General features: G+C 43.2%; 1 protein-coding gene across 2 annotated transcripts; it reads left to right on the top strand.

Annotated features, from left to right (window-relative positions):
* The first annotated feature begins 87,663 nt into the window (after positions 1 to 87,663).
* LOC142660247 (uncharacterized) lies at positions 87,664 to 118,657 on the top strand. 2 transcript variants are annotated; one of them, XM_075836830.1, is made up of 2 exons: positions 87,664 to 87,723; positions 114,934 to 118,657. In XM_075836830.1, exon 2 carries the CDS (start codon positions 114,944 to 114,946, stop codon positions 118,544 to 118,546), a length of 3,603 nt encoding a protein of 1,200 aa, XP_075692945.1. In that variant the 5' UTR covers positions 87,664 to 87,723; positions 114,934 to 114,943; the 3' UTR covers positions 118,547 to 118,657. The 2 variants fall into 2 exon arrangements, with proteins under 2 accessions (XP_075692945.1, XP_075692944.1); XM_075836829.1 differs by having other exon boundaries at positions 87,694 to 87,781.
* Positions 118,658 to 144,179: the final 25,522 nt, after the last annotated feature.

Genomic DNA, 144,179 nt, shown 5'->3' with positions numbered 1-144,179 from the left:
GGTGTCATTATGTGGTCTAATATGACTACTTTCTTTGTATTCTATGTGACATTATTGCTTACCATGTGAATTTGTCTTATGCATGAATGTTAATGTTATTGTTTTTGTTCCTATCAATGGTTTCTGTATGTATAACTACAATAAACCGAGTTTAAAAAAAAAAAAACTCGTCAAAACACTCGTCAAGGTGTTTTTTTTACCCTTTCTGACTGATTGAAATGGGGTTTTGGAGGCGGAAACCGCCTCAAGATGGGTCATGTCGCTTCTTTTTACCGTGACGCGTTTTTTTCACTCGCGGTAAAAAACTCGTCCAACTCCCATTGAAATCAATGGGAGGCATTTTCGGGTGTTTTTTGACGAGTATTGCGGAGCAGTTTCCGCGCCAAAAAACTTGTACAAAAACTCAGTGTGAACAGGGCCTAATAACTACAGCTTGTCCCGCAAAAAAAAGCCCTCATACCACTACGTCTATGAAAAAATAAAATTAGTTAAGGCTCCAATAAGTCAGGAAATAAAAAATATGCAGTTGTGCCGGCCCGAGGGGAACATTTCTTCTGTTTCAAGAGGCGATTTATCAAGGACCTAAAATTAGGGAACCAGGAAGGGGAGGGCCCAAACATATGTGCTGGAAGCGAGGGTGCCGGTATTATACCAGGACAACGCTTTCCCAGTAAAAATTCCCCAAACTGCAAAGGTGCGGAGTGTGGACCAAAAGGGGGATAACAAAGGACGCCATATATCAATGCGACACCGGCCTGTGCAGAAAGGATCAGTGTAACACACATCTATGGATCATTTTATTGTTTTTTTACCCCATTATTATGCCACCTGACTATGCCCCTGATGTACTCTGCCCAGCTTACATGTACCCCCACATTATAAATGGAAACACAAGCAATAATCAAACAAATCTACTACCAAGCAAAATCCGCTCTCCAAAAGCCAAATGGCGCTTCCTCTGCTCTGAACCCTACAATGTGCCCAAACAGCAGTTTCCTTCCACATATATGGCACCGTCATACCCGGGAGAACCATTTTAATAATTTTTGGGGTGTGTGTCTCCAGTGGCATAAGCTGGGCATGACATATTTGTCACTGAAATGGCATATCTAGGGAAAAATATAAATTTTTCATTTGCACCATCCGCAGTGCAATCATTTATGGAAAAGACCTGTGGGGTGAAAATGCTCACTACACCCCTTAATAAATGCCTTGAGGGGTGTAGTTTCCAAATGGGGTCACTTCTCACTTCTTTTTATTATTTCACATCTGAGCCTCTGCAGTTCTGAACCAATACTTTGTAAATCGCCAAATTAGGCCTCAATTTTACATGGTACGCTTTCACTCCTGAGCCTTGTCGAATGTCCAAGATAAAGATTAGTGCCCCATGTAGGCTGTTTCTAAAACCGGGAAACACCGCATAATAATTAGAGAGCTGACTTGTTATGGTGGCACCTCATATTGGCATATCTATGGAAAAAATCCCATTTTCACTCTGTAACATCGAGTGCACACTAATTTCTACAAAACATCTGCAGGGTTAAAACGCTTACTACACCCCTAGGTAAATGCATTGAGGGGTATAGTTTCCAAAATTGGGTCACTTCTGGGGGGTTTCCACTGTTTTGGGCCCACAGGCGCCCAGAAACCAATCCAACAACATCTGCACTCCAAATGGTGCTCCTTCCCTTCTGAGCCCTGCCGTGTGCCCAAACAGCAGTTTATGACCACATATGGGGTATTGCCATACTCGGGAGAAATGGCTTTACAAATGTTGGGTTCTTTTTTTCCTTTATTTGTTGAGAAAATGAACAATTTTGCGCTAAAGCTACGTCTTATTGAAGAAAAAGGATTGTTTTTATTTTCACTGCCAGATTCTAATAAATTCTAGAAAACATCTGTGGGGTCAAAATGCTTACTACACCCCTAGATGAATTCCTCAAGAGGTGTAGTTTCCTAAATGGAGTCACTTTTTGGGCTTTTTCATTGTTTTGTCCCCTCAGGGGCTCTGCAAATGCGACCTGGCCTCCGCAAACCATTCCTGCTAAATGTGATCTCCAAAAGCCAAATAGCGCTCTTTCCCTTCTAAGCCCTGCCGTGTGTCCAAACAGCCGTTTATTACCACATGTGGGGTATTGTTTTACTCGGGAGAAATTGCTTTACAAATTTTACAGTGCTTTTTCTCCTTCAGTCCTTGTGGAAATGAGAAAAAATTAGCCAAACCTACATTTTCTTTGAAAAAATGTAGATTTTTATTTTCAGGACCTACTTCCAATAATTTCTGCAAAAAAAATGTGGGGTCAAAACGCTCATTATACCCCTAGATAATTTCCTCAATAGGTGTAGTCTCCAAAATGGGGTCACTTGTGGGGGGTTTCCACTGGTTTGTCCCCTCAGGGGCTTTGTAAATGTGTCATGGCCTCCGCAAACCATTCCTGCTAAATTTCAGATCCAAAAGCAAAATAGCGCTCTTTCACTTCTAAGCCCTGCCGTGTGTCAAAACAGCAGTTTATTACCACATGTGGGGTATTGTTTTACTCGGGAGAAATTGCTTTGTAGATTTTGCAGTGCTTTTTCTCCTTTAGTCCTTGTGGAAACGAGAAAAAAAAATCGCTAAACCTACATTTTCTTTGAAAAAATGTAGATTTTAATTTTCACGGCCTACTTCCAATAATTTCTGTAAAGAACCTGTGCGGTCAAAATGCTCACTATACCTAGATAATTTCCTTGAGGTGTGTAGTTTCCCAAATGGGGTCACTTTTGGGGGATTTTCACTGTTTTGGCACCGCAAGAGCCCTTCAAACCTGACATGGTGCCTAAAATATATTCTAATAAAAATAAGGCCCCAAAATCCACTAGGTGCTCCTTTGCTTCTGAGGCCGGTGCTTCAGTCCAGTAGCACGCTACGGCCACATGTGGGATATTTTCAAAAATTGCAGAACCTGGGAAATAAATATTGAGTTGCATTTCTCTGGTAAAACCTTCTGTGTTATAAAATAATTGTATTAAAAATTTATTTCGGCAAAAAAATATGAAATGTGTAAATTTACATTGCTTTAATTCCTGTGAAATGTCTAAAGGGTTAAGACATTTTCTAAATGCTGTTTTGAATACTTTGAGGGGTGAAGTTTTTAAAATGGGGTGACTTTTTGGGGGTTTCTAATATAGAAGGCCCTCAAAGCCACTTCACAAGTGAAGTGGCCCCTGTAAAAATAGCCTTTTGAAATTTTCTTGAAAATGTGAGAAATTGCTGCTAAAGTTCAAAGCCTTGTAACGTCCTAGAAAAATAAAAGGATGTTCAAAAAACGATGCCAATCTAAAGTAGACATATGGGGGATGTTAATTAGGAACAATTTTATGTGTTAGAACTGCCTGTCTTACAAGCAGATACATTTAAATTTTGGTGTTTTCTACAATTAAATACTGAACATATCGAGCAAATTTTGCCAGTAACTTAAAGTCCAATGTGTCACGAGAAAACAGTCTCAAAATCGCTTGGATAGGTGAAAGCATTCCGAAGTTATTACCACATAAAGTAAAACATGTCAGATTTGAAAAAATGAGGCTCTGTCAGGAAGGTCAAAAGTGGCCAAAGAGGGAAGGGGTTAATAGCGGCATATAGTTTACATGTTTTTGTTATTCTGGATGAACTGACCACTGCTTTTCCATGCAAAGTGACTGCTATCTTATATTTTGTTTATTAGTTAACTTTACAAAGGGCAACTGTTTAACCCCTTCGTGCTCAGCGACGGAATATTACGTCACAGGGCAAATGCATCGCCATTTTCCACCGGCACGTGCACGAGCAGTGACAGCTGCTGTTTCCGACAGCAGGCTATCACAGCTCAATACGCCGGGACCTGTCGCGATGGTCCCGCCTCCACGATCGCCACTATTGGTCAGTTAGTGAGTAACTGTCCAATAGTTGCGGTCGGTCTCTTCACTACCTCTCCCTGACATCACATCCTGCCGCACCCACCCTGAACGCCTCTATTGGAGATAGTGAGGCGTTCAGAGCGGTTGTGAGAAGAGGGAGTGTCACGGACACAGGGTATGTGTCACAGACACAGGGTATGTGGGCCCACTAGGCCGCTCCGCCGTAGCGGGGAGGCAGCTGACCAGGTCACAGTCTATACGAAAGTCAATGGCAGACAGTAACGCTTGGGTACCTGAACTATTTCAGCCGGACGGTGGCTGTGGCTTCAGCACGGATGGAGGCTGGTGCGGCAGGTCGCGCCAGACGTGGCGCGCAGTATCCGATGAAGCAGAAGACACTGGACGTGGCAGAAGACCCTGGACATGGCAGAAGACACTGAACGTGGCAGAAGACACTGGACGTGGCAGACGACTCTGGACGTGGCAGAAGATACTGGACATAGCAGATGACACTGGACGTGGCAGACGACACTGGACGTGGCAGAAGACACAGGACGTGGCAGAAGACACTGGACGTGGCAAACGACACTGGACGTGGCAGACGACACTACTCCAACGCAGGTAGGCACAGGAACTAGAACAATACGGAATACAGGAACGGGTAACAGGGCACGGGTAACAGCTGGAACGGGAAACACTAAGGGACCATTTGCGAGACAGACTGGGATAGACTAACAACGCTCAGGCAAGGATCAGAAGGCCTGGGGCCTTCTTATAGACCAGGAAATCAGGGCAGTTGATGATGATGACGAATAATTTGTGCGCGCGCTGGCCCTTTAAGGCCGTGCGCGAGCGAGCGTGCGCACCCTACGTGACACAGCAGGACGGAGCGGAAGTGAGCGCTGGCGTCTCCTAGGAAGGAGACAGGGACCAGCGCTCACGGATCCATGGTCGGGGGTTGAGTAAACCCGATGGCCCGCGGCCATGGACGTTACAGTATCCCCCCTCTTACGCCCCCTCTTCTTGGGACCAGAGCGGGAGAGGAACTTTTTAATGAGAGCAGGAGAACTGAGGTTCTCCTCTGGCTCCCAGGACCTCTCCTCAGGACCAAACCCTTTCCAGTCCACCAAATAGAAAGTCCTTCCTCCTACCCTCTTGCAGTCCAGGATCTCCTTTACCTCGAATACATCAGAAGGGCTGCTGGTAGCAACTGGGGAACTAGAAGTCTTGCTGTAGCGGTTCAGGACCACTGGTTTCAGGAGGGACCCATGGAAGGAGTTAGGGATTCTGAGGGTAGGAGGCAGTCGCAGTTTATAGGAGACAGGGTTGATTTGTAGCAGAATCTCGAAAGGACCAAGGAACCTGGGAGCGAACTTGTATGAGGGTACCCTCAAGCGAATGTTCCGAGAGGACAGCCAGACTTTAGTCCCCGGAAGAAACTGAGGCGGCTCTCTTCTCTTAGTATCTGCCTTTCGCTTCATGCCTGTCTTCCTGCAAGGGTTCTTCAGGTAGCACACTAGGAGTGGACAATAGTGGTCTCTGGACAGATGGTGCTGGTCTGTGGACCCGGCTCTCCTGACAAACCTCTTGAGAGCGCTCCCGGATTCTCATATCAACCCGGGTGGCTAACAGGATGAGGGCTGCCAGTTCGTCCTTGATGTGAGAGGACAGTCCCTGCCAGAAGGTTGCCACCAGTACCTCATTGTTCCATGCCAGCTCGGCTGCTAGGGTACGGAAGTAGATAGCATACTCCCCTACTGTGGAGCCTTCTTGCTTGAGGGTCAACAGAGTGGCTGCAGCAGAGGATGTTCGACCCGGCTCCTCGAACATGGCACGAATGGACTGCAGGAACAAGGCTAGATCCGCGGATACAGGTCCTTGTTGCTCCAAGATTGGGTTCGCCCATGCGAGGGCCTTGCCAGCGAGGAGGGAGATAATGAACGCCACTTTTGCCTCCTCGGAGGGGAAGAGATGAGGCCGTAGCCTAAAATGCACCGTGCATTGATTGAGAAATCCTCTACATGCTCTGGGGTCACCGTCGTAGCGAGGAGGAAGAGGCAGAGGAACTGTGGATCTGGAACAAACAGGAGGAGCAACAGGCAGTGGTACAGCAACAGCTTCAGGAGGAAGAACCGGAGGTGGAACAGCGAGTAGATCCAGGCGGACCAGGATAGAATTCACCGCCTCAAGGAGTTGATCCTGACGTGTGCGTAGGTCCTGCATCTCTGTCTGAATCTTCTGTACTGCGGTCTTGGGCTGGCCAGCGGGTTCCATGGCCTGAGCGTACTGTCACAGACACAGGGTACGTGTCACGGACACAGGGTATGTGGGCCCACTAGGCCGCTCCGCCGTAGGGGGGAGGCAGCTGACCAGGTCACAGTCTATACGAAAGTCAATGGCAGAAAGTAACGCTTGGATACCTGAAATAGACCGGACGGTGGCTGTGGCTTCAGCACATATGGAGGCTGGTGCGGCAGGTCGCGCCTGACGTGGTGGGCAGTATCCGATGAAGCAGAAGACACTGGACTTGGCAGAAGACAATGGACGTGGCAGAAGACACTGGACGTGGCTGAAGACACTGGACGTGGCAGACGACACTACTCCAACGCAGGTAGGCACAGGAACTAGAACAATACGGAATACAGGAACGGGTAACAGGGCACGGGTAACAGCTGGAACGGGAACTTTCAGGCAGGCCAGATGGGAACTTTCCTGGAATTTCAAGAGGTGGTTATCAAGAACCTAATCTTTAGGGACCAAGAAGAGGGAGCACCCAGTACTTCTGGAAGCGAGGCCACACGCATCGTACCAGGGCAACACTTTCCAGGAGAAGTTCCCCAAACTGCCAAGAAGGGAAAAAGTCAAAAGAGGTGTAGAGTCTGCTCAGAGAGGGGGATAAGGAAGGACACAATATACTAATGCGACACGTGTCCCGTAAAACCAGGGCTCTGTATGAAAGATTGTTTTCAAATTTATAATACATCCCTTAATTTTTAATTTACCCTGATGCACTCCGCACAGCTTATCCCCCTCATCTTTCCCTTCTGAGCCCTGCCGTGTGCCCAGGCAGCTGATAACAGCCACATGTCGGGTATTGTCGTACCCGGGAGAACCCACATTACAGCTTATGGGGTGTATATCTCCGGTGGCACATGCTGGACACACTATATCGGACACTGACATGCTATATATATATATATATATATATATATATATATATATATATATATATATATATATAAAATTGCAAATCTCACTCTGCACCATCTGCTGCGCATTATCTTTTACACAGTACCTGTGGGGTCAAAATGCTCACTACACCTCTAGATGAATGTCTTAAGGGGTGTAGTTTTTAAAATCGGGGTCACTTCTCGGGGGTTTCAACTGTACTGGTACCTCAGGGGCTTCTGCATACATGACTTAGCACCAGAAAAGCTCCAGTAGGCCAAATGGTGGTCCTTTCCTTCTGAGCCCTCCCATGGGCCCAAACGGCAGTTTATCACCACAAATGGGGTATTGTCGCACTTAGGACAAATTGGGCAACAAAATGGGGTATTTTGTTACCTGTGAAAATAAGAAATTTTGATCAAAAATGACATCTTATTGGAAAAAATGTAATTTTTTTAATTTTACAACCCAATTCAAATAGGTGCTGTGAAAAAACTGTGCAGTGAAAATGATAACAACCATAACTAAATTCCTTGAGGGGTGTAGTTTCCAAAATGGGGTCTCTTCTCTTAGTATCTGCCTTTCGCTTCATGCCTGTCTACCTGCAAGGGTTCTTCAGGTAGCACACTAGGAGTGGACAATAGTGGTCTCTGGACAGATGGTGCTGGTCTGTGGACCCGGCTCTCCTGACGAACCTCTTGAGAGCGCTCCCGGATTCTCATATCAACCCGGGTGGCTAACAGGATGAGGGCATCCAAGGTAGAAGGAAGGTCGCGGGCTGCCAGTTCGTCCTTGATGTGAGAGGACAGTCCCTGCCAGAAGGTCGCCACCAGTGCCTCATTGTTCCATGCCAGCTCGGCTGCTAGGGTACGGAAGTAGATAGCATACTCCCCTACTGTGGAGCCTTCTTGCTTGAGGGTCAACAGAGTGGCTGCAGCAGAGGATGTTCGACCCGGCTCCTCGAACATGGCACGAAAGGACTGCAGGAACAAGGCTAGATCCGCGGATACAGGTCCTTGTTGCTCCAAGATTGGGTTCGCCCATGCGAGGGCCTTGCCAGCGAGGAGGGAGATAATGAACGCCACTTTTGCCTCCTCGGAGGGGAAGAGATGAGGCCGTAGCCTAAAATGCACCGTGCATTGATTGAGAAATCCTCTACATGCTCTGGGGTCACCGTCGTAGCGAGGAGGAAGAGGCAGAGGAACTGTGGATCTGGAACAAACAGGAGGAGCAACAGGCAGTGGTACAGCAACAGCTTCAGGAGGAAGAACCGGAGGTGGAACAGCGAGTAGATCCAGGCGGACCAGGATAGAATTCACCGCCTCAAGGAGTTGATCCTGACGTGTGCGTAGGTCCTGCATCTCTGTCTGAATCTTCTGTACTGCGGTCTTGGGCTGGCCAGCGGGTTCCATGGCCTGAGCGTACTGTCACGGACAGAGGGTACGTGTCACGGACACAGGGTATGTGGGCCCACTAGGCCGCTCCGCCGTAGGGGGGAGGCAGCTGACCAGGTCACAGTCTATACGAAAGTCAATGGCAGACAGTAAAGCTTGGATACCTGAAATAGACCGGACGGTGGCTGTGGCTTCAGCACGTATGGAGGCTGGTGCGGCAAGTCGCGCCTGACGTGGCAGGCAGTATCCGATGAAGCAGAAGACGAAGACGTGGCAGAAGACACTGGACGTGGCAGAAGACACTGGACGTGGCAGAAGACACTAGACGTGGCAGAAGACACTGGATATGGCAGAAGATACTGGACGTGGCAGACGACACTACTCCAACGCAGGTAGGCACAGGAACTAGAACAATACGGAATACAGGAACGGGTAACAGGGCACGGGTAACAGCTGGAACGGGAACTTTCAGGCAGGCCAGATGGGAACTTTCCTGGAATTTCAAGAGGTGGTTATCAAGAACCTAATCTTTAGGGACCAAGAAGAGGGAGCACCCAGTACTTCTGGAAGCGAGGCCACACGCATCGTTCCAGGGCAACACTTTCCAGGAGAAGTTCCCCAAACTGCCAAGAAGGGAAAAAGTCAAAAGAGGTGTAGAGTCTGCTCAGAGAGGGGGATAAGGAAGGACACAATATACTAATGCGACACGTGTCCCGTAAAACCAGGGCTCTGTATGAAAGATTGTTTTCAAATTTATAATACATCCCTTAATTTTTAATTTACCCTGATGCACTCCGCACAGCTTATCCCCCTCATCTTTCCCTTCTGAGCCCTGCCGTGTGCCCAGGCAGCTAATAACAGCTACATGTATACATGTAGGGTATTGCCGTACCCGGGAGAACACACATTACAGCTTATGGGGTGTATATCTCCGGTGGCACATGCTGGGCACACTATATCGGACACTGACATGCCATATATATATATATATATATATATATATATATATATATATGTATATATATATATATATATAAAATTGCAAATCTCACTCTGCACCATCTGCTGCGCATTATCTTTTACACAGTACCTGTGGGGTCAAAATGCTCACTACACCTCTAGATGAATGTCTTAAGGGGTGTAGTTTTTAAAATCGGGGTCACTTCTCGGGGATTTCAACTGTACTGGTACCTCAGGGGCTTCTGCATACATGACTTAGCACCAGAAAAGCTCCAGTAGGCCAAATGGTGGTCCTTTCCTTCTGAGCCCTCCCATGGGCCGAAACGGCAGTTTATCACCACAAATGGGGTATTGCCGCACTTAGGACAAATTGGGCAACAAAATGGGGTATTTTGTTACCTGTGAAAATAAGAAATTTTGATCAAAAATGACATCTTATTGGAAAAAATGAAATTTTTTTAATTTTACAACCCAATTCAAATAGGTGCTGTGAAAAAACTGTGCAGTGAAAATGATAACAACCATAACTAAATTCCTTGATGGGTGTAGTTTCCAAAATGGGGTCACTTCTGGTGGGTTTCCATTGCTTTGGTACCTCAACACCTCTTCAAACCTGGCATGCTGCCTAAAATATAATCTAATAAAAAAGAGGCCTCAAAATTCACTAGGTGCTTCTTTGCTTCTAGGGCTTGTGTTTTAGTCCACGAGAACACTAGAGCCACATGTGGGACATTTCTAAAAACTGCCGAATCTGGACAATACATATTTAGTAGTGTTTCTCTGGTAAAACCTTTTGAATAAAATTGAAATTCAGCAAGAAAAATGAAATTTGCAAATTTCACCTCCACTTTGCTTTAATTCCTGTGAAATGCCTGAAGGGTTAAAAAAAACTTTCTAAATGCTGTTTTGAATACTTTGAGGGGTCTAGTTTTTAAAATGTGGTGTTTTATGGGTGTTTCTAATACATAGGCCTCTCAAAACCACTTCAGAACTGAACAGGTACCTTAAAAAAAGGCTTTTGGAATTTTCTTAAAAATATGAGAAATTGCTGTTATGTTCTAAGCCTTGTAACTTACTAGAAAAATAAAATAATGTTCAAAAAATGATGCCAATCTAAAGTAGACATATGGGAAATGTGAACTAGTAACTATTTTGGGTGGTATAACTCTCTGTTTTACAAGCAGATGCATTTAAATTCTGAAAAATGCTATTTTTTTAAACTTTTCTCTAAATTTTGCAATTTTTCACCAATAAACACTGAATATATCGACCAAATTTTACCACGAACATGAAGCCCAATGTGTCCCGAAAAAACACTCTCAGAATCGCTGGGATAGGTTTAAGCATTCCGACGTTATTACCACATAAAGTGAAATAGGTAAGATTTGAAAAATGAGCTCTGAGCCTTAAGGCCAAAACTAGGCTGCATCCTTAAGGGGTTAAAGGGGTTCTACGGACACTTTATATTATGGACTTTCCTTAGGATAGATCATCAATATCAGATCGGTGGGGGTCCGACTCCCAGCACACCAACCAATCGGCGTTAGTCGCCGTAGTTTTTTGACAGTTTACTAGAATAGCGCCGTACACATCTGTAGCGGTTGTGCCTGGGATTGAAATTCTAGTCTCAGGCTGTATCTGGTAAATACTGTAGAGGCCGCGGTGACTAATGCTGCGTCCGCTTCAGTCAGCTGATCTGCGGTGCTGGATGTCGGACACCCACCGATCTGATAATGATGGCCTATCCTAAGGATAGACTAGCAATATAAAAATCCCGGAGAACCCCTTTAACCTTCCTCTGTATTCTTCAAGTTCAACTGAATTTTTTTTTTTTTATTCCTCCATTTCATTTCTTCTTTTTTTCTACCCTCACCGTCTCTCCCCATCTTATTCTTCCGTCACCCTTCAAAAAGAATGGGAGTTTCTGACTTACGGTCATCCCACCTCCATAACTAGAAATAGATAGGTTATCTTTTTACCCACATAATGTCTGGTTATTAATATCCCCCAAAAAACGAAGCCAGATATTGTATCACCTCCACCAGAAACTGATTATGATCAGCCTTTTTTTTTTTCAAGAGACCCACTCTAAATCTTGTAACATGCCTAAAATCTCTAACAGGTTTTACAATGTCTGGCATTGTTCCACTATTCCTTTCAATAAATCCAAAAGATTCTCCATAGCCTTTCAAAAATCCTTTTCCTTCAAAACTGACTTTCTTATTGAACCTGAGAGTTGCTAACTTCTTTCAAGCTGTCATATGTTTGGCAAATGTGATCCCCCCCAATGTTTACTTACCTAAACAAGGTCAACTATACTTAGGTTATCGTTGTCTCGAGGCACTGGATTCTTTCGCAATGGCTCAAAAATAATCTTTAGAGGTGATCTAAATGTCCACCTGGACCCACATTTGGTCTCTTCCTTGGGTAAGTCCTTGGTGCCGTTTTAACTATCTAGTCACTTAAACGTGTGTCTTATAATATGAAGCTGATAGATCTGTGGCATATCCTGCATCCCTAGTCCAGAGACTTCAGTCATTACATCAGTGCACACAACACACTGTAGGATTGAAAAACTTTTAGTTTCCAGTCCACTAAATAGAAAGTCCTTTCTCCTACTTCTTGTAGTCTAGAAGCTCCTTCACCTCAAAGACATCAGAAGAACTGCTGTGAGCAGCTGCAGAACTAGGAGATATGCTGTAGCGGTTCAAAACCACAAGCTTAAGGTGGGACACGTGGAATAAGTTGGGAATCCTAAGAGTAGGAGGCAGCCGAAGTTTATAGGATACAGGGTTTATTTGTTGCAAAACTTCAAAAGGGCCAAGGAATCTGGGAGCGAATTTGTGAGAGGGCATCTTGAGACGAATGTTTCTCGAGGATAGCCAGACCTTGACTCTGGGAGAGAATTAAGGAGGAACCTTTCTTTTTTTTGTTGGCACGCCTTTTCATGCGGTCCACTGCCTGAAGGATTGTGAACTTGTTTTTTTGCCAGATGTGAAAAGTCCCAAATGAAGAATTAGCTACTGGTACTTGAGTCATGGCTGGCACAGGAATAGGAACCCGTGGATGTTGGCTGTACACAATGTAGAAAGGAGAAGAAGTAATAGACTCACTTGTATGATTATTGTAAGAGAATTCCGCTCAAGGCAGAAGTTGTACCCAATTGTCATGTTGGGCAGACACGAAATGACGAAGGTAATTCTCTAAAATGTGATTGGTTTTCCCCACTTGACCATTAGACTGTGGGTGATAGGCAGAAGAGAAGTCCAGCTTCACATCTGGCAGTTTGCACAGGACTCTCCATAATTTGGACATGAATGGTACACCACGGTCCGAGACAATATTCAGAGGTAGTCCATTCAGACTAAAGAGGTGCAGAATGAAAAGTTGTCAGGCGCGGAGCAGATGGAAAGCCAGTCAAATAAAATGTGCCATTTTAGAGAAATGGTCTACCAGTACCCAGACCGTATTACATCCAGATGAAGGAGGAAGGTCTGTAATAAAATCCATAGCGATATGATGCCAAGGCGCATCAGGTGTAGGAGCAGACCAGCAGGCTTGGAATGGGTAAGTATCACGTAGGGTTTGTCAGTATGGCAGCTGGCCAACAGGGCGCATGTAAAGGATCTGCCAGACACAGCTTCTGTGTCGACGCCCGTGGGTAATCAGTCTGCACCTGCTGCTAAGTCTGAGAGAGTGACACGATCTTCTACCAGTCAGGCTGGGAGGCTGAGGAGTGGGAGAGCCTATCACAGCCTGGCCAGACGGAGCTAGCTCCCGCCCTCTGTCTATTTATAGCTGCATTTCCTGCTCCTCCTTTGCCTATGATTGTTTTCTGTTTCCTGGCTCTGCTGCTCCTGCTATGATTATTGACCTTGCTTCATTTTTGACCCTGGCTTTACTGACTACGCTCCTGCTCTGCGATTTGTACCTCGTGCACTCCTGGTTTGACTCGGCTCGTTCACTACTCTTGTTGCTCGCTGTGTTGCCGTGGGCAACTGCCCCATTTCCCTTAGCTTCTGTGTACCCTTGTCTGTTTGTCTGTCGTGCACTTATTGAGCGTAGGGACCGTCGCCCAGTTGTACGCCGTCGCCTAGGACGGGTCGTTGCAAGTAGGCAGGGACTGAGTGGCGGGTAGATTAGGCCTCAACTATCTGTCTCCCTACCCCATCATTAAATAATCACAGGCCCAAATACCTTTTCTACCCTGGTCCCTGACACAACTATGGACCCCCTTGAGACCCTGGCTCAGCAAATGCAGGGCCTCTCCCTACAGGTCCAAGCCCTGGCTCAGAAGGGCAACCAGCATGATGCTACCCTGGTAGTGCCCCCCACCTCACCTCTTGAACCCCACCTCAAGTTGCCTGACCGGTTCTCAGGGGACCGGAATACTTTTTTCTCGTTTCGGGAGAGTTGTAGGCTCTATTTCCGTTTAAAGCCCCACTCCTCAGGTTCTGAGAGCCAGCGAGTGGGTATAATTATGTCCCGGCTCCAGGACGGGCCCCAAGAATGGGCCTTCTCCTTGGCTCCTGATGCCCCTGAACTTTCCTCTGTTGATCTTTTTTTTCCGCTCTCGGGCTCATATATGGCGAGACTGACAAGACTGCCTTTGCCGAGAGTCAGCTGGTGACCTTACGTCAGGGTAAGAGACCCGTTGAGGAGTACTGTTCTGACTTTAGGAAGTGGTGTGTAGCTTCTCGGTGGAATGACCCTGCCTTGAGGTGCCAGTTTAGATTGGGTCTGTCGAACGCCATGAAAGACCTGTTAGTTAGCTATCCCTCTTCTGACTCCCTAGATCAGGTTATGGCTTTAGCGGTACGTCTTGACCGACGTCTCAGGGAACGACGACTGGAACGCTTTTGTGCCTTCCCCTCTGACCCCCCCATGATGGCTCCCGAGGTTCCGTTGCTTCATTCTTCCACGGAAAACTCAGATGAACCTATGCAACTCGGGGCCTCCGTCTCTCCCCAACAACGTAGAGAGTTCCGCAGGAAGAATGGTCTCTGCTTCTACTGTGGGGATGACAAGCATCAAGTGAACAACTGTCCTAGGCGTAAGAATAAGCAGCCGGAAGAACTTCCGCGCCTAAGTGACCATCAGGGAGGTCATTTGGGCGCACAGGTATTTCCCATATATATGAAACCTAATAAGATCTTGCTTCCCTTTCAGGTCTCTTTTGAGGGTAGGTCTGCCACCGGCAGTGCCTTCGTGGATTCAGGGTCTTCTGCTAATATTATGTCTGTGGAATTTGCTATGTCTCTAGCTATGCCATTCATTGACTTGCCTAAACCTGTCCCCGGTAGTGGGTATCGACTCCACTCCTCTTGCTAATGGTTATTTTACACAGCATACCCCTGTGTTTGAACTCCTTGTTGGCTCCATGCATTTGGAGCAGTGCTCTGTACTGGTGATGAAGGGATTATCGTCCGATTTGGTTTTAGGCCTTCCCTGGTTGCAGATGCATAATCCCACGTTTAACTGGAATACCGGGGATCTTACCAAATGGGGTAATGAATGCATGATGTCATGTTTTTCTGTTAATTTTATCTCTCTCCCTGAGGAGGTGAACACGCTACCTGAGTTTATTCAGGACTTCGCTGATGTTTTTTCTAAAAAGGCCTCCGAAGTGTTACCTCCTCATAGAGAATTCGATTGCGCAATCGATTTGGTACCAGGAGCTAAGCTCCCTAAGGGTAGGATATTTAATCTCTCTTGTCCCGAACGTGAAGCCATGAGAGAGTATATCCAGGAATGCCTGGCCAAGGGTTACATTCGCCCCTCTACTTCTCCGGTAGGTGCTGGCTTCTTCTTCGTAGGGAAGAAAGATGGTGGTCTTAGGCCGCGCATTGACTACCGAAACTTGAATAAGGCCACTGTAAGGAACCAGTATCTCCTTCCTTTGATTCCTGATCTCTTCAATCAGGTTCAGGGGGCCCAATGGTTCTCTAAGTTTGATCTACGAGGGGGCTTATAACCTTGTCCGCATCAAAGAGGGGGATGAGTGGAAGACTGCGTTTAACACGCCCAAAGGTCATTTTGAATACCTCGTCATGCCCTTTGGGTTGTGTAATGCTCCCGCGGTCTTCCAGAATTTCATAAATTAGATTTTAAGAGACTACCTGGGGGTATTTCTTGTAGTGTACTTTGATGACATACTTGTGTTTTCCCAGGACTGGTCCTCCCACATTGAGCATGTCAGGAAGGTGCTCCAGGCCCTTCGGGAAAACAAACTGTTTGCTAAAACCGAAAAATTTGTGTTTGGGGTGCAGGAGATACCATTTTTGGGTCAAATCCTCACTCCTCATGAATTCCGCATGGACCCTGCCAAGGTTCAGGCTGTGGCTGAATGGGTCCAACCTGCCTCCCTGAAGGCGTTACAGTGCTTCCTGGGGTTTGCTAAATATTACAGGAGATTTATTGCTAACTTCTCGGTCATCGCTAAGCCTCTTATGGATCTTACTCGCAAAGGTGCTGACCTCCTCCACTGGCCTCCAGAGGCGGTCCAGGCTTTTGAGGTCCTTAAGAAGTGCTTTATCTCAGCCCCTGTGCTGATTCAGCCTCACCAAATGGAGCCATTCATCGTGGAGGTTGACGCCTCCGAGGTGGGAGTGGGTGCTGTCTTGTCCCAGGGTACCAGGTCCCTCACCCTTCTCCGTCCCTGTGCCTACTTCTCCAGGAAGTTCTCGCCCACTGAGAGTAACTATGAAGTTGGCAACCGCAAACTCTTAGCCATTAAATGGGCATTTGAAGAGTGGCGCCACTTCCTGGAGGAGGCTAGGCACCAGGTAACGGTCCTTACCGACCACAAGAATATGGTTTTCTTAGAATCTGCCCGGAGGCTAAACCCGAGACCAGCTCGATGGGCGTTATTTTTTACTAGATTCAACTTTTTGGTCACCTATAGGGCTGGGTCTAAAAATATTAAGGCTGATGCACTGTCACGTAGCTTCATGGCCAGCCCTCCTTCGGAGGAAGATCCTGCATGTGTTTTGCCTCCAGGTATAATCATTTCCTCTGTTGATTCTGACTTAGTCTCCGAAATTGCGGCTGATCAAGGTTCAGCTCCCGGGAACATTCCTGAGAACAAGCTGTTTGTTCCCATGCAATTCCGGCTAAGGGTACTCAGGAAAAATCATAACTCTGCACTATCTGGCCATCCAGGCATCCTGGGTACCAAGCATCTCATTGCCAGAAACTATTGGTGGCCTGGGTTGCTTAAAGACGTTAAGGCCTACGTTGCCGCTTGTGAAATTTGTGCTAGGTCCAAGACTCCCAGGTCCCGACCAGCGAGCTTACTATGTTCTTTGCCCATTCCCCAGAGACCTTGGACCCATATCTCCATGGATTTTATCACCGATTTGCCTCCATCTCAAGGCAAGTCGGTGGTGTGGGTTGTAGTAGACCGTTTCAGTAAGATGTGCCACTTTGTGCCCCTCAAGAAACTCCCCAATGCTAAGACGTTAGCTACCTTGTTTGTCAAACACATCCTGCGTCTCCATGGGGTTCCTTTCAATATTGTTTCTGACAGAGGGGTACAATTTGTTTCATTGTTTTGGAGAGCCTTCTGTAAAATTTGGAGATTGATCTGTCCTTCTCCTCGGCCTTCCATCCTGAAACTAATGGCCAAACGGAGAGGACTAATCAGTCTCTAGAACAATATTTAAGATGTTTTATTTCTGACTGTCAATATGATTGGGTCTCCTTCATTCCGCTCGCTGAATTTTCCCTTAATAACCGGGTCAGTAACTCGTCAGGGGTCTCCCCCTTTTTCTGTAATTTTGGATTTAATACACGGTTCTCCTCCGTTTCACCTGGTAGTTCCAACAATCCCGAGGTAGATGTCGTTCATCAGGAACTGTGCACAGTCTGGGCCCAGGTTCAGAAGAACCTAGAGGCGTCCCAGAGCATACAAATGACTCAGGCAGATAGAAGACGTTCTGCTAACCCCTTGTTTGTGGTCGGGGATCTGGTGTGGCTATCTTCTAAAAATTTGCACCTTAAAGTCCCGTCTAAGAAATTTGCTCCCCGGTTTATAGGGCCGTACAAGGTCATTGAAGTCCGTAACCCTGTCTCCTTCCGACTGGAGTTGCCCTCATCTTTTCGAGTGCAAGACGTCTTTCATGCCTCCCTCCTTAAACGCTGCTCCCCGTCCTTGACTCCCTCGAGGAAACCTCCGGTCCCTGTTCTCACCCCTGAGGGGGTAGAATTCGAGGTGGCCAAGATTGTGGACAGCAGGATGGTCCAAGGCTCCCTCCAGTACCTGGTCCATTGGAGAGGATAGGGGCCTGAGGAGAGGACATGGGTACCCGCACGGGATGTTCACGCTGGGGTATTGCTCAGGAGGTTCCACCTTAGTTTCCCCAATAAACCAGGTCCACCTAGAAAGGGTCCGGTGTCCCCTCATAAAAGGGGGGGTACTGTAAAGGATTTGGCAGACACAGGTTCTGTGTCGACGCCCGTGGGCAATCAGTCTGCACCTGCTCCTATGTCTGTGAGACTGACTCCATCTTCCACCACTCAGGATGGCAGGCTTAGGAGTGGGAGAGCCTATCACAGCCTGGCCAGACGGAACTAGTTCCCGCCCACTGTCTATTTATACCTGCCTTCCTGTTCCTCCTTTGCCTGTGATTCTTCTATGCTTGTTTCCTGGCTTGCTGCTGCTGCTTGTACTACTGATCCTCTGCTTGTTATTGACCTTGGCTTTCTGACCACTCTCCTGCTCAGCGTTTTGTACCTCGCTCACTCCTGGTTTGACTCGGCTCGTTCACCACTCTTGTTGCTCACGGTGTTGCTGTGGGCAGCTGCCCCGTTTCCCTAGCTTCTGTGTACCCCTGTCTGTTTTGTCTGTCTTGCACTTACTGAGCGTAGGGACCGTCGCCCAGTTGTACCCCGTCGCTTAGGACGGGTCGTTGCAAGTAGGCAGGGACTGAGTGGCGGGTAGATTAGGGCTCACCTGTCTGTCTCCCTACCTTGTCATTACACATACCTTAACAGCATCTGGCCAGAGTTACAATTTACCCTGAGCCATGACAGATTTAAAATAAACTTCCTTGATACAACAATCATAAAAGACATACATGGCAAACTCAGCAGTGATCACTATACCAAAGAGACGGATAAGAATGGCATCCTACACTATTCTAGCTGCCATTCACTAGCAACCAGAAACTCCCTACCTAGATTACAATACAAACGTGTTAACCGTATCGTAGACGATCCATCACTACGTAAAGAAAGGACTGAGAACATGACAACGAAGTTCCTAAAAAGAGGTTACCCTAAAAGAGTCTTGGAGTCAGCCCAACTACCGAGTTCCCCTCGCACCGAGGCTTAACCAAAACGCATCCCTTTTGTGCACGTCTACCACCCATGTACGTATAAGATTCATCATGTCATCAGGAAGCATTGGCCGTTATTACAGGAGGCCTACCCACAAGTTACGGAATTCAAATCCCCTTTCCTACCCTGTTAAAAAAAACAAAAAAAACCTAAGGTTTAAAAAAAAACAAAAAACCTAAGAGATAAAATTGTCAGGGCAGACATTGGATCATCTAGACAGACGTTCCTGAATACACCTAAGAGGGGCACCTTTTCATGTAGGTGCTGTCTTCAATGCTCGCATATCATAAAGGGAGATAAAATTCATCATCCCTCATCTGGTCAGAGTATTCCGATTTGAGACTACTTTGATTGCAACCCCAATTATGTGGTTTATATGATCAAATGTCCCTGTGGACTGGCTTACATAGGCAAATTAAAGAAAGAATCAGCCAGCACAAGTCTAACACTACTTCCCATTCCTGCACATTTTGCCCAACACAAACACAACATCTCTCAATTAATGTTCCAAGTCATTGAACATGTTCCCGCACTTAGAAGAGGGGGCGACAGGATCAATCAACTTAAACGCAGGGAGGCTTACTGGATACATAAACTCCAGACACTGGAACCTAGAGGTCTAAATAGGGAGTATGAGATCAGTAGTTTTCTTTAAATAATATCAGTAGCTTTACGGATGATCATCCACTAGCGAGTAGATTATGATGTTATACCTCAACTGTAATTCTACTTTCCATCTCGATTTGTTACCTTTATTTCAATCTTATTTTTTATTTTTCATTTGAATTATCCATGTGTAAATATGTTAAACAGACATTACGTAATTGACATTAACATAATCTGCATCTGTTTTTCATCCCAGACTCGATGATTCCTTCTGAGCCTGCACGTACTACATGGGATATTGCTCTGACAACCAGCGAACCACCTCTATTGACACGGTATCCTTTTTACAATAGGGCGTACCAGAGCCAACCGGTCCATAATCTGTCAAGGGCTGCACTACCTGACACATACACAAGATGGCGCTTTTGAGCAATTCAGCAATCTATTATAATCATTACTTCACATTAAGGTATCATCTGTGAGAGAGAGAGAGAGAGATATTGTAACTTACTAGTTCACAAACGATGTACCTACTTTATCGAGTCCAAAACAGGACATAACGTCTTCAAACCATGTCACAGCGATTTACTCGCACTCCTAGACTCGATAGGAGTCTAGTCTGATCTGGGCATGCGCGTGCGTTCCACGCCTCGTGAGCACTGCATGGTGGAACGCACGGCCATTTTGGCCGATGCGTTCCAACCCACTACACACGCCCCCTATCAGTGCTTAAAAACCAGGAAGTAACCAGGGATTGTTAGCGCCCATAAGAGCGGTAAGCCGCCAGATATAATTTATAGCAGCGCTACTACCAACGCATTATACACACTGATCGAGTCCCCAGTACGGCTCAGGTAAGGATAAGATCATCATTCTTTATGAAGGTGCCCATATCTGTTTATGCACCCTCTTCAAGTTGTTAGTGTTTCATCCATACAGTTTATCTTTATAACTCTACAGTTTATCTTTGCATTTTATCTATGTACTGCTAGCTTTCTATTAAGTTTCATAGTGTATGTTTGTGATGTAATTCACTCAGGGTTCACCACCTATAAAAACTTTAAACGAACATACTTACCAAACACATAGTCCTGGACTCTTTAATATGTACATTCATTCCAGCCTCCTTCTAGTGCCACTTTACATCAATAGTCTTCATTCAACTATCCATTTTTTTACATTGATGCCTTAACGTTGTACAGAGATCGCCGTCTACAAGGGACACCCCGCTCATCCACAGTGCACAGAAAAATGTTGCATAGTCAAAAGTGTACTATTACCAATACCAGCTCCAGTCTCCAGACACTCATACCTATTCCCTTTATTGTGGTGACTGTACCTAGGATATCTGTAACTGTATCTTCCTATTGTTTTTAATTTCATCGTCTTATTTTGTTAATATTGACCTATTTGTATATACTATACTATATCTAGTCTACAGGGTGGGCCATTTATATGGATACACCTAAATAAAATGGGAATGATTGGTGATATTAACTTCCTGTTTGTGGCACATTAGTATATGGGAGGGGGGAAACTTTTTAAGCTGGGTGTTTACCATGGCGGCCATTTTGAAGTTGGCCATTTTGTATCCAACTTTCATTTTTTCAATGGGAAGAGGGTCATGTGACACATCAAACTTTTCGAGAATTTCACAAGAAAAACAATGGTGTGCTTGGTTTTAACGTTACTTTATTCTTTCATGAGTTATTTACAAGTTTCTGACCACTTATAAAATGTGTTCAAAGTGCTGCCCATTGTGTTGGATTGTCAATGCAACCCTCTTCTCCCACTCTTCACACACTGATAGCAACACAAAAAACTAAAGTTGGATACAAAATGGCCGACTTCAAAATGGCCACCATGGTCAACACCCAGCTTGAAAAGTTCCCCCCTCCCATATACTAATGTGCCACAAACAGGAAGTTAATATCACCAACCATTCCCATTTTATTTAGGTGTATCCATATAAATGGCCCACCCTGTATATATGACATATTTTGTTATGTTGTGTGCTATATGGTAATTTTCCAAACTTATATGTTATGATATAAATTATATGTATATGTTTTTCTAGTGCCCGACGAAGGTCTCACGACCGAAACGTTGACGTTGCACGTATAGCCTCTGGCATTTATCCTGAGATATAAATAAAAAGATATTTTTGAACACAATCAAGGTGTGCAGATTACATTTCTTGACCAGCACACTAACCCAGTCATTTATATGGGGCCATCCACACTTCAGTTTTTTTTTTGCAAGTTTTTGGGAGTGTAGTTAGGACTCCCACTGACTCTGGGAACATTTGGCACATTTTATGCACCAAACAATGGATTCAACGCTTCTTTTTTTAAAAAAAAACTATTGCATAAAAAACTAACGGCTCGCTTTCCCATTGATGTAAATGGAAAGTTTAATCAAGCGTTTGACGCTCTTTTTGCATGTTGTTTGACACATTTTGTGTGCACTTTTTGCATGTTTTTTGGCGCATAATTAGGACTCCCATTGACTGGGAACATTTAGTGTGTTTTACGTGCAAAAGAATTGATTCGACACTTAATTTACACAACGCGTTTTTTAAAAACGCGTGTGTATAAAAGCGCGTTGTATGTACGAACAGTGCGCTTTCCCATTTTTGGAAATGAAAAGCGTAAATCAAGCGTTTTTTAAGCGGTTTTTGGCACGTAAAATGCGCCAAAATAACACGTCAAATATACGCTGTGTGAACCTGTCAACTGAAAAGTCATTCAGCACAGAGTCTTCCTCTTGACTTTCATCATTCTTAGCCTTTTTGAGTCCTATAGCTTCTGCCATTGTAAAAACACTCCCAAAATGGGAGCTGTACATTGCTTAGCAATTTGAAGACACCTTTTCCTGGCTTGTATCCAAAAATAGGGAGGGGGTGAGTCTCCCTTCCACATTTACAACAGCTGTAAGACAGGTTGCTTTGCCTGATTCACCTTGCTGTAATTCTGGGAAGTGCTCCCTCTAGTGGCCAACATAAAAAAATTATTATTTCATTTTTAGTACTTCGCACCTTGTGGAAAAAAAAAAATACACCAAAAAAACTTAAAAAAAGAATAAAAATAAGTAACTAAAAAAACAATTTTTTAATTCGTGGCATTCCCTTTTAAAGGGGTTTTCTATGGCTTTTACCCCCTTCACGAACCATGATGTAACTGTACGTCGTGGCGCGGGGAAGAAGTATGGAAATGCCTCACAGGCTAGATAAGATTTTTCAAGTGACAGTGCTGGTTCTTTTTTTTACACAATGATGTGATCAGGAAACAATCCAAGCTTGCTACACATAAAAGAAGAAACGGTTTGTAGCATAATGCAGAGGTGTTATGTAAGAGTGGAGAAAAATTCCCAACTCTTAAATGGGACTTTTGTACCTATATTGCATATTCTATATATTCCCAGAATATGGTTCATTAATTTATTTATTTAAGTGATGTGATTTATGTGATTTTTTTTTTCTTCACATACCTCACAACATTTGCATCTTGAATTATGAGACACTTTTAAACCCTGCCCCCGTTCTACGCAAGGACACCCACAAAACATTTGAATATCGCCCACTTTTAGGAAAAAAATGGGGTGGATGGGAGGTACATTTTCGTCATTTAGATGGTGTATCACAAGAGGAGTGGCTTTTCCTGCCTGTTGTATTTAAGTTGTGTTGCCATCTGGTTTGTTGCACTGTAATGCTACTTTTATTACAGGTGCGACCAGTGGTGCATAACCATATGGGCAGTTTGGGTATCCGCCCGGGCTCCCATGGACTCCCAAAGATTTAAAGCACATTGTTTCTTGTCGCAGTTTTTGGCAAAGAATTGCTGCAAAATCAACTACTAAACGGATCTGTGCAGGACTTGTAAAACGACCTGCCCACATGAGCTCACATAATACTATGTGGGCAGGTAATGTTACTATTGAGGGTCCTGCACACGTGGTGAACCGTTGTCCGTGGGTCCTGGAGATGATTTTGGGTGATGGGCAGGATCCTCCACCTTTGTGCAGTGGTCAGTGGGTGACAACCTTGAGCCTTCGCACATGGGACAGTGGAGCAGTATAGTCAGTTGCGTCCTAGTAGATCTGAATTTACCGGACATCCCCTGTATCAGGGAAAAGTGCCCTTGACTGTATCTGACAAAAGTGTGAGCCTGCCAGTCATCAACCACCAATCAAACAGCCATTTGTAGTAGACTGTTCCTCTCATATTGAAAAGTGTATATTGAGTGTGTTGTTAACCCCTCCACGCACCCAGACGTGTTACTACGTCCGGGTGGTGATGTTTGGAGCGCGCTCTATATGCTCCGGGTGTCGGCTGCATTTTACAGCGGAGAGTCGGGAGTAGCAATCCCGCTGTTCCTGGCTGTTTAACCCCTTCAAATGCTGCGGTCGCGATTGAGGTCTTGAAAAGAAGGGGGCGGCCCCCTCAGACAGCTCATCACCCCCCCCCCAGTAAGATCGGGGGTGACGACGGTTGTTATGGCAGCCCAGGGGCCTAATGAATGCTCCCAGAGCTGCCTTCACTCAAATCTGCTAAACCCTGCCTATGGCAGGGATTAGCAGAAGCCTGTAAAAATTACGATATACTGCAATACGTTAGTATTGGAGTATATCGTACCAGCGATCTGACAATCGCTGGTTCAAGTCCCCTAGGAGGGGGCTAATAAAGTGTAAGAAAAAAATGGGAAAAAAAGTTTTTCATGGTGAAAAAAAATAAAAATATTAAAAGTTTAACCCCTTTAGGACGCAGCCTGTTCTGGCCTTGTGGCACAGCCAATTTTTTCAAATCTGACATGTGTCACTTTATGTGGTAATAACTCCGGAATGCTTTTACCAATCCAAGCAATTCTGAGATTTTCTCGTGACATATTGTTCTTTATGATAGTGGAAAAATTTGGTCGATAAATTCAATATTTATTCGTGAAAAACACCAAAATTTTGAGAAATTTTGCAAAAAATTTGCATTTTTCTAAATGTAAATGTATCTGCTTGTAAAACAGATAGTAATACCACACAAAATAGTCACTAGTTACCATTTCCCATATGTGTACTTTATATTTGCATCGTTTTTTGAACATCCTTTTACTTTTCTAGGACGTTACAAGGCTTACAACTTTAGCACTAATTTCTCACATTTTCAAGAAAAATTCAAAAGGCTATATTTACGGAGACCAGTTCAGTTCTGAAGTGGTTATGAAGGGCCTTATATATTAGAATCCCCCAATAAATCACCCCATTTGAAAAACTGCACCCCTCAAAGTATTCAAAACAGCATTCAGAAAGTTTCTTAACCCTTTAGGCGTTTCACAGGAAATAATGCAAAGTAGAGGGGAAATTTACAAATTTCTCTTTTTTTTGGCAAAATTCATTTGTAATAAAAAAAATTGTGTAACAAAGAAGGTTTTACCAGAGAAATACAACTCAATATTTATTGCCCAGGTCCTGCAGTTTTTAGGAATATCCCACATGTGGCCCTGGTGCCCTAATGGACCGAAACACCGGCCTCAGAAGCAAAGGAGCACCTAGTGGATTTTGGGGCCTGCTTATTTTTAGATTATATTTTAGGCACCATGTCAGGTTTGAAGAGGTCTTGTGGTGCCAAAACAGTGGAAACTCCCCAAAAGTGACCCCATTTTAGAAACTAGACCCCTCAAGGAATTTATCTAGCGGTATAGTTAGCACTTTGACCCCACAGGTATTTTGCTATATTTATTGGAGTAAGTCTGTAAAAATGAAAATCTACTTTTTTTCTGAAATAACATAGAAATTTGTAATATTTACAAGGAATAAAGAAGAAAATGCACCCCCAACATTTGTAAAGCATCTTCTCCCGATTACGGAAATACCCCATATGTGGTAATAAACTGCTGTTTGGACCCACGGCAGCGCTCAGAAGGGAGGGAGCGCCATTTGGATTTTGGAGCGCAGATTTTGCTGGATTGGTTTTTAGTGCCATGTCGCGATTGCAACCCCCTGGAGGGAACAAAACAGTGGAAACACCCCAAAAGTAACCCCATTTGGGTAACTGCACCCCTCAAGGAATTTTTCTAGGGGTATAGTAAGCATTTATACCACACAGGTTTTTTGCAGAATTTAGTAGAATTAGGCCGTGAAAATGAATATAAACATTTTTGTCCACTAAAATGTGGAATTTTTTAATTTTCACAAGGGATAAAGGAGAAAAAGTCGCCCTAAATTTGTATGACAATACCCCACATGTAGTAATAATAATTTTTTTTAATAGAAATGAACCCTTGCAGGACTGATCCTTTTTTGGTTTTCCATTTTAGTTTTTCACTCCACGCCTTCCAAACGGCATAACTTTTTTATTTTTCAATAAATTGAGCGGTGTGAGGGCTTATTTTTGGCAGGACGAGCTGTAGTTTTTATTGGTATTATTTTTTAGTACATGCAACTTTTTTATCACTTTTTATTACATTTTATTTAGAGCTTTGGTGACCAAAAACAGTGATTTTGGCGTTTTAAATTCTTTATTTCTTACGGCGTTCATAATGCGCTATAAATGACAATTTTACTTTAGTCTACGGGTCGGTACGATTACGGCGATACCATATGTATATATAGTTTTTTTTATGTTTTGCAGCGTTTGCACAATAAAATCACTTCTTTATAAAATTATTTATTTGCTGTGTCACCATATTCTGAGAGCCGTAACTTTTTTATTTTTCAGTCAAGAAAGCGATGTAAGGGCTTGTTTTTTTGCGGGACGGGTTGTAGTTTTTATTGGTACTATTTTCGGGTACATGCGACTTTTTGATCACTTTTTATTCTATATTTTGGGAGGGGTGGTGACCAAAAAAATAGTGATTCTGGCATTGTTTTTAGTTTGTTTTTTTTGCGGCGTTCACCGTGCGGTAAAAATAACATTATAGTTTTAAAGATTGGGTCGTTACGAATGCGGTGATACCAAATATGTGTACTGTTTTTTAACGGTTTCATTTTTTCCCTATAATAAGAGACTTATTATAGGAAAAAAAAATCTTTTATCTTTACACTTTTGTAAAACATTTTTATTAACTTTTTTCTTTACTTTTTACACTTTTTTTTACCTGCAGCTCTGATCGCTTCTAGAATACATTACACTGCCTAGGTAGTGTAACGTATTCCAACTGTCAGTGTGACATCACAGTCACTCTGACAGTTAGTCTATGAGGACCAGCCAGAGGCTGGTCCTCATAGGCTTCCGTACATGGCAGACCCGGAGGCCGTTGTCTGGCCCCCGGGTGCCATCACAAGCATCAGCAGCCCCCATAATTGCATTGGGGCTGCTGATGTGCTACAAACCCCCTACATGCGGAGATCGCAATCGATTCCCGCATGTAACAGATTAATTGCCAAAATCAGCGGCAATGAGCCGCTGATCGGCAACAGTGGAGTGTCAGCTGTCAGGGACAGCTGACCTCCTGGTTCCCGATGGACACTGTCACCGACACTGTCATCGACAGTGTGCATCGCGAACGGCAGTGACGTCCTGTCACTCTGACAGGAAGTCTATAAGGAGGCTGGTCCTGATAGGCTTCCGTACATGGCAGACACGTAGGCCATTACTTGGCCTCCGATCGCCATGCTAGCCATCTGCAAACCTCCCGATTTCATTGCGAAGTCTGCCGATTTGCTAGAAAACCCTGAATGCGGTGATTGCAATCGATCACCGCAATTAAGGGGTTAATTGCCAAAATCAGCGGAAATAAGCCGCTGATCAGCATACAGTGGAGTGTCAGCTGTCAGGGACAGCTGGCCTCCCGGTACCCGGTGCACACTGTCGCCGACAGTGTGCACCGGGAACCACGCAGTAACTGTACGTCCCTGTGCACTAAGACACTGGCTACATGGACGTACAGTTGCGTCGTGGTGCGCCTAGGGGTTAAAAAAAAAATCATTTTCTCCGTAATGTAAAAAATAAAAAAGTAAACAATACTGGTATCGCTGCATCCGTAAAAGTCTGAACTATTACAATGAAGCATTAATTAATGCGCACGGTGAACGCCGTAAAAAGAAAAAAATGTAAACCGCCAAAATCGTTTTTTTAGTCAACTTAGCTCCCCCAAAAAATGTGATAAAAAATTATCAAAAAGTTCTACATACCAAAACATGGTACCGATAAAAACTAAAGCTAGTCCCACAAAAATTAAGCCCTCACACGTCTCAATCGGTTAAAAAAAAATAAAAAAAGCGTTATAGCTCTCAGAATGTGGCTACACCAAACATTTTTTTTTAACAAAAAGTTTATTATCAATAAAAGTAGTAAAATATAAAAAAATATATATAAATTTGGTATCAACGTAATTGTATTGAGCCACAGAATAAAGATAAGTTGTAGTTTTTACCGCACGGTGAAAGCCGTAAAAACGAAACCCAAAAAACAATTGAGGTATTGCAGTTTTTTTCCAATTTCAGCCCGCAAATAATTGTTTTTGAGTTTCCCAGTACATTATATGGAACTATAAATGGTACCAAAAGAAACTACAACTCCTCCCGCAAAAAATAAGCCCTCACATCACTCTATTGACGGAAAAAAAAAAATTATGGCTCTTGGAATGCGGGCAGTGATAAAACGAAAATGAAAAATAAAAAAATGGCTTTGTCCCGAAGGGGTTATTGACACTGGCTTGGTAGCGTTTTTGTATCTTTGTTGCAATAAGCTCCTAGTCTATGTTCCATCTGTTCCACGACAAACCTGCAAGGGCCGTACACCATCCTGATCCCTCCCGTTACAGTTTTCAGGAAATAATCCAAGTCCGGTACACTAGTTAGTAGCAATAGTTTGTAGAGTACGCCAGCAATGGGAAAGATGTGATGAACGGGCACCACTAAATCAAAAACCTAGATGTGCTAACACTACCAGTACTAGTTTTAAGAAACACATTAGATAAATGCACACACTCACACACGATAATAGTAATATAGATTTTATTTAGTACAATAATCCACAGGCTTTTAATTAAAAACAGATATAGATCTGTGGACAAGAACAATGGATCTATTGTAGTATAACATTTGATAAGGCATAAAAACACAAGGGTAAAAAAAGTAACTATTTAACATGCACAGTCGACTGCGCTATTGATTCCGTCAAAACAATATAACCCTTTCACAACGGTGACAAACGCAATCCATTTGCAAAGTTTTCGTCTCCATTGAGATCAATGGTTATGCAAACGGAGCTAAGGTTTCCGTTTGCCTTTCTGTTGAGGGTTTCCGACGGTAAGCTCCGACGGAAACCCCTCAACGGAAAGCAAAGCTGATGTGAACAGCACCTAACATGAAAAATCAAGGTGAATGTCAATGCTTGTAAACAACCACCTTTTTCTTCCTCCTTTTAGTGAAGTCTACATTTTGTGCCTAATTTAAACAAAATGAGTGGATTAGCAAAGGTAAAATACAGCCTACATCTCATAAAATTTTAATATTATATAAGCCCAATTTCACAAATGATTTTTAATACCGAAATGTTGGCCTACTGAAAAGTATGTACAGTATATGCACTCAATACTTGGTCGGGGCTCCTTTTGCATGAATTACTGCATCAATGCGGCGTGGCATGGAGGCGATCATCCTGTGGCACAGCTGAGGTGTTATGGAAGCCCAGGTTGCTTTGATAGCGGCCTTCAGCTCGTCTGCATTGTTGGGTCTGGGGTCTCTCATCTTCCTCTTAACAATACCCCATAGATTCTCTATAGGGTTTAGGTCAGGCGAGTTTGCGGGCCAATCCAGAACAGTGATACTGTGGTTATTAAACCAGGTATTGGTACTTTTGGCAGTGTGGGCAGGTGCAAAGTCCTGCTGGAAAATTTAAATCAGCATCTCCATAAAGTTTGTCAGCAGAGGGAAGCATGAAGTGCTGTAAAGTTTCCTGGTTTGATGCAAATGACAGTCAGTATAATCTTCAAGCCATCAACCGTTGGAGTATAATGCAAATTTTATTGAACAAATCTTATAATGATAAAAGATTTTTTTTTTAGAAGTAAAAAACTCAAAATGCACTGTTTCAAATTATTATGCACAACAGAGATCAAAACATTTTAACTGGTTGCCGACACAGGACGAGTATGCTCGTCCTGAGCGGCGAGCACTTCGCGCATTAGGACGAGCATACTCGTCCTGTGTGACAGCCGTCCCTGCCGTCTCTGTGTGTGCGATCGAGAGCGGGGCAACGGCTGTAATATACAGCCACGGCCCCGCTCTGACAGCGGAGAGGAGAGAAACATCTTCTCTCCGCTGTTAACCCTTTGAACGCCGCGATGACAGCTGATCGCGGCGTTCAAAGAGAGGGGACTGCACATTGATCGCGTCACAGAAAATAACTGTGACGCGATCAAAGCCCACAACTCGTATGGCCAGACAGCCCAGGGTCCAGTGAAGGACCCCAGGGCTGTCTGAACATATTTCCTGTTGTTAGGGCATACTGAGGTATGCCCTAACAACTGCCTGTGTACGATCAGTAACAGGCTAATGTACTGGCATATAGATCTATGCCAGTACATTACAGTTACAAAATAAAAATCAAAATGATAAATCCCTTTATGGGATTAACAAAAAAAGTTAAATGAATGTAAAAAAAAAATAATGGTAAATAAATAAATAAAAAGTAAATAAAATACACAGAAATACACATTTTTTATAATAAATAAACTTTTTAAAATATAAGTCCCAAAACATGAAATAATATGGACATATTTGGTATCGCCACGACCGTAACAACGTGTACAACAAATGTATACCATTATTTATGATGATCGGTGTATGGTGTAAAAAAAAAAATATTAAAACTGCTGCGCAACTGCTTTTTTTCTGCATTTTAATCTAATTAAAAATTTATAGAAATTAAACGATAATGTATTTGTACCAAAAAATGGTACCTACATAAAGTACAACTCGTCCCGCAAAAAACAAAGTCTCATACAACTATGTCGTACAAAAAATAAAAGCGTTATGGGCGTCGGGATGCAAAGAGGGAAATGTAAAAAAAATTGCTCTGTCCTCAAGGCTAAAATTGGCCGTGTCCTTAAGGGGTTAAAGGTTGTAAAGAGAACTAAAATGGTAATTTGTTGAATTTGCAGCATCAGGAGGTCATATTTACAGAAATCAAAAGCTCTTTCAATCAAAAAAAACTTAACAGGCCAAGTTACATGTTAACATAGGACCCCTTCTTTGATATCACCTTCAGGATTCTTGCATCCATTGAATTTGTGTGTTTTTGGACAGTTTCTTCTTGAATATCTTTGCAGGATGTCAGAATAGCCTCCCAGTGCTTCTGTTTTGATGTAAACTGCCTCCCACCCTCATAGATATTTTGCTTGAGAATGCTCCAAAGGTTCTCAATAGGGTTGAGGTCAGGGGAAAATGGGGGCCACACCATGAGTTTCTCTCCTTTTATGCTCATAGCAGCCAATGACACAGAGATATTCTTTGCAGCATGAGATGGTGCATTGTCATGCATGAAGATAATTTTGCTACGGAAGGCACGGTTCTTCTTTTTGTACCACGGAAGAAAGTGGTCAGTCATAAACTCTACATACTTTGCAGAGGTCATTTTCACACCATCAGGGACCTTAAAGGGGCCTACCAGCTCTCTCCCCATGATTCCAGCTCAAAACATGACTCCGCCACCTCCTTGCTGACATCGCAGCCTTGTTGGGACATGGTGGCCATTCACCAACCATCCACTACTTCATCCATCTGGACCATCCAGGGTTGCACGGCACTCATCAGTAAACAACACGGTTTGAAAATTAGTCTTCATGTATTTCTGAGCCCACTGCAACCGTTTCGGCTTGTGAGCATTGTTTAGGGGTGGCCAAATAATAGCTTTATGCACACTTGCAAACCTCTGGAGGATCCTTGAGGTTCGCGGGACTCCAGAGGCACCAGCGGCTTCAAATACCTGTTTGCTGCTTTGCAATGGCATTTTAGCTGCTGCTCTCCTAATCCTATTAATTTGTCTGGCAGAAACCTTCATTATGCCTTTATCTGAACGAACCCGTCAGTGCTCTGAATCAGCCACAAATCTTTTCACAGTACGATGATCACGCTTAAGTTTTCTTGAAATATCCAATGTTTTCATATCTTGTCCTTGGTATTGCGCTATTTCATGCTTTTCGGCAGCAGAGAGATCCGTTTTCTTTCCCATATTGCTTGAAACCTGTGGCCTGCTTAATAATGTGGAACGTCCTTCTTAAAGGTAATGTGTTGCCAGAAAAACATGTTTTGTTTTTTTTTATTAAACATTTAGTGTGTAGGTGATTAAACATTGTTCACATTTTTTTTATTTTTTTCACGAGTCAGGAAATATTATAAATTAATTCTAATTTATAATATTTCCCATTGCTGGTCACTAGATGGAGCTATTCCCAAAATTGCAGCATTGCAAAATTGGGTAAAAAGCCCTCGCTCTAGTGAGCTCTCAGCACCCCCCCCCTCCTTTATCCTGGCTAGTGCCGGGATAAACGAGGGGTTTGAACGGTCTAACCTCCTACACTGTGTGTCGCCATTTTTTTAGCTAACACACAGTGTAGTAGGTTTACATACAGTAGTAAACACACACAAACACGAACATACATTGAAATCTCTTACCTGCTCCTGCCGCCGCGGCTCCCTCCGGCCCGTCCGCTCCGTCTGCTGCCGCTGGTCCAAGTGCACAAGTCCGGAAGCCGCGACCGGAAGTAGTAATATTACTGTCCGGCCGCGACTTCCGGTCCACAGGAAAATGGCGCCGGACGGCGCCAATTTCAAGTTGGACTGTGTGGGAGCGGCGCATGCGCAGTTCCCACACAGACGGCGTACACAGAAGTGGATGGGACAGGACCCGTTCGCAGTCTCTATGGGACTGTGGCTGCCGTATTCCATGTCTGTATGTGTCGTTAATCGACACATACAGAAATGGAACAAAAAATGGCAGCCCCCATAGAGAAGAAAAAGTGTAAAAATAAGAAAAAGTAAAACACAAACACACAAATAAATATAAACGTTTTTAATAAAGCACTAACATCTTTAACATATTAAAAAAAAAATTGTGATGACACTGTTCCTTTAAGTAGTTTTCCTTTGATTGGGCACACCTGGCAAACTAATTATCACAGGTGTCTGAGATTGATTACAATAATCCAAAGAGCCGTAAGACACAATACCATCCATGAGTTTAATTGAAAAACTAATAGTTAAATGTTTATGACACTTAAATCCAATGTTCATAATAATTTGGAACACTGTATATATATATATATATATATATATATATATATATATATATATATATACTGTATATTTTTATGGGTTCATGTGTGTTATTCTCTCCTCAAAAAGAACCCCACAGAGAGCAGCGCACTGTGGCACCACAGATTTGCCTCAGCTACAGCAAAGTTGTACAGTCACATGAATCTCTGCAGATAAATTCCATAAAGATTCCTAGAGTATTTTCAGTTTGGGTGTAAATGGAGAAGAAAATGCCAAATAGCACAAAAGCAGTGCAAAACAAATGAAGTATTTACAAAAATACTGAACTTCTTCTGCAGATTTGAATTGTGACATGTTGGTTAAAAGGTGAGTTACTCTGGGGGCGCTCGCGAGCTGCTAACCAAGATGGCCGCATGCTGAGGTAGCTCCGCGACTCCTGGGCACAACAGCTATATAAAGCAAACATTTGAGGTGAATTCACTCGCCCTTTTACCCTTCTTCTTCCTCCGGAAGATCTTCTGCCCGGATTGTTCATGGTTCGGAAGAGCGCAGTGGGCCGAAAGGACTCGAAACCGGAGTCCTCCGTCCCTGCCACCCAGCCTGAGACTACAACTTCGCCCGCCATGTCGGCTGTTTCGGACGACGATATACAGGCCTCGCCTGAACTTATTGCAGGCTCCCAAGAAGACGGCTCGCAGATACCTGAACCCCAGTTCACCACCAGGGACGCTTCTTTGCTGCAGAAATTTAAACAGCTCCTGCAGCAAGAATTGCAGCTCACCGCTTCTAAGCTGTCGAGAGATCTTACCAAAGAGATACGTGAACTGGGAGCCAGGACAAACGTCTTGGAAACTAAGATGGACGACACCATTGAAGTTTTGAATGCGCACGATGCCGAATTTGATTCACTGAGAGCAGACCTGGATTCAACGATGCTACGCCTGGAGGACTTCGAGAACCGTGCACGACGGGGGAATCTCCGGATAAGAGGTCTGCCCGAGACATACGAGGACCTTAACTCCTCCATTACGGCCCTATTCCAAGAGCTGGCACCGGATCTCCCGGTGGATAGGCTGGAGATGGACCGGGTTCATAGGTCGCTAGGCCCTAAACGACAAGATGGCAAGCCACGAGACATAGTGGTGAAGCTCACTTATTATGCCACCAAAGAAACCCTGTCTCAAAAGGCTAGAGCCACATCGTCCCTAAAGTTTCAGGGCCACGAGTACCAAATATTTGCGGACCTTTCTCCGATAACTATACAGAAAAGGCGAAATATGAGAAACCTACTGGCTGTTCTACAAAGCCGCCATATCAAATATCGATGGGGATATCCTTTCAAGCTCCAATTCTCTCTAGCCAACAAATATTATTCGGCCAGCACGGCAGATGAGCTTCGGCAAATTTTGGTCACCCTACAGCTTCTACCGACAGACGCCGCCCGATCAAGTCAACTTTCTCAGGAACGTCGTGATGGGCCGCCGCTACGTCCTATTTGGAACAAGGTCCCCCCCCGCAGACCACCCGGGAGATCTGGATCCGTTTATGATATCCGAGATGACCCCGACTGATGGATGAGTACTTTTAACATGTTTCCACCTTGTATATTGGTTCTCTTGCGGCGGGGACTGATCTATTTGCTGAGTGGCGGGCGGTAGTGGAGGCCATGTTTTGCTGTATCTGGAATAAGTTTGCTGTTTAACTAGATGCAAGGTTTATTAACTTGGCACTAACCATTTATTTTTATTTTTTCTATTAATGTGGTTGTCGTTTTGCTGTCCTGCCGGCTAGACATACTTTGCCTTGCCTTTTGGCGGCACTGTGTGTATGGCCTGCAGGGGGTCAACCGGCAAGATAATTCCAAGTAATTGTTGCCTTGATTGATGGCTATGTTTAATTTTGGTTATATGACTGAACGCGACTCGGCGTGCCTGGTCCGCCATCTTACTTGGGGCAGAATGTTCTGGAAATTCTGTATCTGGAATAAGTTTGCTGTTTAACTAGATGCAATGCTTATTAACTTGGCACTAACCATTTATTTTTATTTTTATTTTTTCTATTAACGTGGTTGTCGCTTTGCTGTCCTGCCGGCTAGACATACTTTGCCTTGCCTTTAGGCGGCACTGTGTGTATGGCCTGCAGGAGGTCAACCGGCAAGATAATTCCAAGTACTTGTTGCCTTGATTGATGGCAATGTTTAATTTTGGTTATATGATTGAACGCGACTCGGCGTGCCTGGTCCGCCATCTTACTTGGGGCAGAATGTTCTGGAAATTAATGTTCTCTCCCCCTGGCCCATACTCCCTTGCTAGTTTTCCCCTCTCTGTCATTGCTTTCCCCTATATGTCATGACATGGTGTTTAGGTTCACCTCAACAGATTGCCGTTACCACACCTTTGTGCCCAGGTGTTGGCGAACCCGAACTCTATCAGTAGTATCCCCTGTGCTACTGTCCACCCTTTTCGGTCGATTTTCGGACGAATTTCCCTCTTCAGTTTTCCAAATGCATATTTGTCTCTACACCCCTTTTTACCTATTCTGTTTCTCCCTCCCCTCTCTTTCCAGCCCTTCTTTCCCTTTCCCCCTGCCGGTCAGAACTCATTATAAAATCATCAGATCATACATATGGCTACTTCTGCCTTGAAAATAATCTCTCATAATGTCCAAGGCTTCAATTCGCCACATAAACGATCGAAGGCATTTCATTTCTACAAAGCCTGTCATGCGGACATTGTCTGCCTCCAGGAAACCAGGTTCTCTGTTGCCTCCAAACCACAACATCTTAGTGCACACTTTCCTGTTTTCCATTGTTCTTATGCCCATGAAAAGCGACGCGGGGTAGTTATTGCCTTCAGAAAGAATCTCCCTTTTCTTTGTAACAAGGAAATTCTTGACCCTACTGGTCGATATGTGATTCTGGTCGGTACTCTATTTGATGTAGAGGTGACCCTAGTGGGATATTACGGACCAAATGAGTTTCAAACAGAGTTTTTTTCTCACTTATTTAAACAGATAGATGCCAATCGAAAGGGCTTGCTAGTGGTCATGGGCGACTCAAACCTGGTAATTAATCCAGCTTTAGATAAATCCCCGACCCTGACATCATCCACACCTCAAACTTCCTCGTCTATGTTTAGTGACATGCTACAGGCTCACGATCTACATGACCTGTGGAGGGAATTACATCCCAATACAAAAGATTTTACGTTTTACTCCAACCCCCACTCCTCTTTTAGTCGCATTGATCACATATTCACGTCTCAGCGTTCATTACCACTATGCTCCGCCGCAAAGATACTTAGCACACCCTGGTCTGACCACAACCCGGTTGAGGTCTCCTTCTCTTCTCTAATCCCACGGGGGCTATCCTTTAATTGGCGACTAAACGACTCCCTTTTGACATCCAAAGACTCATTCGCACAGATTGAAGAAGCGGTTAAGGAATACTTTAACTTAAATGTAGGTTCCACGTCTTCGCCGATCATACTATGGGAAGCCCATAAAGCCACCCTGCGGGGGACTCTCATTAGGTTGGGGTCTATTAAAAAAAAAAACAGAGAAAAGAAGATAACAGATTTATACCAAACACTAGCACAAAAAGAAAATGCTTGGAAACAGACGCCTTCGCATGCTAATAAAGCGTCAGTTGAGGCTACCAGATTAGAGCTTGACCTTTTATTGACGGAACAGGCTGAACGTAAGCTACGATGGTCCAAGCAGCGCTATTACTCGCAAAGCAATAAACCGGGTAAACTTTTAGCACGTCAGCTGCGAGTTCCCGCTGCGCCAAAAGAACCAATTAGATTGCGGACAGCCTCCGGCACAATAACAGCAGACCCTAATAAGATTGTTTCCCAATTTCAAACTTTCCTTTCCAAATTATACTCATCCCCCCCACCTTTTGATCCCTTGAAGGCTGAAGGCTTGTTAGCTAATTTGGTTTTTCCAGATATTACCTCCTCTAATCTCGAAGCATTGGAAGCTGAGATATCTGAGACTGAAGTTCAGGCAGCTATCAAGGAATTAAAACCTTCCAAATCTCCTGGCCCAGACGGTTTCTCCCCATTATATTACAAAAAACTTTCTCCGCTCCTAAGCCCATATTTGACCCAACTCTTTAACACTATCAGAACTGGCACAACCCTTCGGACACCAACCCTGACAGCCCATATTGCAATGATCCCCAAACCTCAAAAGGATGCTCTTCAAATTACCAATTATAGGCCAATATCCCTCCTGAACACTGACATAAAAATTTTAGCTAAAATCCTGGCGGGTAGAGTAAACCGCTTCCTTGACGGGATTATACATGGAGACCAAGCAGGCTTTGTCCCTGGAAGACAAACAAGCGACTGTACCAAGAGAGTTATATCCTTGGTTCACCTAGCACGCAAGAGAAATGTGGCGTCAATGCTTCTCTCGCTCGACATTCAAAAAGCCTTCGATACAGTATCTTGGTCTTACATGGATTTTGCCTTGGGGAAGTGGGGTTTTGGTAGCCACTTTATGTCATGGGTGCACGCCCTCTACTCCAACCCTACTGCTAAAGTCTGTTACGCGGGCTACCAGTCTGCTTCTTTTCCTATTGAACGGGGCACCAGACAAGGATGCCCTCTATCCCCTATTCTATTTATCCTAGCACTTGAACCCCTAGCCATGATGATTCGCCAGAATCAGAACATTAGGGGACTGGAGTTAGGGGGAGTGCAACATAAATTGTCCCTCTTTGCAGATGATATGCTACTCATGCTCTCCCAACCCCTTATTTCCCTTCCTAACTTAATGCAAACTCTATCAGATTTCGCTGCTATTTCTGGACTTACTATAAACCCCGCAAAATCTATCGCTTTAAATGTTAATCTATCACAACAAACCCTGCACTCACTACAAAGCCATTTCCCCTTCCAGTGGGCCGGACACTCATTGAACTACCTGGGTATCCAGTTGACTCCCTCCTATGAGCAGCTGTATTCCGCTAATTACCCCTCCCTTATTCGCTCAATAACATCTTTGATGACATCCTGGCAATCCACCTATTTATCTTGGATAGGCCGTATTTCTGCAGTCAAAATGACCATCCTTCCAAAGCTTCTTTATTTGTTTCAAACCCTGCCAATCAAAGTCCCAGCACACATTCTGCGCCTCATCCAGAATCGGATCTCATCTTTTATTTGGAAGGGAGCACGCCCTAGAGTATCCAGGTCCACCCTCTGTTCACCAAAGGCAGATGGGGGACTGGGGGTTCCGAATGTCTCCAAATATTACCATGCAGCTATGATAGCACCCTTAACTAAATTGCATGCTTCTGCAAATATGCCTCTATGGGTGTACCTGGATATTCCGGAGATGTCGCCAACCCCGATCCAATCAGTGCCCTGGTTACCTCCCTCTTTCCGCTCCTCCCACCTATCACCCCCACTCATGCACATTTTATCGGTATGGGACTCAGTTAAATATTCTAGCAGATTGATCTCGCCGCACCTTCCCCTCCTTTCCCTGTGGCATAACCCTTTATTCTCCCCAGGTACAGACAATTACCAAGCCTTTAAATGGTGGTGGACTAGTGGTATACTCAGAGTCCATCATCTTCTAACGCCCACCCATTCCCGGATTCTCTCGTTCTGTGAGCTTCAGACCTCTCAGCAGATTCCCAACGGCGAAGTGTTCCGATATCTACAACTTAAGAATTGGATTACTTCTCTTCTCCACAACAAGACTGCTTCAGACTCTTACTCACAGTTCGAGCGAATCTGCGAAAACAACCCTAACACTAAAGGGATCATATCAGTCTTGTATAAATGGCTCCTTAACAACCCCACACCTGTTCCCCACACATACGTGGATAGATGGCACCGGGATCTGGGGGTGACGCTCGAACCAGCAGATTGGCATAATATCTGGAGTATAGTATCACACTGCTCCATTAACACAAATATTTTAGAATCGGCTTATAAAGTCATGATGAGGTGGTATTTGGTTCCTAGCAGACTTGCACGTGCCTTTCCCACCTACCCTGCCTCTTGCTTTCGTGGTTGCCACTCTCCCGGTGACATGCTCCATATTTGGTGGTCCTGCCCTAAGCTTATCCGATTCTGGAGTAGGGTATTTGGTCTCGCCCAAAGTCTGTTTGGCATTATTATAAGAAGAGATCCGAAGATAGGCCTTCTCCATCACAAACCCCCAGAGCTTACGAACGCACAATTTCGGTTATTCTCTTATATCCTTTTGGCTGCAAAAATAACTATAGCCCACTCTTGGAAAAAACATACAGTAACTTTTGCAGGGGTTAAAACTAGAATGGACCAGATGTTTGTGAACGAAAAACTCACAGGAATCTTACTAGATAGGGTTGCCGGGTTTGAGTCGCTTTGGTCGCCCTGGATTAGCTACGCATACCCTCACTTACCTGCCAATATGATCACTGCTTATTAAGTCCAGTGACTTTTCTTTTCATTCTAGATTTCTGACCGGCTCCTCCCCCCTTACCAATCCCAGTTTTCCGCTATATTCTTCCCAACCCTTCTATTCCCCCCTTCTCTGTCTCTTGTTGTATAGGATGTTTCCTTTTCATATATTGATCCTGCATTTACTGTCATTGCATTCACGAATGCTTGTCATTTTGTTTTTTATAACAACATTATAATTCATTGAGTGAAATGGTTTATATTTAATTTTATTTTAATCTGTTTTTGATATATGTCTTTTACCTAAATGTAAAAATGTTCAATAAAATTTGTTGAAAAGAAAAGGTGAGTTACTCTGAGTATATTGATAACTACAAATAATATATTTGTCCCAATGAATTAAAAGCTGAGATAACAATAATAAAAAAGAGAGTAGGCAGAAAAAAAAACAGCCAACCACATAATTTTATTATGGTTCTTACACATGTGATAACTCCCAATGACCAGATGTTACGCTGTGGTGAATGGGTTTTAGGTAATTTCATTCACACAGTGCGGCTGAAAACCATGTGGGGCATAAAGTCGATTTTTGAAACTGCAGTATGTCCCATCTTTCTGTTAAATGCTGCTTTTTCTGTATGAGGGCTTATTTATCTTCAGTTTTCATTGATACCATTTTGCAGTACAACTTTTTAATCCTTTTTTTATTCTGTTTTTGAGAGGCAGGAAATAACATAATAATTTTATAGTACGGGTTGTTACGAATGTGGCAATACCAATTATTTTTCCCATAATAAAGCATATTAATTTTTTTTTTAAAAAAGGGCAAATGTTATTTTTTTTAACTTGAATTTTTATAATGTATATATAATATATGAGGTACAGGACAGGAAGGAGTTAAATTCAATGAAGGAAAACGGAAATGTTAACATATGGTACCGCAATTTGGTTACCATAGAAGCAATTCTAGTAACAATTTGTAGAATGGTCTCTTCAAAACAGCTGCAACAAAAAACACATTTATTTATAGGTTTTAACAATGCGTCTTTATACCTCACCATCACTGCAATGACTACAAATACCCTTACGCTAGAGTTATTATGCTTCAGATAAACGCTGTAATGGAACCATTTGAAAATCTGTAGTAAATCTGCATGTATTAACAGTTTTAGGACCCCTTTACATCAAATTTTTCCTTCCGTTGGAGGCATACATCGGAAGCTTCAAACCCAAACCCCCCTGGTAGAGAGCTACCTGATGCGCTGTGTCTTGGGAAGCTCCTGACGTCATTATCTATTTATAGACTGAGATGTCAGGAGCTTTACAACGCCGGGGTCCACAGCCAGTTCATCTGAAGCGCTGTGGCCAGAAACTCCAGCCCTGGAGAAGCTCCTGACATCAATGGCCATAGCATCGGAAGCACTCTGGCCCTGGGGAAGCTCGTGACGTCACAGTGGTGTCAGAAGCGTACAATACCGGAGTTGCCAAGCAGCGCATTGTAAGCACTCTGTCCTGGGACTCCAGCCCTAGGAAAGTTCCTGAAGTCACTGTACTTATATGGACAGTGACGTCAGAAGCTTCCCTAGGGGTGGAATCCCCAGGTTGAACGCTACCTGATGCTATTTTAGGGGACTCTGACCCCTTGGAAGCTCCACCATATATACGTTCATAGCTTAGATGTGATCGATAACAAGTGGATCCTGCGTGTGAGAGACACGCAGAACCCGCTGTCACCAAAGCAATCAGTCTCGTTGACCTGATTTATTCCGATTTCAGCGTACGATACAGCTTCTATGTATCCAGGATATATAGAAGCTGTATCGGAAGAAGTACAAATTATTTTTAATAAAAATAAATTGTAAAGTTGCACAAAACACTAAATAACATTGTTTTAGTAAAAAAAAAAAAAGCCTGCAAAGGTTTACATAGATTTTAACAGTGGAATTTTAATGATGGGGGTAGGGAAACGGACAAGTGAGCCCTAATCTACCCGCCACTCTGTCCCTGCCTACTTGCAACGACCCGCCCTAGGCGACGGGGTACAACTGGGCAGGCGGTCCCTACGCTCAGTAAGTGCACGAGACAAACAGACAAGGGTACACAAAGCTAAGGGAAATGGGGCAGTTGCCCACGGCAACACCGTGAGCAACAAGAGTGGTGAACGAGCCGAGTCAAACCAGGAGTGAACGAGGTACCAAACGCAGAGCAGGAGAGTAGTCCGTAAGCCAGGGTCAGTATGGAGCAGGATCAAATAGTTAGAAGCTGTAGCTGGGCCAGGAAACCAAACGAGAAGAATCACAAGCAAAGGTGGAACAGGAAAGGCAGGTATAAATAGACAGAGGGCGGGAGCTAGCTCCGTCTGGCCAGGCTGCGATAGGCTCTCCCACTCCTAAGCCTGCCATCCTGAGTGGTGGAAGATGGAGTCAGTCTCAGAGACATAGACTCAGGTGCAGACTGATTACCTATAGGCGTATACACAGAAGTTGTGCCTGTCAGATCCTTTACAGTACCCCCCCCCCTTTTATGACGGGCCACTGGACCCTTTCTAAGTGGACCTGGTTTATTGGGGAAACGAAGGTGGAACTTCCTGACCAATACCCCAGCGTGAACATCCCGGGCAGGTACCCAAGTCCTCTCCTCAGGCCCGTATCCTCTCCAATGGACCAGGTACTGAAGGGAGCCTTGGACCATCTTGCTGTCCACAATCTTGGCCACCTCGAATTCCACCCCCTCAGGGGTGAGAACGGGAACAGGAGGTTTCCTCGAGGGAGCCAAGGACGGGGAGCAGCGTTTAAGGAGGGAGGCATGAAACACGTCGTGTATTCGAAAAGATGGGGGCAACTCCAGTCGGAAGGAGACAGGATTGAGGACTTCAATGACCTTATACGGCCCAATAAACCGGGGCGCAAACTTCTTGGACGGGACCTTAAGGCGCAAGTTCCTGGACGATAACCACACCAGATCCCCGACCATAAACAAGGGGTTAGCAGAATGTCTTCTATCAGCCTGAGTTTTTTGTACGCTCTGGGACGCCTCTAGGTTCTTCTGAACCTGGGCCCAGACTGTGCACAGTTCCCAATGAACGACCTCTACCTCGGGATTGTTGGAACTACCAGGTAAAACGGAGGAGAACCGTGGATTAAACCCAAAATTACAGAAAAAGGGGGAGACCCCTGACGAGTTACTGACCCGGTTATTAAGGGAAAATTCGGCGAGGGGAATGAATGAGACCCAATCATATTGACAGTCAGAGATAAAACACCTTAAATATTGTTCTAGAGATTGATTAGTCCTCTGCGTTTGGCCATTAGTTTCAGGATGGAAGGCAGAGGAGAAGGACAGATTAATCTCCAACTTTTTACAGAAGGCTCTCCAAAACAATGAAACAAATTGTACCCCTCTGTCCGAAACAATATTGACAGGGACCCCATGGAGACGCAGGATGTGTTTGGCAAACAAGGTAGCTAACGTCTTGGCATTGGGTAGTTTCTTGAGGGGCACAAAGTGGCACATCTTACTGAAGCGGTCTACTACAACCCACACCACCGACTTGCCTTGAGATGGAGGCAAATCGGTGATAAAATCCATGGAGATATGGGTCCAAGGTCTCTGGGGAATGGTCAAAGAACGTAGTAAGCCCGCTGGTCGGGACCTGGGAGTCTTGGACCTAGCACAAACCTCACAAGCGGCGACGTAGGCCTTAACGTCTTTAGGCAACCCAGGTCACCAATAGTTTCTGGAAATGAGGTGTTTGGTACCCAGGACGCCTGGATGACCAGATAGTGCAGAGTCATGATTCTCCCTAAGTACCCTTAGCCGGAATTGCAGGGGAACAAATAGCTTGTCCTCAGGAAGGTTCCCGGGAGCTGAACCTTGATCGGCCGCAATTTCAGAGACTAAATCAGAATCAATAGAAGAAATGATTATACCTGGAGGCAAAATACAAGCAGGATCTTCCTCCGAAGGAGGGCTGGCCATGAAGCTACGCGACAGTGCATCGGCCTTAATATTTTTAGACCCAGCCTTATAGGTAACCAAAAAGTTGAATCTGGTAAAAAAATAGCTCCCATCGAGCTTGTCTCGCGTTTAGCCTCCGGGCAGATTCTAGGAAAACCAGATTCTTGTGGTCGGTAAGGGCCGTTACCTGGTGCCTAGCCCCCTCCAGGAAGTGGCGCCACTCTTCAAATGCCCATTTAATGGCTAAGAGTTCGCGGTTGCCAATATCATAGTTACTCTCAGTGGGCGAAAACTTCCTGGAGAAGTAGGCACAGGGACGGAGATGGGTGAGGGAACTGGTACCCTGGGACAAGACAGCCCCCACTCCCACCTCGGATGCGTCAACTTCCACGATAAATGGCTCCATTTGGTTGGGCTGAACCTTCACCGGGGCCGAGATAAAGCACTTCTTAAGGACCTCAAAAGCCTGGACAGCCTCAGGAGGCCAGTGGAGGAGATCAGCACCTTTGCGAGTGAGGTCCGTAAGAGGCTTAGCGATGACCGAGAAGTTAGCAATAAATCTCCTGTAATAATTAGCGAATCCCAAGAAACACTGTAATGCCTTCAGGGAGGCAGGTTGGACCCATTCCGCCACAGCCTGGACCTTGGCGGGGTCCATGCGGAATTCATGAGTGAGGATTTGAACCAAAAATGGTATCTCCTGCACCCCAAACACACATTTTTCGGTTTTCGCAAACAGTTTGTTTTCCCGAAGGACCTGGAGCACCTTCCTGACATGCTCATTGTGGGAGGACCAGTCCTTGGAAAACACAAGTATGTCATCAAGGTACGCTACAAGAAATACCCCCAGGTAATCTCTTAAAATCTAATTTATGAAATTCTGGAAGACCGCAGGAGCATTACACAACCCAAAGGGCATGACGAGGTATTCGAAATGACCTTCGGGCGTGTTAAACGCAGTCTTCCACTCACCCCCTATTTGATGCGGATAAGGTTATACGCCCCCCGTAGATCAAACTTAGAGAACCATTGGGCCCCCTGAACCTGATTAAAGAGATCAGGAATCAAAGGAAGGGGATACTGGTTCCTTACAGTGACCTTATTCAAGTTACGGTAGTCAATGCATGGCCTAAGACCACCATCCTTCTTCCCTACGAAGAAGAAGCCAGCACCTACCGGAGAAGTAAAGGGGCGAATGTAACCCTTGGCCAGGCATTCCTGGATATACCCTCTCATGGCTTCACGTTCGGGACAAGAGAGATTAAATATCCTACCCTTAGGGAGATTAGCTCCTGGTACCAATTCGATAGCGCAATCGTATTCTCTATGAGGAGGTAACACTTCGGAGGCCTCCTTAGAGAAAACATCAGCGAAGTCCTGAACAAACTCAGGTAGCGTGTTCACCTCCTCAGGGGGAGAAATAGAATTAACAGAAAAACATGACGTCAAGCATTCATTACCCCATTTGGTGAGCTCCCCAGTATTCCAGTCAAACGTGGGATTATGCAACTGCAACCAGGGAAGGCCTAAAACCAAATCGGACAACAATCCCTGCATCAACAGTACAGAGCACTGCTCCAAATGCATGGAGCCAACAAGGAGTTCAAAAACAGCGGTATGCTGTGTAAAATAACCATTAGCAAGAGGAGTGGAGTCGATACCCACTACCGGGACAGGTTTAGGCAAATCAATCAAAGGCATAGCTAGAGACATAGCAAATTTCACAGACATGATATTCGCAGAAGACCCTGAATCCACGAAGGCACTGCCGGTAGCAGACCTACCACCAAAAGAGACATGAAAGGGAAGCAAGATTTTATTACGTTTCATATTTACGGGAAATACCTGTGCGCCCAAGTGACCTCCCCGACGATCACTTAGGCGCGGAAGTTTTCCGGCTGCTTATTCTTACACCTAGGACAGGTGTTCACTTGATGCTTGTCATCCCCACAATAGAAGCAGAGACCATTCTTCCTGCGGAACTCTCTACGTTGTCGGGGGGACACGGAGGCCCCGAGTTGCATAGGTACCTCCGAGTCTTCCGTGGAAGAACGAAGCAACTGAACCTCGGGAGGCATCATGGGGGAGTCAGAGGAGAAAACACAAAAACGTTCAAGTTGTCGTTCCCTGAGACGTCGGTCAAGTCGTACCGCTAAAGCCATAACCTGGTCAAGGGAGTCAGAAGAGGGATAGCTAACTAGCAGGTCTTTCAGGGCGTTCGACAGACCCAATCTAAACTGGCACCTCAAGGCAGGGTCATTCCACCGAGAAGCTACGCACCACTTCCTAAAGTCAGAACAATACTCCTCAACAGGTCTCTTACCCTGACGTAAGGTCACCAGCTGACTCTCGGCAAAGGCAGTCCTGTCAGTCTCGTCATAAATGAGTCAGAGAGCAGAAAAGAAACGATCAACGGAGGAAAGTTCAGGGGCGTCAGGAGCCAAGGAGAAGGCCCACTCTTGGGGCCCTTCCTGGAGCCGGGACATAATTATACCCACCCGCTGGCTCTCAGAACCTGAGTAGTGGGGCTTTAAGCGAAAATAGAGCCTACAACTCTCCCGAAAGGAGAGAAAAGTCTTCCGGTCCCCTGAGAACCGGTCAGGCAACTTGAGGTGGGGTTCAAGAGGTGAGGTGAGGGGCACTACCATGGTAGCATCAGGCTGGTTGACCCTTTGAGCCAGGGCCTGGACCCGTAGGGAGAGACCCTGCATTTGCTGGGCCAGGGTCTTAAGGGGGTCCATAGTAGTGTCAGGGACCAGGTTAGACTAGGTATAGGGCTTGTGATTATGTAATGATGGGGGTAGGGAAACGGACAAGTGAGCCCTAATCTACCCGCCCCTCTGTCCTTGCCTACTTGCAACGACCCGCCCTAGGCGACGGGGTACAACTGGGCGGCGGTCCCTACGCTCAGTAAGTGCACGAGACAAACAGACAAGGGTACACAAAGCTAAGGGAAATGGGGCAGTTGCCCACGGCAGCACCGTGAGCAACAAGAGTGGTGAACGAGCCGAGTCAAACCAGGAGTGAACGAGGTACCAAACGCAGAGCAGAAGAGTAGTCAGTAAGCCAGGGTCAGTATGGAGCAGGATCAAATAGTTAGAAGCTGTAGCTGGGCCAGGAAACCAAACGAGAAGAATCACAAGCAAAGGAGGAACAGGAAAGGCAGGTATAAATAGACAGAGGGCGGGAGCTAGCTCCGTCTGGCCAGGCTGCGATATGCTCTCCCACTCCTAAGCCTGCCATCCTGAGTGGTGGAAGATGGAGTCAGTCTCAGAGACATAGACTCAGGTGCAGACTGATTACCTATGGGCGTATACACAGAAGTTGTGCCTGGCAGATCCTTTACAGGAATCTGTCACACATAGAATCCTTGTTAAAGAAATGTATATGGTGCAGTATACGTTTCTCTTGCGGAATCCCTCAGGATGGAGTAGTGTTGTCTACTACACTATTTCATCCTTAAAAAAATAAAGGTATTCTCCTGTATACCAGTCGAAGGAGACCAAAAAGACACTTTTTTAGCCTCCGTCGGGATAATAGAGCCTTGTGGAGACGTTTAGTGTGTACGCCGGAAGCTTTTACTAACGTACACGCCAAATGTAGTTCAATAACGAGCTGTGAACTAGGCTGTTCGGTTGCTGATCATCGGCATCTCTATCTCCTCGGGGCTGCCAGTGAGTTCCCAGCCTCCGGTCCCCTCCTTCCTATGGACACATGTGTGCTTTGTGTCTTGTCCTCTTTCCTGCACTGTCTGCCCTTAGGGTGTGCGCTCTAGATCCTGCTGTGTATTAAAGGGCCAACATGCGCACCAGTAAAAACATCCCTAGCCTATCCCTGCATACCCTGGGCTTTATATTTAGGCCAGCCCCCTGTCCCAGTGCCTGAGAAAAGTTGGACAAACCTTGTGTTATCCTGCGTAGGTTCCGTATTTTGTGTCCGTTACCTGACGGTATCCTGTATCCGTTACCTGTCGGTATCCTGTGTCTGTTACCTGTCAGTATCCTGCAGCCTGCTTCCAGTAATCTGGCACTATCCTGTATCCTGCTACCACCAAGGTACAATCTGCCTGTGCCTGCATAGCTCCTGTCCGGCCAGCAGCTACGACGGAACCACCTCAAGAGGTAGCGACCTGGCAGTCTCCATGCAGCGAGGACCAGATCCCTGTATAGGGGTTAAAGGATGAAGACCGGGTAGGCCACTTAGACAACGCCCTTAGAGGTGGCCCTATGCCAATTCAGCAGAGTAGCCCAGTGGGTTCACAAACATGCTGGTCATTATTATAGGCAGTAGTAGGTGAAATCCAAGACAAAATCAGTAGCAGAATAAACCTTAAGGGTATGTTCACACGGCCTATTTACGGACGTAAATCGGGCGTTTTTGCCCCGAATTACGCCCGAAAATAGCGCCTCAATAGCGCTGACAAACATCTGCCCATTGAAAGCAATGGGCAGACGTTTGTCTGTTCACACGAGGCGTATATTTACGCGCCGCTGTCAAATGACGGCGCGTAAATAGACGCCCGCGTAGAAGAAGTGACCTGTCACTTCTTTGGCCGTAATTGGAGCCGCTATTCATTGACTCCAATGAATAGCAGCGCTAATTACGGCCGTAATTGACGCGGCGTTCAAGCGCCTGCACATGCCGGTACGGCTGAATTTACGGGGATGTTTTCAGGCTGAAACATCCCCGTAATTTCAGCCGTTACGGACCCCCGCCGTGTGAACATACCCTAAAACACAGATTTTTATCTGCTGCATGTAAAAAAGTCCATGTGTACAATATCCAACTCAAAGCAAGATTAAAATTTTTGCTTAACAAACTATAGCTTAACTCAGAAGAACTGCATAAGAGGGTGTTTAAATCAAAGATATAATGGGTAAAAAGGGTAAAAGCCAGAGGGGGAATAAAAGGTGAGAAAAGATAACAAAAAGGTAGGATAGAAGGAGAAAAAATGTCTTCATACTGGAATCTAAGTTTAAAACAAAGTCATTCTAGCATGTGGCAAGGTGCATGTAAAGTGCCATCCCTGGGTGGTACATGTGTATATCTGACAATAAGGAATAGTTACTTACCTCAAATCCAAATACCAGCTGCACGGAGGCCCCTCGGGTGACCAAACTGTGATAAGCGTGAGATACAAATAGAACGTCCAGCACACTAAGCAGGAGCATCAGCCATGTATTGATAACAACTGACAGCACAACAGTGGCATGGAGCTGTAAAACACGTTTATAGTAGCCCACAAATGCTATCCATTGGCATCACTGAGCCTCTGTTCTATCAGAAAACATTTTATTTTTAATCCATTATTGCCCATAAAATAACAATTTTGGAGAATCTTTTCTTAGAATTCTGCGTAACATTCCTCTGTTATTCTACCTAGAAATTTTTATATAAGATTTAAACTAGGCGTTACCATTCCCCTTCTTAACCCCTTAATGCGTTTTCACATACGTGTACGTGACAGGCGTTAAAGAGAAGTATGGAGCAGGCTCACGGGCTAAGTGCGCTCCATACTCAGTGGCCAGTGGGTGTTGGCTGTGTGATACATCTTACACCTCACTGCAATGGGTGGAATCAAAGATCACTTTCATTCCGTGTTTTTACGTTTTTACTGCGATCGCGGGGTTACGATAGTTGTCATGGCAGTCTGGGGGTCAAAGAAGGCCCCTAGGTCTGCCATCTTGGTACTCCTATTAACACCTTAAGGACACGGCCAATTTTGGCCTTGAGGACAGAACAATTTTTTTATATTTTCCTCTTTGCATCCCGACGCTCATAATTTTTTATTTTTCGTACGACTTAGTTGTAAGAGACTTTGTTTTTGCGGGGCGAGTTGTATGTTATGTAGGTACCATTTTTTGGTACAAATACAGTATCGTTTAATTTATATATATTTTTATTTTGACAAATGCTGAAAAAGATAATTTTTTTTACACCATACAATGATCATCATAAATAATGTTATACATTTGTTGTGCAGGTTGTTACGGTCGTGGCAATACCAAATATGTCTATATTATTTAATGTTTAGGGACTTCCATATATATTTTAAAAAGTTTATTATTGTAAAAAAATGTGTATTTGTTTTTTGTTTTGTTTTTTTAATTTTCATTTAACGTAATTTTTTTTTTAAATAAATGTTACTTTTTTTTAATCCCATAGAGAGATTTCTCATTTTGATTTTTTTATTGTAATGTACTGGTATATATCTATATGCCAGTGTATTAGCCTGTGAGCTGATTGTACACAGGCAGTTGTTAGGGCATACCCCAGTATGCCCTAACAACAGGAAATATGGTCAGACAGCCCTGGGGTTCTTCAATGGACCCTGGGCTGTCTGGCCATACAAGTTATGGTCTTTGATTGCGTCACAGAAAATCTGATTTTCTGTGACGCGATCAAAGGGCAGTCCTCCCTCCTATTTACTTTGAATGCCGCAAACAGCTTTGATCGCGGCATTCAAGGGGGTTAACGGCGGAGAGAAGAGGTTTCTATTCTCTCTGCCCTTAGAGTGAGGCTGTGGCTGTGTATTACAGCCTTTGCCCCGCTCCTGATCGCGTGCGGACACGGCTGTCACAGGACGAGAATGCTCGTCCTAATGCGCGAAGTACCCGCCGCTCAGGACGAGTATTCTCACCCTGTGTCGGCAACTAGTTAAACGCTGCCTCTGCTAGGGCTTAATAGGAGCCTGTCAAAATAAAAATATACTGCAATACATTAGTATTGCTGTATAAAGTGCAAGTAATCCAACGATTGCTGGTTCAAGTCCCAGAGAGGGACTAATAAAAAAATGTAAACAACAGTTAAAGGATTTTTAACCCTTTCACGACCAAGGATGAAAATGAACGTCATGGTCGGCTGCTAGTTCCCGCACCATGACGTTCATTTTCGTCCGCATTTCAAACTGTCACTCTGTGTAAACACAGAGTGACAGATGCGCGCTGACAGCTGTCCTAGACAGCTGAGACATCAGTCTCGCCGGACAGCGGACCATGGCCGCTGCTTTCGGCAGTTAACCCCTTAAAGGGAACCTGTCACCAGAATTTCACCTATTGAGCTTTACATATCTCTCGCAGGCCGCTGCTATCAAAAGTTCATTGCCATTATCCTCTCTCCTAAACTCCTCCTCAGACTGTAAATAACGGCCTGCAAACATTTTGCGCCTTTTATCGTAATAATCCGGTGTCCCGTTGTGCGCACACACCAGAAGAGGACATCAATGCACAGGCGCAGTATTTTGTGTGCTGGGTAAAGGCGAGGAGCTGTCCATCAAAAGTAAGGAGGCGGGAAAAACTCGGAAAGACTTGAAGAATGAAGATTTGACTCTTTTCAAACGAAGTTCTGACTCTTTTCAAATGAAGATCTGACTCTTTTCTGCTCATTTGCATACAGTGTGGAACACTAAAAAGCTGAATACTAAAGCTACAGAGCCGACTAAGAAGACAATTATAGGTTATATAGAAATGATTTTTCACCCACTACCACCAGGTATTGCTGGTTTATTAGGTGAAATGCTGGTGACAGGTTCCCTTTAAGTGCGGCGACGGATTGCTGTCGCCGCATTTAAAGGGAATGTGTTGCCAGAAAAACATGTTTTTTTTTAAAAAAAATTTAACATTTAGTGTGTGGGTGATTAAACATTGTTCAAATTTTTTTTATTTTTTTCACGAGTCAGGAAATATTATAAATTAATTCTAATTTATAATACTACCCATTTTTGGTCACTAGATGGAGCTATTCCCAAAATTGCAGCTTTGCAAAATTGGGTAAAAAGCCCTCGCTCTAGTGAGCTCTCAGCATCCCCCCCTCCTTTATCCTGGCTAGTGCCGGGATAAACGAGGGGTTTGAACGGTGTAACCTCCTACACTGTGTGTCGCCATTTTTTGAGCTAACACACAGTGTAGTAGGTTTACATACAGTAGTAAACACACACAAACACGAACATACATTGAAATCTCTTACCTGCTCCTGCCGCCGCGGCTCCCTCCGGCCCGTCCGCTCCGTTTGCTGCCGCTGGTCCAAGTGCACAAATCCGGAAGCCGCGACCGGAAGTAGTAATATTACTGTCCGGCCGCGACTTCCGGTCCACAGGAAAATGGCGCCGGACGGCGCCAATTTCGAATTGGACTGTGTGGGAGCGGTGCATGCGCAGTTCCCACACAGACGCCGTACACTGAAGTCAATGGGACGGGAGCCGTTCGCTGTCCCTATGGGACTGTGGCTGCCGTATTCCATGTCTGTATGTGTCGTTAATCGACACACACAGAAATGGAACAAAAAATGGCAGCCCCCATAGGGAAGAAAAAGTGTAAAAATAAGAAAAAGTAAAACACAAACACACAAATGAATATAAACGTTTTTAATAAAGCACTAACATCTTTACCATATAAAAAAATAATTTGTGATGACACTGTTCCTTTAAGTGGTTTGAAGCACATCGGCAGCCCCCACGAAGTGATCGTGGGGGCTACCGATGCTTGTCACGGCAATCGGAGGTCAGATAATGACCTCTGGGTTGCCATGTACGGAAGCCTCGGAGGAACAGCCTCCGGCCGTTCCTCCTCTGCTTCCTGTCAGTGTGACAGTTACGTCACAATGACAGTTAGAGTACATTACACTACGTGTGTAGTGTAATGTACTCTAGCAGCGATCAAAGCTGCAAGACTAAGTGTCCCCTAGTGGGACAAGTGAAAAAAGTAAAAAAAAGTAATAAAAATGTTTTAAAAAAAGTGTAAAAATAAAAGTTATAAGTGACATAAACACTAAATGCTTTTTTTTCCTATAATAAGTCTTTTATTATAGAAAAAAAATGAACACGTTAAAAAAGTACACATATTTGGTATCACCGCGTTCGTAACGACCCCAACTATAAAACTGTAATGTTATTTTTCCCGCACGGTGAACACCGCAAAAAAAATAAATGAAAAACTACGACAGAATTGCAATTTTTTTGGTCACCACCGCTCCCTAAATAAAGAATAAAGTGATCAAAGAGTCGCATGTACCTAAAAATAGTACCAATAAAAACTTCTATCCGTCCCGCAAAAAACAAGCCCTTACACAGCTTTTTTGACTAAAAATTTTTAAAATTATGTCTCTCAGAATATGGTGACACAGAATTTTTTTTTTTCTATAAATATGTCATTTTATTGTGCAAACGCTAAAAAAAAGGACCAAACCTATATACATATGGTATCGCCGTAACCGTACCAACTCGCAGAATAAAGTAAAAATGTCATTTATAGCGTACGGTGAGCGCCGCAAAAAGAAAACCTAAAAAACGGTGTCAGAATTCCTGTTTTTTTGCTCAGGATTGCAAAAAAATTGAATAAAAAGTGATAAAAAAAAATCGCATGTACCCCAAAATGGTACCAATGAAAATGACAGATTGTCCCGCAACAAATAAGCCCTCACAGGGCTCCGGTGGTGAAAAAATAAAAAAGTTCTGTCTCTCAGAATATGGCAATGCAAAATTTGCAGAATGTCCAAAAGTGGATAAGATTGGGCGCCATTTATCAGTGCGACACCGGCCACATATCTATGAAATATTATTTATTTACCCCATTATCATACCCTCTTATTATGCCCTGATGTTCTCCGCACAGATAACATATACCCCCAAATTATAAACTGAAATACCAGCGTAACCCAAAACAGAAACCTACCAAGCAAAATCTGCTCTACAAAAGCAAAATGGCGCTCTCTCCCTTCTGAGTCCTGCAGCGTGCCCAAGCAGCAGTTTGCGCCCACAGATATGGCGTCGCCATACCCGAGAGAATCCGCTTAACGTTTTATGAGGTATTTGTCTTCTGTGGCACAAACTGGGCACAACATATTATGCACTAAAATGGCGTATCAGTGGAAAATTGAAATTTTCACTTTGAACCATCCGCTGTGCATTAACCCCTTTGAGCACTATGACTTAATTGCCCGTCATGGTGCGGCGGTTGATGTTTGGAGCTGTCTCACGTGCTGAGCCCGCTCCATACGCTGCGGGTGTCGGCTGTGTATTACAGCAGGCCCCCTCGGTACTAACGGACAGGTACAGCGATCGCTCTGTTACAGAAGCCTGTAAGAATAAATTTGATATTAATTTTCGCGCCCTAATTCCAATAAACTCTGCAAAAGAGCCCGTGGGGTGTAAATGCTCACTATACCCCGAGAAAAATTCCTTGAAGGTTTTTCCAAAATGGGGTCACTTTTGGAGGGTTTCCACTGTTTTGGTCCCTCCAGTGCATTGCAAATACGACATGGCACTGAAAACCATTCCAGCAAAATCATAAATCCAAATGGCGCTCCTTCCCTTCTGAGCCCTGCTGTGGGTCCAAACAGCAGTTTATTACCACATATGGGGTATTGTCGTAATCGGGAGACATTGCTTTACAAATGTTGGGGTGCATTTTCTTCGTTATTCCTTGTAAATAATAAAAATTTCTATGTTGTTTCAGAAAAAAAGTACATTTTAATTTTTACAGACTAATTCCAATATATTTAGCGAAAAACCTGTGTGGTCAAAATGCTAACTATACCCCTAGATAAATACCTTAAGGGGTCTAGTTTTCGAAATGGGGTCGTTTATGGGGAGTTTCTATCGTTCTGGCAGCTCAATGCTTCTCCAAATGTACAGTGGGGCCTAAAACATTTTCAAGCAAAATATGAGTCCTGAAAGCCTCCGGGTGCTCCCTTCCTTTGGGGCCCTGCCGTGTGTCCAAACAACGCATTAGGACCACAATGTGGGTATTTTTGAAAACAGGAGAAAGAGGGTGATAGATTTTGGGGTGTGTTTCTTCATTTTCATGTTCGCTTTACAAAGAAATCGGTCTTCAAACAAATACTTTTATGAAAAAAGTGAAATTATTTTTTTTTTCACCTGATATGCATTAAATTTAGCAAAGAACTGTGGAGGTCAAAATAATTACTATACCCCTAAATAAATACCTTATGGGGTCTAGTTTTCTAAATGGGGTCGTTTATGGGGAGTTTCTATCGTTCTGGCAGCTCAAAGCCTCTCCAAATGTACAGTGGGGCCTAAAACATTTTCAAGCAAAATATGAGTCCTGAAAGCCTCCGGGTGCTCCCTTCCTTTTGGGTCCTGCCGTGCGTCCAGGCAGCGCATTAGGGCCACAATGTGGGTATTTTTGAAAACAGGAGAAACAGGGTGATAGATTTTGTGGTGTGTTTCTCCATTCTCATGGTCGCTTTACAAAGAAATTGGTCTTCAAACTGATACTTTTATGAAAAAAAATGAAATTATTTTTTTTTCACCTGCTATGTATTAAATTTAGCAAAAAACTGTCAAAATACTTACTATACCCCTAGATAAATACCTTAAGGGGTCTAGTTTTCTAAATGGGGTCATTTGTGGGGGTTTCCATCACTCTGAGACCTATGAGCCTCTGAAAACCTGGCTTGGTGCAGGAAAACAAAATGTACTTCAAAATGTATAAAATTATTATTCAATTTGTAAGTCCTCTAAATTGCTGAAAATTTTTTTTTTTTACAAAAGTGCTGCCAAAATAGAGTAAAGAGATAGAAATATATATTTAATTAAAAAAATTGTACTGTATGTATGTACATATGTGACATATTGCAGTTAAAAATAGGGGAAAATGGTAATTTTTACAAAATTTCTTCAATTTTTCTATTTTTTAATTAATTTCCGCAAATCGTATCAGTCTACTTTTACCTCTAAAATAAAGTACAACATGTGACGAAAAAACAATGTCAGAATTACTTGGATATTCAAAACTTTCACAGAGTTATTGTCTGATAAAGTCATTTGACAAATCTGGCTTGGTCATTAAGGTACAAACATGCCCGGTCATTAAGTGGTTAATGTCCAAAAAAAAAAATAAATAAATACTAAGGCCTCATGCACACGACCGTAGTGGTGTGCACGGTCCATGATTTGCAGCTTGGACGACCACAGAGTGTCACCCACGGGCCGTGCACATTGCCGCGTGCATTCATTTCTATAAGCGTGGACCGCAAAATACGGCCGTAATAAGACATCCTATCTTTTTGCGGTCCAGGCTCCTGGGCAATGCACGGACCTTCGTTACTGTTTCTATGGTAGTTACAGCAGAGGAAGCGTGATCTCATTGTAACCTGTCATTTACAGCGAGATCTCGCGAGATTACGCTTCCTCTGCTGTAACTACCACAGACAGAGTAACGAAGTGCAGGGATTGTGAATAGACATCCCATGGAATGTCTATTCACTGTCTAAACACTTCAGTATCGTTAATGTGTTAGTATAAGACAGCATATAAGGATCTAGCAGAATCCCTATGCGCTGAGTAAATGAATGGAGAGGAGTGCATCACACTGATTGGTCAGCGTCATACACCCCTCTGTACATCGCCCACTTGGTCTAAAGTAAAAACATGCCCACTTGGGCATTAAGCAACTCATTAGCATAAATCTAAAATCGCAAATAAAGTGGTGAAAACAGATCTTTTTTTTTAAAATAAAAAGCATTACTGTCACCTACATTATAGCGCCGATCTCCTTATGTAGGAGACAGGGCACTTATAATGTGGTGACAGAGCCTCTTTAACATGGTAACATGATTTTTTCAGCTAGTGGGAAAAAGAAGCATCCTGCTCGTTCTTTGGGAGGATTCCGCCCAAACCTCCAATTGAAGTCAATGGGAGGAGGAATTTTCCTGCAGCGGAATTTTCGGTGGGACCTGAATTGCTGCGTCTATCCGCACCATTTTTTTAGTTTTTTTCTACAGTGGAATGTCTGCTGGTTTTAACGGAAATGCTGCAATTTTCTGCAGCAATTCTGTTACGTGTGGACAAGTCCTTAGACTGTCCTTACACATGCAGTCTTTGTGGCAGGTTGTTTTAGCCAAAGCCAGAAGTGGATTTAAAAAGGAATTGGAAATATAAAGGAAGAACTTCTTTCTGCTGGATCCACTTCTGGCTTTGGCTCAAAAAACTGCATCAAAAACTGGAGTGAAAGCCAGAGCTAATGCCAGGAGTGCATCCAAAATGAAAGAAAAGTATAGATAAAAGATTGCTACCTCACCTCTTTTGTATCCACTGCTGGATTTGGCTTAAAAAAAATCTGCACCAAAGCCTGCATAAAAACTATATGTGTGAATCTAGCCTTAGGGTAGAAACACAGCGTATACACTATGGATTTTCCATAACGGATATCAAATCGGAAAATCCGCAGCATAAAACAGTAGCAGCAGAGTGGATGAGATTTGAACAAATCTCATCATTCCCCGCAGCGGAAAAAAACCATAGAAAAAAACTTTCATAAAGTGACCAATTAAAGTGACCAATTAAAGTGACCAATTAAGTTTTTCATTTAAAATTAATAAAAAAAGTTTATACTTACCCCCCACCTCTGTCATGGCGACGCGATCTTCTGTTCTGAGTGCAGCCAGGCCCCCTGGGATGACGTTTCACCCCATGTGACTGCTGCAGCGGTCACATGGACTACGGCATCATCCCAGAAGGCCCCGTCTGCACTCAGAACAGGGGGACTAATAACCATGAAAACGACCGGGAGGTAAGTATAATTTTTTTCTCCTGCAGTATTTCCGCAGCAGACATTCTGCAAAAAAAAAAACGCCACCACAATTTGGTGCGGCTTTCACTGAGGTTTCCAGGACGGCCAGGCTGTGTACTCCAATCTGTGTGTTACTACCCTTAGAATATGTAGGGACACCCTTCTTCCCACACTGGCAAAGAGAATAGTAATATCCAGGCGTCAATGTATTCATACATTTTTTATTTTTGGGGAATTCAAATGTTTACGAAAACAGAAATGTAAGGAGAGTTGATTAGTCTTTAACCCCTTAAGGACACAACCTTGTTTTGGCCTTAAGGCTCAGAGCCCATTTTTGAAATCTGACATATTTCACTTTATGTGGTAATAACGTCAGAATGCTTAAACCTATCCAAGCGATTCTGAGACTGTTTTCTCGTGACATATTGGGCTTTATGTTAGTGGTAAAATTTGTTCGATATATTCAGTGTATATTTGTGAAAAATTTCAAAATGTAGAGAAAATTTGGAAAAAATAGCATTTTTCTGACTTTAAATGCATCTGCTTGTAAAACAGATGGTTATACCACCCAAAATAGTTACTAGTACACATTTCCCATATGTCTTCTTTAGATTGGCATCGTTTTTTGAACATTCTTTTATTTTTCTTGGACGTTACAAGGCTTAGATCATAAACAGCAATTTCTCATATTTTTAAGAAAATTTAAAAAGCCTTTTTTTAACAAATAAAAATCCATATAATTTAAACTATATTGTAAATGTACCAAAAAATGGAACCTACATAAAGAACAGCTCGTCCCGCAAAAAACAAAGTCTCATAGAGCTACGTCGAACAAAAAATAAAAAAAGTTATGACCGCCGGGATGCAAAGAGGGAAATATAAGAATTGTTCTGTCCTCAAGGCCAAAATTGTCCGCGTCCATACCCCCTTCAGGACCCAGCCTGTTTTGGCCTTCAGGACCCAGCCGATTTTTTCAAATCTGACATGTGTTACTTTATGTGGTAATAACATTGGAATGCTTTTACCTATCCAAGCGATTCTGAGATTGTTTTCTCGTGACATGTTGTACTTTGTTAGTGAAAAAATTTTGTCGATAATTTTGGTATTTATTTCTGAAAAACACCACAATTTAGAAAAAATTTACAAAAATTCACATTTTTCTAAATTTAAACGTATCTGCTTGTAAAACAGATAATAATACCACACAAAATAGTTACTAGTTGACATTTCCCATATGTCTACTTTATGTTTGCATCGTTTTTTGAACGCCCTTTTATTTTTCTAGGACGTTACAAGGCTTAGAACTTTAGCAGCAATTTCTCATATTTTAAAGAAAATTTCAAAAGGCTATTTTTTCAGGGACCTGTTCAGTGTGAGGTGGCTTTGAGGGCCTTATATATTAGAAAATCCCCAGAAGTCACCCCATTTTGAAAACTGCACCCCTCAAGGTATTCGAATCAGCATTCTCAAAGTGTTTTAACCCTTTAGGCGTTTCACAGGAATTAAAGCAAAGTAGAGGTGAAATTTACAAATTTTATTTTTTTTGCAGAAATTAATTTCTAATAAATTTTTTTTTGTAACACAGAAGGTTTTACCAGAGAAATGCAACTCAATATTTATTGCCCAGATTCTTCAGTTTTTAGAAATATCCCACATGTGGCCCTAGTGTGATAATGGACTGAAGCACCGGCCTCAGAAGCAAAGGAGCACCTAGTGGATTTTGGGCCTCCTTTTTTTTAGAATATATTTTAGGCACCTTGTCAGGTTTGAAGAGGTCTTGTGGTGCCAAAACAGTGGAAACCCCCCAAAAGTTACCCCATTTTGGAAACTACACCCCTCAAGGAATTTATCTAGTTAGAATTTTGACTGCACAGGTTTTTCGCTAAATTTATTAGAATTAGTCTGTAAAAATGAAAATCAACTTTTTTCTGAAAAAACATAGAAATTTTTAATATTTACAAGAAATAATAAAGAAAATGCACCCCAACATATGTAAAGCAATGTCTCCCGATTACGGTAATATCCCATATGTGGTAATAAACTGCTGATTGGACCCACAGCAAGGCTCAGAAGGGAAGGAGCGCCATTTGGATTTTGGAGCACGGATTTTGGTGGATTGGTTTTCGGTTCCATGTCGCGTTTGCAACCCCCTGGAGGGACCAAAACAGGGGAAACCCTCCAAAAGTGACCCCATTTTGGAAACTACACCTATCAAGAAATTTTTCTAGGGGTATAGTTAGCATTTTGACCACACAGGTTTTTCACTAAATATATTGGAATTAGTCTGTAAAAATTAAAATCTACTTTTTTTCTGAAAAAACATAGACATTTTTAATATTTACGGGGAATAATGAAGTAAATCACCCCAACATTTGTAAAGCAATGTCTCCTGATTACAGCAATATCCCATATGTGGTAATAAACTGCTGATTGGACCCACAGCAGGGCTCAGAAGGGAAGGAGTGCCATTTGGATTTTGGAGCACGGATTTTGATGGATTGGTTTTCGGTGCCATGTCGCGTTTGCAACGCCCTGGAGAGACCAAAACAGGGGAAACCCCCCAAAAGTGACCCCATTTTGGAAACAACACCTATCAAGGAATTTATCTAGGGGTATAGTTAGCATTTTGACCACACAGGTTTTTTGCAGAATTTAGTGGAATTAGGCAGTGAAAATGAAAATCAACTTTTTTTCTGAAAAAGCATAGAAATTTAAAATTTTTACAAGGAATAAAGGAAAAAAAGAAACACAACATTTGTAAAGCATTTTCTCCTGATTACGGCAATACCCCATATGTGGTAATAAACTGCTGATTGGACCCATGGCAGCGCTCAGAAGGGAAGTAGCGCCATTTGGATTTTGGAGCACGGATTTTGATGGATTGTTTTTCGGTGCCATGCCGCCTTTGCAACGCCCTGGAGAGACCAAAACAGTGGAAGCCCCCCAAGTTACCCCATTTTGGAAACACCCGTCAAGGAATTTTTCTAGGGGTATAGTGAGAATATAGACTCCACGGGTCTTTTGCAGAATTTATTAGAATTAGGCGGAGAAAATTAATATCACAATTTTTTTCCACTAAAATTTTGCATTTTCTCATTTTCACAAGGGATAAAGGAGAAATAAACAACCAATTTTTATAAAGAAATTTCTCCCGAGTACGGAAATACCCCACATGGGGTCATGCATTTTTTTTTCTCATTAGAAATGAATTAACCCTTTCAGGACTGATCCATTTTTTGCTTTCTTATTTTCGTTTTTCACTGCCCGCCTTCCAAGAGCCATAACTTTTATCTTTTTCCGTCAGTGATGTGATGTGAGGGCTTATTTCTTGCGGGAGGAATTGTAGTTTCTATTGATACCATTTAAAGTGAAATAAAAAGTACTGGGAAACTGAAAAAAAATAGGAAAATATAGTAATATAAGAAAAAAAAACTGATTACATTTTTGGGGGTTTTCGTTTTTACAGCTTTCGCCGTGCGGTAAAAACGAAAACTATAGCGATTTTGTCGGTTTAAATTATTTACGTTTTTTTTACGGTGTTCACCGTGCGAGTTAAATAATGGCATATTGTAATAGTTCGGCCTTTTACGGACGTAGCGATATCAATTCTGTTTATTTTTTGACATTACTTTTGAAGAAAAATGGGAAAAGGTTTTTTTTTTTAACTTTTTTTTCTTTCTCACTACTAATAACTTGAATTCTTCTACACATTTTATTAGTCCCCTTAGGGGACTTGTACCAGCGATCATTGGATCGAGGGTACAATATGCTGCGATACTAATGTATTGCAGTATATTGTTATTTTTACAGGCTTCTGTAACCGCACGATCGCTGTTCCTGTCCGTTAGTCCTGGGTGTCAGCTCTAATACACAGCCGACGCCCGCAGCGTATGGAGCGGGCTCAGCACGTGAGTCCGCTCCATACATCACCCCCGCACCATGACGTGATATTAAGTCATAGTGCTCAAAGGGGTTAATGCACAGCGGATGGTGTGAATATTACAATTTTGCACTGATGTGCCATTTTAGTGCATAATATGTTGTGCCCAGTTTGTGCCACTGAAGACAAATACCTCATAAAACGTTAAGCGGGTTCTCCCGGGTATGGTGATGCCATATATGTGGGCGCAAACTGCTGTTTGGGGACGCTGCAAGGCTCAGAAGGGAGGGAGCGCCATTTTGCTTTTGGAGCGCAGATTTTGCTTGGTAGTTTTTCTGTTTTGGGTTTCGCAGGTATTTCAGTTTATAATGTGGGGGCATATGTAATCTGTGCGGAGAACATCAGGGCATAATAAGAGGGTATAAAAATGCTGTAAATAAATAATAATTCATAGATGTGTGGCCGGTGTCGCACTGATAAATGGTGTCTGATGTTACCCGCTTTTAGAACGCTCTGCACATTTTGCATCGCCATATTCCTGGGAGCCAGAACATCTTTATTTTTACTCCACCGGAGCTGCGTGAGGGCTTATTTGTTGCGGGACAATCTGTACTTTTCATTGGTACCATTTTGGGGTACATGCGATTTTTTTGATCACTTTTTATTACATTTTTTTGCAAGCCGGGTGACCAAAAACAAGCAATTCTGACAATGTTTTTTAGTTTATTTTTTGCAGCGTTCACCGTGCACTATAAATGACCATTATATTTTATTCTGCGGGTCGGTACGATTACGGCAATACCATATGTATATAGGTTTTTTTTATGTTTTGCAGCGTTTGCGCAATAAAATCACTTTTTTATAAAATAATTTATTTTCTGTGTCACAATATTCTGAGAGCCGTAACTTTTTTATTTTTCAGTCAAATAGTTGTAGTTTTTATCGGTATTATTTTCGGGTACATGCGACTTTTTGATCACTTTTTATTCTCTATTTTGGGAGGGGTGGTGACCAAAAAATAGCGATTCTGGTGTAGTTTTTTATTGATTTTTTTTGGGGTGTTCATCATGCGGGAAAAATAACATTATAGTTTTATAGCTGGGGTCGTTACGAATGCGGTGATACCAGATATGTGTACTTTTTTTAACGTGTTCATTTTTTTCCTATAATGAAAGACTTATTATAGGAAAAAAATGAAGTGTTTGTTTATATAACTTATAACTTTTATTTTTACACTTTTTTAAAACATTTTTATTAACTTTTTTTTACTTTTTTCACTTGTCCCACTAGGGGACATGCAGCTTTGATCGCTGCTGGAATACATTACACTACACACGTAGTGTAATGCATTCCAACTGTCATTGTGACGTGACAGTCACACTGACAGGAAGCCTCGGAGGACCGTCAGGAGGCTGCCGTACATGGCAACCCGGAGGTCATTATCTGACCTCCAATTGCCACGACAAGCATCGGTAGCCCCCACGATCACTTCGTGGGGGCTGCCGATGTGCTTCAAACCACTTAAATGTGGCGACGGCAATCCGTCGCCGCATTTATGGGGTTAATTGCCGAAATCAGCGGCGATAGTCCGCTGACCGGCAAGGCTGGAGTGTCAGCTGTCAGGGACAGCTGACCTCCCGGTTCCCGGACACTGTCCGTTAGGACAGTGTGCGCCGGGAACTACTCCGCAATAGTACGTCTGGATGCAGGAACTAACCCCTCTGCAGGACGTACTATTGCGGCGTAGCGCGGGAAGAGGTTAAGGTACCTGTTCAGTTCTGAAGTGGCTTTGAGGGGCCTATGTATTAGAAACCCCCATAAAACACCCCATTTTAAAAACGAGACCCTTCAAAGTATTCAAAACAGCAGTTAGAATATTTTTTTTTTAACCCTTTAGGCATTTAACAGGAATTAAAGCAAAGTGGAGGTGAAATTTGCAAATTTCATTTTTCTTGCTGAATTTCAATTTTATTCCATTTTTTTTCTGTAACACAGAAAGTTTTACCAGAGAAACACTACTAAATATGTATTGTCCAGATTCTGCAGTTTTTAGAAATGTCCCACCTGTGGCTCTAGTGTGCTCGTGGACTAAAACACAAGCCCCAGAAACAAAGAAGCACTTAGTGCATTTTGGGGCCTCTTTTTTCTTAGAATACATTTTAGGCAGCATGCCAGGTTTGAAGAGGTGTTGACGTGCCAAAACAGTAGGAATCCCCCAAAAGTGACCCCATTTTGGAAACTACACGCCTCAAGGAATTCATGTATGGTTGTTGTTACCATTTTGACCCCAAAGTTTTTTCACAGCCCGTATTTGAATTGGGCTGTGAAATTTAAAAAATGACATTTTTTTATATAATTTTTTATCAAAATTTCTTTTCACAGGGAACAAAATAACCCATTTTGTTGCCCAATTTGTCCTGAGTGCGGCAATAGCCCATTTGTGGTGATAAACTGCCATTTGGGCCCATGGGAGGGCTCAGAAGGAAAGGAGCGCTATGTGTTTGTTGGAGTCCAAATTTTGTTAGATTGGTTTTCGGGTGCCATGTCGCATTTGCAGAGCCCCAGAGGTATCAAAGCAATGGAAAACCACCAGAAGTGACCCCATTTTGGAAACTACACCCCGAAGGGAAATTGATATATAGTTGTTGTTACCATTTTGACCGCACAGTTTTTTCACAGCGCGTATTTGAATTGGGCTGTGAAATAAAAACAATTATTTTTTTTCCAATATGATGTCATTTTTGATCAAAATTTCTTATTTTCACAGGAAACAAAATACCCCATTTTGTTGCCCAATTTGTTCTAAGTGCGGCAATACCCCATTTGTGGTGATAAACTGCTGTTTGGGCCCATGGGAGGGCTCAGAAGGAAAGGACCACCATTTGGCCTACTGGAGCTTTTCTGGTTCTAAGTCATGTATGCAGAAGCCCCTGAGGTACCAGTACAGTTGAAACCCCCGAGAAGTGACCCCATTTTAAAAACTACACCCCTTAAGACATTCATCTAGAGGTGTAGTGAGCATTTTGACCCCACAGGTACTGTGTAAAAGATAATACGCAGCAGATGGTGCAGAGTGAGATTTTCAATTTTCTATACATATATGCCATTTCAGTGTCACCGGACACATACACCCCATAAACTGTAATGTGGGTTCTCCTGGGTACGGCACTACCCTACATGTGGCTGTTATCAGCTGCCAGGGCACGCAGCAGGGCTCAGAAGAGAAAGATGAGGGGGATAAGCTGTGCAGAGTGCGTCAGGGTATGTAAAACGGGGGTAGATTAAAAATCAAGGGATGTATGATAAATTTTAAAACACTTTCATACAGAGCCCTGGTTTTTCGGGACACGTGTCACATTGATGTATTGTGTCCTTCCTTATCCCCCTCTTATAGCAGACTTTGCACCTCTTTTGACTTTTTCCCTTTTTGCCAGTTTGGGGAACTTCTCCTGGAAAGTGTTGCCCTGGTACGATGCGTGTGGCCTCGCTTCCAGAAGTACTGGGTGCCCCCTTCTTGGTCCCTAAAGATTAGGTTCTTGATAATGATGTGCACAGCCAGCTTCTTATACCACACCGCATGGTGCTGTAGGGCTTCAGGACTTGATCTGACCAGAACACCCCTCCCATGTACCTATTGCAGTCCAGGATGCAGTCTGGTTTGGGGGTGTCTGTACTGGTACCTCGTACAGGTACATGGGTACTGGTGTGGCCATGTATTGTTGTCAATACAATGACCTCTCTCTTGTACTTGACACACACAATATGTTGCTGCTAGATTGTGCCCAGCTCTCACCCCTTCTGAATGTTTGCCCAAGCAGAGTCTTAGGGAGGCCTCTCAGATTTCTTCTAGCAGTGCCGCATGCCGCAGTACTTCTGGAAGCGAGGCACTTGAAGGGTGGGACACTGGTATAAAAATTATCCAGGTAGAGGTGGTAACCCTGGTCCAGCAGTGGGTGCACCAAATCCCACACAATTTTTGCATTAATTCCCAGTAAGGGGGGGGGGGGGCATTCTGGGGGCTGAATACTGGTGTCCTTCCCTTCATATATTCTAAATTTGTAGGTATAGCCTGATGCACTCTCGCACAGCTTATACATCTTCACGCCATACCTTGCCCTCTTACTCGGCAGGTACTGGCGGAATTGAAGCCTCCCTTTAAAATGTACCAGGGGCTCACCAACAGAAATACACTTCTCGGGGTGTATGCTTGGGAAAACCGGGCACTGAAATAGTCTAATAGGGGTCTCCGTTTATACAAACGGTCAAAAGTGGCGCCATCTCAAGGTGGGCACTGCTTATTATCAGTATAATGTAAGAAGCGAAGTAATGTCCAATTTATTTTTTTTAGGTTCCAGTTCAGTTCTGAAGTTGCTTTGAGGGGCCTATATATTAGAAACCCCTATGAAACACCCCATTTTAGAAACTAGACCCCTCAAAGTATTCACAACAGCATTTAGAAAGTTTTATTAACGCTTTAGGTGTTTCACAGGAATTTAGAGCAAAGTAGAGGTAAATTTACGTATTCATTTTTTTTGTCAGAAAATCCTTTTTATTCCATTTTTTCCCTGTAAAACAGAAGGTTTTACCAGAGAAACGCAACTCAATATTTATTGCCCAGATTCTGCAGTTTTGAGAAATATCCCACACGTGGCCCTAGTGCGGTAATGGACTGAAGCACCGGCCTCCGAAGCAAAGGAGCACCTAGTGGATTTTGTGGCCTCCTTTTTATTAGGCACCATGTCCGGTTTGAAGAGGTCTTGTGGTGCCAAAACAGTGGAAACCCCCCAAAAGTGACCCCATTTTGGAAACTAGACCCCTTGAGGAATTCATTGTAGTTTTCATGTGGTGCATGCGGTTTTTTGATCAGTTTTTATTCTATTTTTAACTGGCATGGTGACTAAAAAACAGCAATTCTACTATTGTTTTTTTTATAGTATTTATTTATTTTTTTACAGCGTTCACCGTGCGCTATAAATGACACATTCACTTTATTCTGCGGGGCGATACGATTACGGTGATACCATATGTTTACAGGTTTTTTTTATGTCTTATGGCGTTTGCACAATAAAATACTTATTGTAAAAAATAATTTTCTTTTTGTGTTACCTTATTCTAAGCGCCAGAACTTTTTTATTTTTCCATCAAGAAAGCCATGCAAGGACTTGTTTTTTGCGTAACGAACTGTAGTTTCGATCAGCACCATTTTTAGGTACATGCGACTTTTTGATCTCTTTTTATTTCATTTTTTAGGAGGTGAAGTGACAAAAAATTTTTTATTCTGGTATGGTTTATTGTTATTTACTTATATGGCGTTCACCGCGCGGGATAAATAACAAAATAATTTTGTAGTTCAGGCCGTTACGGACGCGGAGATACCAATTATGTATAGTTTATTTATCTATTTTTATTAATAATAAAGGACTGATAAGGGAAAAAGGGGGTATTTTACTTCTATTACTTTTAAAACTTTTATTTTCTTATTTTTACACCACTTTTTTTTAAAATTTTATTACTTTGTCCCACTAGGGGACTTGAGGGCAGGAGGCCCTGATAGCTATTCTAATACACTGCACTACATGCGTAGTGCAGTGTATTAGAGCTGTCAGCTACTCACTGGCAGAAAGCATAGTGGGTCCTGACTTTGTCAGGACCCACTAGGCTTCCGTCGATGGCATAGCCGGACGCCATTGTTATGCGTCCAGTTGCCATAGCCACCATTGCCGGCCGATGTAGCGGGCCATCGATGGTGGTTTAACCCCTAAAAAGCCGCGATCGCTATTGAACGCAGCTTTTAAGGGGTTAATCAGCGGGGACACAGCGATCGGTCCCCACTGTAGGAGCTGCGGCAACTGATCTACGAGACATCAGCTGTCACAGCTCCTGAATGTGTCGGGAAGACTGTTACTCCCCTGACGTACTATTAGGTCATGGAGCGTGAACGATACAGCTACCATGACCTAATAGTACGTCCAGGAGTGGAAAGGGGTTAAGAATGTTTCCTCCTTGTCTAATGTGCAAGAGCGCGGATCTCTCAAACATGGTGTGAAATTAGGTTTGTGAATTTCGAAACAAAATGTTACGCTAGTGTGTGAATAGCATTAGTATTGTGTGATTTTTGTATTTAAAGGAAAAAACTCTGGTTGAAAATAAAACCTCAGCCATCACATTGTGTTCATATGTGTTCTTTACTTTTAGGTCTCATGCACACGAACGTATTTTTTCCCTCCCATAAATACTGGCGTAAATACGGGTCCGGTTTCACACGTATTCGACCCGTTTTGCACCAGTATTTACGGACCCGTGCCCGTAAATACGGTTCCGTTGTCACCAGTATTCCACCCGGGCAAAATTGCACTGCACTAATCGGCAGCCCCTTCTCTCTATCAGTGCAGGATAGAGAGAAGGGGCAGCCCTTTCCGAGGTAAAATTAAAAGAAATTCATACTTACCCGGCCGTTGCCTTGGTGACGCGTCCCTCTCTTGACATCCAGCCCGACATCCCTGGATATTGGCTGCAGCGGTCACATGAGCTGAAACGTCATCCAGGGATGTCGGGCCGGATGTCAAGAGAGGGACGCGTCACCAAGGCAACGGCCGGGAGGCCGGACTGGAGGAAGAAGCAGGAAGTTCTCGGTAAGTATGAACGTCTTTTTTTTTTTTTTTACAGGTTGCTCTATATTGTGATCGGAATTCACTGTCCAGGGTGCTGAAAGAGTTACGATCAGTTAACTCTTTCAGCACCCTGGACAGTGACTATTTCCGGACGTCGCCTAGCAACGCTGCCGTAATGACGGGTGCACACACACGTAGCCACCCGTCATTACGGGAGCTCCATAGACTTCTATGGGCTGCCCGTGCCGTTATTACGGCCTGAAATAGGACATGTTCTATCTTTTTCAATGGCATGGGCACCTTCTCGTAAGCATACGGGGAGGTACCCGTGGCCAATAGAAGTCTATGGGCCCGTTATTTCGGGTCGTAATTACGACCTGTAATAACGGGAGTTTTTACGGTCGTGTGCATGAGGCCTTATTTGCGGTTACTACACATTTTCTACATTGTAGCATCAAGGGGCTACAATCTCCATGACAACTTATTCCAGCCCCATCATCACAGGTGTCCTAATAGTATCTAGCATGGGTGAGGTCATCAATGTAAAGTCATTTGGTTCTGTTAGGGTATGTTCACACTGCATGTGTTTGAGGCAGAAAAATAAGAGGTTGAACCATCTCCTGAATCCAGGCGTTTTTGGAGCAGATTTTTAAAACGTTTTCAATTTTTGCAAGCTTTTCTTGAAATGTCAATGAAAAATCAGCTTTATGTTCTAAGAAGTGACATGTCACTTCTTTTTTGCGAAGCGTATTTTTAAAGAGACGTTTTTTAATTCATCAGCGTAAAAATGTGATTCATATGAACTACACAGCATATTTTCTAGTGAAATCAATGAAAAACTGTTTGAAGGCAGAATCGCTGCTTTTCCGATGCAGGTTTTCACCATTGAATTCAATGGGGAGGTTAAAACCGCAATAAATAGCAGATGTTATGATTTTTACGGGGGAATCGCAGCTTTTCTGCAACAAAAATACAAAAATCGCAACTAAAGAAAAATAAATAAAAGCTCATACTTACACAGATCTATGTTTCTTCGTCCAGGCCGGTCTTCCCGGGATGAGATTTCATCCCATGTGACTGCTGCAGCCAAGCACAGGCTGCAGGGGCCACATGGGATGAAACATCATCCCAGGAGGCCAAGCTGCAGGATGTCAGAGGGACGCGTCACCATAGATGCGGTTTAGTATGAGTTTTTATTTTTTTACCTGCTATTTTCCCCAGTGGACATTCCAGCTGAAAAACTGCACCACAATTTGGTGCGTTTTTTTTCGCCAGAATTCCCTGCAGGCTCCAGGGCAGATACGCTGTGTACTTTTATGCAGTGTATCCAGCCTGTATGAACACACCCTAAGACTTCCTTCACACACAGCAAATTTATACAGCACAAAAAAAAAAGTTTCTAGAAACGCTAGCATTTTTAAAATGTAACATTATAAAAAAAAAATAACAATTAAAAATTCCTTTAAGAGATTAAAAAAAAAAAAAGTCATGTTAACCACTACCTGACCAGAAGCTTTACTGGGTAAACACACCTGAATACATATTTGGCAACTTATGTCAACTTCAACTATACAAAATATATGTGTATTTCTTTCACGCTGGGCGCAAGACGGAACTTACAACGAATGCTTTTAAAGAGCAATTTTCCAAAGCTGGTTTGCCGACACCCTCTGACCATTACAGATGTGGTGACGTTTCCAGTCTCCTCAGGAAAGGCCAGAACGGCATCGCCGCCCATCTGCTGTTTTGAAGGGGCTACAGCACTCGTACGAGCGCTGCTTCCCCTTCATTTCTATCACTGCTCACACTGTGAATCGCGGACACACTTGTATCGGCAGTTCACAGTATTACAGCTTTCTCTCATTCAAGTGTGTACTGTAATACTGTGAACCGCCGCTACAAGTGTGTCCGCAATTACAGTATGAGCAGTGATAGAAATGAAGGGGAAGCAGCGCTCGTACGAGCACTTGCGGCCTCTTCAAAACAGCTGATTTGCGGGGCTGCTGGGAGTCGGGCCCCAACCGATCAGATATTGATGGTGGCTTATCCTGGGGATTAGGTATGTATTTAACGACATATCAAAGATTTGAACATCTGCCGTGTAAAATGTCTGCAGCATGTGGATGAGAAAATCTCATCCACTTGCTTGTACTGTAATCAGCTGCAGACTTTGGCTGCGCTAATCCGCAGATAAAATCTGCAGTGAATCCGCAACATCTAACATCACCCTAAGGCCCTCTTCACACTGTTTTTTGGCGCTAATTTTGAAGTGGAAACCGCTTTGGAATCAGCGCCCAAAAAACTGCTGAAAACGTTTTTTTCCACTCAAGCAGCTGGGAGGCAGAAAAAGCGTTTTTCGTGGAAAAAAGTGCAGGCAGGTCAAAATGTGCCTCAAAATTCCTGAAGACAGAATTTTTGTGCCTCAAAAATACTCAGTGTGAACAGGTTCTAAGGCCTTATTCACACGAACGTGTGAGTTTTGCGTGTGCAAAAAACACTGCGTTTTTTGCACGTTGCAGTTCCGTGTGTTATCAGTGTTTGCTGCGTGATTTTCACGCATATGCCATGCTTATGACATGCGGTTTTGATGTTTAGATAAATAAATGAAGGAAGTGCTTTTATTTTTTCCTTCATTGCTTTATCTACTGTTGCACGAATCACGCGCGACACACGCAAGTGCTTCCGTGTGCCGTGCGCGATTTTCACGCACCCATTGACTTCAATGGGTGAGTGATGCGCGAAAAACGGCCAAGTATAGGACATGTCGTGAGTTTTACGCAGCAGATATACGCTGCGTGAAAATCACGGACTGTCTGAACGGCCCCATTGACTAACATAGGTACGTGCGACACGCGTGATTTTCACGCGCGTATCATGGACGCTAAACACGTTCGTGTGAATAAGGCCTAAGGCTGGGATTACATGGTGACTTTGGACACGACAAAGGTCACCCGGCCAAAGATCGCTATGTTCCATAGCCTACACCGCAAGTAATGAAAGTCAATGTGGTCGCGTTGCGACCTGCAAGTAACTGCGACACGGCACTTTGGATTTCTTGCAATTGTCATGTCACGGCAACTTGCGCGTTGCGACACAAGCACATTGACTTTTAATAACCGCGTTGCGCGTGGCGAAAGCTGCTGTGCAGCAGATAGACAGACAAATGTATTTATTGGGGAAAAAAAAAAGCGTGTGTTTTTTTTTTTTACATCATATTATCCTTCTCCCCCTCTGGCAGCCTGCTGGAACATCCTTGCAGAGTGAACTGCGGACCGCCAGGACGTTTATAGTCTATGGGCGATCCGCAAGTGGTTAAATAAAAATAAAATAGTAAACAAATACATAGAAATGCACATTTTTTTAGAAAACTTTAGAAAATATAAGTTCCAAAACATTAAATAAATATACGCATATTTAGTATCACCACAACCGTAACAGCCTGTACAACAAATGTATAACATTATTTACGATGATCGGTGTAGGGTGTTTACCAAAATAAAAATCCATATAATTTAAACTATATTGTAAATGTACCAAAAAATGGAACCTACATAAAGAACAGCTCGTCCCGCAAAAAACAAAGTCTCATAGAGCTACGTCGAACAAAAAATAAAAAAAGTTATGACCGCCGGGATGCAAAGAGGGAAATATAAGAATTGTTCTGTCCTCAAGGCCAAAATTGTCCGCGTCCTTACCCCCTTCAGGACTGAGCCTGTTTTGGCCTCGTGGACGTACCCGATTTTTTTCAAGTCTGACACGTCCCACTTTATGTGGTTATAACTTGGGAATGCTTTTACCTATCCAGGCGATTCTGAGATTGTTTTCTCGTGACATATTGTACTTTATGTTAGTAGAAAAATTTGATCAATAAATTCAGTATTTATTTGTGAAAAACACAAATTTTGAAAAATTTCCAAAAATTAGCATTTTTCCACATTTAAATGTATCTGCTTGTAAAACAGATAGCAATATCATACAAAATAGTTACTAATTAACATTTCCCATATGTGTACTTTATGGCAAAAGTTTTTTGAACATCCTTTTATTTTTCCAGGACATTACAAGGCTTAGAAGCAATTTCTCACATTTTCAAGAAAATTTCCAAAACCTACTTTTTTGTGGACCAGTTCAGTTCTGAAGTGGCTTTAACTGCTTGCCGACCGCCCACTGTATATTCACGTCGGCATTTGCTGGGCTCTGTGCAGCGCCGACGTGAATTCACGGTGGGTGTTAAAAGCACGATCCGGGTTTCTCAGAGTAGCGCTGACACCCGGATCGCGCTGTTAACCCCTGCCTCTGGTCCCAGAGACATGAACGGGACCTAATTGGTTAAGGTCCCGGTCATGTGATCGCAGGAAAAGCTTGTTGTAGCAACGAACTGGAAAGTTTGTTACTACAACAAACTGGAAAGTTTGTTGCTACAACAAACTTTCCCGGGGACAGATTGCGGGTGCTGCAGTCGGTTATAAGGCAGAACCGGAGGCCATATAACGGCCCCCGGGTCTGCCATGCACAGCAGCCTATGAGAACCAGCCGGAGGCTGGTCCTTATAAGCTTCCTGTCAGTGTGACTCTCAGGGTATGTGCACACGATGAGAGGCTTTTACGGCTGAAATGACAGATTGTTTTCAGGAGAAAACAGCTGCCTCGTTTCAGCAGTAATTCCTCCTCCTCGCATTTTGCGAGGCTTCTCTGACAGCCGTAAATTTTGAGCTGTGCTTCATTAAGTTCAATGAAGAACGGCTCAAATTACGTCTGAAAGAAGCGTCCTGCACTTCTTTTGACGAGGCTGTATTTTTACGCGTCGTCGTTTGACAGCTGTCAAACGACGACGCGTAAATGACAGGTTGTCTGCATAGTACATCGGCAAACCCACTCAAATGAATGGGCAGATGCTTGCCGACGTATTGTAGCCCTATTTTCAGACGTAAAACGAGGCATAATACGCCTCGTTTATGTCTGAAAATAGGTCGTCTGAACCCAGCCTCAGCGTCACACTGACAGTTTAGAATACATTGTAATGTATTATAGCAGCGATCAGAGCTGCCAGTCTTCAAGTAAAACAAGTAAAAAATAAAGTAATAAAAATGTTTTATAAAAGTGTAAAAACAAGTTATAAAAGTTACAAAAACAAAAAATGCTTTTTTTCCTATAATAAGTCTTTTATTATAGGAAAAAAATGAAAATGTTAAAAAAAAAGTACACATATTTGGTATCACCGCGTTCATAACGACCCAAACTATAAAACTATAATATTATTGTTTCCGCACGGTGAACAAACAGCGCAAACAAAATAATTTAAAAAACAATGTCAGAATCACTATTTTTTTGGTCATCAACCCAACAAAAATATAGAATAAAAAGTGTTTAAAAAGTCGCATGTACCCTAAAATAGTACCAATAAAAACGACAACCCGTCCCGCAAAAAACAAGCCCTTACACAGAATTTTTGACTGAAAAATAAAAAAGTTATGGCTCTCAGAATATGGTGACACAAAAAAGAAATAATTTTATCGAAAAGTGATTTTATTGTGCAAATGCCACAAAACATAAAAAAACTATATACATCTGGTATCGCCGTAATCGTATCGACCCGCAGAATAAAGTAAAATGTCATTTATAGCGCACGGTGAAAAGTGTAAAAAAAAAAAGACAAAAAACATTGTCAGAATTTGTTTTTTTGTCACTTTGCTTGCCAAAAAAATCGAATAAAAAGTGATAAAAAAATCACATGTACCCTAAAATGGTCCCAATGAAAACTACAGATTGTCCCACAACAAATAAGTCCTCGCACGGCTCCGGTGAAGAAAAAATAAAAAAAGATGGCTCTCAGAATATAGCGACAGAAATTGTGCAGTGTCCAAAAGCTGATAAGATCGGGCGCCATTTATCAGTGCGACATTGGCCACATATCTGCGGATTATTATTTATTTACCGAATTATTATACCCTCTTATTATGTCCTGATGTACTCTGCCCAATTTACACACACCCCCACATCAAAAAATGAAATACCAGCAAAACCCCAAACAGAACAGTTACCAAGCAAAATCTGCGCTCCAAAAGCCAAATTGCGCTCCCTCCCTTCTGAGCCCTACAGCGTGCCCAAACACCTGCTTACGTCCACATATATGATATTTTATATCCAGGAGAAACCGCTTAACATTGTATGAGGTATTTGTTTTCAGTGGCACAAACTGGGCACAACATATTGTGCGTTAAAATGGCATATCAGTGGAAAATTGTAATTTTCACTTTGCACCATCCGCTGCGCATTAACGCCTTCGCGCACCACGACTTAATAGCATGTCGTGGTGCGGGGGTTATATATGGAGTGGGCTCATGCGCTGCGCCCGTGCCATATTCTGCAGGTGTCCGCTGTGTATTACAGCTGACACCCGGGACTAATAGACAGGAACAGCGATCGCGCTGTTACAGGAGTCTGTAAAAATTATATTATACTGCAATACATTAGTACTGCAGTGTATTGTAACAGCGACCTAATGGTTCCAGTCCCCTAAAGGGACTTTTTTGAGGTTTCCACTGTTTTGGTACCTCAGGGGCTTTGCAAATGCGACATGACACCCGAAAACCATTCCAGCTAAATTTGAGCTTCAAAAGCCAAATATTGTTCCTTCCCTTCTGAGTCTTGCCGTGGGTCCAAACAGCAGTTTATTACCACATATGGCGTATTGCTGTAATCAGGACAAATTGCTTTACAAATTTTGAGGTGATTTTTCGCCTTTATTCATTGTAAAAATTAAACATTTCTATGTTTTTTTCAGAAGAAAGTAGATTTTCATTTTCACGCCCTAATTCCACTAAATTCAGCAAAAAAACTGTGGGGTCAAAATGCTAACTATACCCCTAGAAAAATTCCTTGAGGGGTGTAATCTTCAAAATGGGGTCACTTTTGGGGGGTTTCCACCGTTTTGCTCCCTCCAGGGCGCTGCAAACGCGACATGGCACTGAAAACCAATCCAGCAAAATCTGCGCTTTAAAATCCAAATGGCGCTCCTTCCCTTCTGAGCTCTGCCATGGGTCCAAACAGCAGTTTAGTACCACATATTTCGTATTGCTGTAATCGGGAGAAGTAGCTTTACAAGTTTTGGGGTGCTTTTTATTCTTTATTCCTTGCAAATATCTTTTTTTTTTTATATTTTTTCAGAAAAAAAGTAGATTTTCACTTTCACAGGCAAACTCCAATAAATATAGCAGAAGACCTGTGGGGTCAAGATGCTAACTATACCCCTAGATAAATTCCTTGAGGGGTACAGTTTCCAAAACTGTGTCACTTTTGGGGGATTTCCACTGTTTTGGAACTACAAGACCTCTTCAAACCCGACATGGTGCCTAAAGTATATTCTAAAAAAAGGAGGCCCCAAAATCCACTAGGTGCTCCTTTGCTTCTGAGGCCAGTATTTCAGTCCATTATCACACTAGGGCCACATGTGGGATATTTCTAAAAACTGCAGAATCTGGGCAATAAATATTGTGTTGCGTTTCTCTGGTATAACCTTCTGTGTTACAGAAAAAAATGTATTACAAATGAATTGCAGCAAAAAAAAAAATATTTGTACATTTCCTCTCTACATTGCTTTAATTCCTGTGAAACGCCTAAAGGGTTAAGAAACTTTCTGAATGCTGTTTTGAATATTTTGAGGGGTGCAGGTTTTAATATGGGGTGATTTATGGGGTCTATCTAATACATAAGGCCCTCAAAGCCTCTTTAGAACTGAACTGGTCCCTGTAAAAATCGCCTTTTGAAATTTTCTTGAAAATGTGAGAAATTGCTGGTAAAGTACTAAGCCTTGTAACATCCTAGAAAAATAAAATAATGTTCAAAAAACGATGCAAATATAAAGTAGACATATGGAATATGTGAAATAGTAACTATTTTGTGTGGTATTACTATCTGTTTTACAAGCAGATACATTTAAAATTAGAAAAATCATAATTTTTGCAAATTTTCTCTAAATTTTGGTGTTTTTCACAAATAAGCAATGAATATATTGACCACATTTTTCCACTAATATAAAGTACAATATGTCACGAGAAAACAATCTCAGAATCGCTTGGATAGGCAAAAGCATTCCGGAGTTATTACCACATAAAGTAACACATGTCAGATTTTTAAAAAATGGGGCTGGTCCTGAAGGCCAAAATCAGCTCGGTCTTGAAAGGGTTAAGGGACTTATATACCTCCATAAGTCACCCAATTTTAAAACTGCACACCTCAAAGTTTTCAAAACAGCATTTAGAATGTTTCTTAACCCTTTAGGAGTTTCACAGGAATTAAAGTAAGGCGGAGGGGAAATTTATAAAATGTTAATTTTTTTTATTTTTTAGGAAAATCAGTTTCAATCCATTTTTTTCTGCAAAACTGTGGGGCTTAAAAGAGAAACACAAATCAATATTTATTGCCGAGATTCAGCAGTTTTTAGAAATATCCTACATGTGGCCTTAGTGTGCTAATGGACTGTAACACTGTCCTCAGAAGAAGCACCTAGTGGATTTTGGGGCCTCCTTTTTATTAGAATATATTTTAGGCACCATGTCAGGTTTGAAGAGGTCTTATGGGACCAAAACAGTTGAAACACCCCAAAAAGACTACATTTGGAAAACTACACTCCTCAATGAATTTAGCAAGGGGTATAGTGAGCATTTTAACCCCACAGGTTTTTTTGCTGAACTTAGTGGAATTAGACCTTGTGTTATGGAATCACCAGTTGAGCAATTCCCAGGGTGGAAGTTTATGGAATTGCTAGGTGGTCGACTCTATGGTTTTCGCCAGAGCCAACCGCAAGGCAGGTTGGACTTTGCAGCATAGAACCCAGGTTGTTTTAACAGAGTTCTGTGTTGGATAAGAGGTGCAATGCAGGCAATACCAGAGCAGATAACAAGACAGCCCGAGGGTAAACAGAAAGTCCCAATCACAAAGCTAGTGGATATCAGGGATTGCAGAGGTTAAAACCAGCCGTGAGCAGAAAGTCCAAATCAGTAAGCAAAGGGTAATTCAGAGGCAAGCCGAGGTCCAGTTCCAAAAAGTGCAAATAATCAAAGGTACAGGGTATAGTCAGTAGCTTGATTAAACACACATAGGCAAGGAAAATCATACGCAAAGAAAACAGAACCAACCCAGATTTAAATACTCGACCCTTCAATCTGAAAGGAAGAAAGACAGAGAAGATCAATAGGCTCAACAACTAAAAGCAGAACCGCCCAAAACCTAGACTAGTAGTCATATTAATCTTAAAGGGACGAACATTTCCTAACACTGTGAAAATGAAAATCAATTTTTTTTCCAATAAAACGTAGAAATTATCAGTTTTTACAAGGCATAAAGAAGAAAAAGCACCCCAACATTTGAAAAAGCAATTTCTCCTGATTATGGCAATACCCCATATGTGGTAATAAACGGCTGATTGGACACACGGCAGGGCTCAGAAGGGAAGTGTTATGGCAGGAAGGAGGTGAAGGGAACAAGTGAGCCCTAATCTACCCACCGCCCTGTCCCTGCCTACTTGCAACGACCCGCCCTAGGCGACGGGGTACAACTTGGAGGCGGTCCCTACGCTGACTAAGTGCAAGGGGATACAAACAGGGAACAAGCAAGGGAAGGGGCAGTAGCCCACGGAACACCGTGAGGAAACGGAGTGGTGAACGAGCCAGTCAGGATCAGGATGTAGTGGAGTATACAAACGCAGAGCACGGAGCAGGAAGCAAGCCAGGGGCAGAGCGAAGCAGGATAAGCGGGAACTGAAGCAAGGCAGAAGCACGGCAGAAGCAGGCTGGAGCAAGGCAGCAGTGGGGCCAGGAATCCAAGAAGAATAACAAGCAATGAGGAAGAGAAAACGGCAGGTATAAATGGACAGGGGGCGGAGCTAACTCCGACTGACCAGCCCGCGATAGGCTCTCCCACTCCTGAGCCTGCCACCCTGATTGGTGGGAGCCGGTGTCAGTCTAAGAGGTCTGGCCTCAGGTTTCGACTGATTAATCCTGGGAGTATCCCCAGACGTAGTGCCTGGCAGATCCTTTACAGTACTCCCCCTTTTATGAGGGGCCACCGGACCCTTACTAAGAGGACCCGGTTTAGTGGGGAAGAGAAGGTGGAACCTACTGACCAATACCCCAGCGTGAACATCTCGAGCAGGTACCCAAGTCCTCTCCTCCGGCCCGTATCCTCTCCAATGGACCAGGTACTGGAGGGAGCCCTGGATCATCCTACTGTCCACAATCTTGGCCACCTCGAATTCCACCCCCTCAGGGGTGAGAACGGGAACAGGAGGTTTCCTCGAGGGGGACCAGGACGGGGAGCAGCGTTTAAGGAGGGAGGCATGAAAGACATCGTGTATGCGAAAGGATGGGGGCAGCTCCAGACGGAAGGATACAGGGTTGAGGACTTCAATGACCTTATAAGGCCCAATAAATCGGGGAGCAAACTTCCTGGACGGGACCTTAAGGCGCAAGTTCCTAGACGACAACCACACCAGATCCCCGACGACAAACCGGGGGTTAGCAGAACGTCTTCTATCAGCCTGAATCTTTTGTACGCTCTGGGACGCCTCTAGGTTCTTCTGAACCTGGGCCCAGACTGTGCACAGTTCCCGATGAACGTCCTCTACCTCGGGATTATTGGAACAACCAGGAGAAACGGAGGAGAACCTTGGATTAAACCCGAAATTACAGAAAAATGGGGAGACCCCTGACGAGTTACTGACCCGGTTATTCAGGGAAAATTCGGCGAGGGGAAGGAACGAGACCCAATCAAATTGACAGTCAGAGATGAAACACCTTAAATATTGTTCCAGGGATTGATTAGTCCTTTCCGTTTGGCCATTAGTTTCGGGATGGAAGGCGGAGGAGAAGGACAGATCAATCTCCAACTTTTTACAAAAAGCTCTCCAAAATAAGGAAACAAATTGTACCCCTCTGTCAGAAACGATACTGACTGGGGCCCCATGGAGACGCAAAATGTGTTTAACAAACAAAGAAGCTAACGTCTTGGCGTTAGGTAGTTTCTTAAGGGGCACAAAGTGGCACATCTTGCTGAAGCGGTCTACTACCACCCACACCACCGACTTGCCCTGAGATGGAGGCAAATCGGTGATAAAATCCATGGAGATATGGGTCCAAGGTCTCTGGGGAATGGGCAAAGAACGTAGTAAGCCCGCAGGTCGGGACCTAGAGGTCTTGGACCTAGCACAAACCTCACAAGCGGCGACGTAAGCCCTAACGTCTTTAGGCAACCCAGGCCACCAATAGTTTCTGGTAATGAGGTGTTTGGTACCCAAGATGCCAGGATGACCAGATAGTGCGGAGTCATGGTTTTCCCTGAGTACCCTTAGCCGGTATTGCAGGGGGACAAACAGCTTGTTCACAGGGAGGTTCCCGGGAGCTGAACCTTGATCAGCCGCAATGTCAGAGGCTAAATCAGAATCAGTGGCAGAAACGATTATACCAGGGGGTAAAATACAAGCAGGATCCTCCTCAGAAGGAGGATTGGCCATGAAACTACGTGACAGTGCATCAGCCTTAATATTTTTGGACCCAGCCCTATATGTAACCAAGAAGTTAAATCTGGTAAAGAATAGCGCCCATCGAGCTTGTCTAGGATTAAGCCTCCGGGCAGATTCTAGGAAAACCAGATTCTTGTGGTCAGTAAGGACCGTTAATTGGTGTCTGGCCCCCTCCAGGAAGTGACGCCACTCTTCAAAAGCCCATTTAATGGCTAAAAGTTCGCGGTTGCCAATATCATAGTTACTCTCCGTGGGCGAAAACTTCCTAGAGAAGTAAGCACAGGGGCGGAGATGGGTGAGGGAGCTGGTACCCTGGGACAAGACGGCCCCCACTCCCACCTCGGACGCGTCAACCTCCACAATAAATGGCTCCCTTTGGTTGGGCTGAACCAGCACGGGGGCCGAGATAAAGCACTTCTTGAGGGTCTCAAAAGCCTGGACGGCCTCAGGAGGCCAGTGGAGGACATCAGCACCCTTGCGAGTGAGGTCCGTAAGAGGCTTAGCGACGACCGAGAAGTTGGCAATAAATCTCCTGTAATAGTTAGCGAACCCCAAAAAACACTGTAGCGCCTTCAGGGAGGCAGGTTGGACCCATTCCGCCACAGCCTGAACCTTGGCAGGGTCCATGCGGAATTCATGAGGAGTGAGGATTTGACCCAAAAATGGTATCTCCTGTACCCCAAACACACATTTTTCGGTTTTCGCAAACAGATTATTTTCCCGGAGGACCTTCCTGACATGCTCCACGTGGGAGGACCAGTCCTTGGAAAACACCAGTATGTCATCAAGGTACACTACAAGAAAATTTCCCAGGTAATCTCTCAGAATTTCATTAATAAAATTCTGGAAGACCGCAGGGGCATTACACAACCCAAAGGGCATGACCAGGTATTCGAAATGACCTTCGGGCGTGTTGAACGCAGTCTTCCACTCATCCCCCTCTTTGATGCGGATAAGGTTATATGCCCCCCGTAGATCGAACTTAGAAAACCATTGGGCCCCCTGAACCTGATTAAAAAGATCCGGAATCAAAGGAAGGGGATACTGGTTCCTTACTGTGACCTTATTCAAGTTCCGATAGTCAATGCACGGCCTAAGACCACCATCCTTCTTCCCCACGAAGAAGAAGCCAGCACCTACAGGAGAAGTCGAGGGGCGAATGAAACCCTTGGCCAGGCATTCTTGGATATACTCCCTCATAGCTTCACGTTCAGGACATGAAATATCCTACCCTTAGGAAGCTTAGCACCAGGTACGAAATCGATGGCGCAATCGTAATCTCTATGAGGGGGCAACACCTCGGAGGCCTCCTTAGAAAACACATCAGCGAAGTCCTGAACAAACTCAGGTAGCGTGTTTACCTCCTCACGGGGAGAAATAGAGTTAACCGAAAGACATGACGTCAGGCATTCACTACCCCATTTGGTGAGATCCCCAGTATTCCAATCAAACGTGGGATTATGCAGCTGCAACCAAGGAAGACCTAATACCAGATCGGACGATAATCCCTGCATCACCAGTACAGAGCACTGCTCCAAATGCATGGAGCCAACAAGGAGTTCAAAAACAGGAGTATGCTGAGTAAAATAACCAATAGCAAGAGGAGTGGAGTCGATACCCACTACCGGGACAGGATAAGGCAAATCAATAAAAGGCATTTTTAGAGACATAGCAAATTCCACAGACGTGATATTAGCAGATGAGCCAGAATCCACGAAGGCACTGCCAGTGGCAGACCGGCCAGCAAACGAGACCTGAAAGGGAAGCAAAATTTTATTGCGTTTCATATTAACGGGAAATACCTGTGCGCCCAAGTGACCTCCCCGATGATCACTTAGGCGCGGAAGTTTTCCGGCTGCTTATTCTTGCGCCTGGGACAGGTGTTCAGTAGATGCTTGTCACCCCCACAATAGAAGCAGAGACCATTCTTCCTGCGGAACTCTCTACGTTGTCGAGGGGACATGGAGGCCCCGAGTTGCATAGGTACCTCCGAGTCTTCCGTGGAAGAGCGAGGAGACGGGACCTCGGGGGGAATCGCAGGGAAGTCAGAGGGGAAATCATTGAAACGTTCAAGCTGACGTTCCCTGAGGCGTCGGTCAAGTCGTACTGCTAGGGCCATAACCTGGTCTAGGGAGTCAGAAGAGGGGTAGCTAACAAGCAGATCCTTCAGGGCGTCAGATAATCCTAACCTAAACTGGCACCTTAGGGCCGGGTCGTTCCACCGAGAAGCTACGCACCACTTTCTAAAATCAGAACAGTATTCCTCAACAGGTCTCCTACCCTGACGTAAGGTCACCAGCTGACTCTCGGTTAAGGCAGTCCTGTCAGTCTCGTCGTAAATGAGTCCGAGGGCAGAGAAAAAACGATCGACGGAGGAAAGTTCAGGGGCGTCAGGAGCCAAGGAGAAGGCCCACTCTTGGGGCCCTTCCTGGAGTCGGGATATAATGATACCCACCCGCTGGTTCTCGGAACCTGAGGAGTGAGGTTTTAGACGGAAGTAAAGTCTGCAACTCTCCCGGAAGGAGAGAAAAGTCTTACGGTCCCCTGAGAACCGGTCAGGTAACTTGAGGTCGGGTTCTAGAGGTGAGGTGAGGGGTACTACTATGGCAGCGTCAGACTGGTTGACCCTCTGAGCCAGGGCCTGGACCTGTAGGGAGAGGCCCTGCATCTGCTGGGTCAGGGTCTCAAGGGGGTCCATGATAGCGTCAGCGTAGGAGAAATGGTAGACTAGGTATGGGCTTGTTATTATGTTATGGCAGGAAGGAGGTGAAGGGAACAAGTGAGCCCTAATCTACCCACCGCCCTGTCCCTGCCTACTTGCAACGACCCGCCCTAGGCGACAGGGTACAACTTGGAGGCGGTCCCTACGCTGACTAAGTGCAAGGGGATACAAACAGGGAACAAGCAAGGGAAGGGGCAGTAGCCCACGGAACACCGTGAGGAAATGGAGTGGTGAACTAGCCAGTCAGGATCAGGATGTAGTGGAGTATACAAACGCAGGAAGCAAGCCAGGGGCAGAGCGAAGCAGGATAAGCGGGAACTGAAGCAAGGCAGAAGCAGGCTGGAGCAAGGCAGCAGTGGGGCCAGGAATCCAAGAAGAATAACAAGCAATGAGGAAGAGAAAACGGCAGGTATAAATGGACAGGGGGCGGAGCTAACTCCGACTGACCAGGCCGCGATAGGCTCTCCCAGTCCTGAGCCTGCCACCCTGATTGGAGGGAGCCGGTGTCAGTCTAAGAGGTCTGGTCTCAGGTGTCGACTGATTAATCCTGGGAGTATCCACAGACGTAGTGCCTGGCAGATCCTTTACAGGCAGGAGCGTCATTTGGCTTTTGGAGCTCAAGTTTGCTGGATTCGTTTTCAGGTGGCATGTCGCATTTGCAAAGCCCCTGAGGGACCAAAGCAGTGGAAACTCCCCAAAAGTGACTCCATTTGGGAAACTACAGCCCTAAAAGAATTTATCTAGGGGTATAGTGAGCATTTTGATCCCACTGTTTTTTTGCTGAATTTAGTGAAATTAGGCTGTAAAAACTTCTATACATTTTTATGGCGTTCACCGTGCACTATAAATGACATATTTAACTCATTAACGACTTCCAACGTACTAGTACGTTGTTATACTGTAGTTAGGTACTTAACGCAATACAACGTACTGGTAGAAGCTGGGCCCACATCATCGCCAGCGGGTGTCAGCTGTATATTACAGCTGACATCCTGCTGCATGGCCAGGACCGGAGCTAGCCTCCGATCCGGCCAATTAACCCTTTAGATGCAGCGCTCAAAAGCGAGCATTGCATCTATGGTGTTTACTAGCAGATCGGAAGCCCGCAATGCAATCGCGGGGTTCCGATGACTGCTCTGGCAAGTACGGAAGCCTGCTAGGTTCCGGCCAGAGGCGGGGCCTATAAGGCTTCTGGCTGCAAAAGATGAGCCTGCGACATTAGCCGCGGTTGTTCAGCTGACACTGTGCTGTAGCGGCAAGGAACGGAGTTAGGGCCGATCCCTGCCGTCAACCCCTTAAATACCGCTATCAAATGCGATCCCAGCATCTTATTGGTTTGTAGCGATCGGCATCGACACAATGTGATCGTGGGGATGCCGATCATTACTATGGCAACCGGAGGCCCAACAACGGCCTCCTGGTCTGCCACGTATGATAGCCTGTTAGGCCCTGCCCAGAGAAAGGACCTAATATGATTGTTGTCAGTGAATGACTGACAGCTCTTATGCATTGCACTACATGGGTAGTGCAATGCATTAGAGTTAGGCCTCATGCACACTTCTGTGTGCCGTTGAACGGCCGCTAATGACGGTTCTGTGAATCACGGGCCGCACACGGATGGCTTCCGTGTGCAGTCCGTTGTTTCACGGACCAAATCAATGCAAAGGTCGAGACTGTTCCGTCACAAATGGGCAGGAGCAGGACCTACCCTATTTTTGACGGAACGGCCGCACGGTTCCGTTAAAACAATGGAAGTGTGCATGGCCCCATTGAAATGAATGTGTCAGAGTGCTATCCGTTAAAAAAACGGATATCACCCTGACGAAAAAAACTGAAGTGTGCATGAGACCTTAAGATCAGAGGTGCAGGCCTTCAACTCCCCTAGTGGGACAAAAAAGAAAAGTTGAATAAAAGCGTAAAAATAAAAGTTTCAAGTTAATAAAAACAAACACTGAATTTTTTCCTATAAAAAATGAAAACGTTAAAAAAGTACACATATTTGGTATCGCCGCGTCCGTAACGACCAAGACTATGATGTTATTTTTCCTGCACGATAAATACTGCAAACAAAAAAAAAACAATGCTAGAATTGCTTTATTATTTTTTTTATCACCACCCCTTCCAAAACATGGACTACAAAGTGATCAAAAAGTCGCATGTACCCCAAAACAGTACCAATAAAAACTACAATCTGTCCCGCAATAAACAAGCCCTTATACAGCTTCTTTGACTGAAAAATAAAAAAGTTATGGCTCTCAGAATATGGCGACACAAAAAAAATGATTTAAAAAAAAAAAAAAAGTGATTTGATTTTGCTAATGCTGCAAAACTTAAAAAAAATATATACTTATGGTATCGCTGTAATCGTATCAACCCACAGAATATAGTAAAAATTTCATTTATAGCCCACGGTGAAAACTGTCATAATTGATGGTTTTTGGTCACCTTGTTTGCCAAAAAATTGTATAAAAAGTGATCAAAAAATCACGTGTACCCCAAAACGGTACCAATGACAACTACAGATTGTCCCGCAACAAATAAGCCCTCACACAACTCAGGTGGAGAAAAAATAAAAACGTTCTGGCTCTCAGAAAATAACACTAAATGTGCAAATCGTTCCAAAAGCAGATAAGATCGGGCACCATTTATCAGTGCGACACCGGCCACATATCTGCGGGTTATTATTTATTTACTGCATTATTATACCCTCTTATTATGCCCTGATGTACTCCGCACAGATTACATATGCCCAACAGTAAAACCCACACAGAACAACGGCCAAGCTAATTCTGCACTCAAAATGCCAAATGGCGCTCCCTCCATTCTGAACCCTACAGCGTGCCCAAACAGCAGTTTACGTCCACATATATGGCATCGTCATACCCGGGAGAACACGATTAACATTTTATGAGGTATTTGTCTAAAGTGGCACAAACTGGGCACAACATATTGTGCACTAAAATGGCATATCAGCGGAAAATTGCAATTTTCTCTTTTCACCATCGGCTGCGCATTAATTTCTAATGAAAAAACACCTGTGGGGTCAAAGTGCTCACTACAGCCCTTAAAATGCCTTAAGGGGTGTAGTTTCCAAAGTAGGGGTCACTACTTGGGGGTTTGTTTTACTATTTAGCCCTGCAATTGTGGGTCAATGCTGTGAAAATAACCAAAATAGACCTCAAATGCGCATGGTTCTCTTCACTTCTGAGCCCTGCCATATGTCCAGGCAAATGACAACTGCCTTGAGGGGTGTAGTTTCTAAAATGGGGTCACTTCTTGGGGGAATCCACTGTACTCTGGTACTTCAGGGCTTTGCAAATGCAACATGGCGCCCAAAAACCAAGCTAGCAAAATCTGCATGCCAAATAGTGCTCCTGCCTTTCTAAGCCCTGCCGTGTGTCCAAACAGCAGTTTACGACCACATGTGGTGTATTGCTGTAATCAGGAGAAATTGTTTTTCAAATGTTGGGGTGCTTTTTCTCCTTTATTCCTTGTAAAAATCGAAAATTTCCACTTTTTGTCAGAGAAAATTAAATTTTCAATTTCACAGCATAATTCCGCTAAAGATTACTTTACAAGTGTTGAGGTGCTTTTTCTCCTTTAACCCTTGTAGAAATGAAAAATTTCTATTCCCATTCATTTCTATTGGCCACGGACACCTTTCAGTATTTTTACAGATGGGTGTCCGTGCTGAAAACTTTATAGAACCCGGATCGCGCTGTTAACCCCTGCCTCTGGTCTCAGAGACATGACCGGGACCTAATGGGTTAAGGTCCCGGTCATGTGATCGCAGGGAAAGCTTGTTGTAGCAACGAACTGGAAAGTTTGTTACTACAACAAACTGGAAAGTTTGTTGCTACAACAAACTTTCCCGGGGACCGATTGTGGGTGCTGCAGTCGGTTATAAGGCAGAACCGGAGGCCATATAACGGCCCCCGGGTCTGCCATGCACAGCAGCCTATGAGAACCAGCCGGAGGCTGGTCCTTATAAGCTTCCTGTCAGTGTGACTCTCAGGGTATGTGCACACGATGAGAGGCTTTTACGGCTGAAATGACAGACTGTTTTCAGGAGAAAACAGCTGCCTCGTTTCAGCAGTAATTCCTCCTCCTCGCATTTTGCGAGGCTTCTCTGACAGCCGTAAATTTTGAGCTGTGCTTCATTGAGTTCAATGAAGAACGGCTCAAATTACGTCTGAAAGAAGTGTCTTGCACTTCTTTTGACGAGGCTGTATTTTTACGCGTCGTCGTTTGACAGCTGTCAAATGACGACGCGTAAATGACAGGTTGTCTGCACAGTACGTCGGCAAACCCACTCAAATGAATGGGCAGATGTTTGCCTACGTATTGTAGCCCTATTTTCAGACGTAAAACGAGGCATAATACGCCTCGTTTATGTCTGAAAATAGGTCGTGTGAACCCAGCCTCAGCGTCACATTGACAGTTTATAATACATTGTAATGTATTATAGCAGCGATCAGAGCTGCCAGTCTTCAAGTAAAAAATAAAGTAATAAAAAGTAATTAAAAAGTCGCATGTACCCTAAAATAGTACCAATAAAAACGACAACCCGTCCCGCAAAAAACAAGCCCTTACACAGCTTTTTTGACTGAGAGCCGTAACTTTTTTATTATTCAGTCAAAAAAGCTGTGTAAGGGCTTGTTTTTTTGCGGGACGGGTTGTAGTTTTTATTGGTAATATTTTAGGGTACATGCGACTTTTTGATCACTTTTTATTCTATATTTTTGGAGGGTTGATGACAAAAAAAAATAGTGATTCTGACATTGTTTTTTTATTATTTTTTTTGCGGTGTTCACCGTGCGGGAAAAATAATATTATAGTTTTATAGATTGGGTCGTTATGAACGCTGTGATACCAAATATGTGTACTTTTTTTTTTAACATTTTCATTTTTTTTCTATAATAAAAGACTTATTATAGGAAAAAAAGCATTTTTTGTTTTTGTAACTTAGAACTTGTTTTACTTGAAGACCTGCAGCACTGATCGCTGCTATAATACATTACACTACCTAGGTAGTGTAACGTATTATAAACTGTCAGTGTGACGCTGGGAGTCACACTGACAGGAAGCTTATGAGGACACGCCTCCGGCTGGTTCTCATAGGCTGCTGTGCATGGCCGACCCGGGGGCTGTTGTATGGCCTCCGGTTTTGCCTTAAAACCGACAGCAGCACCCGCAATCGGTCCCCGGGAAAGTTTGCTGTAGCAACAAACTTTCCAGTTCGTTGCTACAACAAACTTTCCCTGCGATCACATGACCGGGACCTGATACTTCCTAATTTCTGCTCCTCAATAACTTATTATATACCAGGACAGTATTACCTGAATGCCAGGGGTCACATGATGTGGGTCACGACTGCCGCCATCTTTAGTACATTCAGTTATCCTATGGGTGTATTTCTACGGACAAATCTGTGGGCAATACCATTTTTATTATTTAGACAGAAGCAACTGCACTGATTATAAGAAAGGTATGTGAGCAGAATTTTAAATACATGTATATTAGAAATCGGTATGATTCCCTATTCTATAAATTTAATGGAAAAAATAAAAAGTGAACAACCCCTTTAATTCCTTTTACTGCTCCGTACTGTAAATCTCCAACACTCTTGTAGTGGCGGTTCACAGTATTACAGCCTTCTCCCACTCACTTCAATGGGAAAAGGCTGTAATAAGGTGAACTGTCGCAACGAGTGTGTCGGCGATTCAGTGTGAGCAGCAAAGGAAATGAAGAGGAAGCAGCGCTCCTACGAGCAATGCTGCCCCTTCAAAACAGCTGATTGGTGGGGGTGCCAGGAGTCAAATCCCAACCAATCAGATCTTGATGGCCTATCCTGAGGATAGGCTATCAATTTTTTGGGACTGGACAACCCCTTTAATGTAACATTTGGCCATACTAAAAACAACCTCACAAAAACGGCATAAATAAATGCAAAAGTGGCTGTGTGTGAATCCAGACTAACGGCGCCACTTAGGTAAATTAATCTTTGGGGACTTGTAGAGCGCCATGACGTGGGCCAAAAGTTGAACTTCTAGTTTATGACTGGAGTGAATCTTTAAAAATAATAATCAGCATTTTCTGGTGCAACCATCAAATCATGCAATACAATTGTGCTGTGCCAAGGTTACAGACATGTCCATTGGCACTGGCATATCATATTCTTTTTTTGTTACTTTAATCCATAAGCAGTTACTAGATTGAAAAATAGCTATATATCTTCTTGACACTCTAGGATTCCTACTAGCACATTGTTTTAGAAATATATACTAATTTCTGTAACAAAGAAGGGTTATCATGCGCGGCGCTGCAATAACCCGTCAGTCCTGATTTCCCCGCGGTAACAGCAGCCTGCACGGGAGTTATTCTGTTGGACCGCCCTCATAGGATTCGCCAGCAGAAACTCTCTGACTAAAACCACTTGTCCGTCGTCTTCGCCGCGTGACGTCACATACACGGCGCGTCTAGGTCGCAGGCTGATGACGTCAGACAACATGAAGCGGTTATGAGAAGCAGAGGCGGCGCAGACTGTTGAGGTAACTGGCGGGATCGTGGGGTGAACGTGCTGATATGTTCTTATGTATGCCAGACTAAGTATGTCACGGTTCAGTATACATGCTTACATGTTGTTATGAAAATGTATATTATTAATATTCTTAGTAGAGGGTTTATATAAAAAAATGTATAGTGCATGTTGGTAGTAATAATTGCTTACTATTAATACGTTTTAATTTTGATATATTATTTTAATGTTGTATATGTATTCCTGCAGGGCTGGATTAAAGGGGAAAATCAAACATTTCCCCAAAATAATCAAAACTTGTTAAAAAAAACAAAAAACACTTTCTAAAATATTTAAAGGCTATGTATACATTTTGAGGGCATTTTTTTTTTTTTTAAATAATGATTAGGTTAGTCAGGGTGTTTAGTGTAACTTTTGGAGATACCGCTGTTCTGTATTGTCTATATAGAAGAGCCGTATCGCTCGCTTTACACTGACGTCAGTCCCACAGTCCTACCGGGTTCAGTGCTGGCGGGTCAGGGACACGCAGGATCACATCTAAGACCATAATATCGCCCGTAATTACGGACCCATTCATTTCCATGGCCGACTGACACCTTCCCGTATATATTTACAGGAAGGTGTCCGTGCCGTAGAAACTTTCCCCCAAAAATAGGACATACTTTATAATGGGAGCACGACACGTAAATGCGGACAGCTGTCTGCGGCCGACCGTGCCGGTAATTTCGGGTTGTAATTACGAGCGCGATCTTGTGCATGGGGCCTAAGTTATGAACTTACAGGTGGTGACGAGCAGGATCCACCGTCACTGAACAAGTTAGGACCGCGAGACTGACGGAGTCACTATAAAATGAGCAATACAGCATTTCTATATAGAGAATACAAAACATCTGTATCCAAAAGTAAAAGATTTTTCAATAAAGACTAATTGCAAAGTTACACTAAACACACTGACTAATCTATTTATTAAAAAAAATAATGTGTGTATATATATATATATATATATATATATGCCCTCAAAGATGTTCATAGCCGTTAACATAAAAAAATTTCTGTTACCACACTGCCATCCACTGCTGCTCTTATTTGTACACACTGATATATAGTGATAACGTAGATTATTCTCTTAACCCATTAGTGACCGCCCCACGGTGTTTTTACGGCGGTCACTAACGGGCTTTATTCAGATGCAATAGCCTTTTTACTGTGTTGCATTGGAATAAATAAACAGAGCAGGGATCCGTTAAATGTCCCTGCTCTCACTACGTTCGGTAGCTAAGGGCTGGGAGCAGACCTGCTCGAACGAGCGAGATCGATATCTATTGAGTGCCGCATCTCAGTGGTTTTGGGGAGAGGGAGGGTGCTCCCTCTCATCCCACTGCACCTGGCGATAAGATTACAGGGTGTCGGTGTCTTTCTTGGCAACCGGGGAGCCTAATAAAGGCCCCCATGTCTGGATAGAACTGGAAAGCGCTACTCAAAAGGAAGGGATAAGCAGGGTACTGATGAGTACATTTATTTGCAAAAACGGCAACGCGCTTCAACGCAGAACCTGCGTCTTCATCAGGCCAAGTTTCCCAGTACATTATATGGTACTTTAAATGGTGTTAATAGAAACTACAACTCTTCCCGTAAAAAATAAGCCCTCACACCGCTCTATTGATGGGAAAAATAAAAAAGTTATGGCGTTTGGAAGGCGGGGAGTGAAAAACTAAAATGGAAAAGCAAAAAAGGATCAGTCCTGCAAAGGTCAATTTCTATTAAAAAAAAAAACAATTATTACCACACGTGGGGTATTGTCATACTCAGGAGAGATTGCTGTTCAAATTTTGGGTGGCTTTTTCTCCTTTATCCCTTGTGAAAATGAAAAAAAAAAAATCAACATTTTAGTGGACAAAAATGTTGATATTCATTTTCACAGTCTAATTCCACAAAATTCTGCAAAAAAAACCTGTGGGGTCTAAATGCTCACAATACCCCTAGAAAAATTCCTTGAGGGGTGTTTCCAAAATGGGGTAACTTTTGGGGTGTTACCACTGTTTTGGTCCCTCCGGGGCGTTGCAAACCCGACATGGCACTGAGAACCAATCCAGCAAAATCTGCGCTCCAAAATCCAAATGGCGCTCCCTCCCTTCTGAGCGCTGCCGTGGGTCCAAACAGCAGTTTATTACCACATATAGGGTATTTCCATAATTGGGAGAAGATGCTTTACAAATTTTGGGGTGCATTTTCTTCTTTATTTCTTGTAAATATTACAAATTTCAGTTTTTTCAGAAAAAAAGATTTTCATTTTCACAAACTAACTCCAATAAATATAGCAAAATAACTGGGGTCAAAATGGTAACTATACCCCTAGATAAATTCCTTGAGGGGTGTAGTTTATTAAATGAGGTAACTTTTGGGGGTTTCCACTGTTTTGGCACCACAAGACCTCTTCAAACCCGACATGGTGCCTAAAATATAATCTAAAAATAAGCAGGCCCCAAAATCCACTAGGTGCTCCTTTGCTTCTGAGGCCGGTGCTTCAGTCCATTATCACACTAGGGCCACATGTCGGATATTTCTAAAAACTGCAGAATCTGGGCAATAAATATTGATTGCGTTTCTCTGGTAAAACCTTCTGTGTTCCAGAAAAAAAATTTGTTACAAATGAATTTCGCCAAAAAAAAAATTACATCTACTTTGCTTTAATTCCTGTGAAGCACCTAAAGGGTTAAAACACTTTCTGAATGCTGTTTTGAATACGTTGAGGGATGCAAAGCCACTTCAGAACTAAACTGGCCCTTGTAAAAATAGCCTTTTGACATTTTCTTGAAAATGTGAGAAATTGCTACTAAAGTTCTAAACCTTGTAGCGTCTTAGAAAAATAAAAGGATGTCCAAAAAACGATGCAAACATAAAGTAGTTACTAGCTAACATTTCCAATATGTCTATTTTGGGTGGTATTACTATCTGTTTTACATGCAGATCCATTTACAAAAATACAAATTTTTGCACATTTTCTCGAAATTTTGGTGTTTTTCCACTAATAAATATTAAATATATCGACCAAATTTTTCCACTAATATAAAGTACAACATGTCACGAGAAAATTTCAGAATCGCTTGGATAGGTAAAAGCATTCTCAAGTTATTACCACATAAAGTGACATGTGTCAGATTTGAAAAAAATTGGCTGTGCCACAAGGCCAATACTGACTATGTCCTAATGGGGTTAAATATAGTATATATTTTTTTTCACTAAAAATAACTTTTATTTACTTTTTTTTTTACACATTTTATTAGTCCCCCTAGGGGACTTGAACCAGCGATCATTAGATCACTGGTATAATACACTGCAAGTATAGTGTCATTTTTACAGGCTCCTGCAACAGAGCGATCGCTGTTCCTGTCCGTTAGTCCTGGGTGTCAGCTGTAATACGCAGCTGACGCCTGCAGCATATGGAGCGGGCTCAGCGCATGAACCCGCCCCATATATAACCCCCGCACCACAACATGCTATTAAGTCGTGGTGCGCAAAGGGGTTAATGCGCAGCGAATGGTGCAAAGTGAAAATTCTAATTTTCCACTGATGAGCACAATATGTTGTGCCCCTGAAGACCAATACCTCATACAATGTTGAGCGGGTTCTCCCAGGTATAAAATCTCATATATGTGGATGTAAGCTGGGGTTTGGGCGTGCTATAGGGCTCAGAAGGGAGGGACCGCCATTTGGCTTTTGGAGCACAGATTTTGCTTGGTAGTAGTTCTGTTTGTGGTTTTGCTGGTATTTCCGTATGTAAAGGCAGAGTACATCAGGGTATAATAAGAGGGTATAATAATGCGGTAAATAAATAAGAATTCATAGATATGTGGCCAGTGTCGCACTGATAAGTGGTGCCCAATTTTATCCGCTTTTGGAACGCTCTGCACAATTTCTGTCGCAATATTCTGAGAGCCAGAACACTTATTTTTTTCTCCACCGGAGCTGTGTGAGGGCTTATTTGTTGCGTTACAATCTGTAGGTTTCATTGGTACAATTTTAGATGTTTTTTTGTTTTTTTTCTACAGTGTTTACCGTGTGCTATAAATAAAAATTTTACTTTATTCTGTGGGTCGATAAGATTACGGCGATACCATATGTATGTAGTTTTTTTTATGTTATGTTGCGCAATAAAATCACTTTTCTATATAATTAATTTTTTGTGTCACCATATTCTGAGAACCATAACTTTTTTATTTTTTCAGTCAAAAAAAGCTGTGTAAGGGCTTGTTTTATGCGGAACGGGTTGTAGTTTTTATTGGTACTATTTTGGGGTACATGCCACTTTTTTGATCAATGTTTATTCTATATTTTGGGAAAGGTGGTAACCAAAAAAAATAGTGATTCCGGCATAGTTTGTTTTAATTTATTTTTTTTACGGTCTTCACCGTGCGGGAAAAATAATTTTATAGTTTGGGTCGTTACGAACGCGGTGATACCAAATATGTGTACTTTTTTTTTTTAACATTAAAAGATTTATTATAGGAAAAAAGCTTTTTTTGTTTTTGTACCTTTTTAGAACTTATTTTTACACTTTTATAAAATATTTTTATTACCTTTTTTTTTTTTTACTTCAAGACCTGCAGCACTGATAGCCGCTATAATACATTACATTACCTTGGTTGTGTAATGTATTATAATCTGTCAGAGTGACGCTGAGAGTCACACTGACAGGAAGCCTATGAGGACCGGCCTCCGTCTGGTCTTCATAGGCTTCCGTGCATGGCAGACCCGGAGGCCGTTGTATGGCCTCCAGTTTTGCCATCACAACCGACGGCAGAACCCGCAATCGGTCCCCGGAAAAGTTTGTTGTAGCAACGAACTTTCCAGTTTGTTATAGCAATAAACTTTCCAGTTTTTGCTGCAACAAATTTTCCAACAGGGGTTAACATCGCGATCCGGGTGTCAGCGCTACTCCGAGACAACCGATCGCGCTTTTAACACCCACTGTAAAGCGCCAATGTGAATTTACTGTGGGCGGTCGAGAAGCGGTTAACTCTACTGTATTGTACGAACGTATTATATCCAAACAGAAATTGCCCTGACAAATTTTACTCAGAGGCTCTGTCACCAGATTTTGCAACCCCTATCTCCTATTGCAGCAGATCGGCGCTGCAATGGACATAAGAGTAACGTTTTTTTGTTTTTTTAAACGAGCATTTTTGGCCAAGTTATGGCCATTTTTATATTTATGTAAATGAGGCTTTCTAAAGTAGAACTGGGCGTGTTTACAGTAAAAGTACAACTGGGCGTGTATTATGTGTGTTACATCTGGGCGTATTTACTTATTTTACTAGCTGGGCGTTCTGACGAGAAGTATCATCCACTTCTCTTCACAACGCCCAGCTTCTGGCAGTGCAGAGACACAGCGTGGTCTCGAGAGATCACGCTGTGACGTCACTCACTTCCTGCCCCAGGTCCTGCATCGTGTCGGCCACATCGGCACCAGAGGCTACAGTTGATTCTGCAGCAGCATCAGCGTTTGCAGGTAAGTAGCTAAATCGACTTACCTGCAAACGCCGATGCTGCTGCAGAATCAACTGTAGCCTCTGGTGCCGATGTGTCCTCGCTCGTCCGACACGATGCAGGACCTGGGGCAGGTAGTGAGTGACGTCACAGCGTGATCTCTCCAGAACACGCTGTGTCTCTGCACTGCCAGAAGCTGGGCGTTAACGAACAGAAGTGGATGATGCTGATTCGTCAGCATCATACACTCCCATTCCCAATGCCCAGCTAGTAAAAGAATTAAAAACGCCCTGATGTACGCACATAATACACGCCCAGTTGGACTTTAGCAAGCCTCATTTGCATAAATACAAAAATGGTCATAACTTGGCCAAAAATGCTCGTTTTTAAAAAATAAAAACGTTACTCTTATCTACATTGCAGCGCCGATCTGCTGCAATAGCAGATAGGGGTTGCAAAATCTGGTGACAGAGCCTCTTTAATTTGGGACCCATGGAGCAGATCTCCAGATACTGCTTACTCCTCCAGAGAATTAGACTTCGCAGTGGATGCGGTGGCAGGAGGTGTGGGGAGGAAGTCAATGTTTTTGATTGCTTGGTTTTGTTCTCGTGGACCTCTTGCCTAATGGCATAAATATTATACTATGTACAATCTGACGTCTCCTCTGCCTATTGTTACTTCACTAGTTAATTTTGTTTTTATGACACTACAGAACTGTCATATTCAGCACCTGTGTGTGCTCTGTCACATTTATAGGGACGATGTTGTCCTATACATTTTATAGTTCATACTGCTGTAAATCAACGTTCTTTTTCATTAAAACTAGTTTAAAAAAAAAAATTGTTTTACTTTTGGACATACAGCTGTTCTGTATTCTCTATACAGAACCGCTGTATCGCTCGTTTTACACTGAATCCGTCAGTCCTGCGGACCTCACAGATTAAGTATTCGCGGGTTTTGCGTGTCTGTGACTTCCAACAATCACATCTAAGTTCATAACTTAGATGTGATCGATTACAGGTGGATTCTGCGTGTCAGACACGCAAGTCCCGCCGACACTGAACCCGTCAGGTCCGCGGGACTGACGGATTCAGTTTAAAACAGGCGATACAGCTGCTCCGTATAGAGTATACAGAACAGCTGTATGTCCAAAATTGTTAAATATTTATTAAACTTAACTTAAACTTATTTATTAAACTTAAATTTAATGTTACGTTTTTGTCCAACTAGGGGATTTGAAGCAGTGATTCTTTGATCAGTTGTATAATGCTTTGGAATACATAGTATTCCAAGCATTTATACCTGTCCGTGTAAAACTGACAGGCAAGCTATTAGGCTATGCCTCTGATGGCAGACCTGATTGCCTTTATTAGTCCCCCCACTCCTCCACCGCCGCTCTGCCGTGTCTATAGTGAACACCACCTTTCTGTGTGAGTATTTGACAAATGAGTGTTACGATTCCCCTTGTCAAAGGGCTGTGTCCCTACATACTGACAGTCTCCAACCATCGCTGACAGTATCACACTGTGTAGGGACACATCCTCTTGACAAGGGGAATGGTAACACCGATTTGTCTAATAGTCCTGGGTACACAAAGATTTTATGTGGAATACAAGGATTTCCTACAAGACATGTCAGGAGAGGGGACAGATCCTCTATAGATCCGGTGATTCACAAGTGAAGTCTTTTCTGATGGGAGTCGTTCTCTTTTCTTATCTTCTCCATCTGACAGACCGTTGTGGCGAGTTCTCCTGATGACTGCAGAGTTTCCTGATGAGAAATCTTTGCCCCTCGATTCTGCAGCCATTTTCAGCGTCTATAGCAACACAAAAATTTAGAAATTAAACACCCCCAAATTGTTTTATACCCCAGACCAAACCCCTAAGCAAATTAAGACCCCAGGCCCATACATTAAGGCCTCATTTACACGAGCGTGTGCGTTTTGCGCGCGCATCAAACACAGCATTTTGCGCGCGTTGGCATTGCGTTTTGACAGCGTATACGCAGCGTTGTTGCGTTTTAAACGCGCGCACGCCTAGCACGCCAGCTGGCCCAACCCCTGCTTGCTGGGAGAAGCAGGTTTAGCACCTTAATCTCCGCCTCTGCCGAGCTCGTCGATGTGTGGAATGTGCCTTTGTCATTATGTCGAGCAGGTGGCGTGTCTTTCTGACGACAATGCAATTGTCCATGCAGAATGTGACACGTGTTAGAGAATTGTGTGTCGGTCTGCATAACTTCTGCCGCATTAATGATGCTACCTTTGATGCTGAATATATCATAACACATGCAGGCAGCAGCCACACTGTCCCGGTTATTCCTCTCGGCCGATCTCTCTCATCCTGCCTTCGCGTGAGGGATACTTTGGCGGCATATTTGGAGTGTCGATCTGGAGCCGCACCGTGGGTGCGTGATGACCTTTGAGGGGTTCTCTGTTGTTTGTCGGCTTCCCGACACACGTCACATGTGGCCTGTGGTTTTTCTGTTTTTCGGGGTTGGTGTTGGGTTAGGGACTTGCAAAACAAGAGGAGTCTTGACGCGGGTTGCGAGCTTACATCTGTCGGTGTTTTGAGCAGGACTTTAGAAAGTTGGCAACCTTCTTTCTGGAGATAGAATGTTGTGTGGGCTAAAGTTTGGAAAGTGCAATTGCTAGTGTACATAGTTTGCCTCGGGGCCCATGACAGCACCTAAACGTCCACACCTCTTGCAAACCATATCAAACCCCGAGTGATTAACGAAAATCTCATATCACGTGTGTATGCATTGGACCCAAAGGCCAGAAGTGTGCGAGGGTATAGGCAAAGGAAATGTGGCACAAACATTGTGTTGAAGGGTATCAATGAAAAACAACACGAAATCTAACCATTCAACATGCAATTTTTTAATACTGTGTTTTGCAAAAACACAAACATTTTGCGTCAACCCAAAAACACCAACATGGTGTATAATATACATTCAAAAAAAAGCGGACGGGTATTTGCCAGCCCTGCAACAAAAACAACTGTGGCGTCAAAAATTCAGGCCTCCAACACACTCAAAGGTGTTGGTACTGGTGGCCCGGGGACGAATACGCCTGCATTTCAGCACCACTATGCTGGACCTGGAGCTGTGTAGGTTGTTCCTCGCCAGCATAGTGGTGCTGCTGTTGCCCGTGGTATGTTGGGCCTGGGAAGTGGGGAGCCATAGGGCGCATATAGGGATGCGGACGTGGTATCTGGGGGGCTGGGTGGAATGGGCCCGGCACCTGGGGCGTGGTGGCCGGCATGGCTGAACTGCGCCACTGCTCAATGGCCGTGAAGCACTGGTTGGGATTGTGGGGAGGTCTGAAGCGTCGATCAACGTTACGATCGACGCTTGCAGACGGCCCATATGCTCCATGGGGACCAGCCGGAGTAGGGGAACGATGCTTCGGCCAAAGGCGTCGCTCCCGTCCTCATCAGCGGCTCGCCTCAGATACTCCAGGACCCGGGTATCTACTTGCCCAGCTACGGAGGCCTGTTGAGCACGGGCCCGGCGAGTGCGGGCACGCACGGGACGCTCCTCTGCCGGAGAGGCGACGGCCCGTGCAGACTGGCCAGGGGCGGGCTCCAGGGGTGTCGGCTCTGGGCTAGGGGGCAGGACATGGGCAGCAGGAGGTTCCGGCAGAGACTCGCCAACGTCTGTCTCCTCTGTGGTATTCTCCAAATTGTCGGTGGTTCTATAATGAAAAAATTAAGTTAGAACAGAATATAGAACAATGCCCACACCAACACGATGGCAAACAGGACATGGGCGAACACACATTAGACACATGCAAAGGCAGAAACTCTTACGTGCGCATCTCCATGATGTCCTTCAAGAACATCAGCTGTTTTGTGTATATATAGGGTCGCTTGCGAGTTCCGCCATCCCCGCTGCGTCCCCTTTCACCCATTTCACGCCGGAATTGGTCACGGCAGCTCCGCCGCCGTGTTTTGATATCTTGGACTGTTGGAGTAAAAAAACACATCACGCCATCAGAACTATGCCCTCTCACTTAAATGAGGGGCCCTGCACTGCCAATGACGTGGTACACGGTGATGCGCCTGCTCCACAAAAGTTCTTCGTGCAAATACGCAGAAGACACATACAGGGCCCCAGTTCTTCAATAGGGATGACATTGCATTGACAGAAAATGCCTGGTACTCACCCAACCGACTGCGGTCCTGGGTTCTCCCACTCCTGGTCGAAAAGCTCCCTCGCGACCACCTCCCAGGCGTCCTCCTTGACCGTCCGGTTGTGGTACGCCTCCGAGCGAGTGTCCCAAATTGCAGGATGTCCCTGGACCAGGACGAGGAGGCGCTCCACGTCCATCCCACGCGGCATGGCAGCAGATGTTCAGTGGAAGATACCTTCACAGTCTCCAGTCACTAGCCTTGCCCACTCGCAGTGGAAACGCAAGCACTTCCTGGATTTTGTTTGCTTTGTCCAGCTTTATAGACTGTTTTTCATGGACATAACAAGTGATGCGTTATTTTCGCGCATGCAACGCAGGAGCGTCCGTGTGTCATGCGTTGTTTTCACGCACCCATTGACTTCAATGGGTGCATGATGCGCGAAATACGCACGATTATAGAATATGTCGTGAGTTTTACACAACGCACTCCGCTGCGCAAAATTCAAGCATCATCTGCACTGCCCCATAGAGTAATATAGGTGCGTACGACACGCGTGAAAAGCACGCGCGTATATTACGCTCGTGTAAATGAGGCCTAACTCAGACCAATAAATGTAATCCCCAAGGGGTAACTAAACTTTTGGCGTGACATGTCAGAAGTTTTTGATCGGTCGGGGTCTGAGCACCCCCAGCGATCGCTAAAGCAAAGTGGCAGAAGCGCTCGGATGAGCACTGTTTCACTTCATATCTGATCGTCTTTCCTCGGAGCGGTGTACGGACTCCTAGACTTTCCATTGAGCCCGTACCACTTGTGGAAAGACAATCAGAAACAAGGTGGCTTATCACTCACCTGAGCCCTTCTGTCACTTTGTTTTAGCGATTGGTGGGGGTCTTAGTGCTCGGATCCCCACCGATCAGAACTTGACATGTCAAATTTAAAAAAAAAAGTTTATCCTTTAAGCAGTCTGACACCCATCTCCTTGAAGTAATATAACTCCTGAGGTCTATATTGGGGGATTTTTACTGATTATACAGTGTGTCTGACTGACTGCTGAGTGCTCTATGGGAGGGTCTGAGCGTCTGACTCATGCCTCTGGGGGGGAGGTGTTATCCCCTCACAGAACTCTCAGCAGTGAGTCAGACGCTTTGCCCCCCCCCCCTTGCATTATAAGGGTATGTTCACACGTGCACGTCCGTTATGGCTGAAATTACGGAGCTGTTTTCAGGCGAAAACAGCTCCTGAATTTCAGACATAATGGTATGTGCATGCGTTTTGCGCAGTGTTCATTACGGACGTAATTGGAGCTGTTTTTCTATGGAATCAATGGAAAACTGCTCCAATTACGTCCCAAGAAGTGACATGCACTTCTTTGACGCGGGCATCTTTTTTACGCACCGTCTTTTGACAGCGGCGCGTAAAAAGGATGACCGTCTGCACAGAACATCGTAAAACCCATTCAAATTAATGGGCAGATGTTTGCCGACGCTTTCAAGCAGTATTTTCGGCCGTAATTCCAGGCGTGAAACGCCTGAATTTGAATTACGTCCGTAAAATAGTGTGTGTGAACATATCCTTATAACTACTGAGGGCTCTATGGAGGGTGATTATACTGCAGGGGGTATATTAGGGAAGACCCTGGTAGCTGGCAGGTCAGAAACTGCAATAGAAAAAACTAATGTGCATGGGGCACAATGAAACCCATTTTCCCAGCTACCAACTGAGTTATAATAAGATTTAACTTTTATTAGTTCTATTTCTAAAAAGGTCCAGGAGGGACAACAAGAGCGCAAAAAAGGTTAAAATTAGCTAGAGACCATTAGCGATTGCTCTATGGAAGTACTGCCAAACGAGGCAGGATTTGCACACTGAATCCTATCGCAATAGGATAACTGGGTCAGCAGCTGCAGACTGCCTGAGATGCTAGTAGCACAGTGTATTAGAGGTAGAAGCTAATAGATCGTAGCAGTTAAAATTGTTATAAATATAGCCTGAATTACGTCCGTAAATAGTGTGTGTGAACATACCCTTATAACTACTGAGGGCTCTATGGAGGGTGTTTATACTGCAGGGGGGATTCTGAGCATCTGACTGACTGCAGAGTGCTTTATGGGTGGCAAATAATTTCACACACACAAATTCAGAAACTAAACACCCTATATACAATTCACACTAACACCACACACTATATATTCAAACTATACACACACACCACACACTATATAGACTTACAGTATATACACTATACACACAGCACACACTATATAGACTTACAGTACACACACTATACATATACCACACACTATATAGACTTACAGTATACACACACTACACACAATATAGACTTACATTACACACACACACACACACACACACACACACACACACACTATATAGACTTACACTATACAGACCGCACACGCTATATAGACTTACACTATATACACACAGCACACACTATATAGACTTGCATCATACACAGCACACACTATATAGACTTATACTATATACACTATGTAGACTTACATTACACACACGGTATAGACTGTCGTTATACAAACTATATACACACACACCACAAACTATATAGACTTACATTATAAACCCTATACACACACACACACTATATATTCTTACACTATACACACAGCACACACTATGTAGACTTACATTATACACACTATACACACTAGGGATGTCACAATACCAGAATAGGACTTTGATACCAATACTTCGGTTAGTATTGCGATTTCGATACCAATTCGATACTTTGCCAACAGTAATAAATAAATAAAAAATTCTTACATTTTCTGATGTGAGGCGCGTGGTGTGATGATGAATTTAACCTCCACGTGCCTCACATTAATAGTAATTAACCCCATCATGTTTCTCCGTCACAATGGACAACATTGGGTTAATGTGTGAGGTACATGATGGGGTTAATTACTATTAATGTGAGGCACATGGAGGTTAAATTCATCACACCTTGTGCCCCACAATAAGTGATAGAAAGCAGTTTTTATTTTTATTTTCTTACAGCGTACACATCATAAATGATGCAAAAAAATTGTTGTGCCGGTTATTACGGCCGCGCCAATACTGAATGTGTATATTTTATGTATTGAGACTTTTTTTAATGTTTATTGTAAAAAGGTGTATGTGTATTTTTTTTAATTTAACATTACTTTATGTTTTTACTTTATTTTTAAACTTTAATGTACTGGCATATACTTCAATGGACCCTGGGCTGTCTGCCCATATATGGTATGTCCCTCAATCACGTCACAGGCATCCCCCTTCTCATTTTCCCCTGAATGCTGCAGTCAGCTGTGATCGCAGCATTCACGGGAATAACGGCGGAGATGAGAGGTTTCTCTGATCTCTGCCAGCGGGGCTGCGGCTGTGTAAGACAGTCAGTCATTGCCCCGCTCCTGACAGGAAGTTCGTGTACGGTCAGCATGAGGAAATGCGGCCGGCGCTTCACTAATGAGCGGCGGTTCAGTCACTGAAGACAGAACACGGGGGTATTTTGTAGTGTGGCCGCCATGTTCTGTTTTCAGTGCCAACGCATCACATCATCCTGACACCGCGTACTTGTTATCAAGACTCAGGATCGGGGCACTGGCTGTATTACACAGCCGCAGCCCCGCTCTCATACATTCATGTGTTACACTACTGAGCTGTGCGGCCGCACAGCTAATTATCGAAATACATGAAATAACGGTATCAAACCATTTGGGGATGCACAGTATCGAAGTTTCGATGCATCGTGCATCCCTAATACACAGCACACACTATATAGACTTACACTATGTTCACTATACACACAGCACACACACTATATAGATTTACACTATGAACACTATACACACGCAATATAGACTGACACTATAAACAGCACACACTAAATAGACTTACTGTATATACACACAACACACACTAAATAGTCTTACAGTATATACACTATACACACCACACACGTTATAGACTTACACACAGCACACACTATATAGACTTACATTATACACATACACCCCACACACTATACTTACACTATAAACACACCACACACTATATAGACTAACACTATACACACAGCACGCACTAAAATGACTTACACTATATACACACAGCACACATTATATAGACTTACACTATACACATACCACACGCTATATAGAATTGCACTTTAAACACTATATAAACATTATATAGACACAATATTTTCAGTATACACATCACACACTATATAGACTTACACTATGTTCACTATACACGCCACACTTACCAGAGCCTCTTCCTCTGCGGTGCCTGGATACAGCCTACAGGACCTTAAATGGAATGTGTCGATAGAAATTATATTTTTTTTAGTTAAACAATTATTATTTAAGTGATTACACATTGTTTTAATTGATAACATTTCCATGTGCTGGCCACTAAAGGGAGCAGTTCCCAAAATTTCAGCATGGTCACTGTGGTAAAGCAACCTCATTTATTTATGCTGCAAATTTGGGGTGGATACACTCTCCTCTAGTGCCCTCACACAATCCCCCCCTCCCTTCTTCTGGCTAGTGCCATGAGAAGGAGGGGTTTGAATGTCTTCAAACCTCCTACACTGTGTGCCGTCATTTTCTAAGCGACTGCACAGTGCTAGGAGGATTAGATACAGGGCTCAGTAGACCGTATCACACGAACATAATACGCACATCATACAAGAACATAATACACATCATACACGCACATAATATACACGAACATAAATTACCTGCTCCTGCAGCCTCTGCTGGTCTACGCTGCTCTTCCCTGTGCCTTCGCTTCGTTGAACGTATGGCCGGAAGTAGTCATCTTACTGTCCGGCTGCGGCTTCCGGTCCACATGAAAATGGCACCGGATTTCGCTGTACGAATGAACTTCATTTTGATCTGGGTGGGAGCGGCGCATGCGCCGTTCCCACACAGACTGCGCACGCTTCTGAGAATGGAACGGATCCCGTTCGCATTCTCTATGGGGTTGTATGTGCCATATAGCATCTCTGTATGTGTCGTTAATCAACACATACAGAGATGAAAAAAAAATGGCAGCCCCCATAGAGAAGTAAAAGTAAGAACACAGTAAAAAGTAGAACATGAGAACACAAATATGTGAACTTAGGCTTCCTGTACACACAGATTCTTTTTGATGCAGTCATAATAAAATTGCTGCATTACTGCTACATAATATAGGTGTTTCCTTACAGGGAACAAGGTTGCAGACAACCTTGCGACAAATGCAGGGGCCAACCTAGTCAGAATTTAAATCTTCTTTTTTTTTTTTATACAAAATGATACAGTACGGAACTGCAGTTCCGTGAGGAGGCAGGGACTCCTAGCATCATAAAATGTCTATGATGCCAGGAGTCCCGTTCACCTGTACCATGGTCGGGTCTGTAAATGCGGCCGACATATGGACCGTTTTTCGCGGCCTGAACTTGGTCGTGTGCAAGAGGTGTTAAAGGGTAAGTGTTGCTAGGAAAAATTTTATTTTTTTTTTAGTTAAACAATTAGTGTATAGGTGATTAAACATTGTTCTAATTTTTTTGATTTTTTTCACGAGTCAGGAAATATTATAAATTAGATTCTAATTTATAATATTTCCCAGCGCTGGTCACTAGATGGAGCAATTCCCAAAATTGCAGCATTGCATGTGGTAAAGCAACCACATTGCTTTATGCTGCAAAATTTGAGAAAACTCACTCGCTCTAGTGAGCTCTCAGAATCCCCCCTCCCTTATCCTGGCTAGTGCCAGAAGAAAGGAGGGGATTGAACGGTCAAACCTCCTACACTGTGTGCCGCCATTTTTTGAGCTAACACACAGTGTAGTGGGTTAACATACAGTAGTAAACACACACTAAAACACGAACATACATAGAAATCACTTACCTGTTCCTGCCGCCGCCGCTCCCTCCGGTCCGTCCACTCCGTCTGCTACCGCTGCTCCAAATGCACAAGTCCGGAAGCCGCGACCGGAAGCAGTAATCTTACTGTCCGGCCGCGACTTCCGGTCCACAGGAAAATGCCGCCGGACGTCGCACAGTTCAACTTGGACTGTGTAGGAGTGGCGCATGCTCCGTTCCCACACAGACGGCGTACAGCATAGTGGATGGAACGGGCCCCGTTCGCATTCACTATGGGACTGTATGTGCCGTATTCCATGTCTGTATGTGTCGTTAATCGACACATACAGAGATGGAAAAAAAAAATGGGAAGAAAAAGTGAAAAAATAAATAAAAGTAAAACACAAACACACAAATAAATAAAAAAATGTTTAATAAAACACTCAAATCAAATTGATCTAAAAAATTTTTTTTCCGTGACACTGGTCCTTTAAGGTGTATTCACACTGCCTTTTTGCCATGCATCTGAAAAATGCATGCGTTTTTGCAGTGCGTCTGAAAATCAAATGCGTTTTGCAAATCGTGGTGAAAGCGCATTCGTTTTTCAGTGTGGTTTTCGGACACACTGCAAAACTGCGTGAAAAAACATGGCAAAAATGCACAGTGTGAATAATCATTGCCTGTCAATGTTAGAATGTATTCAGAGTACTATGTATTACAAAACATGTAAGAAAAATGCTGCTACAAGTCTCCTTGGGAGACAAAAAAAAGTTAAATTGAGTATGATAAAGTTTAATAAAAATGTAGAAAAGTCTCTCCACTTTTTCTCTTTTTTTTTTTTTTCTTTTTAACTGTACCATATAATAAAAATACATATTTGGTACCGACATATTTGGTTTTTGCATACCCTTCCCTAAAAAATTGTATGTACCCCATAATAGTACTGATAAAACCTTTAACATGTCTTGCAAAAACAAGCTCTCCAAGTTGACAGAAAAATAGCTCTTGGAATCTGGCAACACAAAAATAACTTTTTTTTTTTTTCCCCCATTTTTATTTTAGAAAAGTACTAAATCGTAGAAAAACCTATAGTTAGTTAGTATTGCCATATTTGTACTGACCCAAAGAATAACGATAACTTAGTCAACCGCGGTAAAAGAAACAACGCAAAAGTGTGTCTATGCATTTTACCCTCAAAACAAAAAAAAATAAAAATAAAACTACACTATAAATTATATGTAACCCAAATTGGTGCCTCTGAAAAATACAACTCGTGTCTCAAAAATCATGCCCCAATATTTCTACATTGCCGTAAAAATCAAAAAGTTATTGCTTGTGGAATGTGAAAATTAAAATGCGAAACAAAAAAAAAAATAGCTTCGTCTAGTCTCACGCGATGACGCTGGCCTACGAGTGTCTCGAGGAAACAGCCTCACGCTGATAGGTCAGTGTCACAGGCTCTCTTCTAGCTCCGCCCATTGAGAATCGCTCAATTATTTACATATTGCTTTATTATTCCACCCAAAGTCTGTCAGGGCATGCTGGGAGCTGAAGTTTCACAAGAACTGGAGTGCCGAAAGTTGCTGACCCCTGCAATAAAGGATCTCGCTTGTTCAAGTCCACTGCTGGGATTTAACCCCTTCCCTCTTTAGCCACTTTTGACCTTCCTGACCGAGCCTCATTTTTCAAATCTGACATGTGTCACTTTATGTGGTAATAACTCCGGAATGCTTTCACCTATCCAAGCGATTCTGAGATTTTCTCGTGACACATTGGACTTTAAGTTACTGGCAAAATTTGCCCGATATGTTCAGTATTTAATTGTGAAAAACACCAAAATTTAGCGAAAAATTGCAAAAATTAGCATTTTTCTCAATTTAAATGTATCTGCTTGTAAGACAGCAGTTATACCACACAAAATTGTTGCTAATTAACATCCCCCATATGTCTACTTTAGATTGGCATTGTTTTTTGAACATCCTTTTATTTTTCTATGACATCACAAGGCTTAGAACTTTAGCAGCAATTTCTCACATTTTCAAGAAAATTTCAAAAGGCCATTTTTAAAGGGGCCAGTTCAGTTGTGAAGTGGCTTTGAGGGCCTTATATATTAGAAACCCCCAAAAAGTCACCCCATTTTAAAAACTGCACCCCTCAAAGTATTCAAAACAGCATTTAGAAAATGTCTTAACCCTTTACACATTTCACAGGAATTAAAGCAAAGTAGAGGTGAAATTTACAAATTTCATAATTTTTTGCAGAAATTAATTTTTAATACAATTTTTTTTATAACACAGAAGGTTTTACCAGAGAAATGCAACTCAATATTTGTTGCCCAGTTTCTGCAGTTTTAGGAAATATCCCACATGTGGTCGTAGCGTGCCACTGGACTGAAGCACTGGCCTCAGAAGCAAAGGAACACCTAGTGGATTTTGGGGCCTTATTTTTGTTAGAATACATTTTAGGCACCATGTCAGGTTTGAAGGGCTCTTGCGGTGCCAAAACAGTCAAAATCCCCCAAAAGTGACCCCATCTGGGAAACTACACACCTCAAGGAAATTATCTAGGGGTACAGTGAGCATTTTGACCGCACAGGTTTTTTACAGAAATTATTGGAAGTAGGCTGTGAAAATTAAAATCGACATTTTTTCAAAGAAAATGTAGGTTTAGCTAATTTTTTCTAATTTCCCCGAAGACTGAAGGAGAAAAAGCACCACAAAATTTGTAAAGCAATTTCTCCCGAGTGAAACAATGCCCCACATGTGGTAATAAACGGCTGTTTGGAGACACGGCGTGGCTGAGAAGGGAAAGAGCGCTATTTGGCTTTTGGAGCTCAAGTTTAGCAGGAATGGTTTGCGGAGGACATGTCACATTTACAAAGCCCCTGAGGGGACAAAACAGTGGAAACCCCCCACAAGTGACCCCATTTTGGAAACTACACCCATTGAGGAAATTATCTAGGGGTATAGTGAGCGTTTTGACCCAACAGGTTTTTTGCATAAATTATTGGAAGTAGGCCCTGAAAATGACAATCTAGTTTTTTTCAAAGAAAATGTAGGTTTAGCTAATTTTTTCTAATTTCCACAAGGACTGAAGGAGAAAAAGCACAACAAAATTTGTAAAGCAATTTCTCCCGAGTAAAACAATGCCCCACATGTGGTAATAAACGGCTGTTTGGAGACACGGCGTGGCTTAGAAGGGAAAGAGCGCTATTTGGCTTTTGGAGATCAAATTGAGCAGGAATGGTTTGCGGAGGCCATGTCACATTTGCAAAGCCCCTGAGGGGAAAAAACAATGAAAACGCCCAAAAAGTGACACCATTTAGGAAACTACACCTCTTGAGGAATTCATCTAGGGGCGTAGTGAGCATTTTGACCCCACAGATGTTTCATAGAATTTATTAGAATTGGGCAGTGAAAATAAAAACAATCCTTTTTCTTCAATAAGACGTAGCTTTAGCGCAAATGTTTTCATTTTCGCAACAAATAAAGGAAAAAAAAGAACCCAACATTTGTAAAGCAATTTCTCCCAAGTACGGCAATACCCCATATGTGGTCATAAACTGCTGTTTGGGCACACGGCAGGGCTCAGAAGGGAAGGACCGCCATTTGGAGTGCAGATATTGCTGGATTGGTTTCTGGGCGCCTGTGGGCCAAAAACAGTGGAAACCCCCCAGAAGTGACCCAATTTTTTGGAAACTACACCCCTTAATGCATTTACCTAGTGGTGTAGTAAGCATTTTAACCCTGCAGGTGTTTTGTAGAAATTAGTGTGAACTCGATGTTGCAGAGTGAAAATTGGATTTTTTCCATAGATATGCCAATATGTGGTACCCAGCTTGTGCCACCATAACAAGACAGCTCTCTAATTATTATGCTGGGTTTCCTGGTTTTAGAAACACCCTACATGGGGCACTAATCTTTTGCCTGGACATTCGACCAGGCTCAGGAGTGAAAGAGCACCATGTAAAATTGAGGCCTAATTTACAAAGTATTGGTTCACAACTGCAGAGGCTCAGATGTGAAATAATAAAAAGAAACCCCTGAGAAGTGACCCCATTTGGAAACTACACCCCTCAAGGCATTTGTTAAGGGGTGTAGTGAGCATTTCACCCCACAGGTCTTTTCCATAAATGAATGCACTGCGGATGGTGCAAATTAAAAATTTATATTTTTCCCTAGATATGCCATTTCAGTGGCAAATATGTTGTGCCCAGCTTATGCCACTGGAGAAACACAGCCCAAAAATTGCTAAAAGGGTTCTCCCGGGTATGGCGGTGCCATATATGTGGAAGGAAACTGCTGTTTGGGGACGCTGTAGGGTTCAGATGGGAGGAAACGCCATTTGGAGAGCGGATTTTGCTTGGTAGTAGATTTGTTTGAGTATTGTTTCCGTTTATAATGTGGGGGGTACATGTAAGCCGGGCGGAGTATATAAGGGGCATAGTCAGGTGGTATAATAATGGGGTAAAAAAAAAAACAATAAAATGATCCATAGATGTGTGTTACGCTGTGCTCAATCCTTTCTGCACAGGCCGGTGTCGCACTGATATATGGCGTCCTTTCTTATCCCCCTTTTGGTCCACACTCCGCGCCTTTGCAGTTTGGGGAATTTTGCTGGGAAGTGTTGTCCTGGTATAATACGGGCACCGGCGCTTCCAGCGGATATGTTTGGGCCCTCCCCTTCCTGGTTCCCTAATTTTAGGTCCTTGATAAATCGCCTCTTCAAACAGAAGAAATGTTCCCCTTGGGCACAACTGCATATTTTTTTATTTCCTGACTTATTGGAGCCATAACAAATTTTATTTTTTCATAGACGTAGTGGTATTAGGGCTGTTTTTTTGCGGGACGAGCTGTAGTTATTATTGGTACCATTTTGGGGTACATGCGACTTTATGATTACCTTTTATCCTATTTTTTGGGAGGCCAGGTAAACAAAAAAAACGCAATTCTGGCATAGTTTTATTTTTATTTTTTTATACAGCGTTCACCATGCGTTATAAACTACATGTTAACTTTATTCTGCGGGTCCGTACGATTCCGGCAATACCTATTTTATAGGACTTTTTGATGTTTTACAACTTTTTGCACAATAAAACTACTTTTGTAAAAATAATGTATTTTTTCTGTCGCCAAGTTATGAGAACCATAACTTTTTATTTTTTTTGTCGACGGAGTTGTATGAGGGCTTGTTTTTTGCGAGACAAGCTATAGTTTTTATAGGTACCATTTTTGGAATACGTTCGACTTTTTGATCACTTTTTATTCCTATATTTATAGAGCAAAGTGACCAAAAAACAGAAACTCTGGTATAGTTTTTTAAGTTTTTTTTTTACGCTGTTCACCACGTGCAATAAATAATATAATATTTTGATACCTCAGGTCGTTACGGTCGCGGCGATACCAAATACGTATGGTTTATTATTTTTTTTCAATAATAAAGGACTTGATAAGAGTAAAAGGGGGATTGTGTTTTATTTTATTACTTGAAACTTTTATTGTTTTCAAACTTTTATTTTTTTCACTTTTTTTTTACACTTTTTTTTTTAATACTTTTTGAAGGTCCAGCTGTCAGATTTATTTTTTTCTAATACATTGCACTACCTACGTAGTGCAATGTATTAGATGTGTCGGTTATTCACTGACCGCAAGCCGATTAGGCTTCGCCTCCTGGCGGAGCCTAATCTGCTTCCGTAATGGCAGAGCAGGAGACCATTGTGTCTCCTGTTGCCATAGCAGCAGTCGCCAGTCCCGATTGCCTGTCAGGGCTGGCGATCTGCTAGTAAGCGCTACGATGCAGCAATCGCTTTCGATTGCTGAATCGAAGAGGTTAATGGCAGGGATCGGATGAGCTGCAAACACCTTAAATGCAGCGATCGCGTTTGAGCGCTGCACTTAAGGGATTAACCCCTTCCCGCAAAATCACGTACAGTTACGTCATGGGAGATGGACTGTTCCCGCATCTTGACGTAACTGTACGTCATGGAGATGAAGCTGGCTCAGGAGCTGAGCCAGCGACATCACCGCCGGGTGACAGCTGTATGTTACAGCTGGCACCCTGAGGTATCGGCCAGGACCGGAGCTAGCCTCCGATCCGACCGATTAACCCCTCACATGCTGCGTTGAATAGCGATCGCAGCATGTGAGGAGTTTATAGCCACCGGCGCCCCAGCAACATGATCGCTGGGTTGCCGGTGGCTGCAAAGGCGATCGGAGGGCTAATGCTTACCTCCCGGTCCGCCAGCAACGGAATCCTCCTATGCCCCGTCGTCGGCGGGGCCCTGGAGGCTTCCGGTACCATCGGCAAGATGGCGCCGGCTCAGCTTCCGGCTCAGAAGCTGAGCCGGCGTCATCAGCAGTGGGTGTCCGCTGTATGTTACAGCGAACACCCCGATCTATCGCCAGGAACCGGAGCTAGCTCCGATTCCTGGCATTAACCCCTTCGATGCAGCGATCCATTGTGATCGCTGCATCCTAGAGGTTTGTAGCAAATCGGCAGCCTTGCCACGCGATGGCAAGGCTGGCGACTGCTACCATGGCAACAGGAGCCCTAACAATGGACTCCTGTCTGCCATTACGTAAGCTGATTAGGCCCCGCCCAGAGGCGGAGCCTGATCGGCTTGCTGTCAGTGAACAACTGACAGTTCTAATACATTGCACTACATAGGTAGTGCAATGTATTAGAACATCAAACAAACTGTTGGACCTTCATGTCCCCTAGTGGGACTAAAGAAAAGTGTCAAAAAAGTAAAAATAAAAGTTGTAAAAAATACAATAAAAGTTTCAAATAATAACACAAAACACAATCGCCCTTTTTCCCTTATCAAGTCATTTATTATTGAAAAAAATAATAAAGCCATACATATTTGGTATCGCTGCGACCGTAACGACCTGAACTATAAAAATATTATGTTATTTATTCCGCACAGTGAACGCCGTAAAAAAAATAACTAAAAAATACTGACATAATTGCTATTTTTTGGTCACTTTGTCTTCCAAAAATTGAAATAAAAAGTGATCAAAAAGTCGCATGTACCTAAAAATGGTGTCTATAAAAACTATAACTCGTCTCGCTAAAAACAAGCCCTCATACAGCTCCGCCGACGAAAAATGTAAAACCGTTATGGCTCTCACAACTTGGCGACAGAAAAAATCCATTCTCTTTACAAAAGTTATTTTATTGTGCAAAAAGTTGTAAAACATAAAAAGTGCTATAAATGAGGTATCGCCGGAATCGGACTGACCCGCAGAATAAAGGTAACATGTAATTTATAACACGTGGCGAACGCTGTATAAAAAGAACTAAAAAAATATGCCAGAATTGCTGTTTTTTGGTCACCTTGCCACCCAAAAAAAAAAGGATAACAAGTGATCAAAAAGTCGCATGTACCCCAAAATGGTACCAATAATAACTACAGCTCGTCCCGCAAAAAAAACAGCCCTCATACCACTTAAAATTAGTCAAGGCACCAATAAGCCAGGAAATAAAAATATGCAGTTGTGCAGCCCGAGGGGAACATTTCTTCTGTTTCAAGTGGCGAATTATCAAGGCCCCTAAAATTAGGGATCCAGGAAGGGGAGGGCCCAACATATCTGCTGGAAGCGAGGGTGCCCGTATTATACCAGGACAACACTTCCCAGCAAAATTCCCCAAACTTCAAAGGTGCCGAGTGCGGACCAAAAGGGGGATAAGTAAAGACCATTTATTAGTGCGACACCGGCCTGTGCAGAAAGGATTGTGTCACAGCATAACACATCTATGGATTATTATTTTTTATTTTTTTTACCCCACTATACCACCTGACTATGCCCCTTATATACTCCGCCCGCCTTACATGTACCCCCACATTATAAACGGAAACACCAGTAAGACTCCAAACAAAACTACTACCAAGCAAAATCCACGCTCCAAAAGCCAAATGGCTCTACCTCCCTTCTGAACCCTACAGTGTGCCCAAACAGCAGTTTACTTCCACATATATGGCATCGCCATACCCGGGAGAACCCTTTTAATAATTTTTGGGGTGTGTGTCTCCAGTGGCACAAGCTGGATATTGGCATATCTATTGAAAAACCATTTTCACTCTGCAACATCACGTGCACACCAATTTCTGCCAATCACCTGTGGGGTTAATATGCTCACTACACCCCTAGGTGAATACCTTCAGGGGTGTAGTTTCCAAAATGGGGTCACTTCTGGGGGGGATCCACTGTTTTGGTCCCACAGGGACTTTGCAAATGCGATATAGCGCCCAGAAACCAATCCAGCAAAATCTGTACTCCAAAAGCCAAATGGCGCTCCTTCCCTTCTGTGCCCTACTCTGTGCCTAAACAGCAGTTTATGACCACATATGTGGTATTGTCATACACAGGAGAAGTTGCTTTACAAGTGTTGTGGTGCTCTTTTACATTTATTTGTTGAGAATATGAAACATTTTCAGCTAAAACTACGTCTTATTGAAGAAAAAGGATTTTTTTTATTTTCACTGCCCAATTCTAATAAAATCTATGAAACACCTGTGGGGTCAAAATGCTCACTACACCCCTAGATGAATTCCTCAAGGGGTGTAGTTTTGTGAATGGAATCACTTTTGGGGAGTTTCCACTGTACTGACACCTTAGGAGCTTTGCAAAAGTGACATGGTGTCAAGAAACCAATCCAGCAAAATCTGTGCTCCAAAAGCCAAATGGCACTCCTTCTCTTCTGATCCTTGCCGTGTGCCCAAACAGCAGTTTATGACCACAAATGGGGTATTGCCGTACTCCAGAGAAGTTGCTTTACAAATGTTGGGGTTCTTTTATTCCTTTATTTGTTGAGAAAATGAAAAATGTTGAGCTAAAGCTACGTCTTATTGGAAAAAAAGGATTTTTTTTATCTTCACTGCCCAATTCTAATAAAATCTATGAAACCCCTGTGGGTTCAAAATGCTCACTACACCCCTAGATGAATTCTTCAAGGGGTGTAGTTTCCTAAATGGAGTCACTTTTTTGGTGTTTTCACTGTTTTGGTCCCTTAGGGGCTTTGCAAATGCGACGTGGTCTCCGCAAACCATTCCTGCTAAATTTGAGCTCCAAAAGCCAAATGGCGCTCTTTCCCTTCTAAGCTCCGCCGTGTGTCCAAAAAGCCGTTTATGACCACATGCGGGGTATTGTTTTACTCGGGAGAAATTGCTTTACAAAAGTAGTGGTGCATTTTCTCCTTTTAGTCCTTGTGGAAATTAGAAAAAATTAGCTAAACCTACATTTTCTTTGAAAGAATGTAGATTTTCATTTTCACGGCCTACTTCCAATAATTTCTGCAAAAAACCTGCGGGGTCAAAATGCTCACTATACCCCTAGATAATTTCCTCAAGGGGTATAGTTTCCAAAATGGTGTCACTTTTGGGGGATTTCCACTGTTTTGGTGCCGCAAGAGCCTTTCAGATCCGACATGGAGCCTAAAATATTTTCTAATAAAAAGGAGGCCCCAAAATCCTCTAGGTGTTCCTTTGCTTCGGAGGCCGGTGCTTCAGTCCATTACCGCACTAGGGCCACATGTGGGATATTTCTAAAAACTGCAGAATCTGGGCCATAAATATTGAGTTGCGTTTCTCTGGTAAAACTTTCTGTGTTACAAAAAAAATAGATGAAAAATGAATTTCTGCAAAAAAAAAAAGAAATTTGAACATTTCACATCTAGTTTGCCTTAATTCCTGTGAAACATCTAAAGGGTTAAGAAACTTTCTAAATGCTGTTTTGAATACTTTGAGGGGTGAAGTTTTTAAAATGGGGTGACTTATCGAGGGTTTCTAATATATAAGGCCCTAAAATCCACTTCACATCTGAACTGGCCCCTGTAAAAATAGCCTTTTGAAATTTTCTTGAAAATGTGAGAAATTGCTGCTAAAGTTCTAAGCCTTGTGATGTCATAGAAAAATAAAAGGATGTTCAAAAAACGATGCCAATCTAAAGTAGACATATGGGAAATGTTAATTAGCAACAATTTTGTGTGGTATTACCATCTGTCTTACAAGCTGATACATATAAATTTAGAAAAATGCAATTTTTTCCAATTTTTCGCTACATTTTGGTGTTTTTCACAATTAAATACTTAATGTATCGAGCAAATTTTGCCAGTAACATAAAGTCCAATGTGTCACGAGAAAACAATCTCAGAATCGCTTGGATAGGTAAAAGCATTCCGGAGTTATTACCACATAAAGTGAAACATGTCAGATTTGAAAAAATCGGCTGTGTCCTGAAGGCCAAAACAGGCTGTGTCCTTAAGGGGTTAATGGCGGGGATCGAAACTAATTTCGGTCCCCGCCGTTACAGCCGGATGTCAGCTGTAAGATACAGCTGAGATCCGGTGATGATGGCACCGGCTCCGCTTCTGAGCCGGTCCCAAACATTCGGCGTATGGGTACGGCAAGATGCGGGAAGTCAATGCTTTCCATGGCGTACCCATACGGCAAATGTCGGGGAGGGGTTAAAAAAAAAAAAAAGGAAAACAAACATTCAAAAAAGTTTTCGAGAAAAAAGAAATTCAACCAAAAACTTTTTTTTTTTCCCTTACAAAGTCCTTTATTAGGCTCAGTTCAGATGTTGCGTAAATACTGCGGACTTTCCACAGCGGAATTCGTTGCGGAAAATCCGCAGCAAATACAGTAGCAGCAAAGTGGATGAGATAAAACAAATCTCATCCACACGCTGCATAAATACAGAGCGGGAAAAAACGCTCAAATTGACCTGCGGTGCAGAATTTTATTCCGCAGCATGTCAATTGTATCTGTGTAAATGCTGCTTATTTGTTGCAGGTTGTCCCCATTATTCTCAGGTGTTCCCAATGGGGAGGTAAAACCTGCAACATATAGCAGTTCATGCGTTTTTTTTTGCGGCGGGTTTGCAGCAGTTCCGCCGTAAAAAATGCAACTCAGAAAAAAATCCTAAGGGATTAAAGCGAACCTCCAGTCCCCGCAAAAAAATAAACTAACGATAATAGAATGATTGTTAACTTACCTATTGTCCATCCCTTTGGTTCTTCTCGCTCCGCTGCCTCGTACTCAGTCCCTGTTGTTTTACATCCACAATGGCTGCTGCTGTCTCCGACGTGCATAGAGAGAGCTGTCCGCAATTCTGAAACACACCCCTTCAGATTACGCTCCTTATGCAAGTCTGGGACAGCGGCGGGCATCTTGGATGGAAGACAATGGGGACCGAGTACGAGGCAACGGAGAGAGAAGCACCAAAGGGATGAACACTAGGTAGGTTAAAAATCCTTCTACTATCGTTCGTTTATTATTTTGTGGGGACTGTAAATTCACTTTAAGCAAGGGAGATTTTTATTAGGGTTCAGACTAGGGCTACATAGCGATTTTGGCCGCGACACAGGTTGCATGACCAAATATTGCTGTTGCCCTGTCTGCATTGCGGTTAATGAAAGTGATTGTGGTCACGTTGTGACCCGCAGGTTTCTGCGGCACAATAAATCCAGCAGGTACAGATTTTTAGCGACTCGTGTCATGGTCTTGGCAACCAGCGGTGGCAAATCGTCCACCTTTATTAACTGCGATGCAGTCAGGGAGACACCGAGATCTTTGGTCGCGCGACCTGTGTTGCAACCCTTCCTATCAGCTACACATTGTGTTCATATAATAGTCTTTAAAAATATTTATATCATTTTCATGATTATTGCATGTTTAACATATATGCGTGTTATAGGTGTACCTCAATATTTGTCTCTGTTTTTAATATAGGCATCTCATCATGCCATCCTGTATTGTGCGTGGTTGTGCTCGCACATGGAAGAAGCATAATCATGCTATAATTCTTCATGGTTTTCCTAAAGAACCTGAAAAAATCAAGCTCTGGCTGCAACAGACAGGACAATATGGCATTGACCTTGACAATATGGTTGTGAAAGTATATCTAGGAAAAGTAAATGACATATATAGAATGTGTTCCTTACACTTCTCAACTGACAGTTACCACTATGATGGTTATCGAAGGATTTTAAAAAAGAATTCCATTCCAACTGTTTTTAATACAATCACCCCATCAGCCGTTGTATCAAAGGATATTCCATCAGTGTCATTTGTTCAGTCAGGACAATCAAGCATGTCTAGTGAGCAACGCATCCCTTCTGCTCCACCTGCTGAAGGCCAGAAACCATCATGTTCTGGTACAGTACGTACATATCAGGTTGAGTTTTCAGCTGTTCATCCAGATGCATCCTCACAATCCACCATTCAGCAAATGACTTTAGTTCCTGTTGTTCCTCAACGTGTTATTTTTCAAGCAGGTGGAATTAGTCAAAAGTCTAATTCAGTTGTCATTGACGGATCATCATCCGTAACTGTTCAACCAACTGCAACCACTGTGTGTGAGGCCACAAAAATGCATTCTGCGTCTTCTCAACCGTCATCTGTATCGAGACCTTCTACCTCGTTGATTTTAGGAGTACCAGTGTCGTCATCATTGTGCATTCAACAAGGTACATCTGCAATTTCAGAATTGAAGGCATCCTCACATGGTGGTCAACTGGGACAGCTATTGCCTGCTAACTTGCTGCAAAGTACTTCAGCCCCTGTCACATTGCAGCAAAAACCTTCCTCTTCTGTTCTCACAGATTCCGACATACCTTTGGATATCCAGCTCAGGCCAGCAGCTACATCTTCAAGCACCAAAACGCCATCTTCCACCACATCTTCCTATCCAATAATATCCTTCTCCTCAGCTTCAAGCCCAGTAATCTCTACCTCTGGGTTTGACAGTTCTCCCTACAAAAGTTTCACAGCTTCACCAATCAATATTCCTTTAACTGTCCACGAAACAAAGCCATGCTCCATGACTGTTCTTCCAGTTTCTGGAAATGTGTCGTCTGTGACACAGACGCCACCACCAACCTCTGATTTAGGACAGAAACCACCCTCCATGTCTGTTGTCCATATTCCAGTTAAAACACTTACTTCACAATCTACAATCCCTGCTTCTCTCCCACCATCAAAGAAAAGAAAACTGGAGGAAAATATTGTTATTATAGAACACCGTGCTGCCTCCTCTTCTGATCCAAGTGTTTTGCCTAGCCGCTGTATGAGCCAATCATCTGTTAATACAGGTAAACTTTTTTTTGTATCGAGCAGCACACCATTGGTTCAACCACCTTGTCTGACTCAGAAACCTATAATGGTTGACAAAGGTGTCAACACGGATTTCTTCACAAATAGAAGAAGTTGCTGTATTTCCACTGACCCAATGCATAGGAAAAGAAATGCACATACACAAACTAAAATATATAGAAAAAACCGAAAAGTTATGTGCACTTTTTTAGTTCCAAACAAAACAACTAATAAATCGGTATCTATCGTCAGCCCAAAAGACGTAGAATTTAGTGACTGCAGTCCTTCCCGGTCAAGTGTCAATGATCCATGTGAAGATTTTGAATGTGTTCATTTAGATGATGTTAAAGTTCAAATGTTAGCGGATTCTGAATTGGATGTAGCTGTACCAACTTCTTCAGATAAAAAACAAGCAATCCACATTAAAGAAGAATATGAAACAAATGCAGGGCAAGGCAATGCAATACCTACAAACATTCTATCCTCAAGACCTTTTGAAAGTACATTTACGATACCAGATCTTGACATCTGTACACTAAAAATAGAACCCAATATCAAAACTGAAGAGGATCAAATTCCAATTTCTAGTTACTCACAAAATATCACTCATTTCGAATCACAAATTTTCAAAATTGAAAGGATTTCACCTATTCCAAAGGAACCATTCTCTCCAGTTTGCAGGACTCTAACTTCATGGGAAACATCTGCCATGCCGACTGATGATGAAATGGAGGACCCGTATGAATCCATGTTCTATAATAGTGAATTGACTGAGGATGAGGATGAATCATTCTTAGTTCCAAGTGATGCGGAAGATGAAGATGATGTGAAACATGTCTTTCAGGATTTAGATTCACCAGTGGAGAATCTTGTTGAAGAAGAAAAATTTATTGTTTTCGAATCTTGTCTCAAAAAACTGATAATGATGATACCGTGTATGTCCGAAACAAAATGTATGTCACCACTTACACAATACAGGAAGGAAACGATTGGATCATATTTGTCAATAGAAGTTCGTTGCAGGTCTGGTCATACCAGTTATCTGTGGGAAAGCCAGCCAAGACATGGATATCAACCATTGGGAAATGTTCTACTATCTGCAGCCGTGCTATTTAGCGGTTCAAGTTTTCTAAAATCCCAACATATGTTTAAATTGCTCAATTTAAAATCAATAGACAAATCTACCTATTATAAAAACCAGTCTATGTACCTGTTTCCGGCCATTAATCATCACTGGAGGGAGGAACAAAAAGCAGTCATACAAAGTGTCCAGGAAAAACCACTTTGCTTGGCAGGAGATCAACAATTGGACAATCCTGGACCTTCTGCCAAGTATTGTATATATTCTTTGATGGACGTGGCTAGCAAAAAAATTTGTTCATTTTCAGTGGAGCGGGTTACTCCTCAAGTGACATTGGCAGGCCTAGAAAAAATAGGATTTCAAAAGGCTATAGGTGAACTGCAAGCTATGAATGCTGATGTGAAAATGATTGTTACTGACAGAAATGTTGCTATACAAGAAATTCTAAAGGAGAATTATCCTGGCATTGTACATCAGTTCGATCTATGGCATCTCTCTAAATCAATCGGCAATGAAGTTTTACTGGCAGCAAAGCATAAAGACTGTGAAATCTTATCCCAATGGGTGGAAGCAATCAGAAACCATATTTGGTGGTGCTCTTGCACATGTTCTAAAAATCCTGATTTGTTAATCCAAAAATGGAAATCGGTTATACAACATGTCACCAATGTTCATGAATGGGATGGTGATGGTGACTGCAAAGCATGTCATCATCCACCTCTCCCGGAAGACGTGCTGAACAATACAAACTGGATGGAAAAAGATTCTGCTGCCCATGAACAACTTAAAAAAATTGTTGAAAATAACAGTCTCTTAAATGACTTAAAACAACTTTCCTTCCAATGTCACACAGGTGAATTAGAGATCTACCATAGCACTTGCCTTAAATATCGTCCAAAGACATTACATTTCTTCATGGACGCTATGGTAGCACGCACACAACTTGCAGCCCTTGACCATAACAGGAATGTCAATAAGGTTAAAGCAATGGTAAAATATGCTAATTCAAGTGGAGATGCATTAGACTCTATGGAACAAATATTGAAGTTTTCCAAAGGTCAAAAGGCGTGGGTCAACAAGATTCTGTATGAGCCGACTTGCCAGAATTTCCTTTTTGACATTATGAATGATGTCATCGCACTTGTCAAAGAGGAGAAAACATTTAAATGATCCTCCACTTACGAAACAGGGTTTATAAACAGAAGATCATTTTGAAACAATAAATAACTTCATTATCTGGGTGGTGATTTATAGATCTTTAATGTTAATTTCCACTACCCAAGAAAACCTAAAACACAACGTGCACATTTTGAATTACTTTATTATTTTTTTAGAAAATGCTGATATAACTATTTCTACTTCTTGTACCAACATAATTCTTATGTAAATATTTCTGGTTGCTATATATATGTGTGTGTGTGTATATATCTATATATATATATATATATATATATATATATATATATCTACCGTTCAAAAGTTTGGGGTCCCCCAGACAATTTTGTGTTTTCCATGAAAACTCAAGCTTATATTTATCAAATGAGTTGCAAAATGACTAGAAAATATAGTCAAGACCTTGACAAGCTTAGAAATAATGATTTTTATTTGAAATAATAATTTTCTCCTTCAAACTTTGCTTTCGTCAAAGAATGCTCCATTTGCAGCAATTACAGCATTGCAGACCTTTGGCATTCTAGCTGTTACTTTGCTGAGGTAATCGGGAGAAATTTCACCCCATGCTTCCAGAAGCTCCTCCCACAAGTTGGATTGGCTTGATAGGCACTTCTTGCGTACCATACGGTCAAGCTGCTCCCACAACAGCTCTATGGGGTTGAGATCTGGTGACTGCGCTGGCCACTCCATTACAAATAGAATACCAGCTGCCTGCTTCTTCCATAAATCGTTCTTGCATAATTTGGAGGTGTGCTTTGGGTCATTGTCCTGTTGTAGGATGAAATTGGCTCCAATCAAGCGCTGTCCACAGGGTATGGCATGGCGTTGCAAAATGGAGTGATAGCCTTCCTTATTCAAAATCCCTTTTACCTTGTACAAATCTCCCACTTTACCAGCACCAAAGCAACCCCAGACCATCACATTACCTCCACCATGCTTGACAGATGGCGTCAGGCACTCTTCCAGCATCTTTTCAGTTGTTCTGCATCCCACAAATGTTCTTCTGTGTTCATCCAAACACCTCAAACTTTGATTCGTCTGTGAGGCTGGGTTCACACGACCATGTTACGTCCGTAATGTACGGAACGTATTTCGGCCGGAAGACCCGGACCGAACACAGTGCAGGGAGCCGGGCTCCTAGCATCATAGTGATGTACGATGCTAGGAGTCCCTGCCTCGCTGCAGGACAACTGTCCCGTACTGTAATCATGATTACAGTACGGGACAGTAGTTCCACGCAGAGGCAGGGACTCCTAGCATCGTACATCACTATGATGCAAGGAGCCCGGCTCCCTGCACTGTGTTTGGTCCGGGTCTTCCGGCCGAAATACGTTCCGTACATTACAGACGTAACATGGTCGTGTGAACACAGCCTAACACTTTTTTCCAATCTTCCTCTGTCCAATGTCTGTGTGCTTTTGCCCATATTAAAGAGACTCTGTCACCACATTATAAGTGTCCTATCTCCTATATAAGGAGATGGGCGCTGTAATGTAGGTGACAGTAATGCTTTTTATTTTAAAAAAACGATCTTTTTTCACAAAGTTAGGAGCGATTTAAGTTTATGCTAATGAGCTTTCTTAATGCCCAAATGGGCGTACTTTTACTTTCGACCAAGTGGGCGTTGTACAGAGGAGTGCATGACGCTGACCAATCGGCATCATGCACTCCTCTCCATTCATTTACACTGCACTAGCGATATAGATATATCGCTATGTGCAGCCTCATACACAAACCCTAACATTACTACAGTGTCCTGATAATGAATACACATGAAATCCAGCCTGGACGTCATGTGTACTCAGAATCCTGACACTTCTGACTCTCTTTTTTTTGTGAGATTCCAGCAACGGATACGAAATCTTGCGAGATCACGGAGCTAAACGAGATTTGGTTTCACTTGCCGGAATCTCACAAAAAAAGTCAGTGTCAGGATTCTGAGTACACATGACGTCCAGGCTGGATTTCATGTGTATTCATTATCAGGACACAAGTAATGTTAGGGCTTGTGTATGAGGCTGCACATAGTGATATAACTATATCGCTAGTGCAGTGTAAATGAATGGAGAGGAGTGCATGATGCTGATTGGTCAGCGTCATGCACTCCTCTGTACAACACCCACTTGGTCGAAAGTAAAAGTACGCCCACTTGGGCATTAAGAAAGCTCATTAGCATAAACTTAAATCGCTCATAACTTTGTGAAAAAAGATAGTTTTTTTTAAATAAAAAGCATTACTGTCACCTACATTATAGCGCCCATCTCCTTATCTAGGAGATAGGGCACTTATAATTTGGTGACAGAGTCTCTTTAATCTTTTCCTTTTATTAGCCAGTCTCAGATATGGCTTTTTCTTTGCCACTCTGCCCTGAAGGCCAGCATCCCGGAGTCGCCTCTTCACTGTAGACGTTGACACTGGCGTTTTGCGGGTACTATTTAATGAAGCTGCCAGTTGAGGACCTGTGAGGCGTCTCTTTCTCAAACTAGAGACTCTAATGTACTTGTCTTGTTGCTCAGTTGTGCAGCGGGGCCTCCCACTTCTCTTTCTACTCTGGTTAGAGCCTGTTTGTGCTGTCCTCTGAAGGGAGTAGTACACACCGTTGTAGGAAATCTTCAGTTTTTTGGCAATTTCTCGCATGGAATAGCCTTCATTTCTAAGAACAAGAATAGACTGTCGAGTTTCACATGAAAGCTCTCTTTTTCTAGCCATTTTGAGAGTTTAACCGAACCCACAAATGTAATGCTTCAGATTCTCAACTAGCTCAAAGGAAGGTCAGTTTTATAGCTCCTCTAAACAGCAAAACTGTTTACAGCGGTGCTAAAATAAATGCACAAGGGTTTTCAAGTGTTTTCTAATCATCCATTAGCCTTCTAACAAAGTTAGCAAACACAATGTACCATTAGAACACTGGAGTGATGGTTACTGGAAATGGGCCTCTATACACCTTTGTAGATATTGCATTAAAAACCAGACGCTTGCCGCTAGAATAGTCATTTAGCACATTAATAATGTATAGAGTGTATTTCTGATTAATTTAATGTTATCTTCATTAAAAAAAACTGCCTTTCTTTCAAAAATAAGGAAATTTCTAAGTGACCCTAAACTTTTGAACGGTAGTGTATGTATGCAGGCCGAGGAGATTGTGCAGCAGTTAGCGTATGTTCACACGGCAGCCTCCGTTACGGCTGAAATTACGGAGCTGTTTTCAGGAGAAAACCGCTCCGGAATTTGAGACGTAATGGCCTGTGCAGGCTTTTTTTCGCAGCGTCAATTACAGACGTAATTGGAGCTGTTTTTCCATGGAGTCAATGGAAAACGGCTCCAATTACGTCTCAAGAAGTGACATGCACTTCTTTGACGCGGGCGTCTTTTTTTTTACACGCCAACTTTTGACAGCGGTGCGTAAAAAAAAGACCGCCGCCACAGCACATCGTAAAACTCATTCAAATGAATGGGCAGATGTGTGCCGACGCTTTGGAGCCGTATTTTCGGACGTAATTCGAGGCTAAAACGCCCGAATTATGTCCGTAAATAGGGTGTGTGAACCCAGCCTAAAGAAGTATCACAGTAAATGGTATACTTTATTAAAATTATTTCCTGGTTGGCAGCATGAAGGGAGTCTGGGAAAAGCTGTGAAGAACCTAGTACAATGTGAGAACATACATCCCAACTTTCAGACAGACAAAAGAGGGACAGTAGCAAATATCTGTGTCCTATCTATTTCAAAAGCCACGCTAGTTGCTTTTTTAAAATTGGTATTAGAGCAGAATGTATGTGGAATAAGCTTGTGAGTGCATCGAAAATTATCTTTTGTAAACAGGTGGGATTCCTGGATAAAGGAAATGTTAACTTTTCTCTCAAGTCTCTCCCCAAAATTTGTCTCTTAAAACATGAGTTCAGGCCATTCACATAATAAGAAACAAATTTCAGCTAAATTTTATTATTGTACAAAAGATTGAAAGGGTTATTCCATAAATGTCTGATAGATGCAGATCTTAGGGTACCACCCATTCTCAATATAGGTGCTGGTGAGGGGTCCTCCGATTCCAGACAGGGACTAAGTGATGAGGTGGCCTAGAATGCGCGCTGTTCTCTATTCTATGAAAGTTACGGAAACATCCGAGCAAGCGCTGCTAGGCTGTTTCTCTAACTTTCATAAAACGGAATGGAGAGAGCCGCACGCATGTGTGGCCACCCCTACACATAGTCCCCTGTCTGGAATCTGCAGCCACCTAAGCAAACTGGTTGGGTAACTTCTGTTCTCGCTATAGGAGCAGATCCTGTGGATATGCCATGAATGTCTGAGATGAGTAATAACCCTTTAAATCTGAAATTAACAATCCATCCCTTAAGGGGGGATTCACACGAACGTGATTTGGCAGCGTGTAGGCCGCGTGGTTTTCGCGCGGCACGCAATGCCCTATAGAAGTCTATGGGGCAGTACACACAGTCCGTGTATTTTGCGCAGCGTTTGTTCGCTGCGCAAAATACGCGACAGGTTCAATAACTCTGCGTATTTCACGCATCACGCACCCATTGAAGTCAATGGGTGCGTGAAAACCAGGCAGGTCGCACGGAAGCACTTCCGTGCGAACAGACTGAAACAGCGCACGAGCTGTCAAAAGGATGAATGGAAACAGAAAAGCACCACGTGCTTTTCTGTTTCCAAGCATCCAAACTGAGTGTCTTTGCGAGGAGCGAACCCCGACAACCGAAGCTAACTTCACCGGGTTCGGCCAAACTCGTTTTGGCCGAACCCGGCAAAAAAAATTCCGGTCCGCGACGTCGGGAGACATTGACTGTGCATGGTGCTGAAAGAGTTAAACTGTTTCAGCACCATGGACAGTGACTTGCGATCCCAAAATACATTAACCTGTAAAAAAAAACCGAAGTTCTAACTTACCGATTACTCCTGTCTCCTTCCTGCAGTCCGACCTCCCGGGATGACACTTCAGTTCAAGTGACAGCTCCAGCCAATCACAGGCCAATCACAGGCTGCAGCGGTCACTTGGACTGCCGCGTCATCCAGGGAGGTGGGGCCCGATGTCAAGAGAGGCGCGTCACCAAGGACGTGTCACCAAGGCAACAGCCGGGAAGTTCTCGGTAAGTAGGAACTTCATCTTTTTTTTTTACAGGTTTTTCGCTGTTGTGTTCGGCATTCACTGTCGAGGGTGCTGAAAGATTTAGCCTGTCCCCCAAAGGTCAAAAAAGACCTTTGGGGAACTTTCTATATATTTTTCAGCACCTTGGACAGTGACGGGCGTTGACAAGCCTCATCTCTATGATGCCGGCTGCGCGAAAATCACGCAGCCGCGCATCAGACACGCATGACACACGCAGCTGTCAAATGTTTTTTGCGCTCGCAAAACGCTGCGTTGTTTGCGCGCGCAAAAACGCAACGTTCGTGTGAATCTGCCCTAAAGGGAATGTGTCGCTAGAAATTTTTTGTATTTTTCTTTCAGTTAAACAGTTAGTGTATAAGTGATTAAACATTGTTCTAATTTTTTCACGAGTCAGGAAATATTATAAATAAGATTCTAATTTATAACATTTCCCAGTGCTGGTCACTAGATGGAGCAATTCCCAAAATTGCAGCATTGGCATGTGGTAAAGCAACCACATTGCTTTATGCTGCAAAATTTGAGAATATTCACTCGCTGTAGTGAGCTCACAGAATCCCCCCTCTTTTATCCTGGCTAGTGCCAGGAGAAAGGAGGGGATTGAACGGTCAAACCTCCTACACTGTGTGTCGCCATTTTTTGAGCTAACACACAGTGTAGTAGGTTAACATACAGTAGTAAACACACAGTAAAACACGAACATACACAGACATAACTTACCTGCTCCTGCTGCCGCTGCTCCCTCTGGTCCATCCGCTCCATCTGCTACCTACGCTCCAAGTGCACAAGTCCGGAAGCCGCGACCGGAAGTAGTAATCTTACTGTCCGGCCGCGGCTTCCGATCCACTAGAAAATGGCGCCAGAAGACCATCAATTTGGACTGTGTGGGAGCGGCGCATGCGCCGTTCCCACACAGACGGCGTACAGCATAGTGGATGGAACGGGCCCCATTCGCATTCACTATGGGACTGTATGTGCCGTATTCCATGTCTGTATGTGTCGTTAATCGACACATACAGAGATGGAAAAAAAAATGGCAGCCCCCATGGACAAGAAAAAGTGAAAAAAAAAAAAAGTTAAACACAAACACACAAATATTTTTTTTTTTAATAAAACACTAAAAGCAAATTGATATAAAAAATTTTTTTTCCGCGACACTCGTCCTTTAAGTAAATAATTATTACGTTCAATATAAACAAGTGTAAAAATAGTGTCCAGTACTAGTCAGGGAATTAAATATTCAAAAGTGGAGGAAAAAAAGTCAATAGGTCCGGCCTAGGGTCTGAGGCCTTAACGCATACTCCTAGTGTAAGGGGTATTTTGCCGTAAGCCAATCTAAAGGAAGTTTTGCCCGAAGAGTCGGTTTTAATACCTTTCCTGGAATCAATGTACTTACCATTCCTTCAAAGCCTTTACTACGTCCTGAACAAAATGGAAAAACAACAGTGGCACTCTCTGTGTACCTCTGATTATAAACTGTTTTCCATAAATTAATAGTACAAATGAAGATAAGAAACTTTGGACTAAATCTTATTACAGAACAATGCCTCTTTCTCCACTCTTTAACCAGTTCAGGACCGGGCTATTTTGCGCCTTCAGGACCAGACACCGTTTAGCCATTTTTAGCACGTGTTAGTTAAATGGCTATAACGTTTTTATTTGTTGGGCTAACGACGTGATTTTTGCGACGTTTTTTCCGTAGACCATGCAGGTTTCATTTTTTATCGTTTTTATACACACCTTTTTTGCGATTTTAGAATTTTTATTCATAAAGTTTGAAAATAATAGTAAAAAAATAAGCTTTTTTACGTTTCAGCTATTTTTTTTGGGTAATAACATAGTTTTAACCTAAAATAGACCTTTTATTTGTGATCGTCATTGTCTACCGTAAATTTTAATATATTACATGTCTATATTAGGGTAATTGGGTCAGCGCTAGCGTTACAACAATGATTGGCGGGGGGAACATGTTTTTTTGGGGTGGGTATTTTATGTGTATTTATTATTTAATTTTTTTTTGCACTTTACTTTATTATTTTTTTATTACTATGGTCTGTCCCCCAAAGGTCAAAAAAGACCTTTGGGGAACTTTCTATATATTTTTTCTTTCTTTTACACCATCTTTTCCACTGTAACTGGAGCTGCACAGCAGCCCCAGTTACAGGGGAAATCAGCCCTCTCATAGTGACGATTGTCACTAATAGGGCTGTGCTGGGTCTAGTAAGACCCAGCAGCAGTCTGTCACTAACGGGACCCGGCGATCATGTGACCTGTCACATGATCACCGGGAGGAATAGAGACAGCGCCGCTGCTGCTGTCTCTATTCCTATACACAGCGTTCATTGAACGCTGTGTAAAAACACATCGGAGAAGACAGAAGCAACGAAAGCTGCTTCTATCCTCTCCTCAGGGTCCCCGGCAGTCACTGACAGCCGGAGACCCGACATTCAGCTGCCCGATCGCGCGGGCAGCAAGTTAAAACCCGAGCTGTAAAAAGTCTATGGCTCGGGTTTTAAGGACCCTGACCGCAGGCCGTAAATATACAGCCAGCGGTCGGGAACCAGTTAAACTCCTTCCCCCCACCCTCTTAACTGTTTACGCACTCAGAATTCACTCATAGATTCTGTATACAGTGAGGCAGAGAAGGGTCGGATTCTCAACCTTACTGGGAAATTGGGTTAAAGCTGCCCATCAAATTCTACGGAGAGCAGAGAGACACCGTGACACTTCTGCAGCTTCTCATAAGTGTTCTATCACGCCCCAGTGCTGGATTCACAGTTACGCTGCTCATTACTGCTGTATAAAGGACCTTCCCTGTATGCTGTAAAAGGTGACTGTTAACTAGTTTGATTCTGCTTCCTCTTCCCTCCTCCCTCTCCATAGACTTATATGGGCAGCTGTATCCTGAGTTGTCGTAGAAAATGGGAATCAGTCTGCTCTACTGATTTTAGGTGAATTAATGTACAGTTAAAAAATGGGGAGACCTTTTTCTGTAAAGGTATATTACATAGTTCGCATGTCCTATTGATTTATGGAAAGTTGTATTATAATCAGAGTTACACTTTAACCCCTTGAGTACCCAGCTCATTTTGGCCTTGAGGACCAAACCCATGTTTTCAAATCTGACGTGTCACTTTATGTGGTAATAACTCCGGAATGCTTTTACCTATCCAATTGATTCTGAGATTGTTTTCTCGTGACATATTGTACTTTAGGTTAGTGAAAAAATTTTATCGATAAATTTATTGCTTATTTGTGAAAAACACCAAAATTTTGAGAAAATATGAAGAAATTATGATTTTTCACATTTTAAATGTATCTGCTTGTAAAACAGATAGTAATACCACACAAAATAGTTACTATTTCACATTTCCCATATGTCTACTTTATGTTTGCATCGTTTTTTTAACATCCTTTTATTTTTCTACGACGTTACAAGGCTTAGAACTTTAGCAGCAATTTCTCACATTTTCAAGAAAATTTCAAAAGGCTATTTTTACAGGGGCCAGTTCAGTTCTGAAGGGGTTTTGAGGGCCTTATATATTAGAAACCCCCATAAAACACCCCATTTTGAAAACTGCACCACTCAAAGTATTCAAAACAGCATTCAGAAAGTGTTTCAACCCTTTAGGCGTCTTACAGGAATTGAAGGAAAGTAGAGCTGAAATTTGAAAATTTCATTTTTTTTTACAAAATTCATTTGTAATAAAAAAAATTCTGTACCACAGAAAGTTTTACCTGAGAAACGCATCTCAATATTTATTGCCCAGATTCTGCAGTTTTTAGAAATATATCCCACATATGGCCCTAGTGTGATAATGGACTGAAACACAGGCCTCAGAAGCAAAGGAGCACCTAGTGGATTTTGGGGCCTGCTTTTTTTAGAATATATTTTAGGCACTATGTCAGGTTTGAAAAGGTCTTGTGGTGTCAAAACAGTGGAAACACCCAAAAGTGACCTTATTTTTTAAACTACACCCCTCAGGGAATTTATCTAGGGGTATAGTTAGCATTTTGACCACACAGGTATTTTGCTATGTTTATTGGAGTTAGTCTGTGAAAATGAAAATCTACTTTTTCTCTGGAAAAACGTAGAAATTTCGAATTTTTGCAAGGAATAAAGGACAAAGAACCCCAACATTTGTAAAGCAATTTCTCCCGATTACGGCAATACCCCATATGTGGTCATAAACTGTTGTTTGGACCCACAGCAGGGCTCAGAAGGGAAGGAACGCCATTTGGATTTTGGAGTGCTGATTTTACTGGAATGGTTTTCGGTGCCGTGTCATGTTTGCAATGCCCTGGAGGGACCTAAACCATGGAAACCCCCCAAAAGTGACCCCATTTTGGAAACTATACCCCTCAAGGAATTTTTCTAGTGGTATAGTTAGCATTTTGACCCCACAGGTTTTTCGCTGCATTTATTGGAATTAGTCTGTGAAGATGAAAATATACTTTTTTTTTTCTGAAAAACGTAGAAATTTCGAATTTTTGCAAGGAATAAAGGACAAAAAGCACCCCAACATTTGTAAAGCAATTTCTCCTGATTACGGAAATACCCCATATGTGGTCATAAACTTCTGCTCAGAAGGGAAGGAGCACCATTTGGATTTTGGAGCGCAGATTTTGCTGGAATGGTTTTCAGGCGCCATGTTGCATTTGAAGAGCCCCTGAGGTATTAGTACAGTGGAAACCCCCAAGAAGTGACCCCATTTTGGAAACTACACCCATTGAGGATTTTGTTTAGGGGTGTAGTGAGCATTTGGACTCCACAGATGTTTCATAGAAGTCATAAACATTGGGCAGTGAAAATGAAAAATTGCATTTTTTCCAATAAAAAGTCGATTAAGCCCCAAACTTTTCATTTATACAAGGGGCAATAGGAGAAAGAGCACTGCTCAATTTGTTACCCATTTTCTCTTGATTACAGCAATACCCCATATGTGGCTGTAAACTGCTATATGGGCACATGGCAAGGGTGAGAAAGGAGGGAGCACCATTTGGTTTTTGATCAGATTCTGCTGGAATGTTTTTCAGGCATCATATTGTGTTTTCAGAGCCCATGAGGTACCAATATAGAGGAAACTCACAAGATGTGACCAAATTAAGAAAACGACACCGCTCAAGGTATTCATCTAGGGGTATAGTGAGAAATCTTACTTTTCAGATTAGGAATTAAAACAAAATTGGTAGAATTTTATTTTTTATTTATTTTACAAACGCGTGAGTTTGATGAAACATTTTGGGGATGTATCAAGCACCAATGAGAAAAAAAAACTCACATTTCATTCATTTTTTATTTTTTTTCCTGTGTTCATTGATACCCTATATAGGACCTTTTTGTATTGAGGTACACGGTGAGGCCCGGAAGTGAAGGTGTACCATGAGGCTCTTCAAGGCCTAGTTTTTGCTTGGGTGATTTTGGGCCACCATGGTGGTATTCATCTAGGGGTTTAATGATTTTTTGTTTTGTTTTATATATCCAATTGGTGCACAAGTGGACAATTTTTAAATGAAGGTGACATAAAATTTAAGATGAAGTTTATATGGACATCCTGAAAATGGCATGAAAAAAATTAGTAGTCCACTGAAGAATGGTAAATTCGGAAACATTCTTTCATGCAAAGCCCTGGTTTGGAGGGGCAAGTGCTGCATTGATATATCGTATCCTTTCGGATACCCCTCTTCGCGCACACGCGACATCGTTTTTGTGGATGGCTCTTTTTTTCCGTTGGGGGGACTTCACTGGGGAAGTGCTGGCCAGGGACAATTCTATTTGCCTCACTTCCTGAAGCCCTGCTACTCGCTCCTTCCTCTTGGTCTTTAAAAATTAATTTTTTAATTACTTTTTCATGGTACTCGAGGTACCTAGAACGATTGCCAGCACTTCGGGACAAAATAAAAGAATTGAGGAGGGCCATTTCAATTAAATATACGGACAGTTTTTTGTACCATACTTTCGTCTTTCGTATGGCTTCATTAGTTGATCTCCCAAATCCACCCCTCCCATATGCTTGTTGTAGGCCTGTATGCATACAGGCTTTGAAACAGTGGTGCTTGTTCCACGCACTGAAACTGGGTTTGTGGTGTTGCCATGTATTGTGGAGAGCATGAGGACCTCTTTTTTTTGTCCCTGAATTTTACCAGGAGCACATTTTCATCATATCGTGCCCTGGTTTCGCCAACTGACAGTTTCTCAGCAAGAAAAAACTTTGGGAGGTATTTTAGATTCCTGCGAGCAGTGCCACAGGATATTGTTTTCCTTTCAACAAGGCACTTAAAAAGCGGAACGCTGGTATAGAAGTTGTCGAGGTATAGGTGGTACCCCTTATCCATCAGAGGATGCAGCAGGTCCCACACTATTTTACCGTTTGTGCCAAGAACTGGGGGGCACTCTGGGGGACTAATCTGTTTATCTTTCCCCTCGTACACACGAAAGGAGTGTGTGTATCCAGACTGGCTCTCGGACAGTTTATATATTTTTATGCCATATCTGGCTCTTTTGTTTGGCAAATATTGTCGGAAATGAAGCCTTCCTTTGAAATGGACTAAAGATTCGTCAATGGCTATGTTTTTTTCAGGAACATAAACTTCTGCAAAAACCAAATTAAAATATGTGATGATGGGCCTAATTTTGAACAGCCTATCAAAATTTGGATGATCCGGGGGGGGGGGGGGGGCACTGCTCATTGTCAGCAAAGTGCAAAAACTTTGAAAGGGCCTGAAAACGTTTTCGCGGCATCACAGCACGGAATACAGGTGTATCGTACAAAATATCTGTGGACCAATACGATTTGATGGTTGGCTTTTTTACAAGGCCCATGTGGAGCAAGAGCCCCCAGAAGGTTGCAATTTCATTTGCATTGGTTGGATGCCAAGCTTGGGTTCTGGCATAATGGGATGTCGGATTTTTGCCTAAGAATTGTTGTGCATATAAATTTGTTTGCACAACCATTAGGTCAACTAAAGTATCCAAAAAAAACATTTAAAAAAATCTATTTCCTGAAAGTCAGTTGGATTTATTTTTATGCCAGGGGCAGAGGTAAACGCAGGAATTTCAGGTGTGTAAGAGGTAGGCGGTAGCCATATGGGGTCACTGGTGCTGGGGTCACTTGTGCTGGGCTCATTCGGATCACTAGCCCTGCTTAGTTTCTGAGGGGGTTCCTCATCATCACTGGAGGAGGATAACACAAACTCAGATCCACCCTCACTGGCGCTTTCTGTATCTGTATCTGAACATAAAATGGCATATGCCTCCTCCACGCTAAATAGACAAGACATTATGGGTGTGTAATAACACTGCACTAACCCTGACGTGCAAAACTAAATTCCTGAACAGTATTGGCAAGGAAACTGTGACGTGCAAAAGTAGCACACAAAATGACTACTAAATTACAAAAACTTTTTTTGTATTTTTTGTTTTTTTGTTTTTTTATATTTTTTTTATGAAGAACTAAAGGATAGGCAGTAAAGAGGGCTGATGGGCACTAAAGGGGGCTAATATACTGATGGGCACTAAAGAAAAGTATTATATAGGTTTGATTGTTACTAGGGAGGACTGATGGGCACTATAATGAGCAGCAAAGGGGGCTGGTGGGCACTAAAGATTGCTGGTGGGCACTAAAATGGCTGGTGGGCACTAAAGATGGCTGGTGGGCACTGGAGAGGGCTGCTGGGCCCTAATGGGCACTAAAGAATATTATTAGTTATATTCTGAGGGATAATGAGCACTATAAAGGGCAGATGGGAACTATAAAGGGCAGATGGGCACTATAAAGGGCAGATGGGCACTATAAAGGGCAGATGGGCACTAAAACCGGCAGATGGGCACTAAAAACGCTGTTTTTCCACTGTATTTCTGTCACTCTCCGATCTCCTCACAGTTCTCATAGAAATGAGGAGATCAGAGACGCTGACAGAAGCTTTCTCCGGTTTCCTACGTCATAGATAACTGTGATTGGTCAGTCTCTAAAGACTGACCAATCACAGCAATCGTCGACATTGGGGCATGCAGATCTGTCCCCAGCCCGGCAACAGAGGCGGTCAGCTATCACTGACAGCTGCCGCCATGTCGCTATCACTATGTGATTTCACATAGTGGCAGTTTGATCCTTCGACGTAATAGTACGGCGAAGGTACGCTGGAATATGCGGCCAGCGACGTACTATTACGGCGAAGGTACGCAAGGGGTTAAACATGATCAGGGATCCAGCCAACCCCCATTTATTGCGCTCTCCTTCTGATAATGGTTATGGCTGAAAACTCGGCGAAGATTTTAATCTCTTGGGAGTTCGACTAAATCTGACATAGGCTACACCTTTTCAATATTTTTTAAATTAAATTTATGTTTTGGGGATTCTAAACACTTGACTTTGACTTAATTATTAGAAAAATGTTCTAACTGTTCTATGTATAATGTATACATAGCTTTATCGTTCTCAGCCGATTCCGTCAATTCCGCTGAAATGATGGCTCAGCTGAGATCCACCTAATATCAATCACATCTAAGTTGACAGTTTGCATAGTAGATAACTGATGTGGAACTGCAAGAAACATTGGGTTATTTTAGAAGTCTTCATAGCAGTTGTATCTCAAAATTTAAAAGCTCTTTTAATGTTGGAGCATCCTTTGCACTCGCCACATGGGAAGCAGTCCCACGTATATGTCCCTTTTGTACCGAAGAAATTTGTTGGAGGAGCGATATAGTAACTGCGAATCACTGGATCCTTGGGGTTCTTGCATCTGCGTTCCGTAATTGAAGGATTACAGTGAAGAACTGGATCCACCAGTAGAACATTCCAATGCTTCTTAAAAACATTAATCATCTCATCCCAATGAGCATTGTAGGAGGTTATTAGTTGTATGTGGTTTGACATTTCCTTCCCATCTTTCTTCTCCTTAGGGCATAAGTCAGGTCTGCCTAGTACGGTAGCTGTTTATGCCCCTCCCAGAGGCGGGGCCTAAAAGGCTTCCATAGCCGCCGGCAAGATGGCGCTGGCTCACCAGCAGTGAATGTCAGCTGTATGTTACAGCTGACATCCACCTGTAACGGTAGGAACCGGAGCTAGCTCCGATCCCTGAAATTAACCCCTTAGATGCAGCGTTGGTAGTAGATCGGCAGCCCAATCTCGCAGGGCTGCCGACTGCTGCTATGGCAACAGGAGGACTAAAATGTCGTCCTGCTCTCCGAATATGGAAGCCGATTAGGCCCCGCCCGGAGGCAAAGCCTAACCGGCTTGCTGTCCGTGAATGACTGACAGATCGAATACATTGCACTACATAGGTAGTGCAATGTATTAGAAGAAAAATCTGACAGTTGGACCTTTAACCCCTTAAAGGGAATGTGTCGCTAGAAATATATATATATATATATATTTTTTTTTTGTTAAACTGTTAGTATATAAATGATTACACATTGTTCTATTTTTTTTAAATTAATTTTTTCACAAGTCAAGAAATATTATAAATTAGATTCTAATTTATAACATTTCCATGTGCTGGTCACTAGAGGGAGCAATTCCCAAAATTGCAGCATTGGCATGTGGTAAAGCAACCTCATTGCTTTATGCTGCAAAATTGGAGAAGACACACTCGCTCTAGTGTGCTCAAACAATCGTGCCAGGAGAAAGGAGGGGGTTGAATGTTCAAACCTCTACACTGTGTGCCGCCATTTTTTGAGTGAATGCACAGTGTAGGAGGATTAGATACAGTGGTAATCACACAGTATAACACGAACATACACACAAACATAACTTACCTGCTCCTGCCGCTGCCTCTGCTCCCTCCGCTCCTAGTCCTTGCTTCTGAACATATGGACGGAATCCGCGACCGGAATTAGTCATCTTACTGTCCGGCCGCGGCTTCTGGTCCACATGAAAATGGCGCCGGATGTCGCTCTGCCGAAGACCTTCCTTTTGGATTGTGGGGGAGCGGCGAATGCGCCGTTCCCAAACAGACGGCGTACGCTATAGTGAATGGAACGGCTCCCGTTCGCATTCTCTATGGGGATGTATGTGCCGTATTCGATCTCTGTATGTGTCGTTAATCGACACATACAGAGATGGGAAAAAAATGGCAGCCCCCATAGAGAAGTAAAACAAAGAAAAAAGTACAACACAAATAAATAAAATTTATTCTAATGACCTACTAAAAGCAATAATATATATAAAAAAAATAATTTTCGTGACACCTTCCCTTTAAAGGAACAGTGTCATCACAAATTATTTTTTTATATGTTAAAGATGTTAGTGCTTTATTAAAAACGTTTATATTCATTTGTGTGTTTGTGTTTTACTTTTTCTTATTTTTACACTTTTTCTTCCCTATGGGGGCTGCCATTTTGTGTTCCATTTCTGTCTGTGTCGATTAACGACACATACAGACATGGAATACGGCAGCCACAGTCCCATAGGGACTGTGAACGGCTCCCGTCCCATTGACTTCCGTGTACGGCGTCTGTGTGGGAACTGCGCATGCGCCGCTCCCACACAGTCCAATTCGAAATTGGCGCCGTCCGGCGCCATTTTCCTGTGGACCGGAAGTCGCGGCCGGACAGTAATATTACTACTTCCGGTCGCGGCTTCCGGATTTGTGCACTTAGACCAGCGGCAGCAAACGGAGCGGACGGGCCGGAGGGAGCCGCGGGAGCAGGTAAGAGATTTCAATGTATGTTCGTGTTTGTGTGTGTTTACTACTGTATGTAAACCTACTACGCTGTGTGTTAGCTCAAAAAATGGCGACACACAGTGTAGGAGGTTACACCGTTCAAACCCCTCGTTTATCCCGGCACTAGCCAGGATAAAGGAGGGGGGGATGCTGAGAGCTCACTAGAGCGAGGGCTTTTAACCCAATGTTGCAATGCTGCAATTTTGGGAACTAGCTCCATCTAGTGACCAAAAATGGGTAGTATTATAAATTAGAAATAATTTATAATATTTCCTGACTCGCGAAAAAAATAAAAAAAATTTGAACAATGTTTAATCACCCACACACTAAATGTTTAATTTTTTAAAAAATTTTCTGGCAACACATTCCCTTTAAGGACGCAGCCTAGTTTGAGCCTTAAGGCTCAGAGATCATTTTTTTTAAATCAGACATATTTCACTTTATGTGGTAATAACGTCGGAATGCTTAAACCTATCCAAGCAATTTTGAGATTGTTTTCTCGTGAGACATTGGGCTTTATGTTAGTGGTAAAATTTGGTCGATCATATTCAGTGTTTATTTGTGAAAAACTGCAAAATTTAGAGAAAATTCTGAAAAAATAGCATTTTTCTGAATTTAAATGCATCTGCTTGTAAAATAGATGGTTATACCACCCGAAATAGTTACTAGTTCACATTTCCCATATGTCTACTTTAGATCGGCATAGTTTTTTGAGCATTATTTTATTTTTCTTGGACGTTACAAGGCTTAGAACATAAACCGTAATTTCTCATATTTTTAAGAAAATTTCTAAAGCCTTTTTTTAAGGTACCTGTTCAGTTCTGAAGTGGCTTTGAGGGGCCTATATATTAGAAACCCCCATAAAACACCCCATTTTAAAAACAGCATTTAGAAAGTTTTTTTTAACCCTTTAGGCATTTCACAGGAATTAAAGCAAAGTGGAGGTGAAATTTGCAAATTTCATTTTTCTTGCTGAATTTCAATTTTATTCTATTTTCTGTAACGCAGAAGGTTTTACCAGAGAAACACTACTAAATATGTATTGTCCAGATTCTGCAGTTTTTAGAAATGTCCCACATGTGGATCTAGTGTGCTCGTGGACTAAAATACAAGCCCCAGAAGCAAAGAAGCACCTAGTGCATTTTGGGACCTCTTTTTTTTTATTAGAATATATTTTAGGCAGCATGCCATGTTTGACGAGGTGTTGAGGTGCCAAAACAGTAGGAATCACCCAAAAGTGACCCCATTTTGGAAACAACCACCATAAATGAATTCTTTGGGGGGGCAGTTACCATTTTGACCCCACAGTATTTTCACTGCGCGTATTTGAATTGGCTTGTCAAATTTAAAAAAATGTCATTTTTTCCAATAAGATGTAATTTTTGATCAAAATTTCTTATTTTCACAAGGAACAAAATGGCCCATTTTGTTGCCCAATTTGTCCTGAGTGCGGCAATACCCCATTTGTGGTGATAAACTTCCGTTTGGGCCCATGGGAGGGCTCAGCACTCCTTTCCTTCTATGTGTTCATTGGAGTCAAGATTTTGCAGCATTGGTTTTCGGGTGCCATGTCTCATTTGCAGAGCCCCAGAGGTATCAAAGCAATGGAAACCCACCAGAAGTGACCCCATTTTGGAAACTACACCCCTCAAGGAATTAATTTATGGGTGTTGTGACCATTTAGACCCCACAGTTTTTTCACCGAATTTATTTGAATTGGGCTGTGAATTAAAAAATATATAATTTTTTCCAATAAGATGTCGTTTTGTCTCAAAATTTCTTATTTTCACAAAGAATAAAATACCCCATTTTGTTGCCCAACTTGTCCTGAGTGCGGCAATACCCCATTTGGGGTGATAAACTGCCGTTTGGGCCCATGGGAGGGCTCAGAAGGAAAGGACCACCATTTGGCCTACTGGGGATTTTCTGGTTCTAAGCCATGTATGCAGAAGCCCCTGAGGTACCAGTACCGTTGAAACCCCCGAGAAGTGACCCTGTTTTAAAAACGACACCCCTTAAGGCATTCATCTAGAGGTGTAGTGAGCATTTTGACCCCACAGGTATTGTGTAAAAGATAATGCGCAGATGGTGCAGAGTGAGATTTGCAATTTTCTATACATATATGCCATTTCAGTGTCCGATATATTGTGCCCAGCATGTGCCACCGGAGACATTCACCCCATAAACTGTAATGTGGGTTCTCCCGGGTACGGCAATACCCTACATGTGGCTGTTAACAGCTGCCTGGGCACAAAGCAGGGCCCAGAGGGGAAAGATGAGGGGGATAAGCTGTGCGGAGTGTATCAGGGTAAGTAAAACTGGGGTAGATTGAAAATCAAGGGATGTATGATAAATTTTAAAACAATCTTTCATACAGAGCCCTGGCTTTTCGGGACACTTGTCACATTGATATATTGTGCCCTTCCTTATCCCTTCTTTGAGCAGACTTTACACCTCTTTTGACTTTTTCCCCTTCTTGCCAGTTTGGGGAACATCTCCTGGAAAGTGTTGCCCTGGTACGATGCGTGTGGCCTCGCTTCCAGAAGTATTGGGTGCCCCCCTTCTTGGTCCCTAAAGATTAGGTTCTTGATAATCACCTTGAAATTCCAGGAAAGTTCCCGTCTGGCTTGCACATCGACGTAGCACGTACACATTGTACAATGCCATCTGTATGATGTACACGCCCAGCTTCTTATACCACACCGCATGGCGCTGTAGGGCTTCAGGACTTGATCTGACAAGTCCACCCCTCCCATGTACCTATTGTAGTCCAGGATGCAGTCTGGTTTCGGGGTCTCTGTACTGGTACCTCGTACTGGTACATGGGTACTGGTGGGACATCTCTCTTGTACATGACACACAATATGTTGCTGCTAGAATGTGCCCTGCTCTCACCCCTTCTGAGTGTTTTCCCAAGCAGAGTCTTAGGGAGGCCTCTCAGGTTTTTTTCTAGCAGTGCCGCATGCCGCAGTACTTCTGGAAGCGAGGCAGTTGAAGAGTGGGACGCTGGTATTAAAATGATCCAGGTAGAGGTGGTAACCCTGGTCCAGCAGTGGGTACACCAAATCCCACGCAATTTTTGCATTAACTCTCAGTAAGGGGGGGGGGGGCATCCTGGGGGCTGAATACTGCTGTCTTTCCTTTCATATATCCTAAATTTGTAAGTATGCCCTGATGCACTCTCGCACAGCTTATACATCTTCACGCCATACCTTGCCCTCTTACTCGGCAGGTACCTGCGGAATTGAAGCCTCCCTTTAAAATGTACCAAGGACCCCTCAATAGAAATACACTTCTCGGGGGTGTATGCTTGGGAAACCGGGCACTGAAACGGTCTAATAGGGGTCTCCGTTTATGCAAACGGTCAAAACTGGGGTCATCTCTGGGTGGGCACTGCTCATTATCAGTATAATGTAAGAAGCAAAGTATTGCCTCATTTTTTTTTTTTTTTAGGTTCCAGTTCAGTTCTGAAGTTGCTTTGAGGAGCCTATATATTAGAAACCCCTATCAAACACCCCATTTTAGAAACTAGACCCCTCAAACGTTCTAAATGCGGTTATGAATACTTTATTAACCCTTTAGGTGTTTCACAGGAATTTAGAGCAAAGTAGAGGTGAAATTTAATTAACTTAATTTATTAGGCACCGTGTCCGGTTTGAAGAGGTCTTGTGGTACCAAAACGGTGGAAACCCCCGAAAAGTGACCCTATTTTGAAAACTAGAACCCTTGAGGAATTCAATGTAGTTTTCATGGGGTGTATATGACGTTTTGATCAGTTTTTATTCTATTTTTAAGAGGTGTGGTGACTAAAAAACAGCAATTCTACCATATTTTTATTTTATTTTTTACCCCGTTCACCGTGCGCTATAAGTGACATTCACTTTTTTCTGCGGGGTGATACGATTACAGCGATACCATATGTTTATAGGTTTTTTATGTCTTATGATGATTGCACAATAAAATTATTTTTGTAAAAAATCATTCTCTTTTTGTTGCCATATTCTAAGAGCCATAACTTTTTTTTAGTTTTTCCATCAAGAAAACCGTGTGATGACTTTTTTTTTTGAGTAACGAACTAGTTTCGATCAGCACCATTGTTAGGTACATGCGACATTTTGATCTCGCTTTATTCCATTTTTTGGGAGATGAAGTGACCAAACAATTGTGATTCTGGTATGGTTTATTATTATTTTCTTTTATGGCATTCACCGCGCGGGATAAATAATTACATCATTTTATAGTTCAGGCCGTTACGGATGCGGCGGTACGAAATTATGTATAGTTTATTTGTTTTTATTAATAATGGGCTGATAAAAGTAAAAATCCCCCTTTTTCCCTTATCACTTTTAAAGCTTTTATTTTCACCCAACTTTTTTTTTTTACTTTTTTACACTTTTTTTTACTTTGTCCCACTAGGAAACTTGAGGGCAGGAGGCCCTGATCGCTATTCTAATACACTGCACTACATGCGTAGTGCAGTGTATTAGAGCTGTCAGCTATTCGCTGACAGCAAGCATAGTGGGTCCTGACTTTGTCAGGACCCACTAGGCTTCCGTCGATGGCGTAGCCAGAGTCCATTGTTAGGACTCTGGTTGCTATGGTAGCCATCGCCGGCCGCTATCGTGTGGCGGGCCGTCGATTGGGGCTTAACCTCTAAGAAGCCGCGATCGCTATTGAACGCGGCTTCTAAGGGGTTAATCAGCGAGAACCACTGTAATCGGTCTCTGCACACTGAGCTGTGATAGCCTGCTGTCGGAAACAGCAGGTATCAGAGCTCAAACGCGCCGGGGAAAGATGGCGCCGTGTTAACTCAGGTCAGTACTATTACTGAGCTGAACGCAAACTATGTGCTCAGCGTGACGTAATAGTACTGAGCGGGAAGGGGTTAAATCCCCTAGTGGGACTAAAAAAAAAGTTGTAGAAAATAAAATAAGTTTCAAGAAAAACACAATCACCCTTTATCCATTATCGAGTCCTTTTATTATTGAAAAAAAATATAAACCATACATATTTGGTATCGCCGCGACCATAACGGCCTGAATTAGAAAAATATTGTTACTTATTCCACGTGGTGAATGGCGTAAAAGAAAGCCATAAAAAACTGCCAGAAATTGTTTTTTTGGTCACTTTGACCTACAAAAATTGGAATAAAAAAGTGATGAAAAAGCAGCATATAACCAAAAACGCTACATTGTAAAACTATAGCTCGTCTCTTAAAAAAACAAGCCCTCGTACAGCTCCGTCGTCTAAAAAGTTATGGTTGTCACAACATGGCGACAGAAAAATGTACATTCTTTTACAAAAGTAATTTTATTCTGCAATAAGTTGTAAAACAAAAAAGTGCTATAGATTTCGTATTGCCAAAATAATACTGACCCGCAGAATAAAGTTAACATGACATTTATAACGCATAGTGAATGCTGTATAAAAACAACTACGCCAGAATTGCTGTTCTTTGGTCATCTTGCCTCCCAAAAAAAAGGAAAAAAAGTGACCAAAGTGTCGCATGTACCCCAAAATGGTACCAATAATAACTACAGCTCGTCCCACAAAAAAATAATCCTCATCCAAATAATCCTTCATGGAGCTACAGTGGCGCTATCTTTACTGGAAGGGGGGGGGGGGTTGCTACCTACAGGGGGGCTGTGTGGCACTACCTACAAAGGACAACTGTGCAGGAGCACACAAAATACCCAGCCTTCCCAGTTATCAAAAAAAAGTTATACTTTTATTTCATCTAGCTAAAAGGATTAATCCTTTACTCAGACTAAATAAAAGTTATTTACCTATTCACCTATGACAGCACCCCTGGAGAGACGTCCCATCCGCTGGACAGGAAACCTGAGGATATAAAATGGACACACCTCTCCCCACACCCAGTCAGGTTTCCTGTCCTCCGGATGGAAGATTCTCCTGAGGAAAAAGCACTTCTCCAGGATTGCAGACCCCCTAGCAAGGTTTACCTTATTCCACTAGGGGGTGCTCTGGAAAGGTATGTCTCCCCCTGGGAGCAACCTTAGTCTGGGATAGGTACTCCCGCCTCTCCTGGTCCATCGTCCCCCTCCTGCTGCAAAACAGGATGGTGGTTTAAGGTCCACAGAGTGGGCCTTCCTCTGGCGGGGAGCGGATCCCCGGGGCTCGTTCGGCCTGGGGAAGGGCCGGACCAGACCCAGCGTTGGCGGCTTCCCGGCGCTCTCTCTGGCATGTCCGGTCGCCACGACGCGTCACTTCCGGGCGCGTCCAACCCTCCAGGGGGCGGTGTTTTCCGGTGGCCCACGTGGGGAGGTGGTGCTCCATCATCCGGAGCGAGGGCCTCCCAGCCAATCCTTGGCCTATTTTTGGCCAGTAACAGCAGGACTCGCTCTCCAGCTTCCACAGTCATGGAGTCGCCAGGAGAAGCTCCAGGACGCACTGAACGCTCGGATGCCAAGTCCTCCAGTCCGGTACTTGACGCCAGAGTGGGCTAAGAGAAGGTAAGAGAAGTTCCAGACCCTTACTTAATGCTATTTCCCTTTCTCTTGTACATACATTTAGGCCAGGGATTGTCCTAGGAAAAAGCAGGATAAGGCCCATAACAAGGAATGTGCGATATGCAAAAAGAAACTCGCATCTTCCTATAACAAAAGACTCTGTCAGAAATGTCTAGATAATATTATATCAGAAGAGTCCACAAATTTAGCCACAATCATTAAAGATATTGTAAGGCCTGAAGTGAGGAGCTCACTAAAGTCCCTTAGAAAGAGAAGAGATCTCTTCTAGCAGGTTGGATTTGGATTCCTCAGCTGAAGGGGACCCCCAGCTAGGTGAAGAAGGGGAGTACAGCTCCTACGATTCCTCAGGTGAGGAGGAGGGAGAGAGAAATCTATTCCCAACGGAGGACCTTGACCTACTCCTAAAAACGGTCAGGGCGACTATGAATATAGACGACCCCAAAGACCTACGGTCCATCCAGGACATTATGTTTCAAGGGCTAGGACCTAAAAAGAATAGAACCTTCCCCATCCATAGGAACATATCTAACCTTATTAAAAAGGAATGGGAAACTCCTGATAAAAAGACAAGCATTCCCAATTTTCTCAAAAGGAAGTATCCCTTTGAGGAAGACGCATGCAGGGACTGGGATAACATCCCCAGGCTCTACGCTCCTGTACCCAAGCTCTCAAGGAAACACTCCCTTTTGAAGACCTAGGCTCCCTGTCTGACGCTATGGATAGAAAGGCCGAGTTCTACCTTAAGAGAGCCTGGGAAGACTCTACGGGGAGTTTCAAACCAGCCATTGTAGCCACCTGCATGGCCAGATCCCTTAAAGTGTGGCTCGCACAACTGGAGGTACATCTGAAAGACAAAACCCCTCGGGATCAAATCTTGGCCTCCCTCCCAACACTTTCTAAAGCAGCAGACTTCTTGGCAGATGCCTCAGTAGACGCGGTACGCCTTTCCGCCAGATCAGCGGCTCTGGCGAATTCAGCTAGACGAGCTATCTGGCTAAAGACCTGGAAGGGGGACACCTGATCCAAAGGGAAGCTGTTCGCTATCCCCTCTTCAGGAGATTACCTTTTCGGGCCCCCACTTGATGACCTGCTAGAAAAGGCATCAGACAGTAAAAAGGGGTTCACAGCACAAACAAGGCCAACAAGAGAGTCCTTTCGTCCCAGGGGGCCAAGTAACAAAAGAGGGGGGTACGCTAACTCTAGGGCACAGGAATTTAGACCCTCGAGATTTCCAAGAAAAAACAAGTCCTTTCTTTTCAGGCCCCAGAAGGACCCTAAAAATAGGGACCAACAATGACGCCAAGGCGGCAGTGGGGGGTCGCCTTTCCCTGTTCCTCAAACATTGGCGGAAGATTTCATCGAATCCTTGGATTCTGGGAATCATAAAAACAGGATATATACTAGAGTTCACAACCCTCCCCCCAGACAGATTCCTTCCCACAAGGGTCCTAAGGAACCCAGTCCAACAAAAGATCCTAGAAGTAGAAGTTCTGTCACATAAAAAAAGAGGTCCTAATACAGGTTCCAGACACCGAGATAGGTCAGGGCTTTTATTCCCCCCTCTTCCTAGTGAACAAACCAGGAGGAAAACACAGGGTCATTATAAACCTAAAAAAACGAAACTGCTATCTGACCTACAAAAAATTCCGCATGGAGAGTATCACGTCAACTATAAACCTCCTCTCCAAAGACTGCGTGATGGCCTCAATAGACCTAGAGGATGCCTATTATCACGTACCCATATGTCACCATTATCAAAAGTATCTATCTAAGGGTAGCAGTAACACTCAACGGGTCCGTATGCCACCTACAATACAGAGCCCTCCCCTTCGGCATCTCTCAAGCCCCAAGGGTATTTTCCAAACTGATAGCGGAAATGACCTCATACATCAGGATGAACGACATTCTCCTCATTCCATATTTAGACGACTTCCTGGTGGTAGCAGAAATAGTTCCAACTCTGACCCTACACATACAGATAGTCCGGGATATACTGACAAGATTAGGATGAAACATAAATTTAAAGAAATCAAATTTAAATCCATCGAATAGATGTATATTCTTAGGAACCCTGCTGGATTCCTCCAAACAGATGACCTTACTCCCAGAAGAAAAAATCGGGCCCCTGACGAACAGGATATCCGAGATCTACCTGAACCATACGACATCTTTCCGGGAAGCTATGTCAGTCTTAGGCCTCATGACATCATGCATCTCAGCCGTACTATGGGCTCACTTCAAGTCCAGACCACTGCAGTGGGACATCCTAGACCAATGGGACAGGAACAGTTTCTCCCTGGACCAATCCTTTCACATCTCTTCCACAGCAAGGGGCAAATCTCACAAGGGGTATTCCATGGAGGTTAACCCTTACTCTCAATATGACCACAGATGCGAGTCCCTGGGGGTGGGGAGCTCATTTCGACTCATCTTTCCTTCAGGGTCAGTGGGACTAGCCTCCAACTTCAGGGAACTAGCAGCAGTTCTTCAGGCCCTGAAGAGATCCATACAGGCAATCTCAGGTCAGCACCTAAAGATCTATTCGGACAACACAATTACAGTATCCTATATAAACCGACAAGTGGGTACGAGATCGTCCTCACTGATGGGCCTAGCCACACAGATATTTTCTCTGGCAGAACACCACCTGCTGACTCAGCTGTTCATCTCAGAAGGAAGGACAACCTGGTGGCAGATTTCCTAAGCCGGGAAAGGCTTCACCAATCAGAATGGTGCCTGAATACCACAGTATTTCAGGAGATCATCCTCAGATGAGGAACCCCATCCATAGATCTGTTCGCATCCAAAAGAAACAGGAAAACCCAGAGGTTCTTCTCCCTAAATCCCTCAGATCACCCAACAGCAATAGACGCACTCTCCCAGTGCTGGAGTCTAGAGAGAGGCTACGCCTTCCCCCCCTGAACCTACTCCCAAGAGTCTTAAAAAAGATCAAAGAAGACAAGGCCAGCGTGATACTGATAGCCCCCTTCTGGCCAAAGAGACCATGGTTCACGTGGCTAAGAAAAATGTCTTCACACCAACCATGGGTTCTTCCAGACAGGCCAGATCTTCTATATCAGGGCCCAGTATTACACCCCGACATTCAGAAGCTCCACTTGACAGCATGGAAACTGAAAGGATAATCCTTAGGCAGAGAGGATTTTCAGAATCCGTCATCTCCACCCTACTAGCTAGTAGGAAACCGATTACCTCAAAGATATATCTGAGGTCACGGAACGCATTCTTAAAATTCGCAGGCAGGGAGGTTAATCCTTTAACTAATCCAGATATTCCCCTAATATTGGATTTTCTCCAGGCGGGACTAAAAAAGAACCTTAGGACTACCACATTAAA

This window comes from Rhinoderma darwinii, chromosome 9, assembly GCF_050947455.1.
Source record: "Rhinoderma darwinii isolate aRhiDar2 chromosome 9, aRhiDar2.hap1, whole genome shotgun sequence".
NCBI lineage: Eukaryota > Metazoa > Chordata > Amphibia > Anura > Rhinodermatidae > Rhinoderma > Rhinoderma darwinii.
Note: the sequence above shows the minus strand (reverse complement) of the source record. Positions and strands in the feature narration are given on the sequence as shown.

What these genes read in the sequence shown, in the direction of transcription:
- LOC142660247 (XM_075836830.1), top strand. Translation starts at nt 114,944, where the DNA reads ATGCCATCCTGTATTGTGCGTGGTTGTGCTCGCACATGGAAGAAGCAT.